This window comes from Leiobunum rupestre, chromosome 7, assembly GCF_980474605.1.
Source record: "Leiobunum rupestre chromosome 7, qqLeiRupe1.1.hap1, whole genome shotgun sequence".
In the NCBI taxonomy this organism is placed as follows: Eukaryota; Metazoa; Arthropoda; class Arachnida; order Opiliones; family Sclerosomatidae; genus Leiobunum; species Leiobunum rupestre.
The window spans coordinates 35,919,937-36,064,115 of NC_143390.1; the positions used below are offsets into that span (position 1 = coordinate 35,919,937).

Here is a 144,179-nt window from a genome sequence, read left to right on the forward strand (position 1 = left end):
CCTAATTTTTCTGTGCCTAAAGGCGCCGAAAGGGTTAATCCGCCCCTGGACGGAAACCTCCTATTGAGGAATACCTGTACAAATTTTCATAAAATGTAAATGCCACACACGCAGTTCTAATAGTTTGCACGTTCAAAAACAGTACTCCAAGGGTTTTAATAAATACCATACATTTTTTTCAAACACTCTAAATGTTTACAAAGTGGGTTCAATTATACCCCCATCGGCTGTAAGGCAAGCTGGGCTCGGACAATCATATCATCAAATGCACGCTCTATCATTTCTGTTGTTACTTCTTGACAAGCAATTTCAATTGTCCGGTGAAGTTTGGCTCTCGTTTCAATAGGAGTTCCGTAAACCTTTTCTTAGATAAATCCCCATAAAAAATCTAGTGGTGTCAGATCGGTATTCATTTCTTCCGATCCATCTGTTAGGAAACTCGTTGATCAGGAGTTCAGTCACTTCTCTGTGATAATGTGGTGGGGCGCCATCTCGCTGGAACTAAATTCAGCATCTTTCAGTCAAAGGAAGGTCATAGATTTCATCTGCTAGCTCATTCTGTAAAAAACGTAAATAGTTCTGGCCGTTGAGATTTTGAGGCAGGACCCCTGGACAAATCAAACGATTTCCTAAAAGTTCAACCCAAATATAAATGCGCTAAAACTGAACTATCGGATCCCCAGTGAGGATTTTCGTCCTGCCATAAGTGATTATTTTTATGGTGAAAGGTCTATCTCAAGAAAAAGAACATTCGTCTGTGTAGAAAACAGGGCGCGCAAATTGGGGATCATCGACTTTCATCGTTTAGGAGGTCGTAACGTCGTTGAAAATCACCATCAAACAGTCCTTGGTGAAGCGTAGCCCTGTTTGGATGCTACCTATATTTGCGTAAAATTTTCCAAGCACGGTTTTACTGTCCCTAAATCGGCAGTCACGGTCGCGAAACTTCTACGAGGTTCTGCAGTGCTTTCAAAGTACTAATTAGGCTGAGCTTATCCACGAAACCAAGGTTCTACAACTGTGGAAATTTTAGATGAGTAAGCTAAGCTTTCGTAAATTTTGGTTTGATCAACTTGTCAATTTTTCAAGTCGCGTTTTTCAGTGAAAAATACGTCTTTTCCACCGAAACAAAGGTATTCGTAGGTTTCAGATGATGCTCTACAAATTCTCAACTGAGCAAAAATTGATCTAGCTCCTAGTGATGAAAAAATAATTTTCCTAAAAGTGTGAAAATATTTTCAGAAAACGATGAAATTCCACCAATCAATGCCTCTCAGTTTATTTACTTAACCATAAAAATTTCTAAATTCTATCTTAAGTATTTTCCGTAAAAAATCACTTGTCCAAACAAAACAAAAACACCCTGTACCTAGGACTACGAAAACTTATTTTATTTAAAAGTAGGTTAACAAAACTTTCAACGAGGCAAACCGTCATCAGATATCTTGAATACACCCAATATTTACATCTACCACAACAGTCCACTCCATATTTCCACTCGTCTCGATTTCAATAATTTTAAATAGTAAATAATTGAAATCGGCGACATTATCGAATCACCTCGTTTAAAAGCGTTTTTTTTAAAAGCCCGGAAAACATAAAAAAAACCAACATGCAAAATTTTCGGTACAAAAATAAAGAAATATTATCGTTCGAGAACAGCTGGTGGCGTACGATGGTTAAAACCTCTCTTTAAATGACATTTTAATTACAAACGTGCCCGAATGGCGTGGGTGGGACAAACTTTTAAATGCAGACTCTTGATTTTTCTCGTCCACGCGAGTCAGGCTAAGCCGACCGCCACGGCTTGTGGTTTCGCTAGCGAGCTTAAGCGAGATTTAGACGACGAAAAACGTCTGGACAACATTTTGGGAGCCTGGAAGTTCACATTGTAACGGTGGTCACTTAACTTCACTAATAACAGTCGTATAAAAATTTCGGTCTTTCCTGGCCGCAATCATCTATGCGGACCGCTGTATCAATACATAATACCAGAATATCATAAGTAACATAACGATAAGTATAATCATTCCTATGGTAATGCTAATTTTCTGACCGAACTCGCAACCAAACTGAGTAGTTTATTATCATCCTTGGTAGTAGTATATTCCACCTTAGGCTGAACTAAAGCTTGTTTGTCCAACAACTCTGAAAATCAGTTCGGGGATAATTTTTGCTAGTGGCCATACCTATTGATATTATGTTACTTATGACAATATATCTTGCGCAAAAAGTATTCGTCTATTTAATTACTTATACTGCTAATTCAATTCGCTTGAAACCTGTAAGTTCTAAATTGTTTAAAACTCTTACAGACTAGATTATGGTTTGTTAATACGTAAATATTATACGGTATAATATTTAAAAGTTTAATGGTATTACGCTGAGTATTACACGCCTTAAATGTTCAACTATGATGCGGTGATTAGGCGGGAAATTAGATAAGTGCCTCAAGAATGCGATGGATAATTAACTTTTGGTAATAGTGGTTTATGCGTAAGTGTAATACGCGATTTCGGATATATTTAAAAAAAAATGATTGGGTTAAAATTTGAACCGGGCGCGGGCGAAATAAAAAATCGGGCCCAAAATGTCGAGCGCCGATCAGACACGGGGTGTTCCGGGTCCACCTCGTGCTCTTCCCTTTCTGGAGGATCGGGTGGCCCCTGAGCGGTCGGCGCTGTTCGGGCTTTCCGCGCACGTTGTAGGGGCAATGGTGCGCCGCCTTCCCATCACGCAGCTGAACCCTGGTCGATATCCCAGAGAGCTGTAGAGGAGAGGGAACCTTCGGCGTCTGCTCGGCAATCCCTCCTGTGGTCCTTTGCGCCGCTTTAAAATCCGGCCTTTTCCCGCTCGAAGGGGAGCGAGAGGAATTCTGGCGCGATCGTGCAGCCAGCCAGTCAAAGAGAGAGAGCAAAAACTAGCCAGGCTTCGTCGTAGCTCTTTCGGGTCGTACGAACGAAACCGCTCTCTGAGATTCTAAATGAAGATTAACATCTCCGTTCGACTAAGGCCCTGTTCATTCCCCCAACTGCCGCTCGACAAGTTCCGGTGGCTGGTCCGTCATCTTTACATCGACGACGATGACGTTCGAGTTTCCGACTCTCTTCTAGCGCCGAGACTGCTCTAGAAATTCCTTCACGAAGTTCGTTTTCCCGCGATAAGCCGACTTCTGCCATCGCGTCTCTTTCTTCTCGCCGAACGTTTCCTCCCAGACGTCATGAACCAACGGCGCGTCTTCTACGTAACCAGGTAAGAGCTCTCATCCTCCCTTCACTCTTCGATCGCTTCTTTTAGAGCGCGTCCCTAATTTACGAATAATCCTTAATCCTTTTCAATCTCTTCCAAATACTGCCAGTCGAGATTTAAATTAAATTCGCCTCCTAATGATGTCCGAGTGACTCACTCTTCTTGCGGTAGAAGTAATAACGCTCTTTTAGCTATCCGTGTGGAAGTTATGAAACAATATCTCGTTGTAGACGTCCGTAATTCTTTCAAACGTCATTATCGCTTTTCCTTCTTCCTTTACGCGAACCCTGAAGTCGTTGCTCAATTTTAACCGCTATACCGAAGCTTTGTTATTCGAAGATTTATTTACGCCGAAAAGCTCGGTGGTAAATTGTAAGCAGCGCCGTTTATCGCGTCGAATCCTTTCGTAAACACTCCCCGTTCTTCATTACTTTCCCATGCCTCTCGTATTTACTCTTTCGAACTGTTATTTTTGGAAATGAATTTAGCGGATATATTTTATAGCGTTCGTTAAACTTTAATACGTTTTTAATATTCATTATTTTTCGAATAATTTTCGTATGATTTAGCGGGAAAGAAGTGTTTTCTTAAATATTGTTTTCTCACTTAAAATAGTCCGTCGACAGAGAGTTGGATACCCTGTTGTTTTGTAATTTCATCTACACGGTTTGTCAGTAATAGTAAAGGATCTCATCGTAACATTTAAACAAACCGAGTTTCAACGTCAAAAGCGTGTACCGAGCACGTCATGATGTAAAGGTTGTTTATATTAAAAAGCGCTATATAGCGATGATATCTCCGTCCGAGCAAAGTTTTATCTCGAGAGACAAAAATCAATTTATGGTCGAAACAATTATAAGGACTATCTCCGGGTGGTCGTAAAATGGAGAGTTCTTAGTTCCTTTAACGTATATTGTTCCGTTTCCAAAGTGGCGTAGTTGTAGATTTTTGGGGGGCCTTTTGTAGGAATCGCACGTTCTCTTTCTGAGAGTAGGAATTGGGTTATTTTCGTTGCCAGTCACGTCTCAATTCCTCATCGTAAATTGGGAAAAACGAATGGTCAGTAGAGGACCCTCCTCGACGCGCGCTCCGGGATGCTGTCATAACCGGCTTTAAGAGGCCTGCCGACGACGACGTTCGACAGACGGAAGAGTCAAAACTTCGTTAACCCCTGATCTCGGGGAACATTTTGCGCCAGAGGGCTGTTAAAATATTTTGGGGCAAGGTGATGATAACGTGGGACGAATACGAATGTCTAGCTTAAAGGGTTTTCGCGGACTTTTTCGAACGGGTTCAACGGTGTCACTGTACTTGGTACGGATCCTTTCCCTTATTGTTATGGTCCTGGCGCCTCTAACCACTAACGGTAGTCGGCCGATGTTTCCGAAATTAGAAGTAGTAATTGGATTTCCCGAGACTTTCCGTCCATTCTAGAGTTCTCGAGACAGTTCTATTTGGAGATTTTTTTTGAAACTTCCCTTTTTATTCATGTTTTTCTTTGACACTTACGAAGCTCAAACTTTACAAAATGTCAAAATTCCGTTGGTTTGCAAATATTTGTTTATCCGAGATTTCGTGTTGATAGAGCGAAATATTCTCAATTGTTATGGTTGTAATTCCTCTATTTCTCAACCCGTTTTTCCCTCAACTTAAATGGCGCAAACGCGTGAGAGGTGGCATTTTATTTACAATTCGTGGCGTTTTCTCGTTTAGCAATGTTTATTAAGCACCCGCAGGAAACTAACAGGTATAATTGCCAAGAAAGACACCGCCGTCTTAAGTAACCTTCTCATTTTTCCTAGAATCGAGTGCATCGTTGTTTTAAGTTAAACTCGAAAACGTTGAGAAAAAGTATGGTAGTAAATGATGGATCAAATATCATTAAAAAATTAAATTAAAACATTTAAAAGATCCAAGTTCGACTTTTAATAGAAATTTCGATACAAAAATTTGTTATAATTGATGCAAAATTCATTTTTATGTTGATTTGATCCAAACCATTTTATCCAAACAGAATTCGATGTATATCGATTCCAGTTTGATTGACTTTATTTGATCCAAACAATTGGATGTGTCTTGATTCCAGTGTAACCTAATAATTTGATCCATTGGATGTGTTTTGATTTCAGTTTGATCAAAATTATTTGATCAAAACAGTATTGGATGTGTTTTGATTCCAGTTTAAATAAATTATTTGATCCATTGGATGTGTTTTGATTCCAGTTTGATCAAAATTATTTGATCCAAACAGTATTGGATGTCTTAATTCCAGTTTAAACAAATTATTTGATCCATTGGATGTGTATTGATATGATTTCAGTTTGATCAAATTATTTGGGATGTGTTTTGATTTGATTTCAGTTTGATCATAATTATTTGATCCAAACAGTATTTTATGTGTCTTAATTACAGTTTGATTTAAATTTTTACATTGGATCAAGTCATTGCCTTACGGCACTATATTGGAAATAAACTTTAATCGCTACTGCCACGAAGCATGTAGGCCATTTAACTATAGAAAGACCGTATTGTTTGAAATTGGTTTTGTAGCTACGTGAGAAATTGCGGACCTTCACATTGATTTTTGTCGTGGGTAATACGTCTTGTGGCACGTTTGTTTCAATTCGCCTCTCTCTTTTTGTCCTATTTTGCGTCCGCAACAAACCTGCCTGTCCTTTGAAACACCTTTGACGGTTCTACCATTCAATCCATAAGTTTTCCTATTGTTTGTCACAACATTGTCGATTTCCATTGAATAGAACGCCCATTCAATGTCGTAAACACCGTATTGGAGAACTCGTTGTTGTACCATTGTTCCAGAAAATAACATCACCTTGAAAACAAATTTGTACATAAATAAAGTTCGTATAATCAAATAACATTAAATACAGGGTGTTTCAAAAGGTGATGCAAAAAATTTAAGGAGTTGTAGGGGGTGAGTTGAGAAGTATGCCTGTTTTTATCCCATTTTCCTACGATGAGTTAAAAGAGCGCCAGAGAGCTTCAAAGTGTGGCCTACTAGCCCGTGGAAGTAGGCTGTATCTTATTGTCAATTTGCTATAGCACCGTGCTAGTTTCGAGCCCGAGCCCTCCTGTATCACAGGCGGACCTTCTACCATTACACTTCACTGAAAAATAGCAATTTGGCTTAATCGGAATAGAATTTTACATTTTAGTTCTTGTTTCGTTTTAAATTATTGCGTAGAAGAAATTCAAAAATTGTGGCTTGTCTATTGAATTAAAACAAATCTGGTGACCGAGATTTGAATCCGGGCTCTCTGGCTTGGCAGGCGAGTGTTCTATCACAGAACCACCGACACATATTAGGCTGCGATGATATTTAGAAAAATCGCTTGTTGCAGCCTACTTCCAAGGGCTAGTAGGCCACACTTTGAAGCTCTCTGGCGCTCTTTTATCTCATCGTAGGAAAATGGGGGAAAAACAGGCATACTTATCCACTCACCCCCTACAGCTCCTTAAAAAAATTTCATAACCTTTTGAAAACACCCTGTATATTAGAAGTAAAAGCCACTACGGATATATGTTAGTAGACATATTTTAGTAGAACAAAATCACGATGCTTTTTCGGAATATAGTTGTGCAGTATGTTCGTATTCTTGGGGAATGATGGATTAGACGAAAGCGATCCATTTCTTGGCACCCGCTTCTCATTCCTGCTGAGTCTAAATCTCCGCTCGCTAAACTCAAATAAACGGTCAGCTCCACGTAGTTGGTAATGGACTTAAGCTAGCCTCTCGTTGATTCTCCGCAACTCGAATCTTTCTCGCTACTTCGAAGGTTGCTTCTCTAGTAGTTCTTAGAATCGCGACTAACGGCTATCTTTCTAATAATCTTTTCAATAATATCGAAAGCGTACTTTTCTCCCCTTCGAAACTTCTTACACTTGGGCTACACTTTTTATTGGCTTCGTCGTGCAATAAATGGGCGGGTATTGCAACCCCACCGCTACAATCCCAATAATTAACTTGTCGGAAAGGGATCAACTCCGCGCTGTGGTTCGATTCTTTTTAACGAATGATTATAATGATGGACGCGAAACGAAGTTCAGTTGATAAGCTTAATAGCGTAATCGTGTGTTTTTTATTTTGGAAAGAAGCTTTCTGGTCTGTTTGAAAATGCGCTTCTGATGAATATGTTATGAGAGGGTTGGAATGAAAGGCAGGGGGCGTAGAAAGGGTGCCGCTGCTTCGGAGAGCGCTCTGTACAATTCTGTTTTTGTTAGGCGTTCTTCCAGGAGAGCTGGCCAAATATTTTCTCAGCTGAACTAATGAGTTTTTCTTTCGGGCCGACTGCGCCTAATTCGAGACATCGGTTGCTGCTTTTTGATGGGTGCTTCTGTACTCTGTACTCGTTCGTAACCATTTCTGACTAAATCAAATACTAGAGCGGGTTCGGGCCCCGATAAAACCTTAATTCCAGGCCCCCAAGAGAGCCATTATTATTGGAGATAACGATGTTTCTTCGAGAAAAAATGCGATGGTTTACATCCGGTCCAATATTCTGTACGGACCTTAATAATTTGTACCGGCTTCCGTTCTCTTGTCAGGCCTGAGTATTAACGGTTTGACACACTAGAGGTACTCGAACTAAAAATATTTTGTAACCCGAAAAACACATCCAAGCGCTGTTGCTGGGTGATGATTAGTAAAAAATATATAATTAAATATGTAGAAAATATAATATATACAGTTTGTTTCAAAAGGTTATGCAAAATTTTTAAGGAGTTGTAAGGGGTGAGTTGAGATGTATGCCTGTTTTTTTCCCATTTTCCTCCGATGAGTTAAAAGAGCGTCAGAGAGCTTCAAAGTGTGGCATACTAGCCCATAGAAAGTAGGCTGCAACAAGCAGCTCGGACTATATTTTACGCTGGCTACCTCGATTTGTTTGCAAGGTGCTTTTTCACCTATCACTCGAACCCAAACGTAAAGTTCGCATTTCCCTGCTTCTTGGTTTTGCGCTTGTTGAAACCTACTTCCAGGGGCTACTAAGCCACACTTTGAAACTCTCTGGCGCTCTTTTAACTCATCGTACTACTAGCCCTTGGAAGTAGGCTGCAACAAGCGCAAAACCAAGCAGCAGGGAAACGAGAACATTAAGGTTTGGGTTCGTGTGATAGGTGAAAAAGGACTTGGTAAACAAATCGAGGTAACCAGCGTAAAATAGTAAACTTAAACAGTATTTAAAGTCCCTGTTGCTTGGTTTTGCGCTTGTTGCAGCCTACTTCCAGGGGCTAGTAGGCCACACTTTGAAGCTCTATGGCGCTCTTTCAACTCATCGTAGGAAAATGAAAAAAAAAAACAGGCATACTTCTCAACTCACCCCCTACAACTCCTTAAAATTTTTGCATAACCTTTTGAAACACCCTGTATATACATTAACGCTCAGATATTGTCAGATCAGTTGATATGGGGCCAAATACAAAACAGATATAGTTTAAATCCGAAACTAATCTTAATTCTATGTACCCCGACTAGATTTGTAAGACGGGAAAATTTTCCGGAAAATTCCTAGGCCTTTTTTCAGGAAAATTTTCCGTATTTTTCGGAAAAAAAGAAAAACAGGTTTAATTCCATGATTAACCTAAGATGGTTCGCAAATTTAAATTTCGTGGCATTTTCGATTCATTTTGTCGAATCCAAAAGTAAAACTAAACCTCTAGACTAGTCTAGAATATAAATCCTTAGAAAGTAATACATTATTAAATTTTTTTATTTTTCCTATTTGCGGAAATTTAACCAAGTTCTTTAACCCCGACAGACAAATTGTGAGCAGATTTCGGATGTTTCACAGTGATCAATTTTATATATCCCTCGATTAAATTCATTTAGAAAAATTAATGATTGTTTATTTGGATTTACTTTCCACAAGATTATATATATCTACTGACCTTCTAAGTCAGATAACTGTTCAGCTAACCGAATCTGGTGAGATGAATTATAGCAGATATCACTTCATATCTGGTACTTGGTATATTGAATCAGATACTATTCTAATTAATACGCGCACCGTTATGAAATAGAAGCTAGAAAACCCATAGTGTTGTGTAGCGCCATCTTTCGCATAATTGGAGTAGAAATCTTTCGCATTGCGCTTTTTAAAAATTTGGAAATATTCGATCATTTTTTCAATTTATCTAACTGAAGCTGTTTTGGTTTTTCGGAGGTACATTCTTAGAACTATATGCGGTTTCAATTTTGCGCACAAAGCTGGTCTCGGTAATTTTAAAGCCGTTATTTGATATTTAATTAATCTTTGGTTGAACACAATCCGACGTGCCATACGGCGAAAATATGTTTCTTAATTACGGGACGAGGACCAAGTTTGCAATTACACGCCGCTAACTTTCGTTTCAGCAAGTTATTAAACGACAATTTTAAAGCGAAATGAACGTTAAAGGGCCTCAAGTTTCTCGTAAACTGAAATTTTCTAATAGGAAAAGACTCTCCTATATTTCTAGAAGACACCGGTCGAATTAAGGCAGATTCAACTAGAAAATAAAATTTTCGACTTTGAAGTCGGGTAAACAAAGAGGCTACCCTGACTTCGGCCGATAGGGTAGGATAACATCCACGTACACCGCCGGAGCCACCTTCCAGGGGGATAATTGTCTTCCTTCGAATTTCGCCTCCATCCTCCCAGAGACACCTTAATCTTAGGCGAACTCAAATTATCAGATAAGCAAAGGCCCGTGAAAATGGCTGCTTTCTTAAAGACTTTCGAGGGTGGCAGGATTCTTCTAAGGACTACCCACGGTATCGGGCACCTCTGAAACGTGTTTTCCTCCGATCGATAGAAGTGCCTAGAGACTGATGTTTAGCGCCAGAGACCGCGTTGAGGGGAAGCTCCCCGTTTTAGGAGCTCCTTTTGACAGTTAGGCTTAGCCTCTTCCAATTTCTAATGGGACCGCTATGTCCGCTCTCTTCATTGCGGAAAGAAAAGCATAAGCCTAATTAAGAAATTTTTGAATATTTCTCTAACGTGTTTATCATCGTAGCCAGAAATATTCGCTATTGCTCGGCCCTTTAAGTACGTCCTAAAACGACGGAAAACTTGAAAATTTAATGAAATCGGGAGAAAGCATTTTCAAAGACTAATAACTTCGATATATACCTACCGTTTAAATATAAGGACAAACGTTACCTTTAACCTTTATATAGAAGGGTCCCGGTATTTACAGACTTATCGATTCGTCTAGGGTTGGCGTAGAAATAAGGCTTTAAGGAAACTACTACGAACTTCGACGATATTTACGATCATATTTGCCGTACGATTTGATTTATTAAACGCACTGTTTACCTCGTAAGTCAAATTTAATATTTGAGAACTATAAAATACGCGGGTTAATAAGTTAGCGCTTCAATTTCTAAATTATCATAAATCAAATTTGACGTTAAACCAACAAGGTATGATAATGGTCGTCATCTTTTTCACTTTTGGGACGTCTGGAATGGAAATTTCGGGATGGACTATCTGGGTCGCGATATCATTTTTGCTCGCTTTGTTTTAGTCCGACTGTAAAAATAAGAATGCCGCAGCGCACGCCTCGTCTGATTCTCTCTGGTGTCTCACTTTCCGCAAGTACGAACTCGCTTTTTTGTCTCGGTGCATTTCGCCAGAGATCTCTTTATTTATATAAATGACGTCGTTGGTTCTTCGGAGCGTAAGGGATCCGTCCTGTCTCTCTCCCCCGGTCCTCTGGATCAAAGAAGGCTAAAAGACACTCCTGTGAAATATATATACCCAGTTTTTTCCCCATCAGTCTTTCATATCTGGCGCGATAATTTTGTTGTTACCTACATCGTGCCCTAAGGCCCTGGATCCTAAGTTCATTAGTGTGTTCTATAAGATAGCCCAGATAATATTTTTTATACAAGATTTCGTTAATAATCCTTTACGGTCGCCTCGCGTGGTAGAACGCCACCAAAATTTCCCAGGGAATAACCTCATTTTCTTAAGGAATACTAGTTTTTTCTTCGAACATAAGCCATGAAATGACGCGATAAGCTCCAAAAATGATATTTTAGATTGAATCTGACGTATAACATTTTAGTTACGTGGCCTCAACTCTTGACTCTACTTAAACCGGATTAGGCAATATCGTCTCAATTTTCAAAATCTATCGTTGTACTAGAAAGTAGGAACGTTCAGTAAGAGTAGTTCCGCGTATAAAAACTATCGCGGGTCACAATGACCCTCCCGTTTTTTTTGCTTCCTCACAAATCAACGTTTAACTACGCATGTCAGAAAATAAAATAAAAAGCGCGTCGAAAGGTGGTCTTAATGCGTCTTTTTCGTGACCAAATAGTACTTGGCGAAACCGATTTGCCATCATTGATTCGCGGCCCTCCGTCTTCGGGAAGGTATAGAAACACGTACCTTTCGTTTTTCTCACTCCGTCGTTCGTCGTTCTTGGATGCGTTCTGGCTTTGGCTTCTTTCTCTTAGACAAGAGGGACGATACATCAGGCGGACGATTGTCTCGCCAACTGCTACCTCTCGAACGTAACCGTCCTGACCTCCATTAGACCAACGTTACGGAGTATCGACAAGCTTCTAAACTACAATGAGTCTTACTTGATCAAACCTTGCTTCTCTTAGATGTTTTTTTTCTTCAAAATCGTTAAAAATGGAAAGCTGCTTCAAACGGATCGTTACCCTCCGTGTTGGCCCTCGATACACGTATGGTTAGTCAGAAAAGGTTTGATACTTCGAAAGTTATGAACTCGAGATGGGTTTAGTTTCTTAGCACCGAACGTACCTTGCCTATTTCGCCTTTTTCCTGAAATGGGATTTTGTTTTATCTTTCTGGTGGCCAAAGAGAATAAATGTGTTATACTTGGAGTGAAATATTTACGTGTTGGTAGCTGCTTTGGAAACAACGTAGAGGATTACATCGTGTTTTGTATACACACTAATCTAACAATGAAAGTATAAGTAGGTGGCCGCACTGAACGCTTTATTTTGACCTTATTTGACTCGGTAGCACCGCTATAGGATAGGCTGTATCCTTTGTGGATATCTTGGGGACCTCAAAATTCTTCGTACAGGGGTCACGAATTACTCCGTACAGGGACCTCAAAATTCTTCGTACAGGGGTCACGAATTACTCCGTACAGGGACCTCAAAATTCTTCGTACAGGGGTCACGAATTACTCCGTACAGGGACCTCAAAATTCTTCGTACAGGGGTCACGAATTACTCCGGACAGGGGTCTCGAAATTCTTCGTACAGGGGTCACGAATTACTCCGTACAGGGGTCTCGAAGTACTCCGTACAGAGGTCACGAATTACTCCGTACAGGGGTCTCGAAGTACTCCGTACAGAGGTCACGAATTACTCCGTACAGGGGTCTCGAAGTACTCCGTACAGAGGTCACGAATTACTCCGTACAGGGGTCACGAATTACTCCGTACAGAGGTCACGAATTACTCCGTACAGGGGTCACGAATTACTCCGTACAGAGGTCACGAATTACTCCGTACAGGGGTCACGAATTACTCCGTACAGAGGTCACGAATTACTCCGTACAGGGGTCACGAATTACTCCGTACAGAGGTCTCGAAGTAATCCGCACAGAGGTCTCGAAGTACTCCGTACAGAGGTCTCGAAGTACTCCGCACAGAGGTCTCGAAGTACTCCGCACAGAGGTCTCGAAGTACTCCGCACAGAGGTCTCGAAGTACTCCGCACAGAGGTCTCGAAGTACTCCGCACAGAGGTCTCGAAGTACTCCGCACAGAGGTCTCGAAGTACTCCGCACAGAGGTCTCGAAGTACTCCGCACAGAGGTCTCGAAGTACTCCGCACAGAGGTCTCGAAGTACTCCGCACAGAGGTCTCGAAGTACTCCGCACAGAGGTCTCGAAGTACTCCGTACAGAGGTCTCGAAGTACTCCGTACAGAGGTCTCGAAGTACTCCGCACAGAGGTCTCGAAGTACTCCGTACAGAGGTCTCGAAGTACTCCGCACAGAGGTCTCGAAGTACTCCGTACAGAGGTCTCGAAGTACTCCGTACAGAGGTCTCGAAGTACTCCGCACAGAGGTCTCGAAGTACTCCGCACAGAGGTCTCGAAGTACTCCGTACAGAGGTCTCGAAGTACTCCGCACAGAGGTCTCGAAATACTCCGTATAGAAGTCTCGAAGTACTCCGCACAGAGGTCTCGAAATACTCCGTATAGAAGTCTCGAAATACTCCGTACAGAGGTCTCGAAATACTCCGTACAGAGGTCTCGAAATACTCCGTACAGAAGTCTCGAAATACTCCGTACAGAGGTCGCCAAGTACTCCGTACAGAGGTCTCCAAGTACTCCGTACAGGGGTCTCGGAGTACTCCGTACAAAAACATACTATTACCACGTTCCTAACTTGAATATATACTTGAACAAAAATGGTCACAGTACATAGTTTTTAACTCAATCGAACTAATTTCTAAAGCTCAGCTTAATATTCAGCCTCAATGAATAAATTTTTGAATCTTAATCGGAAAACCAACAAATAAACCAACTTTCAAAGAGTCCTTTGAAGAATCACGAAAAGATATAATCGAGTTGAGGTTGTCTTAGGGCTCGCTCTCTCTCTCCTTTTAATCAATTTCAGCTCCCGACCGGAGATTTTCCAGAAATAGTTTCCTCCATTATGGGGAAAAAATGGACGCGTAAAGCAACTGCTCCACGACTTAATTCTCAAGCCTTTGAAGATGTCTAGCCATGTACGTTAAAGAATTTCGTAGAACAATTTTAAAGTCGGGTCCTTTCGGAGAGTCTCCGGTGGTGGCGATGGGGGCGATGGGGGAGATGGTGGCTAACACGCGAAAATCCACCCTTTCATACAGTTTCCCCTTTTGTTGATTCTATTAAGTTTAGAAGTTCGAATCCAGATCGAGCATTGGCCTTCGTCGGGGGAAATCGCTTCCTAATCCCATTTCGAAGCGCAATTCCCTTTCAATTTCTCTTAACAAAGCCTAAATATATTATATCTAGTATTCCAATTCCAACCAAGTTGCCCGCGCTTGTTATAATTGATATTAAGCCAGGCGCAGTTTGATTGCATTTACCATTTAAATTATATATTTCCCCCACCTCACTTTCCTCTTCGTAATTTCAATAAACGCTCATCGGGTGGGGGTTAATTAACCTTAGTTTTGGCTTTATTTAGCGGAACATAGCGGACGAAGAAAAATAATTAGAGTTAGTTGATAAATGTGGCCAGAAAATAAATGTATCTAAATATTAATATCTTAATACCAAGTATTCTGGAGAAACGCTCCCGAAAGAGGTCCATGTTAAATATAAATTCAGCGTTTTCAGGTTCTAATAAAACAGTGGAAATTATTAAAGTTGTTAATTTTCCGGAAAAATGAAATTCGGAAAAATTTCCAGAAATCTTCCGCAAATCGAAAAAATAAAAAATTGAAACATAAATTACTTTTTAAGGGTTTTTAATGTTTTTATAATAAAACTAGTCTAGAAGTTTAGTTTTACTTTTAGATTCGAAAAAATGGGGCGTAAATGTCGCTTTATTTAAATTTGCAAACAATATATTAGACTAATCATGGAATGAAAACTTTTTTTTATTATTTTTATCGGAAAAATACGGAAAATTTTCCGACTTAAAACTCTAGAAATTATCGATTTCAGAAAACCATAGAAATCTCATAGGTAACTAGAATGCTGCCGTGTAACTGGCACATGGCCCAAACGCCGTGGCAGACGAAGCCAGATCTCAGCCAATCAGAGCTCAAAGAGCGGTTCTGCCAAGAATTTAATGTCACCGGAGAGAATGACGTCACCTATCTCCCGCTATAGTAACGGAACCAAGGAGGATTATTATCCTCCTTGGCGGAACCACTCTACGGCCTCTCATTGGCTGAAGGTTCAAGGCGAACTGGCGTCAAGCTCGGCCGTAGGCGGCAGCATTCTAGTTACCTATGAGATTTCTATGCAGAAAACAGTTATCGTACGCGTGAAAGTTATCCGTTTTGTCGGAAAGTTGCCTTTAAATTTCGTCGATGTACGATAATTATCGTACGCCTGGCAACGCTGCGAGAGTCCATTCTGAAGGCTAGCGAATTAAAACCTACCATTCCCATACAATACCTATCCTATTTACTGTTCACTGGGCAATAAAATTGAAACAGGTTCCTCTGCAGGCTCAAGGTACTTTTCAGAGTATCAGGGTTTAACATTGACTTGCTATGGATATTTTCTTATTAACAAACAATATTTTAGTCTGAAATAGTTTTAGAAAGTTAGTATATGACGAATTTCGCACTCACAATGGTTTTCTTGTAAAACGAATTTTGTAACGAATAAAATTAGTCTATATGAAATAATAATACATTGTATTAATTTATAATTAAAATATTATGAAATTTCTTCTTCCAGACTTAACAGCGTGTAATTGAAAATTTTTTCTTTGGTATTATTAAATTTTCAAAAGTGATCTCGCTAATGAGGCGTTTCTTAAGTTAATTAGTCCTAATTTGTAATCTTCGTAAATTTAAAATTAACTTTCAATACCAGCCCAGTATAAAGAAACCCCCCCCCCCCTATGTAAAAGTTTAATTTTTGAACAATAAGAACGAGTTCTTATCGGAAGTTACAAAACTCGGATAAAAAAATGAAGGGTTCCATCTTTTGGTCGCGGGGTGGCGCGACCGCTGCCTATTAAGACTCATCAGATTAATCTCTATCTCGAGGGAACTACCTTCTCCTATTTTCTCGGAACGCGCACGCCCTGGTCAGCCCAGAATGATCCCTTCAAGAATACCCGTTCTTTCTTCTCGACCGCGTGGTACGAGAGAGAGAGAGGGAGAGAGAGAGCCATAGCATGCTTATGCTAATTTAATTCCTTTAAATCCGTGGCTTAAACCCAATCCTCGCCTGGCTTAAGACGCGTAGACGGAATAATAAATATTCAATTCCACCTGATGGCAGAATAGGCCTACCGGGATATTCCACGAAAAATATAAAGCCAGATATAATGAAATTTAAAGACATTTACCGGATTCAAATTCGGTAGTCATCAGCTTTAGTCATGGCTGCCATGTTGGTATAAATGTTTTTATCTATAGGAAAAAGCGTGTTCTATGACGTCATAATGTCCTGTTCATATTTCAGCTAAAAAGTGTGGAAGCTAGTGCGTGTTGATAGTTAATTTAAAATACCTTACAGAAGTGCCAATTGCACCTTGTTCTCAAGGGTGAGCTGGTTAAATTTTAGTGTTGGCTACGTTTGGATCATGACGAAACGAAATTCGTGTTAAGTGTAATCCCAATTTTTAAATCCATGCTACACCGTATGTAAAATTGAACACCTGTTTGATCTAACGCGGGAAAAGAACCCTCGTTTTTCCGTGGACTCCCATATTACTATCCATTAATAGGACGACCATCCTCTTCGAGCAACATTTGATCTTTGCCCCGTGAGATTTTGCCCACCTGTCCACCTGTCCAGTCCGCTCCTGCTTATAAATAACAATATTAAACTGACCCATGGAGATAAATCCAAGTTGCTCCCATTAAAAGTTTAATTAATTTATCTGTTAAAGAAACGTATAGTAGAATCTTGAATTCAATATTGAAAACAAGTATTTCGTTTATAAATTCCTCCTCATAGTAAAATCTAGAATCTTTGGAAGTGCATCCACAAACGCATTCTTTGATTTCCTCATTTTGACACAAGTGTCAGGTTACGGTACGGTTGAACCACGGAAGCAATTCTCCTCGGTATAAAAGTCGGTTTCCCTGGTAATTGCTTCCATTGGAAAGAGAAAGGAAGCTAATGGGAGGGGGAGGGCGAAATGGAATGTCGGCTCTTTAATGTGGTATCGGCGATTTAGGAGAATCATGGCCCCACCCCCGGAATGACTTTCTCTTTGTTAAGAAGAGCGCGAGATATTTCATAGGTATTTTTTTCTTCTAAAAGCCTCTTTAGCGCTGTCTCAGTAGGGCTTCCTTCGTTCCATTTCCTTTTCCCGGACTGATCGAGCCTTCTTTTTTCAATAAGAGCGCGCCATGTCAGAAGAAAACGGCTAATTTAAATTAATTCTTTCCCTTCTCCGTTCTTGTTACTGAGCGCTACACTGGGCGTTTCTCGAATCCCTATCGATGTTTTGTAAAATAATCTTGATTGATTGTGTCGTATAGCTAACGAAAATTACCCTTATATTTGAAGGGTAGAGTGAATGTACGTGTTGAGTTGTTGTCGAGTCTATGACTGGGGGGAGGGGATCCATTTAAAAAAGGGTTATTTCACTTTCATCGAAAGGAAATTACTTTTCCGAACCATTCATTACTTATAAGAAATTTTTGATGGATGTTTCTATTCATATTCGTATAATTATATCCTTAAAATGATCACCCATTTTGGCTCAAATCTATTATAAAACTGGTTCTAGAATAATTGAACCCTAGATATGAAAGCTGGATAGTAAGACAAAAATACGATCTTACGATAAAATACAATCCAAATTACGATCCGTGTAGAATCTGTTTTATTTAGAGCAGAAGCCTTTATATATCTTTAAATATTGCGGTGACCACTGATATTTAGCTAAGATTATCTCTCAGATTCCCAACTCCCACTTCCAAACACGCTCTTGTGGTTTGGGGGGGGGGGGAGTGGTAACTGTCGCCACGAATCGGAAATATTTACAAAGTTTTACTCACGTGTTATTTCGTACATAAAGGTTTAACAAACTGTTAAATATCTTTTGGGCGTAAGTGACTTGTTTTCCACCGAACGATTCAAATCGTTACTCTATACGATAATCCAGCGCTTGAAATCTGGCAACCCTGAACGGTTTGGCCTAGCATGGCGTTCTATTACGTAGACCCAACCGTGGTAATTATCTTCTCCTGGAACACCTGTGTTGGGGTGATGAAATAAAGATATAAATACTACACAATATCAGAAGTATATAATACATTTCTTAGAGATAAGTATTCGTATTCCTATATTGCAAATGTTATTAGCTCGGTATTAGCTCGGAACATGTTCTATTTAGTAGACCAAACCCAGGTAGTTCACTTCTCCTTTAACACCGGTGGAGCTGGAAAAACGCAAACAGACTGGAAGTCTGAAGTGGCGAAGCACCAGAGTCTGGAAATGTATTCCCCAGCGGTCGAAAAGTGCTATTCGAATGGCGTCGGCAGCTGGTTATTTTTCCAAGTGCTCCGCGGAGCCCTACCAACCGGAGAACGACTCCGGGAGATATTAATAATAATCCCAACGAAGATCTAAGCCATAACGTTTGATAATGCCCATCACTCGAAGAAGAAAGAATGGCCGAGCACTCTCTTCAGGCGATGGAAACTCTACTCGCCCTCGACCAAGAGCGAGACGCGAACATCAAATCAAAAATAATAAAATAATAATCAGCTAGGCTAATATCCAAGGCACCACCTTAGTCCTAAGTCATCAAGCGACTTTTAAAGCCATTAATTCAGGTGGCCGGATTACAATGCGTAGGAGGGTGGTGGCAAGCCCTTCATTCAACGCGAGCCAACAGCTCCCTACACTAACTATTACCGTTAACCTCAACAAGTAACCCGGCTACCTGAATTAATGGCTTTAAAAGTCGCTTGATGACTTAGGCCTAAGGTGGTGCCTTGGGTATTAGCCTAGCTGATTATTATTATTATTATTATTAAATATTAAACATTTCCTGAAGCAGTAGTGGCGCTAAGTCTTATGTTTAGATGTGTAAATTATGTGTATTTATTTGCCATTTTTTCTTTCTTTCGTTTTAATAACTGAAATGTATATCAAAATATATATATTATATAAATATTATTAAATTAAAAAAGTAATTATAGCCTGTGAGCTTTGCTCCTTCCTGTTAGAAAAGGAACTTTGCCAATATATATTCATTCCTTGCTCATGTTGGAGTGGGAAAATAAAGACAATCCATATTATCAGAAGTATATAATATTTATCTTATAGATAAGTAACCACCTCCTAATATTGCTAATGTTATTGACTTGGAAGATGTGTTTTTAGTGACTTACTGAAACAATGTTATTTGATAAATATTTTTAAAAACAAGTAAATCCAGCTACGTGGCTTAAGTTCTATATTTTACATCCTCAGGTGGAGTAAAATATTCGGTAAATGTTTAGCCATGATGCTGTGTACAAATCCGTGGAAAATAGATTCCTTTGTAAACTACCTTGATCCTTCGAAGGTACGTGTTACATTTATATAACCTGCAGGAAACTATATAGGTATACACTTGGAATGTCTAAGGAAGATTTTTACTGCCGTGATGAAGCTCGTAGAAATGGGTGTGTCTTAAAGCGGGAAAACTCACGAGAAAAACTCTCGCGCCTCGCTACCCTAATTTGACGAAAACTCGTTATTAAGCCTAGTCATGGTTATTATATTATTAGCTTACCTGATTATCTCTTTTATAACCATACAAATACCTGAAATTAGGTATCACTACACTTCTTTCACGAAGAACATTATAATTACTTCAAAATATTGAGTACGATAACAAATTGAGGTTTTTAAATCCATTGTTTTATAAGCCTTTTTTGCGCGGGAAGATCGCCTATTTGTTACCATGACGACGCATTCTTTTCGCGTCAAACCTCGAGCTAATGAATTTGAAATGTCGCATTACGTCCATTGAGTTTGGAATATTAATCTAGAGGTCCAATCAAAACGTCGGATTTCAGTATTTCGCGAAACAAGTTTTTAAAAATAAGAATACTGTCGTCTGCTCCCATCGGCGTCCCAAATGACGAGAAAACGTTATCATTCTACCCGTGGCGCCGTCTATCTCTCAATGGTTCGTTCAAATAAGACGCGTTTTCAAGCAAAAAGATTTTTTTTCTTCAAAATAATGGATGGCGCCACGGGTCATATGATAACGTTTGCTCGTCATTTTAGAGCAGACGGCACATTCGTATTTTTCAAAAACTTGTTTCACGGGGAGCAGATTTGATTGGATCTCTAGATTAATATTCCCAACTCAATGGTTACGTCTTACACTTGACGTAGTTAAGCCTTTTTCTCGACGCACTTTCGTATCACCGTCCCAATGGAACCTTAGACATTCCAAGTGTATACCTCTATAGTTTCCTTATATAACCTAGATGGATAGGTTTATCGTAAAAAATATGTTATATTCTTCTGATAATATCAAAAAATGTGCAAACTCCGTTAGTAATATTCTTATTAAAATCTGTATAGTTTACTAATATATGGATGGTATATTAGCAAGTCCATTAATTCCAATATAGGGGTAAATATATATTCCCAAATTTGCATTTTGGTGAGATGTCTCCGAATCCCTTTATAGTCGATTACATTTGGGAAAAGCGCTCCTTTTTTCTATCCAAATCACGTTTCGCTAAGTCGCGTCTCTTCCTTCGATTTGTGTATGGCCCTGGATGTCGCCACCCCGCGACCTAGATGTCGCTTTCCTCGTATATTAATAAACCGCTATCCTCCAGCGAGTAGTATAGCCGCATTAAAATGATTGATGAAAAGTAGAAAATTCGCCCTATCTCGCTCTCTCTCTCACCCGCAAATGAAATTCCATAACGCGAATGCATTCGCGTTTTTTTCACGGTTCTGTGAACCAGGATGGATCGGAACTTCTCGATCGATTCATAAACTTTCTACTGACAAGGCGTGGACAGAAGTCTTTTTTTTCACGCGTATAATTTTATTTAACAATGAAGTATTGTTTTTTATTTTAAAGAAAGGCTCGATACGTAAGTATTTTTATTTTTATTTTCGTACTTCTCGTGTGGATTTATAAGAATATTTATTTCCGAGCGTAAAATGTGATAAACGAAATCGTCTTCTAGACTCATTTTTGAGAAGAAAACAAGATTACCAAATGGCAAAATACAGTCCGGCGCTTAAAATGGGGCCTAGTTGGCGTCCGACTGTACTGGAAAAAACCCTTTTTTATCTTTTTGTTTTTCTCTCTATCTCCATTCTCCTTTCTTTATACTTCGCGTATTCTTTTTACCTCTTTCTTCCCGTGTGTCTGAAAACAAGGAACCGCTTTCGGTGTAAGGGGCTAAAATGTCTTGGGCGTTTGCCACCAGGAGGCGCGCGCTAGACTAAATTGTTTTCGCATAATGAGTAATATTTCTTTCGCTGTTCCTTCAAACGCGACGGTGCGTTTTATATATCTTTTATACATAATGTTTCTAGAGATAAGCCACGGACGGGTTATTACGTTCCTCCCGAGACTGCCGGGAGCTATCAGGCCCTCTATTGAGTATAGAGCCTGTATAATCTTACACCAGGGACCACTAGTGTTGAAATGAGGAAATATTATCTCCCCTTGAAGGTCAGCCAGGATACTTAGACGAAACCGCCAACCTCCTCTTATCTTTAAGCCCTGACACAAGCGTTGGCCATGTACCGAAGAACGAGTATTGACTCGAGACGATCGAATTTTTCCCTTTAAAGGATCAGCTAAATAACGTCGTAGACGATTTTCTAAGACGGTTAGTTCTCTAGGCCACTTTGAGTTTGTAAGTATTTTTACAATTACCTGAGTTTGACACGGCAAAATTTTGGGTTATAGGTTGACATAATTTTTATTTATTCGTACGAAATAATAGTAAGCCGGTGGCCACTTTTGTCATCCGGAAAGTCTAGCGTGTTACCCCGTATTTTCTACTTTTCTTTGCTGTATTATTATATCCATAAACAGCCAGACAGACCTCAATTTTATCTTTTGTTTCTCCGACTTCCGATCTAAAGGGCCCGGTGGTTTTGAGTTCACGAATTCTCTTTCCATGTATAGTAATATTTTTCTCGTAAAGGTCTTTTGTTTACATTTTGTTTTTTGTTTTTCGTTTTATATTCGTAGGAAATACGAAAATATCTTTACTAGCTTTGAAAATATTATTTATTTATATTTCCTTTAGCATTTTCATATTTGCATTTTAAATTTGTAAGTTACTTTTCTCTTACGTGATACTATTCCTTGTATGGTTTTAAACAAAAACCCAAATTGAACAATAATCGTAAAATATTTCCATTATTTGGAAAGTAGCGACATTTTTAAATATATCGAAAGGAGTATAATAAAAAACCATTTTATATATTCAAATATGTATACAATGTACATTTTTTAATTTAATAATTAATTTTACACTCAAGGCCAACATCAAATAATAATATTGCATTTTTATTAAAGAAGCTATACAAAATGACTATATTATCTGCGAAACGAAAACCACTTAAGAAATGTAATCTCTGGGGAAATCCTCTTCGCTAAAAAATCGGGCTAACTTTAGCTATTTCTATTAGAAAAAAGAAAGTAGAAACTTCGTATCTCTAATTTTTACCTTATCCCTGATTCTTTCCCTTAGATTATAAAAATCGGTAGAATCTTAAATGACTATCCCATTTTTTTCACCATTCTCTCAGGGGCTTCTAAGTATCAACCAGGAAAGATAGAGGGAGAGAGAGAGAGCAGAAGGCAATGAAAAAAGATTCCATTAATATATGCTTTTTTCCTTTTTCAGCCCGGAGCTAGAGAAAATGGGCCAAAGGGTCGAATTCCCACTGTCCAACGTCAGCCTTAGTAACGCGAATCTCATTCGTACCTTATAATAATGTCCGTTTCGCTTCGGGCTTGGCTTAGTCTGATTACTTGATCCTAGATATTCTGGCGTTCGATCGATACCCCTCTTAGCCGTCTTATAAAACTATAGGATGTTATGATTGGGTAAAAGCTACTTAGGCGAGACGCCTACGATCGTTGGCGTTATCATTGTTGTCACGACCACGCCTTAAGGACTTTTAGATTATTAGTCCCAGCAATTATCCGACTTAAGTAGATTCATTTTGAAAAGTGTCGTTCCGAGTTAGGTTCCGTCTCGCGCGTCCGAACAAAGCCCAGCCAGGTTATGAAGGGAAAATGTCTTTTTTAGCGTTGATATTAAAGGTCTGTCTCCCAGGACTTTAATGGGCTATGGTCGAGAAAAAAAGGGTTTCGTTTCCTGGCTTCGGGCCTCATCTATCACGTGGTGTATTTTCCCTCGCACCTTCGTTTCTCTTCCGCGCCTAGCATCATCCTCCCGCTCTTCCGGATAATCCCCGAGGACACGGTGGCCATTAAGAAACCTTGTACAAACATTACCTAACTCCGCCGTCGTTGTGACGCTGTATGCGGTATATACCTTACGTTTTTAGTTACCTTTTTTTAGCCTGACTGCGAAATACTTCTTAAGCCCCGTGATACATCTCCCCCCGTTTCCACCAACGTCTCTGTACCAGATCTTTTCTTTTTATCAGTATCTGTGAACTCTACAGGGACTTTATCGTTTTGATTTTTATTGGGCCGAAAGGACCAGCATCCCAAAGCGAACCTGCTTCATAATCTTTTTAGATTCAATGGTACTGGTATTTTCTCTGCGCCTAGATGAAACGTAATGCACTTAGTCCTTAGGAATACATTTATTCTGTGCCTAATGAGAGAATGTGGAAGTGTGAAAATAAAACGGCATTATTTGTTCCTTGTTATCATTCAGTTCAGTCGAAGAAAATGTAAAAGTGGAATAGCATTGCTATAGCTTTGACACGGCTTTAAGGTTCTAGAGCTATAGGAGTTTCCGCGAGGTACTTCCGGTTTATTTCAATGGACAGGACTTAAATCATATCCTTACCGTAAAATAATAGGCCTTAAGTATAAATCGAGGTGTTATTCCTCTTATATATGTTCCACGTGACGATATTTTGTAGCTCAAACCTACGAAAGTAATATTATTTTAATCCATTTTGCTCAAAATATGTTTCTTTTGATCCACGGCTTTCACTCGCCTTTGAAAACTTTCGATCTTATCACTGGTCAGTTTCAAACTTTCTCTCTTGAGAAGATTACGTCTTCCAAGTAGCTCCTAATAGAAACATCAAAACGTCTAGCTGCTGGGCCTTTAGATTCGCAACATATTTCGGAAGGCAGAGAAAAACTGCAACTCTTGGAGCTTGAGTTGGGCCTTTCGTTTTAGTTTTCCAATTCTTTTCCTTTGGGCATTTTTAGTGTTTTTGGCTTTCTCTCTCTCTCTCTCTCTCTTTCTCGCTCTCTCTCTCTTGGTCTGGTCGAGGACCAAACAACTCTCGATGAAAAATAGACGAAGGGAAGAGATGAGTCTTTGGGAGCTGAGACTGTCTGCCGCTTTGATTCAGTCCAGTAAGTTTACGGTTTTTTTTGGTAGAGCAGCATTCTTTTTCCACCTAGAGTTTCCGAGAAAGTCTTCGAATCCCAGCGACTGAGAAGATTTTTACTATTATTATTATTATTATCGAGTCTTTAAGCTCTGTTTGCTTAAGCCTTGTCGTTGTCCCTCTGGCGGAAGTCGTCAGTCGAGAGGTACGCCTTTGAGTATTTTCTATTTCACTTTATGTACTTCGGTACTGATTTTCCAAATGAAATGTAAAGACCTTTTGTTACGAAGAATGACAGTCCACATTACCAGAAGTTAATAGTCTTAGTCGATAGCTACGCAGCAAAATTTTGAAAACGAAAACATTTGAGAGAGTTGGCCGTTTTCGGTCTATCGGAATCTGGCAGCCTTGCCTGCCTTCCGGCCTGTATCTCCATACCAAAAATGGCTGACGATTACGCCACCGAAAATATTTTACTAAACTGATCGGCGGCGTTTTTGACCGTTATTTTGAATTATCGACTAAGACTATAATACAACTCTTACGAGATAAGTATAGGCCAATTTACATTATTCATGCTTGGATTAAATAACTCATAGGAATATTCTAGTCTCGTAGAAATTCCCCTTGCTGGCACCATTAGCACAGGTTTCTAGGTTTTTTTTCTAAACCGGAATACGTTAATTAATCCAAGATTCATGTACCAAGAGACAGTTTTCAATAGCCCGTTCTATAAAATCCGAGAAAAACTGACCAAACCTTTCACAAAGACTATTCGACCAAGCTGGTCGGACTAGCAACTTTCTCTATACTTTGGTTTCAAAACTTTATCTTATTTTCGAACTTTGTATGGGTCAGACATAAAATGTTTGGAGGTATTTCTAGACATTTTTTCGAAATCGACCATAGTTTTGAAAATCTGGCCCATTTTTCACAGCCCTCATAAACCAAAGGAGGAAAGTACTCGTAGCTGATTTATCAGATCGGTCATAATTTACTCTGGCCAAATATAAAAAATACACTGCACCGAATGATGAATTTCGCCCGCATTACTTTATTTCTTCCGAAACGTAAATGATCAGTCACTTCCAATACGTTCATTCTGATTTATTTAAAGGCTCACACTTGCGTTTGAAAAATATGGTTGATAATCGATTATCTCGACCTCTTAAATACTTTGTCATAAATATTTCTGCCAATCATGAGCATATTATTGACCCAGGAATAGTGCTCGGCATTCGATTAATTTTTATCCATGAATAAAATAAGCTCGGCGATATTTAAATAATATTTATTTAAATAACCAATAGTTGAATAAAAATTGTAAAATGTTTAAATAATCGAAAGTGAATAAGCCTATTATTTAAATAAAACAAACAATTATTTAAATAAATACCACTTTTATTCAAATAAATGCTTGGTTGCGTAAAAAACATAATTAAATAAGTTAAAATGATATTCTTTTTACCAACTTTTTTTAAATAAATCGGAAAATTTGTGGATAATTAATAAACAATTCCGAGCACTACCCAGGAAGCTGGTGCGGTACTTTAAACGTTTTAGGAACTTATACAAACTTATGATAGAGCCTTCAGAACTAACATTTCAAGCGAAACTATGATTTCTTGACCTTAATTTCCCAAGTTTCAACCGCCTTTTAGAAAGATAGCTCCTGTAATTTTTCTAACACTGTCTCAAAACAATGGGATGGACACAAAGTTCGAAAGGTCGCGACGAATCCTTCTTAATCCAGCAGCCCACTATGATTCCGCCAGGAATTGGAGTAGACGTAGTTTCGGCATTCGCTGGTTTCTAAAGGCGTAGTGTCTTTATCGTTTCTCACAATGTCTATTTTTTTCTGCTAGCCATAAAGAGTCGTGACCCATTTGTTACGACTCGAAGCGAACCCATTTTATTCTAATAGTTAGTCTTCTACGCGATGAAGAAGAATAAATATTTTTCCTTTCATTACTTAAATTAGAATCCCTTCTTTGGATATAAATATATCACATTGGTATTCTAATAGTGATTTTTATAATTCGCATAAATTTAAATCAATTCGGTCAAGAATTTATAATAATCAGCTAGGCTAATACCCAAGGCACCACCTTAGGCCTAAGTCATCATGCGACTTTTGAAGCCTTTAATTCAGGTGGCCGGGTTACAATGCGTAGGAGGGTGGTGGCAAGCCCTGCATGCCACGCGATCGAGCCAACAGCTCCCTACACTAACTATTACCGTTAACCTAGACAAGTTTTTATGGAAGGGGAAACCGAAGAACTCGGGGGAAAACCCCTTAAATTAGTGGGGAGAGAACTTGCAGGTTGACAGAGAATAGCTTTTGTTTTCATGAGAGGACCTGCAAAGTACCGGAGGGGGAAGGCAAGGGCGTACCTACGATTTCTTTTCGGTTTGGTTTTGAACTGACAATATGTGGTTTCATTTCGCCTGTTCTCGAACTAAAAGTGTACTCCTTTTACCCCATAACGTTTTATTCGCCTGTTCCGGGAATGAAAATTACTATGCCCCATAAACTATTCGCTTGTTCCGGAGTATTAGGGCTACTCTGAAAAAGGAGTAAATCGGATTTTCTCGTCTGCTAGCCATAATTTATCTGCTAAAAAGTCACAAGTAGCCATTTTGAAATAAAGTTTTTACTCCGATTCAAACTATTCGCCACCACAGAATCGGAGTAAAATGACGTCATAGCGTTACTCTTCTTACCCTACTCCGAAATCCCGGAACAAGCGAAAAGAAACCACCTCTAAAATCCACTTTCCTTTTGCACCCATTTGATCCATTGCAGCCCCCAAGCCACCTAAATACGTCCAAAGGGGTAGGGGCTTGACTTTTCTTCAAGGAATCAAGAGGCTGCCCCTATTTTCTCTGTAAATCCTCAATTCATTATTGGTTCGATTTATTTCTAAATTCAATACTCTAATTCGTGCGCCGTCAATATAACTCTGGCTTATTGGCTTTACTTAATCTACGATCCTCTTTACGTTTGACCTGCTCTAGAAACTATAAACATAGCGGTTATTTACTCTCTCCCATAAATAGCGAGTTCGTATCGGAGGAAGGAGGTGATATAGATTCTTCGGCATTTGTGTTTAGTGTAAAAGGGAGGGATGAGTACAAAAAGGAAACCCTTTCAAAGAAAGGACTTAGCGTCAGTAGTCTCTCGAGATGGTAATAATTATGGGCTCCGGAGCTGCCCTAAGCTCCCACGAGCTTCCATCCATTGTCTCAGTCTATCGATGTAATGTTTAGGGATCGCTTCGTCGAACTTCGACCTTTTCCTTCGTCGTGAGACTAGTCTGCTTAGCGATTTAGCCAGTTTTGACCTTGGGCGACATGGCCGCTTTCAAAGCCGTCGACAGCTTCTCTTCCAGTATTTTACCCGACTGTCACGCGCGGAAAGCTAACGTGGCTCTAGCTTACCTTTGAAACGTTGTATGGCGTCGTAAAATGTCGGAACTTTAACCCGCGGGGCCCATGGGTGTCACTTTTATCTGGCATTTTATCCCCCGGAGAGACACGGGCCTTTTCGCGTATTTTTATTCTCGGATGATCTTCTCAAACTGGCGCTCTCTTAATGGCTTTTCCTTTTTCACTTATTTTTCGGGCACCGAAGACGAACTTGCATTATGGATTAATAATTCAAAGATAGCGAGATACGATTTCACCGTTCATCGTTTCTCCAACTACAGGATCGTATGCCTTTTAGTGTCATCATTTAAATATTTAAGAGTCTGGATCCAAAGTGCAGACGCAGTTCGTTTTCACTAAAGTAAGATCGCCAATCATCTCGTATCGGTAATTACTGACTTCGTGTTCTTCGGACCGCAGTTGCGTCATGCCTTAAACTCGTAATACGTACATTCGCGAATTGAGTACAGGGAAACGAATATTTAGAGCGAATCCCTTGGAGGATCGAATTAAATGATTTTAGTTATGCTAGATGGCGCTAGTTTAAACTTTTTGAAGGGAAGGGATTAAATACTTTCTGATTTATTACGAGAACCAATACCTAATACTTAATCCATGTTTTAAAAACTAACAACGAAAGACCAATCAAGAAACATGAAACATTTAATATTTTGCGCGGTAAAATGAATCCGTATCAGACCGTTGGCGCCATCTAGAAAGACTTTGGGAGTTTAAAAATCGTCCTCTAATGGCGTTATCCCTGGGAAAGGATCTTCTCTCTTGACTAATGCGAATCATTCATCTTTTTCGTTTCTCATTTATTCTAATTAATATTAATATTAATTTGAATTTGAATCAAGGACTAAACCACTTGGCATCGATCGAATAACGTATTCACCATTGATTGAAACGTTAAATCTTTCGCGTCCATTCCACCTCTTGTCTTATTACCTTGAAAGGTCTCGAACTTCGATTGGGATATACGTGTTTCCGCGAAGCTCTTGTATAATGCAAATGGTGGAAATAGTAGCTTGTAACAATAGACCTTTAATAAGCCCCGAAAACTTTCCGCAAAGTTAAACTTAGACGAGTTATTCCAGCAACCCGTATAGCGTGCGAATGACTCATTTAGTCGCGGGTTCATTACTCTTTATCCTAGCGCCGTGTTCCTGGCCAGGATAAATGGCGAGAAAAAAGGCGGTAAAGTTTCCCTTTCGCCTTAACTTTGTTTCCTTCGGCGTCAATTAAAGACGACGAGCATTAGTCTTAACCGCTCAGGCAGCAGCCCGACTGAGACTTTGTTGCTCATCCTTTCCTCCGGAGACGGCCCGCCGGACTTACGTCACCTACTCTCTTCATTCCCAATTGGAATTATACATCAAAGGCCACTCTACGAATCACCATACACGCGCCTCTTATTCCTTTGGACTATTAACTACGCGTTATTCCATTCGGCAATTGGACTCGCGATAAGCTTCGTGCTAGTATATGCAAATGTTTGTTTACTATTAAAGCGACGGAGAAAATATTCTGGCAGGTTATTTTATACCGACCGCATCCGAGTGGAATTCAAATTCTCTGGCAACGACAAAACCACGACGCCTGCTACGTCTATCACATTTTCTCCCCTGACCCTCACCCCTCCTGCTTGATTTTTTTTGGGTAGAAGGGAAGTGTAAATGGAATTTATGCCTATATAGATTTACTCAATTTAATTTGATTTAATTGATACGCGTTGGAGAGGAGCCCAATTCGTTCATGCGGATCGATTTAAACGGACTTTTTAAAACACTATTAATTCAACTATGATTACGTGATTGGACGAATTTATATTTCTGGCATTAGGCCCGCTGAAAAGCGAGATCTATTTTTATCTATAGCTCCTGTAAAGCATCTTTTTTAGAACATTCAATATTTCTATAACACATTAAATTATTTTTGGATGAAACGCTTTTGAAAATTAGGTTTATTATTTTACAGAAATTCCAACGAATTCTTTTTAAAATAAATTGTTTCTTTATTATCTTAAGTTTTGAAGGCAAAATTTATTTCGTAAATCTCATTTTATAATTTGAGATGATAAAAAATTAGCCGCTTTAAAATTGTTTCAACCAAAAATCCATCGAGATTTTAACAACGTTTTTTTTTAGCTTCATGCCGCTTCCTATAGCGCCGATGGCAATTACTCTTTAGTTTCGGAGGTTCGGGAGCTCAGATGTACAAGAAGAAGAAGGCGGCAAGTGGTATGCCGAAGGCTGGGCGGTGGCCTCGGCGGCTAATTTTCTATTTTCCCCAAAAATCTCGACATCACGGAACTGTACGTGTGTCGAAATCGAATTTCCGTCCCGAAACAGAGCGTGTATATACCGCGGGCTGGGCACGGTTGGGGGGGGGGGGACTCCGACCCTCCGGCTTTATTTACACGATTTCCCTACAATGCAATTACACACGGGGACAGGCACCCGCTGACGGGGCTCTCGGAATTGGTTTTACGTAGCCTTCCCTCTGTATATTCCTATCCACTTCATTTCCGTTCGCCATTTTCCGGAAGTTAGCTTCGTTTACGAGGGAGAGCGACCGGTGCTGGGGGAGGGGGAGCCTCACTCCAGTCAAGGTTAGAGCTAGAAGGATAGTTACTTCGACGCGGTAGGGGTCGGGTTAGGTCGACGTCATCACCATCCTCCTTGTGTTTTTGAAGAAAAGTGTCGGATGGACGTCAAGTAGCGACTATTCAGGGTTGCGCGCCAAATGTCGAATGGTAAACGTACACTCTCGATCCATTTCACGTCCCCCAATTACCCCCCCCTTGTAATTTTTTTCTGGCAGCGGCTTTTTTTTTCCTTCTTATCAACTCTCTTCTCGTCCGAATGCATTTAATTAACCCTCGATATAGCGGTTGTATATTGAGATATTCGACCTCACATTAGACGCCACTGATAAGGATTCAGTTATTTCTATAGTATCGTAATTTCCGAATCAAAGCGACAAAAAGAAAGCCGTCAATTTCTCTTTATATAAAAAACTCCACAAGGCTGGCTGGCGTTCCTATACGGCTTAATACTTTCTGCCGCACTCCGGAAATTTAATAATAGGATCCAATTATCGAGTGTGTGTTTGGTTTCCCTTCGTAACTCCCGGTAACAATCGCCCTAAATGGTAAACGTTTTCCCATATTATTGCGCATTTTCGCGGCTCTGTTATGGTTGCTACCTTTTGTTGTTAAATTCTTAATACGGACTATCCGTTGATGAGGCTAAGTCCCTCACGTTGAGTATCTTCAACGATTGACTCGTTTTCTAGCTTCTACAATGTATTAGCTCTTTGTTCGTTTAGTTTAGATGGTTAGGTTATAGTGGCTTTCCTCTCGCGTGGTCGTTTGCTGGACGTACTGGTGAGACATCACCTAATTGATTGAGTGATCTGTGGCGAGTCGTTTCTTGATCGATTGGGTTTATCCCGTTCTATCGAGTTTGTGGAAAGCGCTTCCCGATGAATTTGTTCCCTATCGCGGATATTAGGTCTCGATTTTCATACCTCCCTCGTTGATTCCGCTCGCAAAATTATACCTCCGGAACTGCTAGCTCTTAAAATGTTAATAGAAGCTCGTAAATAGTAAACTTAAATAAAGTCTCGCTTTAACTCGTAACCCAGCTCGCGTTTGGGTCCTAGACATTTGGTATAATTAAGTCGGGGCTCTCGGAGCTCGGACACTCGACCTTACGGGGTCCGATGAAAGTCAAACAGTCGTTTTAAAGTAATAATATTCTCAAGACTGCCGCATTCGGCCGTAATAAACTCGGGGACGGTATATTCGCGGGAACCTCTTGGGTTTGCGCTCTGGCATTGGTTTCGTGAAGAGACCGAAACTGTTTACTTTTCCACCAAAAATAAATCAACGATAGTTGAATGTACCAGTTAAGTTTAAAAAAAAACCCAGAAGTTTCTAGTTTTGAATTCGAACTGGAAAAATTCTTAAAAAAAAACAGGTAGCCCTCTATATTTCGCGGCTGAAAGATGCTCTTTATTGGCTAATGGAGGGGGATAGAGCGGAGGGATGGCAAATATTTATCTTAGCCCTCGTTTGGTATGTGTATACTCTTTGGAAAGGGGCCGTACTGAGGCCGAGGCTCTTCTCTCTCTTTTTTCTGGAAATGTGACAAGGAGTATAACATTATTTCGGCATGTTCCCTCCGACTAGTTGGGGCCGACGGTCATTGAAGCCCCGGGATAAATTCAAAGTAGAAAGAGAAATACTCGGAGGAAAGCGACGCTGCTATTCGACGACGGCGGGATCGGAGCAGGCTCGGCCGCCAGCGATGGAAATCGATACAACCTTGGCCGCTTTTAAGGAAGGCACCCGAAATCGATGGTGATATATTCTCGGGCCGGAACAACCGTCAGTTAAGGAAGTGGCTGCGAGGTATTGAGAGAGAGCGCGTGGCGTAGTGGGATTGCGCTGTCGAGCCCTTCTTTATACGTAAGAGGCGGAAAGGCTTTGTCCGCCTCAGACTCCTCGAACTCCTCGGATCCCTCGAACCTCGCTACTATTCCAACTCGCACGGAAAATTGCAAATACGGTTTGTCCTTTTCAGATCTGCGCCGCCGATGGTTGAAAATAGAGAGCCCCTTTTAATTAGGCCACGGACCGTTGCGAGACCGAGAAAGATCGCGTCGTCGTGATCCCGAGTTATCCAATTTAGGCCTTTTTTCCCATTTTCGTTCTTCTTATTCAGATTATGTTTAGTGAAATTCCATTTCAAGTATAACAGTTTCAACGAGGAAATTTAAATGATATTAACAGGCTGCTCGGGTTGATAAGTATGGACGGGGAAGGATCTTTTATACAGGGTGCTCTTTCAACCAGCTCGCGCCAGGAACGGACTAAGACCTTGTGGGGTCCCTAGCTCAAAGCTAGATTTGGTGCCGCCTTTCAGTTGCGAGCGAGCGAGACGCTCCAGCAATCTGTAATTGACAAATATAAAACACAATTTCAATGTAGACTTTGTGGATATTTTAGTGACGTTAATAAATAATTGCTTTACATGATATCGAAAAATGTGGACGTATTTACTAAAATTACTTCTGAAAAAAAAATATTTTGTGAAAAGTAAATGATAAAGTTTTTGTACTTTTAATTTTTTCGAAAACTCTTTATGCCCCTTATAGGCTTGGTGCCCTAGGCCCAGGCCTAGTCAGCCTATTGGGTAATCTGGCTCTGGCCCACGCTTTCCTGTAACACTCGTGTTTGTTAAAGAGGAAATCGCACCAGAGGCTCCGTGAGGAGGTTTGAATGTATGAAGCGCAGAGCCAGTGGCTAATTTCCTCCGTTCGAACGGGAAATAATAATAATAAGTCCTTCATGCCACGCGAGCTAACAGCTACGACTAACTATTACCGTTAACCTCAACAAGTGTTTATGGAGGTCTCGGGGAAATTTAACAAACACCCGTATATTACTAGGAAGCACGATCTGATCCAAGGGGCAGCTCTTGGTACAGAATATAAATAAAATTATTCATTTTTACCTTACATATTTCACCGCAATAAATTATAACGCATTAATTACTCGTAAAACAAGTTGGCAAGCCAAAATATACCTCTCCTCGGAAGAATTGTCCCTAGTGGTATTAATTTCTCGAGATAACGCTTAAAGATATATCTCCGCAATTTAGAGTTATTTGTTAAAAATATTAACCCATTTCTATCCCGCCCGGTATAAAATTTTAATTATAATTAAAATAATTGCGACGAAACGACCAATTTTAATTTATTCAGAATATCATAAGTTAAGTAGTTACAACAGTAAGTTAGACGTACTATAAAAATGCACAATTGAATTAAACCCTTTTACAGAACAAGTTTATCTGTTAAATATAATACGAAGCAAATTTTAATGAAAGAAATATCTACAGAGGCTTTTTGGAATTACTCGCTTACGAAATACTTGCCGCATCTTTAACGCTCATTTTATTTCAACACTCGCCCTTGATGAAGATACCGTAGATATCTGGTAGTGGACGACTCGTTCACTTCCTGTTGACGTTGTGACGCATACCACATGAAAAAGACCAATGCCGTCCAATTTCCAATATCATATAATGACTCGCACACCCAAGAAATCATTGACTGCGTTAGAAATCGTAGATATCCAAATATCCACACCAAATGTATTTACAAGAAGCAAAAACCTTACCATCAACAAAGCACAGAGAGCCACTTGACTAACCGCCAGCTCTTAAAGCAATTAACGTTAAATTATCTCCTTTGAATTAACAGAACTATATATAGGTCGTTAAGAAAGTGGACCACCCACAGGGTCTACCCTTTAACCCTCTAATCTCGGCTGACTGCGCTAAAACAAGATTTAACCTTTAAAAAATACCAGATTAGGCCTTCATAAATTCATTAATAAAAAAAGACTTTATTACCTATTATGCTTACGATGCCTGTCTTAATTTCAGTGAATCTAAGCAGCTATCGGTGGTTCTGTGGTAGAGCGCTCGACTGCCAAGCCGAATGGTCTGGGTTCGAAACCTGGGTGGCGCATTTGTTTTTAATCAATAGAGAAACGCTAAATTAGAATTTCTTCGATGCAATAATTTCAATTTCAATTCTATTTCAATTAAACCAAAATTTCGTACTCTATTAAATACTCTTCCGATAAAGCTGAAGGTCTAATTTTCAATAAGGCGTAACAAGTGTCGGTGGTTCTGTGGTAGAACGTCCGCCTGTCAATCAGGAGGTCTCGGGTTCAAATCCCGCCCGATGCGATCGTAAATTGATACTAAGACGAATACCGTGTACAACTGGTGGAAACCCTGCCATTGGACGTTGAGAGGTAGCATTACACTCAGCACTCGGTCCGTCCCAAAGTCATTAAGAAGAAGTTGGAGAGAAAACGCCCATATAAACACAACAGACTCAACATGCACAACCATCAGAACACAAAAACAACAAATTCAACACTCACAACCTACGCATAAACATTACAAAAACGTAATACACCAAACCGTCACGACGGGGAGCGAAAAAACACCATCCAAACCAAACCGCAAATGCATCCGTTAACGCTCACCGTCACACGGTGGTTTGAGAAACTGCGTACGCAGTGATTACACATTGCACCGAAAATGCGAACGCGTTCGCAGGCCTGACAGACCCACAGACCCACCCACAGACCCACCCACAGACAGACACGGTCGTTGTATAACCCCTCCTAGGGGACTTTGTCCCCTCGGAGAGGTAAAAATTAATATTTTAAATTAAAATTAGTCTCTGAAATTGATGTCCCTTCCGAATTGATCGCATCAGCAGAATTTAAAACTTGGCCATCCCCCAATTTTCCCATTAATGTATCTCTGTAATTTTCCCAAGCGTATCCAATACGAAAAGGCAATTTTATCTTATAGGCTAATATTAAATTTGAATAATATAGTAAAAAGGTTTCAATGACGTATGGACAGTGTTTAAAGTTTATCCATTAAGTAATTCCCAAAACTCCCTAAACTGTTTCGATAAAATTAGTTTTTGGGAAACAGGCGCAATTCTCACGCAAAACTGACCTTTGATTAATTTAAATCGTATTTTACTCGAGCTTATTCGCCATAGCTGACCAGTCGCTGATTAGCGCCCGGGAACCATAAATTTAATTAGTTTTTTGAGAACACGGTCAACTGACCAATCGAGAGAGTTTTCTGGCGTCGAAAGAGTGGCCTTGTTGACCTTTGACATTAAGCGAACGCGCTTTTCCGAACCTACCTGAGGCCGATATCGATTAGTCTTATGGGCGAAGTTGGGATAACCGCATGATCGAAAGATCAATAAATTTGATATACCAGTTCCACTCTTTCGTTATATAGCAACGTCCGCTTCACCGCTGCTCATAGTCTGGCCCCGTTTAGTTTTCTTACCCGCCACGCTTTATTTAAGAGAATAGTTTTAATCTCTATTTATATAGCGGGAAGGGTCGGACGAAAAGCTTATCCCATTGTATTTATCCTCTCTCAGACGAGCTTTCATTCGAACCTTTGGATTCGTCGAAGCCTTATGAGGTATTATAACACCCGTTCATTATGCTATTCACAAAATATGGTGCTTAACACGCGAAAAAGTTTGCCGGCACAAAATAGCAACACACTATACTATGGCAAGCTTCATCAATGTTTTTGCTTCGCTAAGTAAGAGCAGCATGGAAACGGTTTCTTACCATTTACCATATAAAGGGTGTTTCAAAAGGTTATGCAAAAATTTTAAGGAGTTGTAGAGGGTGAGTTGAAAGTATGCCTGTTTTTTTTTTCATTTTCCTACTATGAGTGAAAAGAGCGCCAGAGAGCTTCAAAGTGTGGCCTAGTAGCCCCTGGAAGTAGGCTGCAACAAGCACAAAACATAGCAGCAGGGACTTTTAATGCGGCTTAAAGTTTACTTTTTTACGCTGGTTACCTCGATTGGTTAACAAAGTCCTTTTCACCTATCACACGAACCCAAACCTTAATGTTCGCATTTCCCTGCTGCTTGGTCTTGCGCTTGTTGCAGCCTACTTCCAGGGGCTAGTAGGCCACACTTTGAAACTCTCCGGCGCTCTTTTAACTCATCGTAGGAAAATGGGGGAAAAACAGGCATACTTCTCAACTCACCCCCTACAACTCCTTAAACTTTTTGCATAACCCTTTGAAACACCCTGTATATAGTAACAGCCGGAAAGGGCGGGAATTAGATATTCATATCTAATGATTGAAGACAAATATTTCAACGGAAATTGAAATGTTTTCAACGAGAATGGGCGATAATGATAAATATTTTGCTTCAAATGCAGCTCTCTATGCCACTAGACCGAAAATGTCTTACCAAATTGATCATAATAATAAAAACCAGCACCTTGGCACCACCTTAGTCCCTAATCAGCTAGCGACTTTAATGCCTTTTAAATCTGGTGTTCGGGTTATACTGCGTAGGAGGGTGGAGGTTATCCTTTGCTGCCTCGCGAGCCAACAGCTCCCTACACTCACTATTACCGTTAACCTCAACAAGTCTTTTTGGGAAGGGGGAAAAAGTATAACTAGTAGGAAAACTCCTTCAAACGGTGGTGAGGTAACTTGCAAACTCAACGCAGAAGGAGTGGTTCCCAGTTTCCATTTAAAATTAAGCCTAAACTCACTTACTTACGGAACAATATGAAAATACACACACTCTTAAAAAAAGGGTTTCATTTCAAACCTTTAAGGGTGTTTTCTTGTCCCATATTTAACACCTTAACAGGTTTATAAAGGATGTTATTCTACACCTTAAAAAGCAGTTTTCCTGCTAGGGTGTTTATTTACACTGTTTGGGGTGCTTATGTCCTCCGTTTTCGTTCCTTTGTTAACAGTTTGTGGTATAAAACTATTCCCTCTAGGGTCCAAGACTACTCCTTTAAGGGTACCAAACGACTCCCTTCAGGGTGTTACACTACCCCCTTCAGGGTTCTACAATACTCCCTTAAGGGTTCTATAATAATCCCTTTAAAGTTTTATAACTACTCCCTTTAAGGTTTTAAACTACTGCCTTAAGGGTGCTACAATACTCCCTTAAGGGAGCTACACCCTTACCAGGTGTTAAATCACTCAATTTACGGGGTAATATAACACCCTTTATACACCTTTTCAAGTTTTTAATTTGGGACAATAAAAATCCCTTTAGGGCGTTTAAATTAACATTAAAGAGTGTTTTTTTACAGATATTACACCCTTGATATACCATTAAAAACGCTTTTTTTAAGAGTGTAGGGTCTATGAAATAAGTTAATGATTATGGAGATTCAAGTATTCAAATAATAACACTACGGTAGATGTATTTATAAATATTCCCCATTGTAATTACTTAGTAACACAAAACGTACTCTGCTTATCATATCTTCATTGCTAATAGTTCTATCGTCATCTATAGATTTGCATTTTTTTATCGAACAACAATGCCCGTATCAATCGCCAACAACAACAACTCAAGATAAGTTCTCTGTTTTTGCTGATAACGAAGTAGCCAACCCTCCAGCCTTGTATCTTTCATAATATTTCAAGCTCTGCAGATATTATTATCCCTACTTGTCTGTCTTTGACATTTGAACAAGAGCCGGCGAACGCTTTTCTTAAAAACAGGCGAGAGTGAACTTTAAGCAATTAATTCTCTCTCTTTTGGGGGTCACTCTTCTTCGTTGTTCGAGTATACGTTTACAATTAAGAGAATTGTTTACAGAAATAATACGTTAACCAGAGGAAGCCGTCTATGGCACGCGAGTCTCTTCGAATTTTTCTGCTTTTGACATGACCGCACGCCTTCTTGAAACCGCCCAAATACAGACGATTCTCTACTAAATTGTCGGGTTAGATCAGTATTGTAGGCTCTAATAGGTTTTCGTAAGCTATTCTGTGATTGTGAGTTTATCACATAACTAACTAGTCTCTGATTGTGACTGATACTACGCTTCTTCTAATAGGTCTCAGAAGTCCGGCTTTCCTCGCTGTACGCTTTAGCAAATTGGTGATTAACCCTTTGTCCATTTGGTTTAGTCCTGGTCATTACTACCAAAGATAATATAGAGATTGTACCCTGGATTCCCAATCACTGCTTCGCGCGTAGTTAATAGCGTTTACCCACTTCCTTCCGGAACTCCGAAAAAATTAGCTTCATAGTTACAAATGGTAACCAACTACAGAATGCACGCTACAGAATCCGATTGCGATCAATTTTTCCTAGGTCAAGTGCCGGAAGTGGGTATTCGCTTCATTGCAAAACCGTCAATCGAAAAGCTCTCTGAATTTGAATCTAGGGTAGGGAATTGTATATTATCTATGATACGCGCGCAAAATATTAATATTCCGCCATTTTCGGTGCATTTAAGACAAAATAATGGGAGTCTGGCAAAACTGACAGGCTGCTAAACTTTTGCTTGGCAGCGCTGCTTCTTTACAACGAAAATTGCACAATATTCTTAATTTTAAAGTTAAGTTTATTTAATTTTCTGGTCGGGGATGAGTCGGGCCTAAAAAAGTCGACCTGACTTCTATTTACTCCCTATTGGCCTAATTAATCGTTCGTATTGCAACCTTTTTTGGACATATAACAGATGATAATTACGTTTCTTTTAGAGGGAAAAACCCTTTTTTGCTATTGAAGCTTTTGTTATACGAAAGACAATGAGAATGATTACAATAGCATTTTCTATATCGCCTCCTCTTGAATAATGAATTTTAATTTGCATTTAAGTAGATTTCAAAGAGACCTCGCAGTTATGGTCTGATTTTTTATTACAAATTTTACCATAAGTAAAATAATAACAAAGTATGACACTGAACGATTTCGGTTAGTGATAGTCTGTCGTAGAGTGATTTCGTAATCGGAAGTTGCGTTATCGGAAAAAGAAGTGGTATACTTATGTTTATTATGTTACTTTTGATTATACATATACGCTAACTTAAGTTACCGTAATACTTGCATATATGGTTTCAATTTACATGGTACATTAGTGATTCGATAAATTTCGACCTAATTTTAATATTAAACCGCGTAAAATAATTAATCTAGTAAATTTTCCATGTCAGTCTTGGGTCCTGGATGCTGTATAAAGGTTAACGATACGTGAGGGTTCTAGTTAGGAGATAAACGTTGTAAAAGGAACAGCTGTCTCCCAAAAATGGCGCAAAAAAGAATCTTTTCAGTTTGTTGGGATGGAGAGTTTGGGCGACGTCCATCACTTTCTATCACTGAGAAGGAAAGTTGGAACATAGATCTTTCGAGGTTATAAATGTCTCAAAGACTGTTGAAACTGTATCGACTAACTTGAAAATTGTCTCTGAGACTTATCATTTTTGTCCAAACAACAATAAAATACTATCAAGAATGTATTAATTTATATGGCTGTTTTAGTACGAATTTCTGTTTTAACGTTTAAAAAATTTTGAATTATCAAGCAACACATTCCGCGAAAGAAGCTTATTGGATTTTTTTCTTTATTTCAATTGTGGAAGAATGGTTCTATTTTTATTGGCTTCAAGGTTAAACGCTCTCTCACACAATGAAGGCCTAAATCTGCAGCGTAATAATTTGCGGTTTGACAAGACGCGTGTTTTAGCAATATCTCACGTTAGGTATCGACGACGGAAGCCCTTCATTTGACAGAGCGAATAAATTGTCAGGTAATAAACTGTTAGTAGTGTCATCACAATAGCTCGCCGTTAAGTTCACAAACGTGCGACGATGGCTTTTCAATGGATGCCTCGTCATCACATACGTCGCGATGACGTAACATAGACCTCAAAGAAGGCTATTTGGGTAAGCCCTAATAAATGATACAAGCAAAAAACGCTTTTCAAACAAGTCTAAGAGAGAGAGAGAGAGAGAGAGAGAGAGAGAGAGAGAGAGAGAGACTCAGCCGAGTTGCCCTAAATTTGATTCGAAGTCACGGAGATTCTAGTATCAATGAATATTCTCAGATCTACAGCTTTCTTTTTCGTTCGCTTCTGAAGCTCCCAGTCTTTTAAATATATATAATTTCTTCTTTTACGAGAGCTATAATTAGAAGTGAAAAGAGGCATCCTTCGAGTCTAGCTCGGATGTGTTTCTCGGCGCGGTCGGGACTCGATTCGAGCCGGGAGAAGAAGAGGTTCAAGGTAAATGATAAATGCCCAAATAGTGTTGTATATTTTGCCAGCGCGTACGGGTAGTAGCGCCCTCGTCTTACTGTGTAATTTTCAATCATATTTTTTGATTGTCGCGAGAGAGAGAGAGAGAGAGTCGGTGCAATTTGCGACGAAAACGGCCCGATTACTTTTATACCGCGTTCTTCATAATGTAGCTGCGGCACTTCATTATTTGAAGCGCACTTGACATTAGGTTTCTTTCTCGTAAACGCTGAAACGTCAACCTTAGAACGAATTACAAATTATTTGTTTACCCGATTTAGCGGCTGTTTGAAACCTATAACGATGTTTTTCGGTTCGTACTTAAAGTTGTGAACTTTTAACAATTTGGATATAATTATCAACGTTGGTAAGCAACTTTCTCAAAGTTTTCATTTGTTGTTTTATGAATTTTTATAATTCTTGTGGGTGATTACAATACCTGGATGCAAAATTGTTTTAAAAATTGAGAATTAAGAGCTTTTAATGGATAAATTCCAGTACAGAGGTAAACTCGGGTAATAATATATTTTAATGACGTAGTCAGAAATTCATTAAAAGAGGTGTTATCAATATGTCAAACTGATTGTGAAAATTTAGTTCAATCAAAGTGACAAGATTCAAACATTTCTGTTGTATTTTTCTTTACGCGCCTAAGAACGTTTGTAAGTAGAATTTCACCCCGTTTTGCGCGCTATTTGAAGCAAAGACATGTCGTGATTCTAGTCACACTTCAGTCCTTAGAACAAAAATCGTAGATTTATCTTCATAATCCAACATATGCTTTCCTTTATATAAAAAAACATTGTAGCATATGACCAATTTTCTGGCAATTCCGGTGAAAGCATTTAGGTGACCAAAAACGTTTCTTCGTAGTTTTGCCTACAAATCAAATCAGCACCCTCGGGTGCTATAGGATCGTGTTTATTTTCCCAACGAATAAAACGTACGAAAAGCCATTTTTAGTCGCATCTCAGCAAACTAGTCTCCTTGTCAGGGAATTATATTCGGCTACTAGGCAAAACTCGTGACAGCAACGAAGCCTTGTCTGCCAAAATTTTGTCAAAATGATGTATCGTTGCGGGTTTCCGGGAATATAAAAAGAGAACCTTTCGCGACTTTCTTCTTTATTTCTCGTATAAGGTTTTTTTTGTATTCTCCGCGGTATTTTTATTACGTTATGTAGGCATTCCGAAGGTTTCCAAGTCTTTATTGGAAGGTCTTTTTCGAGGCTAAAATGGGTCAAAATGGAAATTCCGCGAAATGTTTTTAGTGCGGTATATGGTTTATCAGGTGCGGATTGAAGTAAGAAGGGATACCGCACTCGCTGAGTCAAGATAGAGAGAAATGAAAAGCCGCGGTGGCAGCCAAAATGCTATTTTTATACTCCGTCTATATCAGTCGCTGGGGTCTTCTATTCATAAACGGAAGTCGGCTAATATTCTGTGGATACGCGTTATTAAGGATTTTTATCGAATGTTCGCCTCCTATTCGCGTATCAGCAAACATCACTGGCTCTGTAAAGAGACGTGGCAGGCGACGAGAGGACGTCATCCAACGGGGAATTGGATGCTTCCCTTCGGTTCGATAACTCTGTTGCCCTCGCCAGGATATCTTTTCAATGTTTGATAACGTTTTAAGGTAATCCCAGTTACGTTACGTCTTGGAGAGGACCCAAGATTATGCTGGTGACGTGATATTTACCTCGCCCTCGATAGAAAATATTTTTCATCTCTGGGTGTAGTTTTTCGCGTTGGCTAGTTGCTTCTGGTATTATTGGTATGTGTTGTGATAATCAAAAGAATCTCAATGGGCTTATAATCAATAGCACTACGCCGCAATTACATTGAAAAAAACAGTTCTCAAACGCATGATCAACTCTCCAGCAACTTATGATCAGTTTCCCGAATACGCGGTCTGCGCTCCAGAAACAGATGATCAGTTCTTCAAACACGTAGTTCAGCTCTCCAGCAACACGTGATCTGGTCTCCAGCAACACATGATCAGTTTTTCAAACACGTAGATCAGCTCCCCAGCAACACTTGATCAGTTTTTCAAACACGTAGTTCAGCTGCAACACTTGATCTGCCCTCCAGCAACACATGATCAGTTTTTCAAACACGTAGTTCAGCTCCCCAGCAACACTTGATCTGCCCTCCAGCAACACATGATCAGTTTTTCAAACACGTAGTTCAGCTCCCCAGCAACACATGATCTGGTCTCCAGCAACACATGATCAGTTTTTCAAACACGTAGTTCAGCTCCCCAGCAACACTTAATCTGCCCTCCAGCAACACATGATCAGTTTTTCAAACACGTAGTTCAGCTCCCCAGCAACACGTGATCTGGTCTCCAGCAACACATGATCAGTTTTTCAAACACGTAGTTCAGCTCCCCAGCAACACGTGATCTGCTCTCCAGCATCATGTTATCAGTTCGTTAAACACGTGAAGCAACATGTGACCGATTTAACAGAAACTCATGACCGAGGCGCGGGTCACTATCATGATTATTTGAACACTCTTAACAGATTAAATCAGAATAAATGATGAATAAAAATTTAAATTTGAATCATTAAATCAACTGATTGATTGAAATTTGAATAATTAAAATTATTAAATGAATACATTTTTAATCATTTATTCGTTATTATTAAGACGCCCTAAGATATAATGACACGCGACCGATTTCCGAGCAAAACATGACCGATCCAATAAACGGTGGTTCCGAGATCTGGACTTTGCCTCTGTTAGGCCAACAAGATCACTTGATGAAGTCTCACAACAGGTTCGCTAAGTTGATCGACAGCACTGAAACGTTATCGTCTGAAATGATATGGACAAAACCACAGAATATTTCAAAAACCCCACAACAATGTATAATAGTGTGCAACTCCGGAACTTGGGGTCTGCTAAATCCGCACTAGGCCCAAAAGTAAATTAAATTTGACTCCCTGCGATAGTGATCATTCGGCTCAAGTAATTACAACTAAATCGAAAAAATGGACCTAAGATAGTATTCTCCAAGGATATTCCCTCTAGTACTTTTTCTTGTCAATATAATGTCTGTCTTAGCTTTCTCTAGCTTCGCAATCTTTAACTCATTAGATTAAACAAATAAATTCCACCATGCATCACAATTTGGCTAAAACTGTACTTCTTTGGAAATAGTTGTTATAATTATACACTGAATCACGACTTAAATACTGGAAAGTGCTTGAGTATTATTACATTACGTAAGGGTTTGTGCAAACGTTCCCAAATGTTACATTACAAATCAAAATTCAATTATTAATAATTTTAAGGTTCCATAGCAATTAAATATTTGTTTTACTCATTTATCAAAATATTATTAGTTTCCTTGAAGTAAAACAAAAACTTAATTCGCTTAATATTGAAATTAATAATTTTGAGATTCATGGTGCCATTGTAATTCAGTTGGGTGGGTTGAGTAATCATTAAGTAATTAAATGGACGGAGTCTAATCAAATGTTAATCTTCATTAGGAGGAGGATGGTGGTGTAATAATAAGTCAATTTCTTTCATTATGTAATTTGTGAACATTTACACAGACATAAGAGAACTTTAAATCATAATTTAAACCTTCGAGTAGACCTATAATTTCGTTGAGATGGAAAATTTCCTAAGGCCAGGCGCCCACTGCTCTTCGTGACGTCTCCGTCCTAGCTTTCACAAGCCTTTGCTTCATAACGGAGACAATGGCTTGTGGAAGGCAGGACGGATACGAAACGGAGAGCCAGTGGGCGCCTAGCCTAAGGCGTTTTACATCACAAATTTTCGTTATTCCATATTTGACTATATTAATTTCATACAAATTCCCACGACAAGCTTAATCATAAATATGAACCTTGGAACAAAATTTAAAAAAATCTTTTATCCTTTTTCATCATAGGTTGCATCGAAATCGTAATGTTTTCTGACCAGACGTGACGCGCGGTATTTCCAGCAGTTTCGAAGAATGGCGGAAACGGAGAAGCTGGCATTGTCGGCCAGCAGCGGTGTGCCCACGGTGGCGTCCTTGGCCGAAATGGGTGGCCACGCGCCGTGCGGGAAACGACACTCTTTCTTGAGACGCGGCGAAACGAGTCTAAGTATTGACAATAGCGGTCTGCAGCGATGGCTTCCACCCTTCATGCAGTTCGTCTTCGCCGACCAGGAAGCCGAAAAACTCTACCGGAAGTATTACAAAAAAGAAAAAAGGACCGATTTCCGGGCGGCCTTGATGGTTAACGTGATGGTGGCCGTGTCCATCTTGACTTTGTACGGGTACGCCTTGGACTACGAGAGACTGATCCACCACGTTCCCCTGGTGACGGGTCTGGTGGTGGTGCTCGTCATCTCCGCGGTGCTCCTGATTCTGGTGTGGCGTTTCATGATCCCGGTGGCCGTGTGGACCGCGATACCTTTGGTCGCTTGGGTTCTTCAAGTGGTCGAGGTGATGTGTCACATGTGGCTCTACCCCATCGCCAGACTGCCGACGGACGGGGTCAGTTGGGTGCTGCTTTTTACTTACGCCGTTTACGTGTGGTTTCCCGTTCGCCTGGGGGTCTCCGTGACCTTGGGCGTTTTCATGTCCGTTATTCACTTGTTCATCACCGGCATCATGCCCGAGTCAAAGTACTACGTTCATAATCAGGTACGTCACACCGGATTAATTTTGCAAATAATTATAATCCTGTGTACGCAATAATTAAACAATCCCTTTTCGTATTTTCGTTCAGTTATCCGAAGTCATTACCTTTCTCTGATATACTGATTCATTACTCATCTACTCTAAATAAAAACATGAACACTCTAAAGCTAAACATCCACCTCACTTTACGAATAATAACAAAACCATCATAAAAAGAAATTTATAGTATTTTCCAAAACTTAAAGGAGAACTGTCACCACCCTGAAATTGGTTAAAAACCATTTAAATAGATAGAGGACGTCCGAAAATGGTTATACAAGAAATTTCATGTTAATATTTCCAGTATTTGATTTATTATAAGCAACCAAATTTCGTGTTTTATCCTCCCCGACTCGAGAATCTCAGAACCGCTTTGTTGAACCATGGACTAATTAACACAGGGACACCCCGTTCCCATGTTATTCCTATAGGGAGCTCCGAAAGACCCTTGTTAAATGCTATTCCTCTTTTTATCCCCCCCGACAGAATTTTATACGGGTCAAAACGTCACAAAAAGGAAACGGCTACCGCCATCTAGTATATAGTTTTCAATATCATCTAAGGATTTTGAAATAGCAGACGGTTCTATTTCAGTTTTTACAACGGTCTTTTTTTGCCTCGACAATACGTCTTATGATAGTTTTTTAGCATTAGATTATATTTTTATTGCGAAAAATGAAAAACTCTGTGTATGTAAATCATGTAAAAGTGATTCAAGATACAGCATATGAGTGGAGTATGTTTTATACCATTCTCTAAACCCTAAATCATGCTTGGTTTTGCGCTTGTTGCGGCCTACTTTCAGGGGCTTCTAGGCCACACTTTGAAGCTCTCTGGCGCTCTTTTCACTCATCGTGGGAAAATGGGGAAAAACAGGCATACTTCTCAACTCACCCCCTACAATTCCTTAAAAATTTTACATAACATTTTGAAACACCCTGTATACATCACGACTTGGATATTTTAAGTAATTAAAATAGTAATTTACCCGTGATTTTTTCGTAATTTATTGGTTTTTATCTTTTTTTAGCATGACAAAAATCAGTATTTCCATTAGAATCTTTCACTTTTAAAAATTCTCTTTCCTATTTGTTTTACTGTTGGTTTTAGTTTTGCGGTGGATACCGAGTGATTTCTTAGAAATTGGTCGCGAAATATAGTGTCAACCAAACACACGCGCTTTATCTCCTATTTTTTTTGGGCTATAGACATTGTATTGGCTCTTTGAACTTATTGGGCCCGAAAGAACCCCTTTTCGGTGATTTAAGCTTCACAGTTTGTTTTAGAAATGTGTTGAAAGACGAGAGCTGGGAGGTTCTATCTTTGCTTTTAACATTTTCTCCAAATCCCGGAGTATGGTTTTTTCTTAGTCTCGCTATGAAAAAGACGTTTTTGTCGAAGCTAATAAAAATGTTCCTAACGACGCCGCTTACTTTTTCGGTAGTTGATGCAATCATTTATGCCGTCTGTTGCTATAGTGGCGTTCCCATTACGGCTATTTCTTCAATGAATGCCAAAATTTACTTTTTAAGACGTAATCATTTTATTGTGCTAAGAGGCACGCTACTAGACAACTTCTTTTTAAGATGTGTGCGGTTCTTACGCTAAGGGTTGAACTATCTTGTTTTTCTCTGATCCAAATTGAAGCTCCCCTGATTTAAAGTTCCAGAAACTGAGAGAGAGAGGGAGAGAGAGAGAGAGAAAGGGAGAGAGAGAGAGGAGGGGAATTCTTTCGATCCGTCAGCGGAGTTTGGGCGTGGGAGAGACAGATATATGAGAATTTGGGTGGCTGGGTGGAAACGCTGTAGAAATACCGTACTGTCCCGAGATGCATTAGTTTTGGTTAAAGAACGATTTCTAACAGTCGGGAACTTCTCTTCCCCCGGGAGAAGCGGACAATTTTCAAGCCATTTTGTCGACCGTGCTTTAGATGAAAATACGAAAGATACGACGGATTCTTTCCGCTTTTCGTACATTCCCTAAGGTCAATTATTTTGACCTTAGACCTCTCTCTCTCTCTCTCTTTCCATTGTCCTGGGTCTATTCAACAATAATAAGTTACCCTATACACGGTAGGCTAATGACGCTACGTCAAATTCAAATCGAGAGGCCTATATACCGACAGTTTAGTCTCGTAAATTTAAATATTTCGTTTAATTTCGGCTTTTAGCTGGGAGCCAATTTACTGTTGTTCCTTTGCTCCAACTTGTTGGGGATGATGTCGTTCTTCTTCGTCGAGAAACAGCAGCGCAAGTCTTTCTTGGAGACTAGACAGAGTTTAGAAGCCAAACTTGTCTTGGAAGAGGCTACTCAAGAACAGGTAGCTATCGCTAAATTTATCTTTACACGATGGATCTGACGTTTACGAGTGATAAACAAACAAAAAGGGTTTTTTGAAATTTCAGTAGATCGTTTTGCCGTTGCTAAGTTATTTGGCGCTCTGGGTAAAAACAATTACTCCCCTCTGTCACTTTTTAAGTACTTAGGAATATTGATAATAATAAATTACTGAAGAAAACTATATACATTTTTTAAGCACGACGTTTGATGCTGAAAAAATGTACAGTTATTTCTATTTTTTTGGCGGTTGGTATAGCGGTTCCCAATTTGTTTTTGTTGTGGAACCCTAAATTATCCACCTAATTCTGGCGGAACCCCAACTGATTTTTTTTACTTATCTTAAAAGACGCTTGACACAAACAAAGATGGCCACGCTGCGAATTCTCGTAACCGCTGTTGTAGTTTACAGTAATATTTCGTTTTCACGGGTTCTACTTTACCCAAGTGTTTTTTTTTAAGATTGTCAAAAAAAAGTTTTACGATAGTATGAGATTATATGATTAGTTATAAACGTACTATGTTCAGGTTTTGAATTTGGGCCGCCATTTTAACTAATTAGTCATTAACTGGTGAATGTTTAACCTCGCCAATCTTGTAAAATTTAAAATCTATAATTGTCTTACCTTTATATATCCAAATTAACCACTATTTTGAATGAGACTTACCTCACGTCTATAGCGAATTTTTGTTTAAGTAGCTAGGCTTAAAGTGATTTCCTGATGTGATTTCCTTTTCCTTGAAAATAAGGCTTACTTTTATGATAGGTGTTGATATACGAGTATCGCGTTTAGGCAGAAGACAATTTGACGGGCTTGCGCCTAAAAGCTCTCTTCTCTACCCCGTTGCTAATATAAATTTATGGCTTCTCGTTCAAACTCCCCGTGTCGTAAACGCGAGGAAATTTTATCCCAGGCTTACACAGTTCTCCTTTTAAAAGAACCCCCCCCCCCCTCCTTCCCCCATAAATCTGACACAAACCATATTGCCGGCGCGTAAGCCCCCAAATAGGCCAAAACCTTTCGGACTTGCCTTACCATTCACGCACACGCGTCTAAGAGGGTTTCGATTTTATTATCCAGAAGACTAAAAAAGTGTCGTAGAATAATATTTCCACAATTAATTTTTAGTTTTAACCCGTTTTTCAAGAAGTTTTTTTAAACCCATCATGAAAACTTCATTTTTCTCTAAAGCATTCTTTATAAGATTAAAAAAGGCGTTTTAAAATCAAAATTATTTTTATTGAATTATTTTTAATTACTATTGCAGTAATAATTATTTACAATTATTATTAAATTATTATTTTTAAATTACTATTACGTTATTAATAATTTACAATTATTATTAAATTATTAATTATTTTTAAATTACTAAATTACATTATTAATAATTTACAATTATTTTTAAATTATTAATAATTTACAATTATTATTAAATTATTAATCATTTACAATTATTTTTAAATTATTAATAATTTACAATTATTATTAAATTATTAATCATTTACAATTATTTTTAAATTACTATTACATTATCAATTATTTTCAATTATTATTGCGTTATTAGTTGTTTGCCATTGTTATTCCGTATTAATTATTTACCATTATTATTGCGTTATTAATTATTTACCATTATTATTGCGTTATTAATTATTTACCATTATTATTGCGTTATTAATTATGTACAATTTTATTGCGTTATTAATTATTGATAATTATTATTGCGTTATTAATTATTTACTCCTGTTATTGCGTTATTAATTATTTACCATTATTATTGCGTTATTCATTATTTACCACTGTTATGGCGTTATTAATTATAATTTTTATTAAATTATTATTTGTTTTATTCCTTAGTTATTTGTTTTAACGTAAGGATTATTTTCATGATCGCGTGAAGTGTGAAGAAAAAGCAAATTGAGAACCGGAGTAATCCATTTTTATGAAAGTGTCAAGCGGATTTTTACTTTGCGTTTTCTATGCGATGAGTCAGAGATTTTGCTAAATTATACCGTCAAATAAACGTCAAACATCTAAATGTCTACATAGTAAATAAATATATTTATAATATATTTGTTATTTAGTTTCATGGTTAAATAATTTCAATCGTAATTTTATACCCAAAAAATTAATAAAAATGTCTTAATTAATTTGAAAAAATTGTGAATACGATATAATAATTTCAACTATCATTTTATTTATGATTTAATAATTTATTATTAACTGTTCGATTTAATTACGATCTAATCATTTTTATGCCTTGTTGTTCGTTTTATACGATATAATAATAATAATAACCAATAGTTCTTTCAAATCAAATCAAATACAAAAAAGTTTTATTTTTTACCTAATGTACAGTCCCGGACAAACATTTTTGGACACTTTGTTTTTCAAATGTTTCAAAAACCGTTCACAGTAGAAAGTCGATTAATACATTTTTGGAAAGTTTATAAAACGGAAAAACTTTCTGCTATTATAAATTTTTAAATATTGAATAAGTATTCGACGAGGCCTAATAAACCGAAACATCGCCTTTCAACCAATAGAAATTCGTGACACTCTTGCACGTGAGAAACACTGATCGACGCACGGAATTGTTTCCTTTCCAAAACCGGATCCGGTTTCAAAATCGGACAAGTGGTTCCGATAATATTGAGGAAAACCCAAAACCAAAAATCGAGCTTATTAAGCAATTGAAATTCTTTCAAATTTAAGTCACTTTTAGTTGGCAGCGAGGAATTGGCCGACGCCCCAGTATACGACTATTTTGAGTTGTTGACAGTGTTTCATGATATTTCTTCGTGGTTTTTCGGTAATTTAGGTTCTTAAAACACTGACAAAGCTATAAGATATGGTATTAAGATCCTAAATTACCGAAAAAACTACGAAGAAATATCATGAAACACCGTCAACAACTCAAAATAATCGGCCAATTCCTCCCTGCCAACTAAAACTAACTTAAATTTGAAGGAATTTCAATTAGGCTTATTAACCTCAATTTTTGGTTTTGGGTTTTCCTCAATATTATCGGAACTACTTGTCCGATTTTGAAACCGGATCCGGTTTTGGAAAGGAAACAATTCCGTGCGTCGATCAGTGTTTCTCGCGTGCAAGAGTGTCACGAATTTCTATTGGTTGAAAGGCGATGTTTCGGTTTATTAGGCCTCGGTCGAATACTTATTCAATATTTAAAAATTTAAAATAACAGAAAGTTTCTCCGTTTTATAAACTTTCCAAAAATGTATTAATCGACTTTCTACTGTGAACGGTTTTTGAAACATTTGAAAAACTGTGTACAGAAACTTTTGTCCGGGACTGTATATACATATTTGATTAGACGGCCAAGTCTTTTTATAAATAACGTGGCCTTCTTGTTTTAAAGTGACTCTAACGTCACAGTCTCTTACTTTTACGAGTCTACGAGCGCGCGCTATAGTAGTCAGAGGAATATAGGTTTTTCACACGCGCTTGCAAATCGCGCGTGTGAAGAATATTCAATTAAATCTTGGTCTCGTGACGTCAGAGAAACATATTATATTTTTTACTTTTTATTAATTTTATTTATATAAACAACTATTGTTTATTTTAATTATTAGGTATATGAACTTTTTAAAATACCATTTTTTAATTTCAAACACCATCTAACCATTTTATTTATGAGCATTCTGTTAGAGAACTATCTAATCATTTGAATCATCGGCCGCTCTTTTTCATGGTTTTTAATTTAATTATTATTATTTTTCAATTGTTAAAATCATTTGCTAATTTTATTTGGCAACCAATCATTTTTATTGCCAATTGTTCATTTTAATAATAAATTTGATTATATACGAACCAATCATTTTAATTACGACCTAATTTCAAATACGAACTAATTTTAAATACGAACTAATTTTAAATAGAACTAATTTTAAATACAAACTAATTTTAAATACGAACTAATTTTAAATACGAACTAATTTTAAATACGAACTAATTTTAAATACGAACTAGTTTTAAATACGAACTAATTTTAAATACGAATTAATTTTAAATACGAACTAATTTTAAATACGGACAAATTTTAAATACGAACTAATTTTAAATACGAACTAATTTTAAATACGAACTAGTTTTAAATACGAACTAATTTTAAATACGAACTAGTTTTAAATACAAACTAATTTTAAATACGAACTAATTTTAAATACGAACTAATTTTAAATACGAACTAATTTTAAATACGAACTAATTTTAAATACGAACTAATTTTAAATACGAACTAATTTTAAATACGAACTAATTTTAAATACGAACTAACCAATCTAGTAATATTCCAATAGATTTATTTAATTTATTCTTGTTAATTTATATCTAATCTTTTACAAGAGTATCTCAATTTAAAAATAAATGGCTTTTTAAACTATTAAAAAGGTTTAAAAGGCAAAATTGAATCTTTATGGAAGACCCCTTTAATTTTTAAAATTTCCCTGTATAGGGCCGACACATACTTTCTTAAGCCAAAGGCAAGAGCGGCCAGAGCTGCAAACGTTGGTGTTCTACACCAAATACCTCAGGTTATATTCCCTTTAATAATTTATTAATAAATAAACCAATTCAACTTTTGATAAGCCTTTGCGAGTGTTTTACTAATTATATTTGCCCTCTCAGGATGGGTCTTTCTTTATCACGTGACCTAATTAACTCGCTTTAAAGCGTGGCGTAATCGTAAAATATCTTATTTATTTTGATCAAACTTCAAAACACGCTTCTCGCTCTAGCGACTATGAAAATTATGAAACGGGAAGCTTGAGCGGAATTTTTGTTACTTTGTCCACTTTGCGCTGATATTTTACCGATTCCCGCATGAATGAAAATGGGCACTTATCAATACTATCAGGTTAATCTAGTACCAAATGTATATTATGTATCTAAGATATCTAACACGAAAGAAGTTAAATCACTTAATTATGTTATTATTATTATATCAATATGATCACTGCCGCCGATTAAATCAATACCATTTAGACGGCTATTCAGTTATTCAGCCATAAATTTCTGTTATAGAATCGTCTATAGTATAATTTCTATAAATTTAACGTATGTTGGGTTTTTTAAACGTGCAAGTGTGGCCGGCCTAGATCGTGGGGTTCATTTAACCCTTTGATGATTGCATTCTATATATAACCTCGATCGAGATTTATGGAGTGGCTCGCTCCATTTAAGCCTATCGCCCTAATGCCAACTTTATAGCAAGCTCTCCCTGTAGCCAAGAATGTATACGGCTGAACGGAGAATATGTGGCCAATCTCGTGATTCCCCGAAGAAAAAACACGCCCCTTCCTCCTTTCCTTGGGTAATCTATCCCACTTTCTCCCCATATTGGAAGTCGAGGGGTAACCACTTAGAAAAAATTGTACACCAGATTTCCGATTTCCAAATATTTCCGATATTTCTTAAATATTTCCGATATTTTTTAAATATTTCCAATGATTCTTGATTATTTCCGATATTTCTTGACTATTTGCGATATTTCTTAAATATTTCCGATATTTCGTGAATATTTCCGATATTTCTTGACTATTTCCGATATTTCTTGACTATTTGTGATATTTTTTAAAGATTTCCGATATTTCTTGAATATTTCCGATATTTCTGGAATATTTCCGATATTTCTTAATTAATTCCGATATTTCTTAAACATTTCCGATATTTCTAAAACATTTCCGATATTTCTTAAATAATTCCGATATTTCTTAAATAATTCCGATATTGCTTAAATAATTCCGATATTTCTTAAATAATTCCGATATTTCTTGAATATTTCCGATATTTCTTGAATATTTCCAAATATTTCCAGATTACCAGAAATATCAAAAATATTCCCGTTTATTTCTCTAGATTTCCAATATTTCTTTCAATTTCTCGAGATTTCTATATGTTTCTTTGCATTTCTCGATTGCTTGAAATATTGAAAATATTTCCGTTTATTTCTAGATTTCCAGAAATATCGAAAAAAAATCGGTTATCTCTCTAGATTTCCAATATTTCTTTGGATTTCCGGATTTCCAGAAATATCGAAAATATTTACTTTTATTTCTCTAGATTTCCAGAAATATTGAAAATATTTACTTTTATTTCTCTAGATTTCGAAAATATCGAAAATATTTAGTTTTACTTCTCTAGATTTCTAGAAATATCGAAAATATTTACTTTTATTTCTCTAGATTTCCAAAATTTCTTAGAATTTCTCGAGATTTCTAATATTTCTTTTTGTTGTTCTAACCCTATGCATTAAAATTAGTTTAAAAAATTTAAATACCACTGTTGCATAGTGAAAAGTTAAAAATATTTTATTTTAAAAATATTCCCACGACTAGTTTTGTTAACCGTACGATGGACCAAGTTCTTTTTTAGCCAATTTCTGGAACACGTGACCAAGGAGAGTAGTTCGACGAACTCTCGCATTACCCAGTACACACCTGATGATGTTACCGTACGGTTAACGAAACTAGTCGTGGGAATATTTTTTAATAAAATATTTTCAACTTTTCACTATGTAACAGTGGTATTTTAATTTTTAAACTAATTCTAATATTTCTTCGGATTTCTCGAGATTTCTAATATTTCTTTGGATTTCTCTAGATTTCCAATAATTCTGTATTTCTAGATTTCCGGAAATAATTATTTCGATTTCTCACTATTTGTACACCAGATTTCTTAAGTGACTACCCCCTCGATGGAAGTAGACAATCAGTTACTATCTCCGACTCTCTTTCAAAATCGACCGGGAATCATGTTTATAGTGGCGGCTAGGCCTTCTCCGAAAGAGCGCTCTTTTTAAATCTTTTAGTTCCGGAGTAATAATTTCCCTCTTTCTCGGCCGTTTTTAGTGCATCTTATTTCCCTCGTTGTCTTTTACGCGCCGCACGGATAAAAGTCGTGAAGTTTCCCTATGTCTCCTTCGAAATATCCCTTATAGGCTGAGGCCCTCAAAAAAGAAGTTCTAAAAGCTTGGATTATATATCTTGCGGTCTCCGGGATATTATACTTTGGGCTTACGCTTATGACTTAAGACCTTTCAGGCTAGAGCGGGTTTCAAACTGCTTCCAACTTCCCTGGTTCTTTCTTTTTTTAATCTTTTATAAAACGGGGACTTTTTAATCAAGAGAAAGTCTTTGTACTTGAAGAAATCAAAAAGAGCCGCCTATTTTTGCGTAACGAGTTTATTTATTTGCCGCCTGCCTATTTTACATACACGTTCGAGTTGAAAATGAAAAAATATTCACTGCTCTAGGCTAATGTTACTTTGATAGGTAAGGTGTCTGAAAATAGGTTTTATACGGTATTGCTATAGATTTGCATTTCCATAAGGCTCATTTTATCTAAACTTAAAATAGCTCTATCTAAACTCGTGATTTATTCATTTCAATATAGATTTAATCATTCAAATCTCGTATCGTTATTTAATCATTCAAATCTCGATTTAATCACTTAATCGTTATTTAATCATTGAAATCTCGATTTAATCACTTAATCGTTATTTAATCATTGAAATCTCGATTTAATCTCTTAATCGTTATTTAATCACTTAATCGTTATTTAATCATTCATATCTCGATTTAATCACTTAATCGTTATTTAATCATTCATATCTCGATTTAATCACTTAATCGTTATTTAATCATTCATATCTCGATTTAATCACTTAATCGTTATTTAATCATTCATATCTCGATTTAATCACTTAATCGTTATTTAATCATTCATATCTCGATTTAATCTCTTAATCGTTATTTAATCATTCAAATCTCGATTTAATCACTTAATCGTTATTTAATCATTCAAATCTCGATTTAATCTCTTAATCGTTATTTAATCATTCAAATCTCGATTTAATCACTTAATCGTTATTTAATCATTCAAATCTCGATTTAATCTCTTAATCGTTATTTAATCATTCAAATCTCGATTTAATCACTTAATCGTTATTTAATCATTCAAATCTCGATTTAATCTCTTAATCGTTATTTAATCATTCAAATCTCGTTTTAATCTCTTAATCGTTATTTAATCATTCAAATCTCGTTTTAATCTCTTAATCGTTATTTAATCATTCAAGTCTCGTTTTAATCTCTTAATCATTATTTAATCATTCAAGTCTCGTTTTAATCTTTTAATCTTTATTTAATCATTCAAATCTCGATTTAATCTCTTAATCGTTATTTAATCACTTAATCGTTATTTAATCATTCATATCTCGATTTAATCACTTAATCGTTATTTAATCATTGAAATCTCGATTTAATCTCTTAATCGTTATTTAATCACTCAATCGTTATTTAATCACTTAATCGTTATTTAATCACTTAATCGTTATTTAATCATTCAAATCTCGATTTAATCACTTAATCGATATTCAATCATTCAAATCTCGTTTTAATCACTTAATCGTTATTTAATCATTCAAATCTCGTTTTAATCACTTAATCGTTATTTAATCATTCAAATCTCGATTTAATCTCTTAATCGTTATTTAATCATTCAAATCTCGATTTAATCTCTTAATTGTTATTTAATCATTCAAATCTCGATTTAATCTCTTAATTGTTATTTAATCATTCAAATCTCGATTTAATCTCTTAATCGTTATTTAATCATTCAAATCTCGATTTAATCTCTTAATCGTTATTTAATCATTCAAATCTCGATTTAATCTCTTAACCTTTAATAATTTAATATGGAGCCAATCCAATTAATAATGGTTTAATCGATTTAGTCATTTATTAACTTTATAATCTTTATTTTTCTAAATGGAATTGCTTTTATATGAATTCAAATATAAATAAATTAATCCGTTCAGTATTTTCTTTAATAACGTGATTTGTGAACCCTTGTTCAACGCCGTGGCCGTCTTGTTGGTTTTTGTGGTCTTTTCAGAGGATAAAAGTTTATTTGCGTTCCGAGCGTAACTGCTGATCTAGCCTTTTCGCTTCTCAGTTAACGCAGAAAGCATTGGGGATTATTTAAGATAGGCTAAATGAAAAAAATGCTGATTTAGTTTTTATGTAGGAGACCAACCCATTCGACTCGTGACCAAATTCCTTTTGAATTTGAACGTAAAAGATTCTTTCCAATCATTTGTTTACTTACCTTCTTTGAAGAACAAATATACACATGTAGTTTATTTTTTGTAGGAGCGGTTGTTATTATCCGTGTTACCCAAGCATTTGGCAGCTGAAATTAGACAGGATTTAGGAGCTGTGTTCGCTGGAAATTTCAAAAAGATTTACATGAGCCGACATGAAAATGTCAGGTAAGAAAACTCAATTTTTGGCTTTGTTAGACAACGCACTCTGGTGGAGTTTTGGGAATAATAATTACTAAGTTTATTTAAAGTACCCTGAGATTTTCTAGGGTTGCCATAGGTCAGGGAAATCAGGAAAAGTCGGGGAATTTGATTTACAGGGCTGCCACAAGTCAGGGAATTCACTGAAAAGTCGGGGAATTTGACTTACAGGGCACCCGCAGGTCAGGGAAATCAGAGAAAAGTCGGGAAATTTATATACAGGGTTGCCATAGATTAGGGAAATGAGATAAAAGTTGGGGAATATGATTTACCGGGTTGCCATAGATTAGGGAAATGAGGGAAAAGTTGGGGAATATGATTTACAGGTTCACTGCAGGTCAGGGGAATCAAATAAAAGTCGAAGAATTGGATTTACAGGGTTGTCACATGTCAGGGAAATTACGAAAAAGTAGGAAAATCTGATTTACAGGGTTGGAACCGGTCAGGGAAAAGTCAGGAAATTTGAAAATTACCCTAAAATGTCAGGGAAAGGTTAAGAAATTTAAAAAAATTTTAGTCTGGAAATTAAATTTATCTTGAAACTTTTATTATTCTGTGGTAACTATTTAGTTATTTATACATTTTTAAACATTGTAATTCTAACTTTTTTTGTAAATTGACAGAACTAAAATATAAAGTTAAAACTTTTGTAATTTTGCTCTTAAAATAGTGAGGAAAAACCTCTAAAAGAGTCACGGAAAAGACACTTAATTTTAATCTGAAAATATTCCGGCAACAATATTTAATAACAAATGTTATATTTTATAAAGTCGAAAATAATGCCATAACTGTCGCACCATAACTCGATATAGACGGAAGTATTATTTGAGTTTTATATTTGCTAAAATTGTTCTGAAAACGCAAAAACTCTCACTTCAGGTCATCGACAAAACTAGCAAAAAAAAAAGAAACTTCAAGACTTCATTTATTCGTGGGCAAAACAGACCTGAATTTGCAATGAGGATTAGATGTAAAATGTTCCTGACGTTTCCACCGCAATTCACTAAAGTTTCTTTCTCTTATATAAATGATAATTAGGAGAGGTCTCGGAGAAGAATCGCTATAGAAAGTTCAATTTACATAACCATTTTATTTTTCAAAATTTTTATCCTTTATCATCTCCCATTTTATTTTGAAGTAAAACTTTTCCCAAAACCAACATTTCAAAATTGGTTTAGAATGTAATGTATAATGTTTATATAGTATGGTCAAGAATATATTTATTGGTAATTCCCGGATGACAAACCACACCTCCTCGCGTAAAAAACTCTCAGGTACGAACTTCAACTCTCTCTTCATGTGGGTGGAGAATATCTCCAGGGAATTTATGATATAATTTGGTTTATATCTAGAGTGTATTTTGTTAAAGTTGTTATTATTTTAGAATTTGTTTCAGGCAGTAATCGGTTAAAACGTTAATGAAGTATAAATATTTAAACGTCTTTGTTTATACGAGTCTTCTTCGCCAGTATAGCCCGTATTCAAATTTTTAGGGAAAAGGGGGGGGGGGTTAATTCAAAACACTTAAAAGAAAAGAGAGGGAGGTACATTTTAGTGATGGCTCCGTTCCATCTAAGTTGGCAGGGCAACCCTTTCACCGTATTATGCTAATGTAGCTATCATTTGACTTGCAAATTAAGGATTATGTTAAAAATAAGCGCGAGGCCGCGTTCGATCGATCCGAAATTGAGGGGAAATCTCTTTTTTTCTCGTTGTGCCGTATAAAAAGTAGGAACAGATGGTAAAGGGTTTTGGACCTCAGGTGCAGTTGGGAGAGACTCTTCTTAAAGCGACTGGCCAATTACCCGAGATGGAATCGAATTAACGAATTAAGAAAGGAAAACCGCAATAATTCGTGTTATTTCTTACCTTGAGGTTGATGATAATAATTATCAACTTAAAACTGGTTTACATCCAACGACAGTTGTAATTATGTCTTCGGGAGCCCATTCTCGTGATGCTGTAATACGCTTCCATAGATACAGTGCCCCTCGAAACGTTAATTTATTTTGATTTTTTTCAATCGCGAATAATTTTGTTAAAACGATTGATATGTGTTTTTAGTTTTACTAAAACCTTGTAAGGTGCTTCTTAAATTAATATTTAGTCCCAAAGTTTATTATTTTAAGAATTATTATGAATAAATTTAATTAGAAGGCATCTTAAAATTTTAAATAAACGGCCAGCAAAAGTTATCTACTTTTAATATTTTTAATTAATAAACTCCACCCTCACATACTTTGTAGTGAAACTTCATTTGCTTTCGATTTTTCATGACACTCTTCATCGCCACCTATGTTTACGTTTTGGTAATTAAAAAGCAGACGAACTTTCGCTACGAAATATGCCATGGTAGAACCAGAGGTTAAAGCTATTGTCACATTTTCTTAGGTACTTAATGTATTCTTCGTTTTATTGTAAATGTACCGCGAAACTTGCAAAATGTATTTTATTGGTTAAAAGAAATTGTCTTCCCATATAGCATCCTATTCGCCGATATCGTTGGTTTCACCGCAATCTCGTCAACTTGTCCAGCTCCGGAACTAGTGCGAACACTAAACGAACTCTTCGCTCGTTTCGACAAACTATCCGACGTAAGTATAAAAAAGGGCTAAAATCTTTTACATTATCTTACTTGTACCGTGAAAAAAAAGATGAACCAATTTGCATAGATCACATAACGCTTTCCTTTTGACACAAATATTTGGGGTGGGGGGGGGGGGGGTTGACGCTCTTGAGCAAACGGAAAGATTTAGTTTAAAAAAGCCCGCTGTTAAAATAACGAGTTTTTTTTATCATAGACCGACGACAATTTTTCGTCTCATAACAAGCCATCTTCTCTTTTTTTCTTCAATTAAATAGAAATACCATCAACTTAGGATTAAAATCCTGGGGGATTGTTACTATTGCATTAGCGGAGCTCCCGAAGAAAGAGCGGATCACGCCGTTCTGTGCGTCCATATGGGACTTAGCATGGTGGATGCCATCAAGTGAGTTCTTAGATCAAATCGTTGAAGTAAAATAATCGAGTTTAATAACGAAATCTGTCTGTTTTAATCAGAATCGTTCGAGAACAGACCAAGTCAACCGTGGATATGAGGGTGGGCGTACACACGGGGGCCGTCTTGGCCGGCGTCTTGGGCCAGAGACAGTGGCAGTTCGACGTTTATAGCCGAGACGTCGAGCTCGCCAACAAGATGGAAAGCGGGGGAATGCCAGGGTGAGTGTCTATCTCGTAATGAAGTCCTCATCGCAAAAACGCTGAATGCAACCTTTTTAAACGACCGTCGCGCGCAGTCGAGTGCACATTTCGGAGAAAACTTTGTCGTATTTGGACGGCGAGTTCGAAGTCATTCCGGCTGACGGCGCTTCCAGGGACGAGTCCATTCGACTGGCCAACATCAAGACATATTTCATTACGAAAGTGCTCAAGCCGGTAAGTATCGCTCTTTAAAGAGTATTTTCTCGGAAACCGACGAAACGCTTTGTCGTTTAGTACCCGATGGGAACGCTGGACGAGGAAAAGCTGAATCAAAACGGAGGGGCTTCCACCGAAGTACGTTTTCAATTTCGTACGTTGGTCTCGTATTCCCAGAAGCCTTTTAAAAGTTTAAATTTAACCTGGTCGCGAAACCCAACGTTTCCTTTTCCACCTTTTCTCTCTCCCGATCCGTTCTTTGGGACTGTCTCTCCCTTTTCTCGAAGATGGAACAAGAAACAAAAGCCACGGACGCTTGTTTGAAAATGGAGGACGAGTACAAGAAAAGGCTCTACCAGGAACTCCTATTTCGCGACAACGAAAAGTAAGATCGCGACGAAATCTCGCTTTGATGGTTTATTTCCCATTCGCTCACGAGTGTCTCTCGCGATAAACCGTTACGCTCGAAAGGAAACTTCTACGTTTGTTTCGTCAGACGTAAATTGTTTTTTCTCGTTACTGTTTATCCAACGCGAAACTCGATTGTTTTTAAGATTGTCTTTAACTCCCTATACTACCCCTATTTGTTTAGGTAAACACAATCGGTCGCTGTTCTTACAACGAGAGTACCCGAGGTGTTTATTGTCGATTTTGTTCAAAGTTGGTATGAACTTTCCCAAAAGGAGACGTTGCACTACCTATTCGATTTGCCATGGCAACCGAAAATGTTTTTGACCACTTAAAACAAAAAAATCTCCATTTAAAGGGAATATAACCTCAGGTATTTGTTGTGGAACACCAACGTTTTCCGCTCTGGCCACTCTTGCCTTTGGCGCCACTCTACAGGGAAGTTTGAAAAATTTAAGGGGTCTTCCATAAAGATTGCTTTGCAGGTTATATTCCCTTTAAAAAAAGTCTGGGATTATAAAAATTTGAAAATCACGAAATGGGTAATTTGGACCACATTTAGGTAAATTTCATAAAGTTTGGGTTAATTGAAACATTTTTGGGTAAAATAAGGAAAAAATCTTATTTTTGTTTTAAATGGTCAGAAACCTTTTCGGTTGTCATGGCAAATCGAATGGGTAGTGCAACGTCTACTTTTGGGAAATTTAATATCTCATATAGGTCTACATTACGCCTGACTTTGAACAAAATCGGCAATAAACACCTAAGCCCTATTGTAACCGTGAATCCGTTTACGCGTTGCGCTTTAACCTTTCGAACAAATACTATTAGGTCTCGGGAATACCGTTGATAAAGAGGGTTTGGCGATTGATTTCGAAAACTCTCTTTTCTCTTTTGACAGATCGCTGTCGAAACACGCGACGCCGTTCACCCTTTGCTTCAAGAGCAAAGACGTCGAGGACCAATACCGGAGGAGTAGCGACAGCACTAGCTGCATCTGCTTGGCGGCCTTCCCACTGGTCTTCTTCTTCGTCACGCTGGCCCATCTTCTCGTCTTAACCGGGTAAAATAACACTCTCTTTTTCTCCGATATTGACCGTCTCGAAAAACGCCTCTGATCACGCGATGACGATTGATTTCTACAGAAAAGACGGCTTTTTCACTTTTCGCCATCGCGTCTCTAGTTTTTCTTCTTTCTTCTTTTAGGTCAGTGGTCCCGTATGTCGTTAACCTTATAGGCTTGGCTCTTGTCGGTACTATGACCTTTGTCTGTGTTCTTCCCTTCATTTCTAAGGTAATTGGAGCGAACTTTTCCCTTTCCTCTCTACCCTTCTTTGCCTCTATCCAAATTCCAGACGTCTCCCTTTCGAAATGATCAATTGATTCGACTGTTCTTTTCTCTCTTTTCACCCGCCACCCCGTTTGGCCCCCCTCCATCCACATCGTCCCACAGAGTATCCCAAAATCAATGAGCTCCTTTTCGAGAGCCGTTCAAGAAAAGCCGTGTTGGCGGCTGGTCGTAATGATACTCTTCGTTTCAATATGGTTCTCGGTGCACATTATGACGACGGTAAGGGCCGCCCACCCACGACGAATTTCCCTACATTATTTTTAACACTCCATTTTGGTTTCCCCTCCGTACGTTCGATCGATTTTTCAGATACTCTACGAGCAGACGATTCCGCCTCAACCTCAACTTCACCTTCAACCTTTGAACCTTACCATGTTGAAATATCTCAAAAACCTGTCCGCTACCTCTACCCCCAGTCCCGATGGCCCAGGAGGCAAACCTCAGGAGTTTTACCCCCTCCCTCAGTATCTGAGCTACTTCTGTATCTTGGGCATGCTGGCCGTGACGGTACTGACCGACGTGAGCTACCTCATCAAGGCCTTCCTGATGATCGCCATCTTCTGCACCCAGTGCGCGTTCAATTACGTGCTGCTCAGGACCGCCTTCCAAGTTTACGATGACAAGACTTACGGGCGCCGAATACTCTACTTGGAGCACGAAGCGCTCTTGACTGTGATTCTAATCGCCATCGGACTCTTACTGATCATCATTAATAAGCAGGTAGATTTTCTAGCATTTTTCAAAACCAACCACCTTCCATGCTCCCAAGTTAACACTTGTCACTTTTATCGGAACGGAATGCGATCGGCGACTACGGACCGGCCCCTTATCCAATTTATTTTTCCCCTCAATTTCAAGTTATAAACCTGAAAAAATTCACACGCCAGCAAAGGAATTTTTAATATCACGTCGGTGGAAATATTTTTTTATAAATCGACGTTACCGCTATTTCGGGAATTTCAACCCCTTTTATTCGTGTCAATATAGTCCTAAAAATCGTATTTGCGGAGTACGAAAAAAGGTTCTCATTGTTTGTAAGATACGCTGCGACCGCGTTAAAACTGATGGCTTTAATATAAAAGCAAATGCGACTGTGTGAAGTCTGAGAGTGGATGGTGAGAGTGGATGGCTTACCTAATTAAAATTTAATGTCATTGCCGAGTAGTTTTCCACGTTCTATCAAACTTACTTCTTTATTCATATTTTGTTGGCAGTGGTTAATTAAAATGAATGTTGAGAGGCGAGTTGATTCGAAAACTGCTCTTACAGGGAAAGACACCTTTATTAATTGCGGCCTAATTATTCGCGTATCGTAGAAGGAATCTTTGTTCTTTTGTTGAATGAACGCGGAACTTTAGGCGTCATTCGATAAATAAACTGTCGTCGGAACCAGAGCTCATCGTGGCCTGTATTTTCGGGATTTAGTGTCGCTATTTGGGGCAGGGACGCTGGGTACGTCGTCCGTCTCCGGTAATTAGTGTCTAATGCGTCAATGGATTTCCCGCAGCCCGGATGGCGGAGCCGCGACTCTGAGAAATATACATCTCCCCGTTCCGGGTGTATACCCCATTTAGGCCACTGCTACCATCTCCACTCCTATCTCTTACCGAATTTGTCAGCGCTAATGCAATTTCGTAATGGACTCGAGAGCCTAATCCGGATTCTCCGGGTTAATTTTCTCGTTATTGGTGGCAAATTATAATGGAACTCTCGTCTCTCGGAGACCCGGGAACCGGTGAAATACGATTGGGTCGGACCTCATTCCGAAGCGCCCTTGCGGGACGGAAGAGAAACGGTGTTTTCCTAGTGGCTCGATGAAACAACGTGTCGGATTGCCCCGCGTTTAGACTGATATCCGAGCTTTGCAAACGAAGTCGGAAGTATTTATAACTCATTCTCGTCACAGTTCGAGATGACGTCCAGGCGTCTTTTCCTTTGGCAAATGGAGGTGGAGGAGCAGAAGGAGAAAGTAGCGGACATGAGACGGAAAAACGAAGCTCTGGTCTACAACATTCTGCCTCCTCATGTGGCTAAACACTTTTTGGGAAGCCGTAAAACGGACGAAGTAAGTTGATTCATTTGAACGGAAGAGGAGTTTGTGTCTATGCGCGGGTAGCTATTAAAAGATTAACGCTAATTGAAGAGAACCCCACTTATTTGTATCCTCTCGCCTAATTTCTTAATCCTCTTACGTCAAGGCTTGATTGGCTTTTAAAAGTTAATCTCCCCAAATTGTTCGAACTGAGAAAGATTCTAGTTCAGTTTATAAATATTGTTAAATCCTATTAAAATTAATCGAGGAAATATTCTGTAGATGGAAAACATAATTTGTGGCTACCTTTCTCGGTTGATTTCACGGCCTATTCATTTGCCATAATTTGTGGCTACCTTTCTCGGTTGATTTCACGGCTTATTCATTTGCCATAATTTGTGGCTACCTTTCTCGGTTGATTTCATGGCCTATTCATTTGCCATAATTTGTGGCTACCTTTCTCGGTTGATTTCACGGCCTATTCATTTGCCATAATTTGTGGCTACCTTTCTCGGTTGATTTCACGGCCTATTCATTTGCCATAATTTGGGGTTACCTTTCTCGGTTGATTTCATGGCCTATTAATTTGCCATAATTTGTGGCTACCTTTCTCGGTTGATTTCACGGCCTATTCATTTGCCATAATTTGTGGCTACCTTTCTCGGTTGATTTCACGGCCTATTCATTTGCCATAATTTGTGGCTACCTTTCTCGGTTGATTTCACGGCTTATTCATTTGCCATAATTTGTGGCTACCTTTCTCGGTTGATTTCATGGCCTATTAATTTGCCATAATTTGTGGCTACCTTTCTCGGTTGATTTCACGGCTTATTCATTTGCCATAATTTGTGGCTACCTTTCTCGGTTGATTTCATGGCCTATTAATTTGCCATAATTTGTGGCTACCTTTCTCGGTGGATTTCACGGCCTATTCATTTGCCATAATTTGTGGCTACCTTTCTCGGTTGATTTCATGGCCTATTAATTTGCCATAATTTGTGGCTACCTTTCTCGGTTGATTTCACGGCCTATTCATTTGCCATAATTTGGGGTTACCTTTCTCGGTTGATTTCATGGCCTATTCATTTGCCATAATTAGTGGCTACCTTTCTCGGTTGTTTTCACGGCCTATTCATTTGCCATAATTTGTGGCTACCTTTCTCGGTTGATTTCACGGCCTATTCATTTGCCATAATTTGGGGTTACCTTTCTCGGTTGATTTCATGGCCTATTCATTTGCCATAATTAGTGGCTACCTTTCTCGGTTGTTTTCACGGCCTATTCATTTGCCATAATTTGTGGCTACCTTTCTCGGTTGATTTCACGGCCTATTCATTTGCCATAATTTGTAGCTACCTTTCCCGCTTGATGGCCTATTTATTTGCCATAATTTTTACACAAACTATTAATCTGAGAAACTTGCCCGGATAATGGGTTATATCAGAAGAATATAATGTACCTCTAAAGTGAGAAGTATTCATCTTTTGTTATTCCCTTGAAACATGTACCCGAGCAGGGTCTAGCTGATTTTTCAAATTGCGTTATGGAAGAAACTTAAAATATTGATAACAATTTATTATATAAATTAAATATTTATATATTATATATTATAATAATATTTATACAAACTTTATTTATGAAAATATGATCCCTATTTAGTGTAATATTTACTTATTAAATCATTAGGTGGAGCCATAATCGCGTTCATAGAAAACTGCCTCACACTTGCGAACGTACATATTTCCAGGATGACCAGTGGTCCCCTCCCATATTTCATAATTTTTCCTCTATATTCAATGAATTCCCCCTATCCTATATTTTAATAATTTTACTATTTTTCCCCTTGCAATTACGAGCTTTTAAATTGAAAAACTACAAAGTTGAAAGCATTTCTAATGAGAACCGCGTATGGACTGTACAATGTAGAACCTGCTAAATGTAAATTTGCCTTAGTTTAGTTATTAAACCAAATTCACTTTAAAAACCATAAATTTTCACTTAATATATAATTTAAATCTATATTTTTGATTAATTTCAACAGAAATTTTTCAATACTTTCCAAAAATCTCCTACTTAAAAAATTTCCTAAATTGACTACCAATTTCCTATTTTTAGCGCTTTCCTGGGATAACCTTGTGTTTAATTACGTCCTAATTAATTCCTCTCTCATAAGAGATACATTACATACTTCTGGTTATACAGAGTGTTTTAAAAGGAGATGCAAAAATTTTAAGGAGTTGTAGGGGGTGAGTTGTTTTTTTCCCACATTCCTACGATGAGTTAAAAGAGTGCCAGAGATCTTCAAAGTGTGGCCTAGTAGCCCCAGGAAGTAGGCTGCAACAAGCGCAAAACCAAGCAGCAGGGAATACGAACATAAAGGTTTGGGTTGGTGTGATAGGTAAAAAGGGACTTTGTAAACAAATCGAGGTAACCAGCGTAAAAAGTAAACTTAAACAGTATTTAAAGTCCCTGCTGCTTGGTCTTGCGCTTGTCGCAGCCCACTTCCAGGGGCTGGTAGGTCACACTTTGAAGCTCTCTGGTGCTCTTTTAACTCATCGTAGGGAAATGGGGAAAAAACAGGCATACTTCTCAACTCACCCCCTTCAAATTTTTGCATAACCTTTTAAAAACACCCTGTATAATACTTTTATCGTGCTTGTAACAAAATGATTCGGTTTACTTTAAAAGTTTCCATTTGAACCAAGATTTAAACGCGATAAAAACACCACTAGTTAATATAAACTGTATAAAATCCTTGATCGTTCTTTTTTGGATAAGTTAAGTTAGAAACCCTAGTTAATGATATACTTTAACGGTCGTATTTGAAACTTTGGAGAAAAGAACGTTTAGTAGCTAAGGATATAATAAAATGTTTAACCACTTCTCGAGTATCGTCCTCGGAGTTAGAGAGATAATTGAATGCTGAAAATTCAAGAAAAAAGAGAAACCGGTATATACGATCTATATCTACGACAATTTTGTAGTTAATATCTTTAATGGCCGCTGGGGGGCGTAACTTCCCGGTCCAGATGAGGAGGGAGACAGCGACAGCCTTTCATTCAATTAAACTTTTCTTCGCCTGGGCAGGATTTGTACAGCAAAAGCTACGAAGCTGTGGGCGTTATTTTCGCCGCCATGCCCAACTTCTCGGATTTCTATACCGAGGAAACCGTGAATAACCAGGGCCTGGAATGCCTCCGATTTCTCAATGAAGTTATCTCCGATTACGACGCTGTAAGTACCGTTCCAGAATCTCCCTTTATGTACGAGTTCCTTCTATTCACTTGTTTACGAGCCTGAAGCTAAGGTTTGTAGAGAGATGGTTAAAAGACTGGGAATTTTTCCCCATATTATAGCTTTGATAATGCCAGTGAGAAATTCAAATGGCGCTGTCGTCGGCGTGAAAACCCCTACGAATATATTGATCACTTCTCTGTATAACACTGAAGTATAGCTGAGTAGCACATTATATTTATATTCAGAAATTTTGCAGGTAGCGGTTTTGGCATTGTTTTGACGTAATGTATAACAAGTGGTAAATAATAGTAATCGAAAATATGGTACAAAAGTGGTAAAGATTTTTTTGGTTGATTATTTTAAAGACAGAAGGAACAGAATCCTGCGTCAAGGAATACTTATTTCTTGGAAAGTGCACTTTTTTCCGTTCAATAATGTGCGCGAAACTTTTCAAATCAAATTTATCCTCAAAATGAAGCTGACAAATACGCTTCTTCTCTTTTAAAATAAGTATCGTATCTCTAGGAATATTCTTTGGCCATTCTTCCTTTCTCTTTATATCTTTGGTACTTGAAAAAAGATAAAAGTTTCCGCCAAGGCTTCGCGAAACTGCTTTGTCATCTTTTCACATCTTTATATATTATTTGTCGATCACGTGCGCAGCTAGTGATAACGATAGAGAAAGCCGTGTCAGCTGGTGGAAAATAATAGTATTAAAGAGTATAAAAATCCCAGTCTTTTAACCATACACGATTTACGAACCTTGCCATCTCTCTACAAACCTTGCCTGAAGCACGGCCCACTTTGATCACGCGTTGTTTGCGCTACAGCGGCCAACACATTCGTCGAAATTCCGCGAGCAAGGATTTTCCCCCTATAAACTGTACTATAATGTGTAGGAGGTCAGCGCCACGCTCGGTTGTTATATTGACTTCAATGTAAAAACTATACTAAAAATAATAATCCGCTAGGAGCGCTGACGTCATACACATCTTTTGCTCATAGGTTAACACAGAAACGTCAACGAATGAGATGGCCGCTGTAGCGCGAGAGATGCGCGAGACATCAAAGTTGGCCGTGCCTGAAGTATTTATCTGGCGCGTACATTGACGTATTTTCTCGGTACTTATACTCTTTATCGCGTCGTAGCTCTTGGAACAACCCAGGTTTAAAGACATCATTAAAATTAAAACCATAAGTGCCACTTACATGGCTGCCAGTGGGTTGAATAACGACAACGAAGAAAATATCAAAGTAATTATCGTTCAGTTTCAAAGATTTATTAATTAGACGGAAGACTTTGAAAAGAAATGCTCCATTATTTTTAGGCCGATACCCCCATCAAAGAGAAATGGGCGCACCTGGCTCAGTTGACCGAATTCGCCCTGACGCTGAGGGAGACACTCAACAACATTAACAAAGAAAGTTTTAACAATTTCGTTCTTAGAATGGGTCAGTATACCAGACTTTTGCCTGCAAGTTCGTTTCTGACTAACGCTTTTTTTAAATCTCAGGAATAAATCAAGGACCAATTACCGCCGGTGTCATCGGAGCCCGAAAGCCCCACTACGATATGTGGGGAAATACGGTCAATGTGGCTAGCAGGATGGAAAGTACGGGCAAAGCGGGTGGTATTCAAGTAAGGAAGACTTTCTTTCACTTTATCAATCGCGCCATTCTCACTATTATACTCCCGTATATCTACTAGACCAGCTGAAAGTAATCAGATTCTATCTCGAACTATCCAAGTCCGTCGCTCATCCGTATCTTCGAAAGAAACGCGCCAAATTTCATTAGACCTATAGACGCCTTCGCTAGTAGGGAGGGCTCATTTATTTAATAGTCTTCGGGACGAAAATATTTCAGAGCTGTCACGAATTCTTTTAAATGTGGATCTAGAGGCGTTATTGATTTCGCGATTTTTCCGCCCACGCCTTCGTCGGCCGGCGCTCTTAGTCGTATGTAGAATCTTCGTAACCAATGTGTAGTACTTTTCACCAGTCGTGTCGGATTGGCGTTTGGGAGTCGCGGAAGGCGACCTAACTTTAGTTTTTCCTTCAAGGAAGGGGGGATAAAACTTGTTTTTAATACCCCAAACTAAATCAATTTCGGAAGAAAATGGCCAAGAGCGTGGCGGGGTGGACGGACAAAAAGGACTTTTGACTGCGCCATTTATATCTTTCTCTTTTCTCTCGCCTGCAGGTTGTCGAAGAGACGGCCAGGATTCTGGAGGAGTTCGGTTACGTCTTCGAGCAGCGGGGTTGGGTGAGCGTCAAAGGGAAGGGGAAGCTGATGACGTATTATCTCATCGGCAAAGACACGGACCCTAAAACAAACGGGGGACCTTTAAGTCACAATTCATCACCCAAAGTCACCGTGGAATCCGCGTCGCCGGCGAAATCGGAGCCATCTCCCCGCAAAGACAAAGACTCGAACGTCGGCGGCGTGTCCTCGACGAAGTCAGATTCACCTTCCAAGACGACGCCGGAGAAGCGGTGAAATGACAAAATGGCCGCGTCTTAATTTATTTTTTTAATCGTGGAAACCTCGACCTCTTTCGTTTTTCCCTTCGCGCGTTTTTTCACCGAAACGAGAATACTAGTCAGGGATATATTCATTCGCGGTACGAGACTTTTTAACATTTTTTTTTAAAAAGAGGGACTCGAATTTCAGAACCTACTAATATATGCGTTAATTAATGAAAGCGTCGTCTGAGTAACGTTTTCACGTTTTTAAATTATTGGTGCCACGTTCCATCGATAATTAATTAATTAATTAATTAATGGATACGAACATTCGACTAAATTAACAAATTAAGTTTAGCTCGCTGTTACAAAAAAAACTAAAACAAAAATAGTCTGTGATGCAACTGTTGGACGTCTATTATAGTTTATCTTAAAGGACAAAACCGATCGCGAATACTACCGAACACTACGATACTTCGTACTATAGAAAAAAGAAGTACTATCAAAATATACCGAAATAAAGCACGAGAAAATTGAAATTGTGATGCACTGGTAATTTTCCTACGGAATCAAATTCACCTTTTTACAGTTATCGTGAAATAAAATTAAGAAATAATAAAAACAATTAAATCGACTAAATCTTCTGATTCTCTTATAAAAACTGTACCAGGCTTACAACGCGTACTCTCGGCTTTCTAGAATAACTGTAATTAAAAACCGTTTAAAAATACTCCGAAACAAACAAAACTGAATCTAAAAAAATACTACAATCAATAACCACGATCAAAATCATTAAGAAATGGTACTTAATGGTACGATAGATTTATATTTAAAGAGTCAAACAGTACAGTTTTTATAAGACTACCTATAAAATATAGCGAGAAAGTTTAAAGAAATGGTTTCGGAAAAAGAAACACTTCCCTGCTCAATATTCTTAGATCGCACACACTAAAAATAATTCCGATAGAATCCTCACAAACAAAAAAGGTAAATGAGAAAAATTGACTTAAGACCCAATCGTTTGGTTTTATTTTCTAATATAAAGAAAGTACGGATTGACCAATACTATATTTCTAACACAGAGTTGCTCAAAATAGTCAAAAGATGATGGTATAACGAGGACAGTCGCGCGTCTTGTTATCCTTAGAGTCTGTTGGTTTTTGAGTCCACCGCCACTCCCAGTTGTAGCCGGTCTTGATAGGAAATAATCGTCTATTTTCACACCCTCCACCCCCAAAACACTCTTTTTGTGTAAAGAAATATATACCAAAAGTGTTTGTATAAAAAAGAAACAAAATATATGTAAATAGAGAACCGCCTTGTTCCAGATATCGCTTGTATAAAATGTAAAAGTCAATAGGACATTTTTTGTAATATATTTACTGAACACGAGAAATGTGAAAAGAAGAAAACTTATTTCTTTCGCACTTAAATTTTCGGGATTTCGAGGGTGTGCGTGAGGTTTGTTAAAAAAATAAACACGAAATAGAGACATATTTTTTACTGGAAAGTGCGTGTAATAATGAAAAGCGAGAGTGAATATTGATCGTAACAAAACGACAAAAAAACTACTAAGTGGAAAAAAGGATCTTGGAACGAAATATGGGGGAAATGGTGGCCAACCTCTGATTTTGGGTTAATCAAGTTTTTTGACGGCAGCGAAAGTTATTAAAAGATACGATAATTTTATTTCATAAAAAAAGCACGAGTTATAAATGAATTTAAAAAAATACCCCAAAAAATATTCCACGTTAGAAAATTTACGTTAATACGTTAACAAATATATAGAGTACCTGACTTTAAAAAAGAATAAAAAAGAATACTCCGTTCTTCCACAATTTCATTTATGTTCTGAATTCATTTTCATTTTTCAATATATCAATAGGTTGGTCAAAATATAGACGATATTCGTTTTACCCAACTTTTTTTGTTAAGAAAAGGGAGAAAATTAAGTTACCGGGACCACCTACTGTTACGAAGAAATAACTTCTTTGGTGATAATAATAATTTGGCGTGAACCGCGCGTCCCGGTATACGGCGTTTCAACAGAACTCAGTTCCTTTTAAAATATTCCTTGGGGTTAACTAACCCGTACGTTACAAATAATATTAAAAATAAAAGTAATGGATTTAACTTGAATAACCCAAAGAAATCGGTGCTTAAAAATTACTAAAGAAACTTTTTGTTTTAAATAATTCTTCCGACGATCGGTTTATTTCGAAAAAGTGTGGTGTTTAGATTTCGTATATTTGTCACATATCGTTCAGATGTCCGTGGCTAATTACCCTTATACATAAGATGTTATTTCAAAAGAAAATTCAAAACTCGAACCAAACGCTTAAACACAGATAATATATATATGCCCTCTCTAGTAATATTTATATTTTGAAAAATAAGAGAAGAAATTAATTAGTTGTCATCAGAAACGGTGCCTATATTAAATGATAAAAAAAACAAAGTTAAATCGGTGTTTAATACCCTTTGGCTATTATTACGACTATGCACTAGTGGATAAACAAATTTATGTAGAAATGACAAAAAAAGAAGCAAAAGAAATTTTGTTGTACTAACTGTAAGTTTTACCCGTGTGTAGCGAGAAAATTAAAAAAAAAACAAAATCCTTCTAAAATTTAATTTTTTTCTCAGTCAGACTCTTTCGTCTCCCACGCGGGCCACAAAAGACGGCCCATTTGCTAAAATAATTCTGTTTAGTTTAAATTTGTCTTACTCGCGATGACATTTAGCCATTTGAGTGGAAATTTACTTCATAAAGATCTTAATTTCAAAACAGAATTGAACTCCGACCTAATTAAAACTTTGTATGAAGGCATTTTGCCCTGAATTGTTTTAATCGATTAATCACTTTTTAGTTGACGTTGTGGTTCGGTTAGTAGACAAGTTGAGAAGTGTCGGATTAGCAAATAGAGGCGCGTGCCAGGTGCCTAGGGCCTCGTCAATCGTCATATCGGGGGTTGACTTAAAAGCGCCTTATGATAAAATTGCGCCAAGGGCCTCAAAGAAACATAATCCGCCACTGAGGTTTAGCCACCTCCTTTTAAACGTGTAAGGGGAACTCGTAGGAGATTAGATTGCACGCGGTAAGGCTACGTCTACACTTCACAAATCCAATATCCAAGAATTTCCTTCCCATAGACTTTATATAGAAAATCTTACAATAATAATCCATAATCCGTTAGCCCAAAATGCAAAAGTCCGACCCCTTGATCCATCTAAGGCATAAAAAATGAAACATGTGCCTTCGCATGGCGGTTCACAGATTTTAAAGTGCGCGAATTTTCCACCAAACCGCGGATTTGTACACCCCATCACGCAGTGGCGTAGAAACGTTTCAGAAGTTGGGAAGGGGAAACAGTTTACACTCACATTGTCAGTGGTTCCGGGGGTCAGGGGGCAGTCCCCTGGCGACAAGAAAAAAACTCAAAAACGGACCAGATTTAGTATTTTTTGCATTTTAAAATTTTATAGATGGATTTAAATTGATACTAAAATTATATTTATGTTTATTGAGTTTCAAGTTTATTTGTATGATACAAAACCAATATTTCTTAAGAAAATTAAGTTTGATATTAGTTCTATTAAGCCGGTCCTACCTTTATTTCATAAATTTTAATTTTTAATTGGAGGGGGGCAAATTTTTTGCCGGTGCCATCACATCTCAAAATGTACTGAGTATATTATTTCCTGAACTTATTACTTAATCTAACAATATCAAATTTAAGAATAACACTCTATAGATTTAGTTACTTACAAACCATATTTTCAGATGTAATAGCATTTTTGCGTAAAATCTGCGAAAGTCTGCGAAGGACATGTTTTGAGTTACTCAAGAGAAAACGCTGTTAATTTCGAGGAACATTTATGGCATTAACCTTCAAGAAGCCCCCGGCTTGTATTGAAATTTTATCGATTTAAATCGAATTTCTCAATTTTGCGTCTGTAATTTCTTTTTCTATCAGTCTCCTTGTTTAAATCAACACTAACCACACTCTGTGTTGAAAGATCTCTCAACGTGTGGTCCTACCTAGACCAGCCATGATTAGAATGAACTCAATTATCAGTCTTTCTCTTCGTTGAAGATTTAAACGTACCATAACTCGGTTATTATTATACAACCTTTCAATTTTTCGGGCAACCTTTTTTTTAAGTGACGGCCTTGGAATTTTTAACTCTGAAAAATACTTTTCCCCAAAAGTTACCGAATACGTGATGCTTGGAATTTACGCGTGATTGGCCACAGTCGAGAGAAGCGCCGCCAAGCGAGTGTGACACTTTATTCAACTTCTTCGAGCACCGTGGCCGCGTACCTCAAATCGTCTCTCAGCGAGCGAGTTCAGATTTACGTAAAAGTCCGGGAACTACTGGATTTCTCTGTCGGTATTAGAAAATAAAGAAAGTAAATAGAATTTGGAAAAGCTGACACATTCTTTTCTTGCTAGACAGGAAAAATTTTGTCTTAAAAATGGCGCTCTCAACCATAGCGTTGGTGTTACTCGCAGGTTCATTTTCCCAAATTCTTAGTCAAGTAAGTTATTTATGTACTATTTGATTTAAGTCATTTTGTCTCCGGGTATCGGTAAATTCTAAAATTCGATATAAATTTTGAATTTAAATCATTTTACAAATTTTAACTGCCCCATTTTTGTTCGAATATTCCGCGTATAAATTGAAAATGTTACGGGGTGGTCTCGCGTTTACTTATATTTCGAAATGGCTAGAAGGGAAAGCTATATCTATACACTTAAATTAACAAATAACTTCCTGAAGTGATTACGTACACTTCGCTAGGTGCTCCCTTAATTCGGAATATCGAGAGTACGCCGTAAAGTTTATTCACCTTTTTCTCTGTAAGTTTAAAAATAATAACTTTCCGGTATAATAAGTAGTCTTAAACAATTCGACTCTCAGTGGGAACTTCAAATGGGAATACCTCAATTTTACCCCCGCGACTGCCTAAATATTCAATAAGTGCTGGCGAAATAATAGAAGGTTATTCTTAGAAATCGGTTGAGGGGTAAATGACACATTTAAAAGGTAGATTGGTTTAATGCAAACTATCTTAGTGTAATATAGGTCGATGGGACGCTTAGAACACGAAACGAAATATTATTCAGCAAGATTTATAAATTAAGAAAATGCAATTGATGCGTGAAGTTATTATTTATTCGTGCATAAACTAAAATATATCTTCAATCAAGGTTAAGCATACGCGATGATTATGATACTTCTTTACTTTAAAAACAAACGAAGTAACTGATTAAATGTATAATATGGTCTAATACCTGATTAAGAAAGCTGATTAAATATTTAAAACGATCAGATACCTGATTAAGAAAGCTGATTAAATATTTAAAACGGTCAGATACCCGATAAAGAAAACTGATGAAATATCTAAAGCGGTCAGATACCTGATTAAGAAAACTTATCAAATATATAAAACAATCAGATACCCGATTAGGAAAACTGATGAAATATCTAAAACGGTCAGATACCCGATTAAGAAAGCTGATTACATATTTAGAATGGTCAGATACCCGATAAAGAAAACAGATGAAATATCTAAAGCGGTCAGATACCTGATTAAAAAAACTGATTAAATTTTAAATACCTAATTAGAATACGGCTAATCGGCAGCCATTTCGATATCATTTGAAATCTTACACCGATGTTTAATAGCGAAATTGCGCAAGTATCGATATATACCTTTAGTGATGATTTGACGTAGTTCTAGTTTTTAATATTTTCCTCGAAATCTGGTAGCCCAGTAACCTCGCCAACCAAAAATACAGGTTTCGTCCTTTCAAAGACCCAATATTTTTGTGGATAAGAGTGAAAACTTTTCCTGAAGCAGGCCTAGTTTTTTTTATGACGAGAAAGGCACTTTTCTCATTCATTAAGTACTTTTACCGAATGCCAATTTTTAGTTGGCCATGAGAAATTATGCTTTCAACAATTCAAAACGAAGTCGCTCAAGGCGAAATAAATGTTGGACGTTGTCAATACCATTATTATTTGGGCGCGATTGAAAACACGTCCAAAAACTCCTACGGTAATAACGCAAACACCAAAACATTACGATCATTTATTGCATAATTTGATAATTTACGGCTACTGTTAATTTTATTGCTTGGAGTAGATACCATGGTACAATCTCTCTGATTTTTCAACATGTTTCATTGCATAAACTTTCTACCGGGAGTAAATATGATTTATAAATAAGTAAATACCTCTACGGTTGAAATTTTTTTAAATTTTACATCCTCAGGGGATAAATTTTGAGCCACTTCTGTGGTTTGACGGGGAAATTGGCACCCATTATGAAAACTGCCTCGAGCTTGGGAAGGTAGACGTTTCATTTTAATGGCCTAAAAGGATATTTATCTCATAAGATGTATTGTAATTAACGCAATCGAAAAATTTGGCGTAAAGTGGTCGAGGTGGAATGACAATATTAGAATATCAAATGACTGGTACAATTTCAGAAAAGATAAACGAAACCCATATCAATTAAAACGTTGAAAATTGACGGTTAGAAAGGATATACTTTAACATTCATTTGGTCAAAGTCCTGATGAATCTGACACTTAAACTCACTACGTCCATAGTAACTGCCACTGCTATATCATTGAGACAATTTAAACCATGAGGATTTTATTATAGTTATAGCTTTATCTGAAGAAAATTAACCAATGATACTTTCTGTAAATATTTTTAAATTTAGCCTAAGTTATGTAAGCTCATTTAATTCATTGGCCATCGGGAGGGGGTCGAATATACGAAAAATAGCCTTGGTATGTCAGTATATATTAAAAGGTGGGCAATGATAATAATATGCCCTTGGATTTTATTTAATTGCAAGGAAAACTTGGAGGGAAAATGCACGTATTTCTTAACATTCACCTGAGCATACCTACCTCCTGTGGAAAAATATACCTGGCGAGGGTTTAATAAGAGGGTTTTAGCTACGGTACCGTCATCGTCACGGTAAATCTAAGTATTCTTAAGAATTCTATATTAACAAATAATTGACGAAAGAAATCTGGTTATTTTCCATGGTCCACCGATTACTTTATAATTAACCCTTAACACTATATTAACATCGACGTCGCTTATAATTTTCTCGATCTCTATTAGGCGTACTTTTTCGACCATCTAACGCCCTATTCAGAAATGTTAATTAGGCGGCAAAAACTCATTACATAATAATTCAAGTTTTGAAAAATGAATCAATTTCTTTCGTTCATGAGACAATGTCTAGGAATTTTACAACTTGGTGACGAAGTCGTAAATGATTTTTTTTTATCCTTTTCAAACATTTTATGTAATTTCAAGGAAGTTTTTGAAAAGTTTCTTCAACGTAGTTAAGGTATTAAAGGCTTATTCACAGGTGCAATTTTTGCTAAAAACTGTGGGTCAAAACCAGTCAACGTGTTAAAATAGAAAAACCATCCAAAACGCTGTTGTTGGTCAACGTTTTCATAACGTCTGGTTTTTATGATCGAGGCTTAGCTTTGAATTGAATAATTCTTAAACACATACTTTTGATTTAACCAAACTACATTAAAATATTAATTTTTTTCCCAATATATTGTGTTGTCGTAGAAGATTTTAAAATTACATGTAATCGCGCCAAATCTCAACTTTACGCGAGAGTATGAACGAATGCAACGTCTTTTGGAAACTGGCGTTGTAATGTCTTAAAGAGAACACAACCTTAAACGCATACTTACGGAAGAACCCAATAATTTTAAGTATTACCCTTAGAACAAACCACTACGCAGCTGTATCTTAGCCAAGATTTTGGTTTGGATGGATGGGGGCCCGGCACACAATTGAAAAAATAAACCAAAACAAACAAAAAAACTTTTCAGGAGCTAACGTGCCCCCTGTTTACCCCAAGGTTACGCCTCGCCGAAAATGTGAAAAGCAAAGGAGAGAGCGGCCAATATTGGAACCCTGATTTTGAGGGAGCGTGACAGAAATACTAGAGATTATATTTCCTTTTAGGGTTTCGAAATAACAATGTTTCCATATTTTTTTATCTTTAACTTTAATTTCACTTTAATGAATCTAACGGTGTTCTATTCTCGCAGGATGCACCCGAGGGTCAATGTGTGATGTACGGACAGTGTGGGGAAGGCGACTATGGATCTTTGAATTGCGTCTACAACGGAAAAGCCAAACCCGTCGAAGACCAAGATGCCATTTCCATGCTGAAACAAATCTGCCCTGAATACGTTGATGGTAATGTGACGCTGAAGAATACATCGACCTCGAAAATAACCTTGTTAATTTGATTGTTATCACAGGTGATAAAGCCGTTACGTGTTGCGATCCTCAACAAATCGAAGCCATGGAAGGAAATTTTAAACTGCCCGAACGTTTGTTGGGCAAATGTCCATCCTGCTTCTACAATTTCCGTAAAACCTTTTGCAAGCTGACCTGTTCCCCCAATCAAAGTCAGTACATGAAGGTCACTGGTACCCAGAAGAGTGATGAAGGAAAAGATATGGTCACCGAACTAATCTATTACGTCGCTGACTCGTAATGCAATAGCTAGATCGAGATTACTATTCTCCTTTAACCAAATAATGTTTTTTTTTGCAGATTTTCAAATGGTCTGTTCAATTCTTGCAAATCAGTCGAAGGTATCATTCCAGGTACCAGAGTGATTGACCTTATGTGCGGTGGATGGGGTTCTAAGTGCAACGGAGAAAGGTGGCTTCGTTTTATGGGATCCACACCAGAGAATCAGGGCTTTTCACCAGTACAGATTAATTACACCTTCACTTCGGAGCCAAAAGTTGAAGAACATGGTCAAATTTTCTATCCCATGGCAGAAAATACACACAAGTAGGCTCAAGGTCTTTAGTTGTGGCGTCAATAAGGGCGGTGTCACTAGTTAACTAATATAGTACTAATAAATAAAAGTAACAATTTTAGTATTGTTTTAACAGTAATACTTGAAGTGACAGAATGAAAATTTGTTTGCCAGAAATTAAATAACAGAACTAAATTGTTCATTTACAAAAATTAAATAAACACGAATGAACATGGAGAAGAAAATTAATAATTTCAAAACGGGAAGGAATAAATTTATTAGTATTATAATGAAAGTGTCACTCTCCTCTAAGGGTACAACCCGGAGCGGTCCGCACACCCCTAGTGAAGCTACTGGCTTGACAACCAAAACCTTTTCTTTTCATTATAACTTTCTTCGACGTAAACTATTCTATCTACCTCTATCAATAGGTGCAACGTATCCCCAGCACAGGACGTGAAGGCCTGCGATTGCTCAAACTGTCCAGACTCTTGCCCGAAGACCACCACTTCTACGACAACAACTACAAGCACAACTACAGCCCCGTTGAGTTCCACCACAGCCGAAACCTCTTCCGTCCTCAGTTACAGCGAAGCACCAAAGGATACGGAAACGATAGCACCTGATGGAGATTCCGAAGGTATATCTATTGCCAGTGACAGTAGATCAAACCCCACAAGCGGCGCCGCAGAGTCTAGACCGAAATTGTTGAACAATAAGTTGTTCAGAAGGATCTTATCTCCTCTAATTGTTATAGCCCCGGCATTCGCCGATGACTAAAGTCCCGCGTTAAGCGTCTAAAAGATATTTAATCACGCGTTGTATCAGTATCTAAGGATACAGACAATATTGATGTGAAAGCGTCTTAGTATACCATCAATCTCAAATCTCCCACGTTTTAAATTGGCAGTTTAAATAGGTAGATATCGAAGGGCTCCCACCAGGGCCACCAACCCCGTTTTTAGGGTTTATTTTTTGGCTTTTTAAACTTTAAATCACTGTCATGCTTTTCCTGACGCCATACATTGCAACATGTCGTCAAATTATCAATTTTTTACTGTGATTTTCTAGAAATTATAAAATGTGCTCTTCCTCCTGTTTTTAGTTACCGAAAATTTGTACTAATATATTTTTCTCTTAGGGGTGTAAATCTATTAACCAAAGTGGATTAGAGGATCCCAATTAAAAACGGTTAAAATAAGTGTATTAGATTTGTTAGAGGTAAAATTGTAAGTTTTGATTTTAAATGTATAAAATTAGTTTTCTACTACTGTTGGTGTTTAAGGCTTAGAGCCAACACCATTTTTGTTCTTTCAAAAAAAAGTTGGAAACCACTTAAATACATATTTTGAAATTTACTTTTTATTTTAAATACAAGTTTGGACTTTAAAAGTGCGGAATATATAGCGCGATGATTAAGAGCTATTTTTTACAGTTTCAATTTAACTTTTCTGTATAAAAAGCATGAGAATAATATCCATTTACCCATGAACAGAATAGCACATTAAACACCTCTTAATTTCCATTTTTTATAAACAGGCTTTATGGCCCATATAATTCATCAATAATTTTGTACAATTGAATTATGTCAAAATACCTTACATTTCCAATAATACTTTCAATTTACTTTGCTCTGCAAAATGAATTCATTACTGGGAAAAATGAATGTGACAAAAAATGGTATGTACATGAAAATGAATTCAAGCCATTGTTTTAACAAATAAAAATATACGACACAAAGATTTAGTACCATATAAAAAAATGCCAAATATATAGATTTAAACTTAACACATCAAAAGTATAAAGAGGCTCAGTCATTACGAACCTTGAGGCACAGTGGAATTTAATATTATTATGGTTTAGTAAGAAATATAACTCCTAAAAAGTCTTCGTATCCTAATTGAATTACTCCTGTTTTATTTACATCTCTCCCTCTAAATGCATTTGTATATAACTGCAATTGGACTGAAAATGTAATGAAGTCATCCAATGAAATTCTTGACTTAGTTTTTGGATCATATTTAGCAATAATTGCGGAAAAGAATTGAGGTGAAAGCCTATAACCCATTTCAGAAACAGCTGAAAATATTTCATATTTCAGAAAATGAGTAAATTAGAAAACTACATAACCTAAGATACTACCTTGTGTAAGCTCATTATGCTCTATAGTTCCCGATCTATCTGTATCATATCTTTCAAAAACTCCTCTCCATTGTTGAAGGTAGCTCCATAAACCTTGAAATTCGACAGCATCTATAGAGCCAACCTTAGCTCGATCAAATAAAGCTGAAAAGAAACAGTAAATTATAAAATTTCTATAAAATTCAACTATATAATTCAGCTTACATAACATCATTCGACAAGCTTCTTCGGTAAATGTTGACCAATTTCCATTCAATAATGCTAATTTTAATTCTCTTGCTGAAATCCTGCCCGATCTGTCTTGGTCAACGGCTACAAACCAGTTGTAAATATTTGGATCAACTCCCGGTGGAACACCAGTTGGCGCACCAGGTTGCCATGCATCTTTAAACAGTGAGATAGAATATTAAATGGCTTAGTAGGTACAGTAATTTATAGGACCATAAGACAAATTTAAATTACTTTGTGCTTGTTGACCAGGCCCTCCAGGGTAGTAGCCATGAGGTGGAGCTTGTTGGCCAGGGGGGGCATAACCTCCAGATGAATTTGGATAATTATACGCCATTTATACCAAAAATGAGTTAAGAAATGAAGAAACAATTAAAATTTCTTTCATACAATAAATGTCCTCCACAGGCCAGCCTGGCCAAGTCCTCTGGGTTTTGTGCTTTTTTTTATTGCGTGATTACGTTATTATTATAGGTTGTCCAATGAGAACTATAGATGGGGTAAGTCGGGAAGAATTCTTTCCAGAACTTTATTTTAAAAGCAGACACTAAAGCTGGGTTCTTATCAATCTTCCAAGAAACTAAAATTTCTTACTAATTTGACGCGCCCACAATACTCTACCGGTTTCCTTTACGTCATAGCCTCATAGGACTGCAGCTATTTCCATATTTTATGAGTAAAATATTTTTTCATTCTTGCAATTGAAATGGATTTCAACTAAAATAATTGTTTGTTTGTTATTAATTTAATATCTAGAAAGAAGTAACATGGGCATGACAAGCTGTTCTTTTTTAGTCGAAGTAAAATACGAAATGTAGTATATTTTCATTCTTTTTAAAAGAAGTATGCCTCTTTGTACGTTTAGTTTATGTTTTGAATGCATGAGATGGCAAAGAGTGATGTTGTCAGCAAGAGAATGATCAAACTACGTAGTAGAGCACTTTCCATCCTCCAATTCGACCTTCAGTCTGCTTTAGGGGGTCATAAATTGTTGGGGGGAGAAAAATAATGTGAATTTGGCAACTGGCATCCCTGTTAGACGGCGACGAGTCGATTATGGTCACCAGGCTTGATTTCCTTCGTAGAATTTTAAGGTAATTAATTTTCTTTACACATTGTCGTTAGTTTTAATTCTTACGAACAAACGTGTGAATATGTAAATTAAGTTATAACGTCTTGAAATACGTAGAAATTGTTTAGTTTTGTGCTGTTTGTTTAATATTTTGGAGTGCCTGTTGCCCTCCCCAAGCCTAGTTCGGAAATGTAGGCCCTGTGAGCTTGTCTGTATTTTAGCCTAGGCCTACTTTCGCCGCTCCAGACAAGGCCGTCATCATTAAGAATTTAGGTGAAAGTGGGCTTGCTGAAGAAAGCAGGGGGAAACCCATACAGATAAAGTTGCGTAGTACACGCCAGTGCACTTTGGCCATGTTGTTTTGGCCTGTTTCTGCTGTCCCTGGTTTCTTTCTTGCCTCTTAACTTTAAGGTGTTGGTCTAAGATTAGTAGTTAAAATTAATATAGTATTGGTGTAATATATTTTACAATATTAATTTCTTTACAAATTGAATAATTTTGAGAATGAAGTGTATTCCAGAACCCAATACATTTTACTTAACTTGAAATTTGCTTTCATTTTTATTCTTATTCTTCATAATGACATTACATTATTTAATTCTCTGTGAACTTCAATAATTTAAGAATTTTATATTTAACAGTTGTCTAGAATTAAAGCCATAACATATTGCATGACTATATAAACTATTTCCTTCTTACATAAAAAATGTTTTTATACAGAAAATATGTTTTTTGTACTGGTATAATTTCTTTCTTTAAAAGCAATTTGTACCTAATAATGCGGGGTAAATGATGTTCTGTGAATTTAGTGTCGTATTTTATTTTTAGCTTGATTGGTTCAAATTAACATCATGGATGTAGGCTAGTGTTTTAAATGTCTTTCACTTGGTGGTGTAACCCTGGCTAATGCAAAACATATGACCAGTGATAGACAAAAGTTTATACCCAAGCACATGGATATCTCAATTAGCCGGTTATTGAATGCTTTTGGTATTGGGGATGAGAGATTCTGATGATGAGTCCCTGCCTGGTGGCCATACATTAAACAAGAGAGAGACTAATTCTAAAAGTGGTAACGGAATCAGAAATAACCACTTCAATAACCCCGCTGCTAACAGTGGACTAAGGAGAAACGGCAGACCACTGCTGCGTCCTACAGATTCTCATTCGCAGAAGCAACATGGGCACGACAAGCTGTTCTTCTGCTCCGAAACAGGTTGCGGAAGGGCTTTTTCTTCTAAATTTAAAATGATGCGACATATGTTGATTCATTCTGGCGAACGTCAGTTCCAGTGCTCAGAGTGCCTTCGTTGTTTCCATCGGAAAGATCATTTAAAAAACCACGCCCAAGTTCATAATCCCCGTAAAGTTTATTATAATTGCACCCATTGTGGAAAGCGCTATAGTTCGGTGCTTTCTTTTCGTAAACATCAAGCTCTGCATGCTGCTGAATCGGGCGACTTATCTTGCAAGTTGTGCGGGAAAATCTTTGACGGGAAGGAGCAAATTATGTACCACCTCAAGGTGCATTCGGGCTCCAGAGCGTTAAAAGGACCTAGTGAGCGGAAATACAAGTGTGACCAGTGTGATCGTTGCTTTTTCACACGAAAGGACGTCAAGAGGCATATGGTTGTTCATACTGGTGTTCGAAATTTTTTCTGTCAGTTTTGTCCACAAAGGTTTGGGCGCAAAGATCATTTGGTACGGCATATCAAAAAAAGCCACGCTTCTCAGGCTGCTGCCAGCAATGCCAATAATATTCCAAAGGACAATTTGTGTTCCACAAGTAAAACAACTACGACCATGCAACATCCCAACCAAAACCATCACCACGCTGTATCATCCAGCAATGATAAGCAACAAGCACTAGGTCGCACAGTTTCCCATCCTTCCGTATCTATGCCACCTCCTCAAGCGCCCCATAGTTTGGAACAAGCTCAGAGTTCTTTTAGCCCTTTCCATACCATGCATTCTATGCATTCGGCTTTGCAAGATAGTTGTCCAACTTATATCACTATGAAACAAGAACCTTGCTTCCAAACACTTCAAAATTCGCACTCCTTAGAGCACCCCACATCAAGCTCGGCTATCAGTTCAAGTACCACCTCTTGTCAGCCTTTGGAAGATGGAGATCATTTGTTGAAATTGAGTGACGTCAGTCAAATGATACCAGTCACTCAGTTTTACCCAATACCTTCTAATTGTACCTTTCCCTCGGGTGTCCCACATTTGCTTCCGAGCAATTGTTATTTTACCAGCGTAGCTGGTTCTTCTCATTTATTACCAACACTACCTCCTGATACTGTGCTTCAACCTATTTCTAGTACCGGATTACCATTTTCCGCACCAATGTCCTTAGATGTAGGGCCACCCTCACTACCTCATTTTAATCAAGCTTTTCAATAAGAGATAATTGTGCCTTAGAATATTATAAATCACTGTTAATGATATTAACTTAACGGATTGGCTTTTATATATTTCTCACGTGAATTGGAATGCCAGAAAATTTATCCAAATGTAGGTTTAATCGTAATTCTTGACCAACATAATAATATTGAATATATACACTGCTATAATGAACTATGAACGTGTTGCGTACCAATAGTTATTGCTCAAATTAACAATTTAATAAGAAGCTTTCCGCATTATCCAGAAAATATCCACTTTTATATAAATGTTTAAATCTTAAATTTGTGGTATTGGTTTATGAAAAGGTATATCAAATATTTAGATAGGGTCTATAATACGCAGTACCCAGTACGTAATTTAGGACTAATGTGACCCAATGATTCATATTTGAAAATATGAACGCAATATTCTAGTGTTTAGCTTAGATATATCAAAATGTTTCTGTGTGTTTCGTTTTCTTTGTTTTACGTAGAATATTTCTACAATACAAATCTCGATAACATTTTCATGTTGTTGAAAATAATAGCTGTAAAATATTTATGGCAAAAATACCCACCTACCTCAATTGATTTTAAAATCATTTACTATCTACCTCATTGTTTTTTTATAGATATTTTACATCAATCCATCTTTTGATGGCACTTTTCATAGAGAATTTCCTAATAATTATTATTTTTTACAATTGAAAAGTTTTACATAAATGTATTTAATGCACTTAAGCTAACCAGAAATCAGATTATGATGATGAAGTTAAATCTCTGATTTTCTTTAACACTGATCAATCGAGAAGTTGTTTGAAATAATATGGAAATATATTTACATACAAGAAAAATTCAAGGCTGTAGACTAAAATTTTGATGTCATGCATTTTACCAGTAATAATAATTACAAGAAAAATCTAACGTTTATTAGAAAATTATTTAAGCTACATTTTTTAAATATTCGCGAGCAATCCAAAATAATTTTATAAAAATCATAACTTCAACAGAAAAATTTTAATTGCAGCCTTGACAATTAGATTCTTCTATACCATTACTGATAAGAGAGTCAAGCTCTCAAGACAAGTATTTTTAACTATACATCTCAATTTTTATTATACTTTGTTTTTACTCCAAAGAGACTCTCAGGGATATTGTACTACAAAATAATTGTCTCAAAAGAGTTAAAAATAATGTTATATTTTATATGGTAACTTAAAGTTTTAAGCAGTTCCTTTAAAAATATTTCTGCACCAATGTAGAAATATCGAGTCAAACTGAACTATCCCCAAAACTCGTACAACGAGTATGAAAAAAAGCTCATTACGTAGAACTTGTATCTATTGATAAAGTGTAACTTTTACTGGCAGTTTAAAGCCATTTTCATTTTCCCTTAAAGTCAGAGCCAGAGATAACAGAAATCTTTTTCTACTAAGGAAGCTAACGCCCCTAAAAATGTTACATTTAGCGTTTGTCCTTTTAAATGTTACTTGTACACTCAATATTTTTCAACCCCCATTATTTTTCCAAGCTAAAGAATTAAAATGCACTAGTCAAATTAATTCGGGTTTTTACGTCACTGATTGATCAATCAACTTTTTACAAGTTGAGATCATGAAATACCAAATATGTATTTTAAACATTCAAAATTATAAAAAAAAAATTACGGGTAAATAAGGATAAGTATAGTGCATATTTAAATTAGAATGGAAATTTTTGTGTTCAAAACTGGTATTTTTTTTTGAAAAATTTTGAGTTTCAATTAGATTTTATCTTAACCAAAATCTAGTTTTCCCATCTGTGTTTTTAGTAGTATTGTTTTGTAAATAACTAGTAGGCCTTATTAACGAGATATTATAAAATGCCTGGTAGCTTTGAAATGTTTTTAATTCTCTAAGAAGTTGAGAAAAAAGCTGCCAAGCAGTTTTTCGTTTAAATTGTTCCTAATAAGTGCCAATATTTTAATTTTTTTTCTTCCTAATTTTTGGGGTTTTTCCCCCTTGTGTCTCAGTGGATTCAAGGGTTAATTAAAAAAATAGTTAAAGACAATTGGAAGCAGACTCCCTTTGTCTTGGCCTGGATTTTTAATTATCCTCGCCTTACAGATAGGTACTCTAAATGTCCCCCCTTTCTCAACTGTATTTTCATTAGATAAGCCCTATATTTTGGTACTTTAAACACTAAATTTTAACTTCCCGAGTCATATTTTTTAACCGTATGAAAGTTTTTTTAATAATCGCAATCTACAAGATTGCCAAGTACAAGTAAAATTGTAATTGACTTAAAATATCCCACACAGTGGTACAAGCTTGGACATCAGTCTTAAGCAACCTATACCGTTTTTATTACAGGTATATTAAAATAATGCAATTATATGATAAGTTTTGCCTAAAACAGGAGTGAAATAGGCATTAAACCAGAATCAGATTTGTAACCAGTAATGCAACATTCCATAATGTATTGTTGGTTAACTTTTAATCGTAGTTGGATACACTAGAAAGCTGTAAAACAATGCGTATACATTGATATATTTAAATCAGTTAAATCAAGTTGGCTGGTTATGAGTTGAAATAATTAAACTGTTGATGGTATTACAGCCTAGATTTAAATTATCATTGAAATAATACGCATTGAGAAAGTTTGTAAAACAATGGAAACCTGTGAGGTCATTGTTTACGCTCGACTTTATTGATGATTCGTATTTGGGGTGGATTTTTTTTTTATTATTTACGTAGTAAAAGGTGGTTGGTATGATTTAAGTATAGTAAACACATAGGTTTATTTTCCAGGTTTTTTTTTGCTTTTGGCCTTGCAATTTTTCCCTCTGAATGTTGAAACTAACGCTGTTTATTATTATTGTCATATATGCATTTGTTCTTTTTTTTTTCTAATATGTTATGTACCGGTGAAGTTTGTGTTTTGTATATTTTAGAGAAAATATTTCGTGCTTGTAAATTTTATAGGAAATTTATGATGATCACGGAAAAATGGATTGCATCCCGGTTATAAATATGAATATTTACTAATAAATTCGAATATAATGCGCTGTTTTAGCTTATAAATTGCTTATTTGCTTTTGGACGGCTTGCAGATTTCTTATGTTTGATAGAAAACCATGTAGACTTACATTCACTACATCCACAGGGTTTTAATATGTAGAACTTTAATAACATAATTGAACTACAAGCATTTCAACCAGCTTTGTGTATCCCCGTGATTTTTGTGGTAACTTTTTGTTGCTAAAGCTAGCTGTAGATTAACCCGGTGTTTTATTTTTTTCCCATGTTTTCGTAAACTAGCGCTTCAAGCTTAAATGCTGTAGGTTAGCTTGCCCGGTGTTTTATTGTTTTGCTGTGTTTTTGTAGCTTGCTGCACCCGGTGGATATTTGTTTTAAAATTAAGCTTTTTTTTTTCAATTTACAAATATTAGACAAATGTGTTTATTGGATTTTTTTCAGTATAAATATATATATTAGCAATTGTTTTTATTATTACACCTATGTGTTTTCACTGGTCTTTATTAAGTAAACCAACATTGTAACTTGTTTTGGAGGGAATTCCATAATATTTCATTATTTGTTATAAAGGAACAATAATAAGTGATTTGGAAATCGGCATTGCTTTGTTACCGAAGTTCAGGTGATGGAATTTAACACTGACTAAGACACTCTCATAGACTGTCATGGTTTTTTTTGAAGCGTGAGAATAAGAAATTTGTCAAAAGTTTCGGGAATGTTAAGAAATGTATAATGTTAAACCAACAAGAAAAGTCTTAAACATGCGCAGGCCTTAGAGCGAGTGCCTTAAAATCATGATCATTTGAAGTACAAAAATGTGGTATTTTTTATACATATTTTATTAATTGAAGATATTGTAAAAAAAAACCAAATGACGTTGCCATACAGTCTTTTATAATAACCCATTTTATTAAATAAATTTTTTTCATCTTTAAATAGGAGTTATTCATTTCTTCAGGCATAAATAATTTTGTTGTGTGTATTTTAAAATTAATACTATTTTTCGCGGTTCTATTTTTGTACAAATTTTGTATATATATACATTAGGATTATATATTCCTTTCCAATAATATTAAATAATTCGAATTATTTACAAATGAGAAGGCGAACTGCTTTTATAGGTCTTTTAGGGGAGGACTTTTTATGGCTATTTTCCAGCCCGCTCGTGGTTTGACCTAGATAGCCCCCAGACCGATAATTCTTAGTCTGAAATCTACATCGCACTATACAGCCCTGAAAGGAAAAGTTTTGGCCTATAAAAGAAAAACTAGTAAATTGCTTTTCTTTTTTCGCGAAAATACTTTGGCGATAACAACAAAACGGGAAACGAAGAATCGCGATAAATTGGGCAACTTTTTTTTCATTAGGAATTTATTTTTATTATATCGATAGCCGCCGGGGGTTTGATACCAGCCCAAATATGAGAAGGGAAAAAGATATTCTTGACATTTTAGTACTTTTATAACGCTTTTGCATAGTTTGTATTTCTTAATTTCGGCTCTACAAAATGTTCGCCTTAATAATATGGTAAAATATTAACGAAACTAATTAAATATGAAACAAATGTTAAACAAAATGAATTCTTTATTTGAACTAAATGAACTCAAATTTTTTTTATTATTTTATCCTTAAACAGAAGTTGAAATATTTTTTTTAAGCCGATCCACGGTTTTCTTTAAAATAAGGTTCTTTTACGGACCGAATCTCGATTTTTGGTATATATTAGGGACCTTAAAATAGAGACTTTTTAGGTATTAGATGGACCTGGTGGAAGCCCAGCTATTGTGACTATCTTTCTGACGTTCTCAATACAACAGATATAATTTTTTGTCGTCCGATTACGATACCAGTTTAACTGGATGGCATATCCTTTCTTGAAATGGTTTGGATTTAGTTGCTTTTATTTCTCGCGGTTGTCTGTTTTCTTATTCTGTTTTTTTATATTATCTCCCATCCCTCGGACTACGCATATACCACGGATCACCGGGAAGTACCCTCAAGAACCGTGGTAGAGAACGACCGCGTACTCGGCAACTGCCTGGTAATGGTACCGAAGACCAGTGGACGTTGGGAATGTAAAATGGCTAAATGGTTTCTTTCCCAGGGGGGAATCAAGTGCATTGGGTCTCTGTGTCAGTAGAAGAAAAAGTTGAGAGATCCGTCCTGTTTTCCTCTTCCCCGCTTCTATTTTTTCACCAGTATGCCTATGTGACCCCTCCGCCGCCACTAGATGCCGGACGCGACTCATCTGGCAGTTCGCTCGTAGCGCGGATAGCTAATATTCTCCGACTCGGAGCTCCCGCCCTTCTACGCGGTGTTTGCTCTTGGTCGTAACTGTCCGGTGATCTTCGACGCAATCTAGCGCCACTAAGGCCCACCATCTGGATTATGAAATGGCGAGGAGAGGAACTGGCTTGCTTACTTTAATCTCCCTGCAAGCAACCCCATGGGAGAAACGCTCGAAACTCGGAAACGACCTTGAACCGAAGCACCCTATGCGCTTATCATCTCCAGCTGCCGATATAATCAACTAACTTTTTACAAGAACTTATTTAGGTTCCTAAGAACCTTGAACCAAAGACATACTCTTCATATGAGTTTCAGAATACTGACGCAATATAATCTGCATGTAGCGCCATCTGGAGGTGGAAAAACTTTGATTGAATGGATCCATGTTGAAATCCCGGACTAACACTTTTTAAAATGTATTATATTAACTACATAAGTGTATAATTTAATTTCAATAAGTAAAATATTTTAGAAGTATCCAAGGTAAGTATTCGTTTAACTTAATTAACTCGAGTTTAACGCTTTTAAATCCTTTTTACATAAAAACAGTAACTAGGATTTAGTTAATTTTCGTCTTAGCCAACGAGGAAGAAAATTGTCAGAGTGAGCGAGTTTTACAATGCGGGTCGAAAACATTTGGGCTTCATATCTGCATACTGAGATAACTGTTTTAGTGTAACACAGCTAGGGTTTGAAATTCTCAACATAATTTATGAACTAGACTTAAACGAGACGCTTGAAATTTGTCATCAATCCGGTGAAGTTTGGGTATAAACACTGATTAAAGGTTCGCAGAATCGTTTGAAAAATTCTAGCCGAATTTTAGATAACTCCTCCCCTTCCGTTACGTGAATGAGGTGTATGATTACTTTTCAGAAAAAAGTTTGCTTATTTAGCCCGACCTTGAAAATTCAAACGATTATGTACGCCTTTAACGAAAAACCTGGAAAAGTCAGGGAATTTTCAAATGGTTCCAAAAAATCAGGGAATTTGAAAATAGTTCCAAGAAGTCAGGGAGTTTGAAAATGGTTCCAAAAAATCCGGGAATTTGAAAATGGTCCCAAAAAGTCAGGTAATTTGAAAATGGTCCCAAAAAGTCAGGGAATTTGGAAATGGCCCCAAAAAGTCAGGGAATTTGGAAATGGCCCCAAAAAGTCAGGGAATTTGGAAATGGTACCAAAAATTCAGGCAAAAAAAAATACAAATATTTAGCAAGACTTCATTTCAAACCATTCATTTATTTTACAAAAATGATCAGGGAACTTGATTCCGGAAATTTTGTATGAACAGTGTAGCAATAACTGCCGACATTTTTATCAATTCCCCCCTAAAAGTCGTTTATTGTTATGCAAAACAAAAATAATATCGAGTTTCCTCTGTTACAGAATTATCCCAGTAATAATAATCAGCTAGGCTAATACCCAAGGCACCACCTTAGGCCTAAGTCACCAAGCGACTTGTAAAGCCATAAATTAACGTGGCCGGGTACCAATGCGTAGGAGGGTGGTGGCAAGCCCTTCATAAAGAAATAAGACCCCAAATTGATAGTATAACGACGCCACTGATTTAATATAGCCTAATTTTGGCATGTATTGCAAACAAAAATACTCAAATTCGAAGCTTTTAATTAAAAATTTTTCATTGTCCATTTTTAATGAACAAAAAATTCAAATTCGAAGCTTTGAGCAATTGTTTTTTTATTGCATATTTTTAATAAACAAAATATGCAAATCCCAAGCTGTAAAATATATTGTTTTTCTAATTTTATTTTAATTTGATTTCTCACTAAATGAAACGTGTCTATAACAATTGTAAGTGGCGTAACGGCGGCGATAGCTACTCCGAGGTTGCGCCTATGATCTAGCGTCTGCTACAGACCAATTAAAAAGTCATAACGTTTTTCCTTAAATGAACTTATAAAAATATAATAAAAAGATGCAAAAATTATATTAAAATGCCAGTCATAAAGTCAAATTTACGAATAACGATGAGGAAAAACTAATAGCGTCTGCTTTAGCCGCTACCTATCTAGGTTTCAATGGCGAAACAAAGGGGGCGTAGTGATAGTTTTCGGTCGCGAATAACTGTAACAAAGCTTCCATCAAGTTAAGCCTATTAAAAAGAGTTTGACTACCACAAAAAAATATATTAAAAGAAAGTTTTAATCAGTTTCCCTAAATTCAAAAATTAGCGTACATTATCAGGCTGATTTATCGTAAATAACGTATTGTACACCGTTGCAATTATCGTACCGCGAAAGTATTGCCACGAAATTATAGACGTTAACTATAATTATCGTACGTCTGGCAACTCTGCTCGTAGGTGGTGATAAATTCACTGAAGCAAACGACGGCGAAGATAATATCGCCGATTACCTTAAAAGTCGTCTTTTTCATTCCAAATTCATTTTTCTTTGGTTACTCTACCGGCATTCCAAAATGATTCCTCGGCCTTCGCAATATCGGGGATGGGCACCCATGGCTCCCGACGTGTGGTCATGCTGTCCAACCCACCGATGGGCGAGTTCATCTAGGCCATCACCATCAATTTCTCTCTACTGCGGGCAGCGTTTCCACATGTAAAAAAGCAAATTATACACACTGGTGGCGGATAAATAAACATTTTCTAAACCGAAATTTCCTTGAGAGTCTCCGTTGCTCAACGTGATCTTGTTGAACGCTTTTTGGCTAATGCCAATTTTGCGAAATGGTGACACGGTGTCTACCTCGTGTGTGCAAAGGCTTAACTAAAATTCCTTCTTATAAAAATAGTTTCGATAAATTATTTCAAATAATACTTTAAATAATTTCGATTTCAATTTGGGTGTCGTAATTGCTCTGTACGTGTTACCACGGAAAAAACACAAAACAGTGTAAAATTGTAATAAAGTTCAAATATTAACCTTTTATATCTTGCATTTCATTCGCGGCAATCACGCGTAATAGGCGTTTAAAATAAAACTTCGTCCAGGAAATCGCCAAAAAGTAATATTCCCGAGAGTGTGTTGCAATAACGGAAACTTTTCACCTGTACGGTATGCAACAAGTGTTTCTTTTTTTTGATATATTAATTAGGCTTAGCAAAAAAACACGACGTTCTGTTTACAGGTGCTCACTCGGCCTTGGCAGAGGCGGGCAGAGTTAACCGTAAATTTCGCACTTTCCTGACTCTACACACATTTTGCCACCGAACTTAGGAGCCCTTTAAGCACTTATTGCGTACCATAAAAGGTCTTTCCGCTACTGGCGGTCAAAAGCTAAAGGCGTTTTTTAAATACGCTACCTACCTAGTTTTTGACAATAACCTCACGAAGGCTTAGCAATAACCCCACGAAGGCTTAGCAATAACTTTCGGTCGCGAATATCTAATTACTTATCGTTAGTTCTGGAACAAAAGAAGTACACCTTTTACACTACATTAAACTATTCGTTTATTCTGGTGGAGATAATTATTCTACACCGTGAACTATTCGTCAAGGAAAAGAAAATATAGACATCGTACCCTAGATTCACAATTACTGCTTCGCGCTTAATTAATAGCGTTTACCCATTTCCTGAAGGGGTCTCGAAAAAACCAGTTCCATAGTTACCATGGTAACCAACTACAGAGAAGGAGAACGCAGCTAGCCTTTAAACACGCTAACACAGTGCTGTGTACAAATTTCATTGGACGAACCTTTACGCTGAACGTTTTACGGAAAAGGTAAAACAAAATTCCGAATTTTCCCCTTCCGACGGCAGTAGGCGCTAAAGCGTCTAGCCAATGAAAAATGTACACAAGAAAATAAACGACTTTTAACGGGTTGCGTTCTCCTCGTGTGGGGTGCTTTATTTGTTGCTCGTAGGTTACAAACCCCTCAATCGGAAAGCTTTCTGAATTCGAATCTAGGTTACGGAATTCTATTTTATCTTTGGTCAAGGTCAGAGTATTGGGGCTACAATTTTTACACATGAATGTATATGTGAATTAAGGGGAACATATAACTTAAAGGGAATATAACCTCAGGTATTTGGAACACCAACGTTTGCAGGTCTCGCCACTCTTGCCTTTGGCCTTAAAAATGTTTGGCGCCACTGTACAGGGAAGTTTGAAAAATTTAAGGGGTCTTCCATAAAAATTGTTTTGCAGGTTATATTCCCTTTAAAGGGAATAGAACCTCCAACGCGTTCTTTATGGAAGACCCCATCAATTTCCGGTATTCCCTTCACAATCAGCGATTATCAGCGCCGCAAGTGTGAAAAGCCATGGGAGGCAGCGGACAATATTGGAACCCTCGGAGGGCGACAGAAATACCAGAGGTTATATTCCCTTTAAGGCTTGTGCGAGAGGAATAGGTCGTTGCAATTAAATACAAGATTTTACGAGATACCCATAATGTTAATTTTAGAAATGTATACTAGTGTTCTGTAGCTAAGACCCGAGTGGCTGACCACTCGGCAAAAATGTGTACACTTGATTTCAGATTTAGAAAGATTCTGAAAATATTCAAAAAAATTCCAGAAATTTCTAAATGTTCAAGAGATTTCCAAAAATTAGGAAAGATTTCAAAATATTTTATGAGATTCAGCAAAAAATTTTATGAGATCGATAATTTTTTTGTGATATTCAGAATAATTTCAAGAGATTCAGAAAAATTAGAAAAAATTCAGAAAGATAACAAGAGATTTATAATAATATTCGGGGATTTCATGTTTTCAACCGATATCTTGTTAATTTTATTGATGTCAACTTAGCTTTCGACGAGTTTCGGGAAATTTCAAGATCTAAACTCAGATTTCGAGAAACTTCCAAGATTTCAACCGTAAATTCGTATGTTTTAAAAAAAAAGCAACTAACACGCTAAGACCCCAAACCATATTTTCAGTGGTAACTCTAGGTCGAGACCAAACCGGCTTCCACTAAAGACTAGAGATCTGGATACCTGAGGCGAACCCTTCCAATGGAGTCTGAAGGATTTAAGTGGAGACTGGGTGACTGGAGACCCAAGCTAGAATTTACAGTAGAGACTGGAGAGCGTAGACCAATTTAAGTCTTGACAACCTATCGCTCAACACCAAGCCTTTTTCGTGCACGATGAGGTCAAAGCTGTAGTGCTAATGAATGTCAATACTGTCAATGATATCAAAACAGGAAGGTTTAAAATTTAAAATAGCTGAGCCTAGATAATATGCATCGTGGTTACGGCTACGTGACTCCGGTTAAATGTAGCAACGGTACCCAAGTTCATTGGCTGCAGCCTGCAGGGTCTATGGAAATTGTGAATTGATAGCTAGGCCTATATTTAAGTGCTGTTTTTAATTCAGTTGTATTAATAATGGTATTTTGATTGAAAAATTACTTTGAAAAATGAAAATTGGGAACCGTTGCTACGTTTAGTCACATGTGGTTAATTCGCTCCTAAAATCAATTTATTTATTTAGTTTTTTCTATAAAATACGGGAGGTTACTTCAAGGATAATTGTTATCCTCCTTGGTTACTTGCTATAGTTATTGAAGATAGAGAGCACGTGCTGGTGTCGATAAAGATTTTGAAAGTCCACTAAAAAGTTTAAGCTCGTGACGCAGATAAAAACATTTCCTACTTGTAATTTTTTATTGTTTTATTTTATGGAACACCTTTATTCCATGTTTAGAATAAATGATAAATAGAGTAAGAAATAAGGGGCTTGTGGAACGCTCGGATTAAAAAGAAATGTAATTACATAGGTTCTGAAGCCTTTACACAACCTGGGTCATTCAACAACATAAAATTTTCTTGTTGAATCAATGGAAATCTTTTCACCAGTAAACAGAACGTCATGTTTTTGCTATGGATTAACAAGTCAAAAAAAGCTGCCTGATGTTTTGGCTATGGATTAACAAGTCAAAAAAATCTACCTGCAGTTCGGTGGCAAAATGTGTGTAAAGTCAGTAAAGTGCTAAATTTACGGTTGACTCTGCCCGCCTCTGCCAAGGCTGAGTGTGGGATGAAAAGCATGCTCAATTTTCTTTTTTTTTTTGCCACCGAACTTTGGAGCCCATTTAAGTTACTGGTTAAAAGGAAACACTTGTTGCATACCAAAAGTTTCCATTATTTCAACAAACACTTTATAAACGGTAACTTGTAGGTCCTGGCTCTCGGAAATATTACTTATTGGCAATTTCCTTGAAGATGTTTTATTGAAGCGTCTATTGACGTCACGATTCTCAACAAATTCAACGTTGCAGTGAAACGTTGATTTTACGTTTACTAGTTACTAAACGTACCAATAAGCTCGACATAAATATGGCATCGTCTTCAAGTTGTATAAGGTTCCGACTCTGAAGTTAATTTGCAAACTTCTAGCATGCTTCTAGAACGCTTTCCTTAACCTCTCTATTCCAAAATGAAGTCGCAGGAAAACTCAATTTAAATTCGCGCCTTTTCCGAGACAACTCTGCGCTATCTCTTCAGTATCGATGACGTCGCCGTGACGTTGCAACAACGTGTCGACAACCTCGGTGTTTCCCAAAGTCGCGTGTAATTTTTCAAGTGCGAAGAGTTTCAAGGTCTGAAGTCGTATTGTACTGTTCTCCTCTGATATTGGCGGTATTAAATAAATATAGTTTTACATAATTACCAGTTTTTGTATTGTGTATATTAGCTCCTTACAATAAATAGGCTTAGAAACTGGTATGGAATCTATCTTAACCCTCGTTGTTATATGTGTGGCAATTGAATTTGTACATCTGCAACACCAGCATGGTGTACCACAACAGCAGTACATGGTACAACAACCAGTTGGAGGTGTACCACAACAAGTACCTCAAGGATATGCATCAAACCAACACCAATATGCACCAGCATATCAACAAGCTCCGCATCAGCAAGGCGCTGCAGTTCCAAATCAAAATCTTATCCGCGACAAATCTCACATTCAAGATAGAGAGTATGTATATTTAATTTACAATTTGTATAATTTTTGATAAGGTTTTTCATAACATTTTCTTCTCCAGACATATCAAAGAACATTTGCAAGGCGTAGGTAAGGCTGATCACCAAGCCGAAATGTGGAAGTAGTTAACTTGTATGTATTAAAATTCTAGTTGATCATCCTGATGTTGCCAAAATGTCCGAAGAGGAACTTCAATTTCATTATTTCAAAATGCATGATAATGATGATAACAACAAGCTCGATGGCTGCGAACTCATCAAATCATTGATCCATTGGCATGGTAAGTTTTAATCGATAGTTTCAGAACTCGTAAGACCTCAGAATCTTAATTTCCAATGAAGATTATGGTTTAATGAATGTTGATGCTATTCATCACATAAAGGAATTAAGTGTAGATTTTATAGGAGAGTGAGATAATATTAGTGTTAGGAATCATGGAAAAATTCGAAACAAAATTTTAGGTTGATTTGTTTTTAGAGGGGTTAAAAGGAACCACCTATGGACTGCATTGTAAAGGATGATAAAATTAGCGAATAAGTAGATTAGTCCATTATGAAAAGGGATAATAAAGCTAAACCCTAAACAAATTTGCTCGAAGACCTATCGGTACGAGCTATTAGTAAGTTTTTTAAAATTTGTTTAGGGTTTAGCTTTATTATCCCTTTTCATAATGGACTAATCAACTTAGTCGCTAATTTTATCATTGTTTTTAGAGGGTCAACCTTTGTAAAAAAGATGTTCTTTCAAAAACATAAGATAAAAATAAAAGAAAATGGAGACGCTAAAGAAAAGTCCTTGGATATCGTTCCATATTGCATCAAAAAGACCACATAAAAGAACACCCCTAATGTAGCTGTGGTTTGAAATATTTAATTTTGTCATCCAATGAGAAGTTTGCGTTATTTCTTAGTATTACTGATAAAGAAAATTACTGGTAACACTTTTAAAAAAAATACCTAATCCACTAAAGTTCCTGTTGATAAACTCAATGTAGGTGTATTAACCGGAAATAAGGAAGATTCTGCATTCCCAGTTATGAATACACAACACATATTTAGTCCCTCTACGTAATATTCGGGAATATTGGATGCTCTGCTGATAACGACATCCAGGTACCACAATTGACCTGTCACTTGGTAGAAGTAACGATCTTCCAAGGTATAATTAAAATATAGGTTAGGGAACAAAGGATAAAGTTTTGCTTTCAATTTCTTCCCAGTAAATATGTTTAATTAAATGTTACATTTGCCAGCTTATGACTGAGACTTAGTGTAAATTTTATTTATCAAATTATAATATTCGATATTGCATCTGTTTGTGTTGTCCCTCCACAATATTGTCAGGGTTCATACACAACCTGAAAAGGTCAGGGAATTTGAAATAGGTTCCAAAAGGTTGGGGAATTTTAAAATCAGGCGATAAATTTTTTGAAAGAAAATATTTTTCAAGATTTTTATTTACCTCAAACCATTCATTTATTCAACAAAAATGGTCAGGGAAAACCTGGAAATGTCAGGGAATTTAATTCTGGAAATTTTGTATGAACCCTGTGTTGTAGTTACGTCTTCTGAAGTCTATTTCAAAGCTAATAAGTTTATTTTACTTTCAGTGGAAGAAAGTAAACATTTAAGCAATGGCCAAGTGCAACAAGGTCACAATCATGATCACGGAGCCCAAGCTCAGCCAGGTGGAATTCCTCAACAACAGGCAGGAAATGCTACACCAGGAATAGGCACAACAAAGATATTCACTGAACAAGAATTGTCTATGATGATAGATCCAATTTTGGACATGGATGATAGAAATAAGGATGGTTTTATTGACTATCCCGAATTCGTCGCTGCCCAACAGTCTCGCGGATTCTAATTACTCATGAACCCTTAATGAATCTCAATTATATTACAAAAACCTCTACTTATCATGATACAGTTTCAACTTAGTATTACCTATACTGTCTTCTTTACTTTATTTGGAAGCGCAGAGTGATATTTATAAGGTTTTTAAATTAAGGTTTATAGTTTAACATTTCCAGAACTTAAAGTTTATTATTTTGAAAGTTCTTAACGAACAAACTCAAAGATAAATAAAATTTTATTTTTAATTACACAGTTTAACTCTCTGGATTTACAAGTTTCTTAATGTTAATTTTGTCTTTCCTGCCGTTAATAATTGCCCACAATCTTTCAGCTTTCTCTTCATTGGTCCCTCCAGTTTTTAAACCCAAAGATTTCAACTTGCTCATTACTCCCTCATTTCCCAGTTTTATTTTTAAGTCCTCTATACTTTGATATTCAGTTAAATTCATCTGTGGTATATTTTTGCTGTTATCATCATCATCATCATCAGTTTTGTCACTGCCAGTTCTTTCTACCTCATCTTCTGAACTAGAATCTTCCAGATCTTCATCCATACCTAACCTATATGCAAAATAAAATAAGTAAATTTAATATAATTTAAACCATAGAAAGGAAATAACCATAAGCGAGGCTTCTTTGCTGGAATTTCAGTTGCAGGTGCTTTCCTTTTCACCTGTTCTTCTGATTTTATAGTTTTCTTAAGTCCTATAATATACATTTGATTTTAGATTATTAAATTGTTACCTAAAATGTGAGATATTTTACCTTCTTCAACTGCATTTGAGATTCTTTCACTGAGTTCTGATCTTTCTTTTTCATACTCGCGATCATTAAATTGATGTTTAGGTTCTTGTCTAATTTTCTGTAACTTTTCTTGTTTCTTTTGTGCAGCTTCACTTTCTCGTTCTTTCTGCTTAATTAACCACTGCTTCAGTCTTTTTTCTTCATTTATGTCTCGGAGTCTACGGCCACTAAGATCTCTACAAGCTTCTCTGTTTGTAGTTTTTTCAATTTGTGCCCCAATTGCTCTGAGCATTGAGCCAAACCCTGTTAAGGAAAGTCAGTGACTATTGATTCACAAATACAGAAAATTAAATGACATTAACCTCCTTTTCCTCCATAAAGTTGTAAATGGGCAAATACAGTGGAACCATCGTTAACTTTTGTTTCATCCTTTAACGTTTTACAGTAATCTGATAGACATACCGCTTCTTTGGGTATTCCCTAAATCATTAAATATTAATTAAAAAAGAATACATAATCAGGGATGCATCCATCTATAGATTATGGATTGCATCAATACTAATTGTAGGCCAAGGCTTACTGTTGTTTTATGAAAAAAATACTTTATATCAGAGGTGGAAATTCCTGGTTTGTCTATAACTATTACTTTACTATTTAACCATGATTTTAGGAAAACCGGCATTTTAAGGAGCGTTTTTCTTGTTAATTAAAAACTCTTTATAGTAGTGATAATAGTACACTTTTGTTCAGGTTTATAATTTTTTTTTAATCTAAGAATCCTAGATTAATTTTTTATAATAAATATTGGCAACACTGATCAGTGTTGCCAATATTTAATAAAAAAATCCGCATAGTGAAATAGTAATTTTCTCACGAAGGTTTCGACCATTGAATTGGGAATAATACTGCTAGAATTACAATGACGATTTCGGTTGCCATGGTTACGCGGGACCTGTTCTGATAAGACTGTACGAAATTCATCTTTATAATTAGGCGGTAGCGCCATCTATATTCTGTAAAGTTATATGGCTAAAAATAAATAATTATTAGCTAACTCACTGTAACTTGAGTTAAAAAGGATCGTGTTGACAGAATAAAATTTTTTTAAACAACTTCAAAGGTTTGTTTGTTAAGGGTAACCATACATTTCAATTTCGCATCAGATTTGCGAAAAAATTTAATTGCAATATAGTTTCCACCACTAGAGACAGATGCCGCCACGGTAGAGCGATAAAGTAGATAAAGTCTCTGTGATTGTCATAGATAAATGAAAGTATTAAAGCACCTTTGGACAAAAAAATAAATCAAAATAAACAATACTACCTAATCAGCTTTCCATAAAGTGTTTCATGGACAACAAGTAAATCTTTTACCATGGAACACTCTACCATAATCATAAAACTTTCATATGTTTATGGTGAACATAATCTGTCCAAGACTACAATGTTATATCTTTTTTAGCGGATCCAGGTGAAGTTGTCCATTTTGTCCTTGATGCTTACCACATGTTAAAGCAATTGGAATGGGAATTTTACGGTGTTTTGATTGACCAACGGACTGGTGAAGTAAGAGAAATTCACCTTAAAAAGTTATCAAGGAAATTGAACAACATTTAGAAATTCGAATGGGCATATATTGCCATCCTTCAGAGCTATCAAGAATATGAAGGATTAACGTTGGCTAACAAATTATCAAAATTTCATATAAAGTTTAAAACTCAAAAAATGAAAGTCATCTTGGCCGCACAAACAGTTAGCAGTTCTGTGGCAAAAAGCATAGAATTTTTGAAAGAGGCTGGTGATCCAGTGTTTCAAGGAAGCGGGCCAACATCTAAATTTATATCAAAAATTGATCGGTATCTACAAAAAAACAATTTTTAAGCAACTTTTCTCCACAATTTTGACACCATATCTGACCTCACTGTTCCTTGCAGTTTGTTTGATGAATTGAACTCTCGAAATCCATGGGCTAATGGTTACAAGGCACCAATTCGGCTTTCCAACCTTGAAATAACCAAATGTTACATAATGAAGACTAAAGAACTTCTATTCAATTTAACAGACCTGGAAGGCAACTTGATTTTTTTAAAGCCAAAGAAAGACAGCCATTATTGGTTTTACATCCTTTACTTTCGGTCCGGAGATACGGTTCTTCTTTTCTTCTTGTCTCCCAGTTTTGTTGTATAAATTACGTGACTTTTTGGGTCCATCCTGGTTTTTTCGTTACCCAATCGAATTACTATGAAGGGCTGTCACGTGGAGGGACACTATGATTTGACCAATCACCAAATTTCAACGTAGGGCTTTATTTCAAGCGCCCATGTGTTTCACTTTCTTGAGATCACAAGACGCGCACACATTCGATGACAATTACACCAAACAATTATATCTAGGCGCACTACTATAATTGTAAGCATTGGTCGAGAAAATCTGGCAAAGGTTCGAGTTCAATAATAAATACACGTGGCATGCACACTATACGCTATTCACCGTCGATTCTAAAGACGATCGTTAAACTATAAATCAGTGCCTGGGTTGACAGGAGGGCAATTTCGGGCATCTATAGAGATTCCTTTTAGCAGAGTAGTAACAATGGAAACACGTTCGATCCCTCTTTTGGCCTTTCGCTAACTACTTCCCATTCCTACAAACTATCCAACGCGACCATATGGGGATGCCGAGGGACGTAAAATAATTGTTTCCCTTACAAAATCTAAAAGAGGGGTAACGTATCGAAAAATATTCGTTACATGCCCCACTCCCTAGAGCCGAACGACCCCGAGAGGCAGAAGAATCACCCCCCAAAAAATTAAATGGAAATAAAACTGTCAAAATTTAATGAATAAAATATATACAGGGACTAATTGCGTGGCTTAGGGTAATTAGTGCTACGACGACATTTACAGTAACCAGGAGTGTACTACCTTTCCCAGGACGAAATGAGATTTATTTTTACACAGAGTCCCTTTATGCCGTAACTTATTTGCGGGAACGCAAATTCGTATGGAAACTATTGTCGGCAGGAGGACGAACAATATTTGGTTTCACTTTCAGGAGTGATAATTGGGGCTCTGCAGTAACTTGGTGACGCTCGGTGTAGAGCTTAAGTTCTCTTAAGTTAAATGTCCCCTTTAATTCATTGCTACTATTTATCTCACGTAGTTTGTACGTATAGGGAGATAGTTTAGGTCCTATAACAAAGGGACCTTCCCAAGCGGGAGATAATTTTGCTGAAAATCTATCACCGGCCGACGATTGGTAGTGGGTTTTCTTTAAGACTAAATCTCCCTCCGTGAACTCAAACTGGCGCTTCTTTTTGTCATAAAGAACCGCTTTTTTCGCTGGGCTTCTACTAAATTTGCCTGGGCCTTCTTTATGGCTCTACTAAGTAATTCGGCTTTTGCTAGTGCGTCTATTTGCTGGCAGCCTTTCGATAACTGATTATGGTCTACATTAATTATGGGTGGTTCCCGTATTTCCCAGCCAAAATTTAGGAATGCGGGAGAAAATCCCGTAGACTCATATTTTTATTTAGGCTACCATTTCATTTAAAATCAATTTCAAATGCCCATTCAATCGTTTTTTGATTAGTAACTACAGACTGGGCAGCCTGGTCTAATTTTTCTGCACTAGTAGTAGGTTCGGAGAGCACAGGGCGTTTTTATGACTTCGTTTATCACCTTTAACAAGTATACAAAATTATGTTAATCTATTTTCCAGGGAATGTAGGAAAAGAGCAATGTTAAAAATACCGCTTTCTTCTACCATTGACCTTCTCTGGTCTGGGACTAGGTTTTCAGCCGTTGCGTCTTTTTAAAATATGTAACTGAGATATATCTTCTAGCTAGTAATGTATCTAAACTAAGCGTTTCTAAATATACCCATTTAATTGAAAATATTTTGCATCGTCATTCTCTTTTTTTTTGGCAATTGTGTTTTCATCAATATGGGAAGCTAAATGAAAATATTTATTTGAAGAAATATCTTTCTTGTCTCTTTGATACCAAATTAAGTTAAGAGGACCACTACCACCTACGCTTTGTGGGGTATTCATAGGAGTTACTTGGTAAAGGCCCACACCAATAAAAACCCCACTTGTACTGGCTGGTGGTGTGTGCAGCCTCCACTGGAAGATTTGGTCTCCGGTCTCCAGTCCTCCAGCCTCCACTGGAAGATTTGGTCTCCGGTCTCCAGTCCTCCAGCCTCCACTGGAAGTTTTGGTCTCCGGTCTCCAGACCTCCACTAGAAAGTTTGGTCTCCGGTCTCCAGTCCTCCATTCCTAACGACCAAATCTGGTTTCTAATCACTAAGGGTCCATTGGAGTATGTGGTTTGCGATCTTAACTAAAGGATGATGGTCTAAATTTTTAAAATTAACATGTTCAACTATCGTCTCAAAAAACTGTATTTTACTGTCTTAATTTTTCAAAGTACAATCACAACAATTTAAAAGTCAAAACATATATACTGTTTATGCATATCTAAATAAAAGAGAATATGTTCCAGTTTTTCTATGGTAACTCTGGATCTCCTTGATCGACCGATAGCCCCAGCAATTGAAAAGACGTTTGAATATGTACCAATTTTTAAATCATATTTTCCCTATCTATTTATTTAAAAAGTAACTATGACGACTTATTGAACCCCGTATTATTGTTCCGCTCCAGTGAGTCCAGTCCAAACGTGACTTAGAAAAATAGCGGGAGCCTGCGCAGGTATATATATGTTAAGCTAATAGAGTTGGACACTTGTGATTTTTCTCGTAGACGTATCTTAAAAATTTCTGAAATTATTTACATCGAAGTATGTTGAAGTTGAGTTAGGTGCAGCGACTCCAGTAATTTCAGGAATAAGGCGCCAGACGACGCCGCGGCTAAGGGTCACCGTTCTAAAATCTCCGAAGCGACTAAAGGGTCTCCGGTCTCCTGGCCTCCGAAGCGACTAAGGGGTCTCCGGTCTCCTGGCCTCTGGCCTCCATAGGAATATTGAGTCTCCGGCCTCAGAGGTCGGAGGACTGGAGACTGGAGGTCGGAGCCGCCGATGTATGGGTGTGTGTCAACTGCTGGCGCTTGTATAGAAGGTATGTGTTTTTGTTTCTATAGTTTCAAAATGTAATACATTTCTAATAATTAAAATTTTATATTTTAATAAATAAAGTAAAGTTTAATGTACTTGTGGTATCAATGCGATTATCACCACCAGGTACACCATACATCACAGTATCACAAATTAGATTCACCACCCAATTCTGTGGCTGGACCATCCCCAGTCCTTATAATATCTTGAGCCCTCTTCTTAACTTTGCTTTTTAAATCAGACCATTTGGTTCTAATTTGTGGGCTAGTTCTTATTGACCTCATACCAACGGCTGACACACTGCAAATATTTATGACACCTAAATAACGTTCAAAGAACATCTGAAGAACGCAATAAAATGTCCAGAAATTAGAGCACCTGACACCTGTGGAACGCATTTACAGATATGCTTCAGATGTACTTATGTGTTCTCACGGTGCACTCTAATAAACAGTTTAAACACGGGTTCAGGTTTGGACAGTGTGATTTTGAAGACTTTCACATTTTAGAATCTTTTGGTGTTACTGGCTTTTAGAAATTGTTCAGCGGCTTTTGCCGATTGGGGGGTTGTGAGTTCAAATGGGGTTTCACTTTTTTTAATTTCAGGGCCGGTTTTATAGTTTGACTTTTAAATTCATGTTCACAAATATTCTGTAGAAGATTGCTCTTCAAAACCCTTTGCTACAAGCGAATCTTACATTAAAAAGATTTGAAGGGCTCAATCCCTTGGGAACCTCAATTATGTCACTGACAGTTCTCCTGCTATGATACCTGCATGGGTTTGTGGAGGGCTCGGGCTAAACATGTTATTTTACTTTAGGACGGTCTCATTTCAGTCTTACATTTGTATTACATCTATGGAAAGAACTCGTAAGACCATGCAGCTCTGTTCACCTGTCTGGGAGGATGGTGAAGCTAATACATCTTTGTCTAACGACGGTCCCCCATTGCACAGCATTTGGTTGGTTTCATATTAGGGATGAATTTCTGCATAGTGAGCATGTTTTTCACTGGAGGCAGAGAAGCAGTATCGTGATTTTAATTTTTCCACTTAATTCAATTAGGGCAAACATTGCCAACCTTAACCAACTTCCTTGAGTTTCACTAAACCTTTAGATTAATTTATTTATTTTTCTAGATATTTTATGATTTCTAGGTTTGTATGAACCCTGCTAGTTTCTTACTAAGGAAGATATCTGCATCTTGATATTTGGATTTTTTCTTATCTCGAAATATCGTGCCATTGATAACTTTGGTTGTCATTTACATTTTTCTAAGAGGACGTAAATTTATTAAGTAGGTTATTCTTCATTTTATAAAATATAGCTGCTAACAAATTTTATTTCCAAATATAAAACTAACCCAACAGATAAACTTCCCACAAGGTAACCAAAATATCCATTCAATATTTTTTAAAAATGTGCAAATTCGCTAATTATTCGTGAAGTGCGAGTAATAGTTTTAGCTTAACGTAGAAAAGTCGAATTGCGCAATAATTTGGTTAAGTCGGATATCCAGTATACGATCCAAGAAGAAAATTCTCTTATTCGAGTAATTGAGTTGGTGAGAAAAACCTTTAGGTACCCGATCCGAGACATTTTTTACTCAGGTTATTGAGTATTTACAAATCAATCGATTAACGTTTTAACAAATGTGTTATTCAGGTTATCACACGGTGGCCTGTTGACTTCCTTTCAGTTGAATTATGCCTGTATTACAGTGGATGGACAACAAGACAGTAGTCGACTACCAAAAGTCCACGGGCAGCTTAATAGAGTAGTTGGGTAACTAAGAAGACAATTTTTGGTACTCGATAATCAACGAGTTTTTGAAAATTTCTACGTCCAGTTCTAGTTTGTTTACTTGATCTAATCAAGAATGTATTTATTTATACTCAGGGAGAATGAATATGTCGAGACTATCGACGGACACGTTGAGCCCCTAACCCCGTCACGCTAAGGGGGGGGGGGGGAGGAAAAAGGAGGTGGTCTTATTTTTTGCGTCCTCGCAGCAGCGTTAATTCTGTTAAAATCGGTTTCATACCATAAAACTTTACATCGGAAGACTTTGCAATGCGTAGAAGTTAATTAACGTGTGCTCGTGATCTAAACTGGGGTGGTATGTTCGCCAATTCATATGAGAAAACAGTTAATATATGAATCTTCCTATGCACACCTATATAGGATTCACCATCTCTATGTCATCAACATGGAGAACAATTTGAAGGTATAGGGGCGATGCAATTTGATATTCCTTGTAATAAGCCCCATCACACCAATCTCTGAGAACTAAATCCTTACTAGAGTGATAATTTGACATCCAAAAATTAACATTTGGTGTTTTGATTAGGGCTTTTGAATTATCAAAAAAAGGGAACTGTGTAACCATAATATGACTTTTGGGATACATTACATTTCACTTTCTTCAGCGTTTTATCCATGTATATCGGATTGGAGTCCAAAAGATTTAAGTTGTTCTTAAAAAACTTGACTCTCTTTTTGTCACTAATTAGGAAGTCAGTAGATATAAGATCATAAGACTCATTGTAAATATCAATTTGGCAAGAGCTATTTGCTTGGATCGCAATGCTTATTTCTTTTCTCATTAGCTGCCCAACCCCATTCAATAAATATTGATTTTCTAATGCAAAATTAATAATGGCATTTGTGCTCATGCCATATTTTGCTTGCAGCTTTAGAAAAAAAATTTCCCGAGGACAGCTTCAGAGAACCTTGATTCTCTTCACCTATTTGACATTCATTATTTTCAATGTGTTAAAAATCAAATTCACTTTCCTCACTAAAATTTCCCGGAGGTTCAATTTAGTTTGTGACTGAGCTACAGATTTGTGCTGCCTACTACAGTGCTTTCTAAAAGCATCGTAGCTATTGCTTATATATGGGCAGATGTTGCATGATACCCTCATTTTTATGCAGGGATAACATGTGCTTATTATATACTTCAATATCTGGTGATATTAAACTGCACATTTCAAATTGGAACACACCTGGGTCTTGCATTTTAAATTTTAGTGTGATATTTCTTACAAATAAAAATATGAAGAACATGGTTATATTATTCTAATAATTAACTATATTACTTATAAAGAACCATTTACCCCATTGGTTAAAAGCTTAAGATACATGTTTCAGAGGGTTAGAAAACAATGCTAACAAAATAAGAGTAAAACTACTTTAGTGGTATTGGTCCCTTAAGAGTAATTATTCAAAATAAAATGGTAAATGATACTAATTTAACTGTGAATTTTTTTAATAACAATGCTTCAAAACCAATTTACACACATTAAGACACCCAAAATATTATAATACAATATTGCTATATCTCATTGTTAGCATGTACCACTGAATAACATAATAATAACTTACATTGACCATGGGACTTGACTATTCCGTAAACTTGTTTACTGTCACTGTGTCTAGAAAACTTAAATAATACGAAATTGACAACAATAATAATGGAAAATAAATAAAATTCAAATAATTACCAGTTTACTATGCAACAGATAATTTTAACTAATTAAAAGCGTTAATAAATGTAGAAACTGGGTAATTTCGGGAAATTCAGTTGTAATTTGCCAGCCGCGCCAATAAGGTAGACAACTTTGAGGTTGCATCATGATATGCAGCCAGATGCTCGTTACGTAACAAAGCTGAGTCTAAAATTTATTAAAGACGCGGAATATGAAACGAAATGTTTTTCTAAAATTTTTGCATCATCTTTTTATAACATGACTGTTTGTAGAAAAATAGAGAGATTAATTAATTTTATTGTGACCATTAGATTCCACTACTCACTTTTTGCCCGAAATAATGATTTTACCAGGGCCTGGACCCGCTTTCGGTGGCACTGCTTGGAGCTGTATACTCTTTTTTCCCAATGTAACCCGTTTTTTTGGAGCGATCCGAGAGCTCGTATAACGATATCCTTATAGGGTTGCTTAAAAAACATGTATCGTGAAGACTTCAATTTCAATGAAATAAACGATTCTAAGCAACTCACTGCCTAAATTTTGGAATACCTCCTATGGGAGTATAACAAAATGCTGATTTAGTTGGTGGTTTAAAGGCCCATCTCTCCCAAAGGAACACTCGTTGGTCACCAGCATCTGATTGATTTAATTTTGGTTCTCATCACACAAGGTTATTAGCCAGTTGTAGAAATCAAATATACGTTCCATATCTCATTCGTGCAGAAGTTGGTGGAGGGTCGCTCGTTACGGATGTAAGTTGTGATTGTGAACAGTGGTCCCAGAGTTGGGCATTATTCGAATAAAATTTTATTTAAATAAATTATTAAATAACAAAATATTCGATCATATTTATTCGTCGATTGACAGAGCCAAATATCTTTGGTATATTTATTTGCTAAATAATCAAATATTTTGTGGTGATCTTATTTAGTATATACTTGTTTCAAAAACATTTCGGCCTATTATCTGGTAAAAAATGTTTTACGAATATTTAATATACATTCATTTGATAAATAGTTTTTAACAAAATATTTTCAGACGTTTATTTTGCCGAATAAAAAAATTCAAATAATTCAAATATTTTCTTTAATGCAAGTAAGGAATAAACAGTTTTCTTATTTTTGTTTGGTTAGTCCATAAGCAACGTAACAACAATAAGTATCACACTTCCTATTATTTAATGCAAATTTCACAACGGAACCTTTTTTCGACATGGGTTCTCTCGTTCAACTTCTACTTGAGCTTGAACTGAACTCGGTAAAATATTTTCATCCTTGGTTGATAATGTATTTTTTCGGAGCTCAATAGTCACCATTTTACTTAATTTCCATACTTTTGTTATTAAGTTACTTATGATTAGTTCAGTAAACGTTTGCGGGATTTTTTTCTTTATGTGTAAATAAAATTGTTGTCGTCAACCTTTAATCGTCTTTATTGTGTCCAAGTAATTGTAAACAAGAAAATTGTATAATGTGCACGGAAAAACTGTAACCATTGTTCTAACTTTTTCAATTCAAGCTCAGTTCACACTATACAATTAATTGGGCCACTTAATTGTAACAATGGTTCCAACTATTTCTGTTCACACTATGCAATTTTCTTGATTACAATTAGTTGGATACATTTAAGTGGCCCAATTAATTGTATAGTGTGAACTGGGCTTAACACTATAAAATTGAATTGCTTACAAACAGTTGGATACAATTAAGTGGCCCATTAATATCAACTGGGCTTTACTTTCAGTATTTGAACAATTGACAATCTTGCCTAAGATAGAGAGCTCAAATGGCAAACTAGGAAAATTATAGAAAAGAGGATTTTCTTAGTTACGGTAATGGTTTTCCGTAACGATAAAGGAGTAGAAACTAAATCGAAAACTCTTCCATGCTAACACGCGCTACGACGACTTTTTAGTTCCACATCGAGACATATATATATCAAAGTGGGACTATTGCTATGGATGGATTGTCGTTAAGTGTAGTATGTTTGTTTGTTTGTTTGATGTCGGCGTCGTGGAAAAGCGACGACACGGTAGATGGAGCTGCGATAAATAAATTAAATAAGTTATTTTATTGGCGGCGCCGGGACTCGAACTCAGATAGCCGTTGCCTGCTTTAGTTTTAATACTGACGAATTTACCAACCGAGCCACGCCACTCTGTACAGATGTTACTCGGAACTTCTAGTGGTTTTTAGCGACGTGGGGGGATTTGTCTAGTTAAGTTGTCGCCATTCTCGTTCCTTTTTCCGTTTTTTTACGTATATTTACGGCCCCCCTTATCGAAACCGTGTATGGTCAGAAGTAATAAATAAGTGTGGCACTTTCTTATCGAAACCGTGTATGGTCAGAAGTAACAAATAATTGTGGCACTTTCTTATCGAAACCGTGTATGGTCAGAAGTAATAAGTAAGTGTGGCACTTTCTTATCGAAACCGTGTGTGGTTAAAAGTAACAAATAAGTGTGGCACTTTCTAATCGAAATGGTCTATGGTCAGAAGTAACAAAAAGTGTGGCACTTTCTTATCGAAACCGTGTGTGGTCAGAAGTAATAAATAAGTATGGCACTTTCTTATCGAAACCGTGTGTGGTCAGAAGTAATAAATAAGTGTGGCACTTTCTTTTCGAAACCATGTATGGACAGAAGTAATAAATAAGTATGGCCCTTTCTTATCGAAGTCGTTTATGTGTAGCACAAAATAATATTATCGCCTTCTTGGCGAACTTGTATAGTTTGTATGGTTGGTCCAGAGATTTGGTCTCATTCGATAGCACTCTTTGACGCGCACGCAGTGCCATTAATTTCCGACCCCTCCGACCAACCCCCTTAAAGGGAGAGTGATCGAAAAAAACAATTTGGTCTCATAGAACAATAAAAGTAAAAGATTGGAATCGTCTACGCTCGCGTCTACTTGAAAGAGTGAGACCAAAAAATCCAAAGCAGTCGAACCTAGGGCGTGTTGCAAAAGTCTGCTTTGCTAGAATCAAAAATGTTAAGTTCAATGGGCTAGCACTTTGGCTAGAGGCCCTTAAGCTGAAAAGTATGCGACCATGGGGACAGAATCTCCGTCTTGCCATATTCTTAGTACATAAATACATTCTTGCAATAATATGATTTATGCAGTTGTTAATAATCAATATTAAAAATCTGCTCTAATAAAATACTAATTTAATCACCGAGATAATATAAAATCACATGGCCTGAACAGCTTTTGTATTAGTTTGCCCACCCGAGTATCCTGAGGGTGGGCGGTGGCCACTCTTAAACATAGGATGGTAAATTATATTTCAAACGCTAGGAAATTATATGGCCTCAACAGCTTTTGTATTGGTTTGCCTACCCGGGTATCCTGAGGGTGGGCGGTGGCCACTCTTTAACATAGGATGGTAAATTATATATCAAATGATAGGAAATCACATGGCCTCAACAGCTTTTGTATTGGTTTGCCCACCCGTGTATCCTGAGGGTGGGCGATGGCCACTCTTTAACATAGGATGGTAAATTACATATCAAACGATAGGAAATCACATGGCCTCAACAGCTTTTGTATTGGTTTGCCCACCTGCGTATCCCGAGGGTGGTCGGTATCCACTCTTTAACATAGGATGGTAAATTATATATCAAAAGATAGGAAATCACATGGCCTCAACAGCTTTTGTATTGGTTTGCCCACCCGTGTATCCTGAGGGTGGGCGATGGCCACTCTTTAACATAGGATGGTAAATTACATATCAAACGATAGGAAATCACATGGCCTCAACAGCTTTTGTATTGGTTTGCCCACCTGCGTATCCCGAGGGTGGTCGGTATCCACTCTTTAACATAGGATGGTAAATTATATATCAAAAGATAGGAAATCACATGGCCTCAACAGCTTTTGTATTGGTTTGCCCACCCGTGTATCCTGAGGGTGGGCGATGGCCACTCTTTAACATAGGATGGTAAATTACATATCAAACGATAGGAAATCACATGGCCTCAACAGCTTTTGTATTGGTTTGCCCACCTGCGTATCCCGAGGGTGGTCGGTATCCACTCTTTAACATAGGATGGTAAATTATATATCAAAAGATAGGAAATCACATGGCCTCAACAGCTTTTGTATTGGTTTGCCCACCCGTGTATCCTGAGGGTGGGCGATGGCCACTCTTTAACATAGGATGGTAAATTACATATCAAACGATAGGAAATCACATGGCCTCAACAGCTTTTGTATTGGTTTGCCCACCTGCGTATCCCGAGGGTGGTCGGTATCCACTCTTTAACATAGGATGGTAAATTATATATCAAAAGATAGGAAATCACATGGCCTCAACAGCTTTTGTATTGGTTTGCCCACCCGTGTATCCTGAGGGTGGGCGATGGCCACTCTTTAACATAGGATGGTAAATTACATATCAAACGATAGGAAATCACATGGCCTCAACAGCTTTTGTATTGGTTTGCCCACCTGCGTATCCCGAGGGTGGTCGGTATCCACTCTTTAACATAGGATGGTAAATTATATATCAAAAGATAGGAAATCACATGGCCTCAACAGCTTTTGTATTGGTTTGCCCACCCGTGTATCCTGAGGGTGGGCGATGGCCACTCTTTAACATAGGATGGTAAATTACATATCAAACGATAGGAAATCAGATGGCCTCAACAGCTTTTTTATTGGTTTGCCCACCCGCGTAACCTGAGGGTGGGTGGTGGCCACTCTTTAACATAGGATGGTAAATTATATATCAAACGATAGGAAATCACATGGCTTCAACCTTTTTTATATTGTTTTACCCACCCGGGTATCCTGAGGGTGGGCGACACCCCCTCTTTAACTTAGGATGGCAATTTATATATCAAACGATAAGAAATCACGAAGCCTCAACAGTTTTTGTATTAGTTTGCCTACCTGTGTCTACTAAGGGTGTATGGGTTTGCCCACTCGAATACACTGATGTGGAACTAATATTACGGCCTGGGCCGACTTGTTAACGCTACTAGCGACAATAATTCCTAGATTCGGTTAAACTTGGTGGTAAAAATTTGAAATTCGTTGATGCACCGAATGTGCGGTATTTTATACTCCTTTTAAGGCTTTTTTATCTTAATTTAGAAATGAATTTAAGCAGAAGTAAATAATGGAAGTGGCCCCCTTAGTTGGGCTTGGAGAGGTGTCACCCTTTGGAAATTTTGCGCTTTTTCTAAAACAAGAAAATTTAGTCCCACGAAAAACTAAAAGCTAATCGGCTTACAAAATTTACCTTTAATCGTGTAAGATATTCACTAAATAGTTTAAAATCAAGATAAGAGGTTTTTTTAAACAATGTATTCATCCGCGATTTCCTGCCACAATTGAGTTGGAAGTTTAGAGACGATTTACACCAGTGAAAGGTAAAAAGGCACACGTACCCTATTTAAGGTTCAGGTTTCAGGTAAGGAAATATAGTTAATCAATTAAATTTAATAGCCATACTCTTTCTAAAAGATTTGGAAAATAAGATATTATCATTTGGGGAGACATAAGCTATTAATTTTCACTCATAATCTCTAAATAATTTACTAAGTTTGCGTCGTTTCATAGAAAGTCGACCGAGGAAAGACACAATAAACGGCTGAGGCTTATAAAACTTAATATATTTTCCGTGGTTTTGCTGAAAAATAATATTTTCTTTTCCGAACATTTTCGAAAAATTAGGGTAATTATTTGAACTTAATAATTATTTCCAACCGAAAGTATGCATAATGCCTCTTTTAGCATGAACTGAAACCACAAAGAGGTCGCGCGTAAGCAGACGTTAATGACAATCAAAGTCTTAAATAAAAATATATTTTATCCCTTTGGAATTATTTGTTTAACTATTATAATACAACAGTACAAATAGAATCGACTCCCAGATTTACGCAATTTTGATTATAGCAGACGATAAAAACACAAGAAATGGCGAGGGAACGGCGGCGCTGCACCGCCACCTAGAACAGTTCCTGTCGCGAATATTCAATTAGCTTAAATTAATTTTTAAATTTACACTAAAAACCGTAACGTTATGAGAAACCATTATCGTCACTGAGAAACTCCTCTTCCGGCGAATTTTCGAAATCGAGTATACGCAACAAAATAGGCTAGAACGGTCTCTTGCATTTTGATGTTTTGAACACCTGGTTTACGAAATCTGGAATTGACGTTTCCGCAAGTCTGAAAGTCACGAACAGCTCCAAGAACGGTGTTGTGGATCTGGATATCGAACGGTGAACAATTCACTAACCCTATGCGCGTTACGATTGGCTTCACCATAAAATAACTCGACCATAAAAGCACCCTGATCATGCGACACTTTTTTTAAACATAATAATAACTATTTAAATTTGTAATGTTGAATTTAATTAAAATGATTAGGGGAAGATAAAGTTAAAAATCATATCGTTGTCTAGGGGATGAATTTGGAATATAATTAAATAATAAGTGTCAGCATTAAAAGAGAAACAAATAGACGGAACTGGCAATGGTAAATCATTTATTGGGCACTACTATAACCTTAACAGCAATACAATATTATTAAATCTAACAATACGTAAGCTAACTTACAACTAAAAATTAAACAAAACAATTAAAGCTACGCGGAGAGTATATAATATTTAAAACGTTTGGCTGGTTCCCCATTTTAAAAATAAATTGTCTTACGGTACCACATTCACACAGATCCAACGCTGGCTTCGGCTTTACGATGTTTGGGCCGGACGGTGAGGACAACGGCAGCTACGGCACAGCGGCTGGTCAGTTGACCTAGTAGCGCGTATTGTTTTGTGACCCGCGACTGGACATTTCTCAGCTCGCGAAAAACTTCACCACGAAGGTGCACCACTATGAGCTTGATATTATAAAGCGTTAGCATCTCTGGTTTCAGGCACTGTTCTTTTTTTGAACAAAGGGGAGCTACCCCTTTTTATAGGCTCGACAGAGGCGTCCCGTAAGTTCTTGGAAAACCCAAAAGACGTCAGGGCCAAACCCGGAATGTTTCGGAAGATGCGCGTCGCAAATTTCCGAAAGTGATTTCCGGTGTTTTTGGGGAACCATCGCTTAGGGGAAAACCAGCCATTGAATTTTCTTTTTCCCGACACGTTCGTTTTTATACAAAGGAATATTTGTAGAAAATTAAGCCTAACACTGATGTATAACGATTTACCAAAATTTAAAATATTTAAAGGGGATTATTAAATTTATGAATTAATTAATTATTTGTTACAATCACGATAATAATTTCGTGGCAGGTTGATTAGACTCAAAAAACGTTAGAGAACGGTTGAAAAGACAAAGTATTCACAATAAATACTAATTGAAAACTTGACCTTTGTGCGTAGCCATCCTTTTGATGGCCTAAATTGGCGTTTTGGTAAATGACATGTACTTTTTTTTAAGGAATTTAATCTTTTAACGTGATTTCTTACATTTACGTACAACAATGCGAAGGCTTTTAGTCCCTATGGACAGCTTGTTTTTTTCATCAGCTCATATCTTCATGAAAAAGTTTTTTTTTCTCAATGAAAAAAATTTCTGGGAACATTTTCGACAGCCTTCTACAACTTTCTCATTGAGACGCTTTTTCTAGTACCTAACGGTAAAAAAATATTTTTTTTACAAAAACCCGAAATTATTTCCGATTTTTCTGAAATTTAGGATTAAAAGCGACCCCACGTTATAAATAATACCCTATCATTTGCAGTTTCTCCAAAAAATTCCCAGTCAGAGCAATTCAAAACACCCTCTATATGATAGAATGGTATGTATAATACAATCAAATTTACATATCCTGGAGCTGATGTATCAGTTAGGAGTTTGAAACTGTGAACTAGTTGTTGGGAAACGAATATGTGGTTTCCTAGATAGCTAAAAAAAATATTTTAAGTTATTTTGGTGATATTCAAAAACCAATTATATCCCGAAGTAAATGAAACGAAGTTAAGGCATACAAAAATATGAGGCCCGCTTTCGGCATTCACGCCCCCTTCCCCCTTGTGAGCTCTCCGAAATTTATTCGGGGACGAGAGGGGATCGGCTACTTTCGCAACAGTGGAGAAGATCTCCCCGTTGAGACAGGGAATCTCACTCTCAAACACCGGACGCATGCAAGTAGGAGTCGTTGCGCGCGTGAGAAAAGGGGATCGATGCTAAAAGCGTGGCTTTAAAACTGGACCCTACCCATCCGTAATAAAGAAAATCCGATAACTTAATCTTATTTACTTCCGCTTTTTAATTTCATTAACTATGAATATTTATCCAGTAGGTCATGAAAAAGAATTGAAACGTTTTCGTCCTTAACTCTTATTTTATCTTCGAAACAGTAATTCTTGTATTTATCGATATCAGTTATGTAGTCCGGAATTTTAGGTAGTTCATAATTCATTTTCAGAGTGTATCTTGGCAATTTCGGCTTCATAGTCTGCTTTCTGTTTTCTACGACACTGTAGTAGCAACCAAGGTTTTCTTTCAATTGTAACCCAAATTTGATAAATAATTAACAAAAAAGGAATTACAGCATGAATGATTCTCTCGAGGAATTGCTCGTAGAAATTTCGTAAGAAATGTCCTGCTAAAGAAACTAATGCATATTATAATATTGCTTCGTTATGGTTTTCAATTATTTCAGTGTTGGTGGACTCGGACTCAAGTCTTTTGGTTGATGTTTTTAGCAATTCGTTTTCCATCTTATAAAACAAAATAATTAAGAAATTTGGTAATTAAGTATCGGCAATTTAGATGAATATTAATCAGCTTACCCAAGACACCAACATAGGAGTTGGACACTGTTATCCAAGTTGTCAGCCAAATTGAAATCAAAAATTCATAATTATTTTGCCTAAATAAGCGTTAATTTTCGTTTTAAATTTTGCTAAACCTCGGCCTTACGGAATCCTTAGCGAGGGGCAGATGACTTCGCGTAATCGGTGTGCAAGCCTGTAGCTTGGACTGTGCTAATAAGATTACGCGTATACTCTGTACTACCAAAAGCTGTACTCTCTGTACTCGGTGTACATAATTTTCGGAAGCCCTATTTCGATATTCACGAACCAAAGGTGCGTAAGGATTAAGTGAGAGCAGAGCAGCTTTGCCAATCTAACCAGATGGTTTATCGTCTCTAGAGGTAAAATTTATAAAATTTTGGATATAACGCGGTTTGTGTGGAGTTTACCAAAAACCTACTTTTTTCGAGTATTTAAGATTGTCTTAATTTGGCGGACCAAAGTAAAAGGAAATCACAAAAGCCACGGTCCACGACAGTTGAAACCCAGCATTTAAACAATTATTTTGGTGAGCTCATTCATCGTGTGAACAAATGAACTGCGAAGATACTAGATAAAACCCAGTTTAAAACAAGTTTTAAACGCAGTATTAAATCGATGTATTCAGTAATGTGACCATGGTTAAAGTGTACTGAATTCCCAGATTACGCCTATTTTGAAAATAAAAGCACGCGCCATAAGTACCGCAATTTTCTGTGCTTGCGGTACTCACACAATAATATTTTTGATTGAAAGATGGCGGTGCGACTATTCGAAACTCGTTAAACTTGCTATTTTGTTTTGTAAAGAAAGAAATACTTGAATAAGACTACAAGTTTCATACTTATCGGTATAGCGTTACTTTTGTTGCAACTAAAAACAGCAAACAAATAGCCCTACTTACTTTTCGATGCCCATGTATAAAGTCTTTATCTTTTAATTCTGTATCGTGGTCAATGTTAACCAATATATCAAGGTAATCATCGCGTACCTTAAAACAAAACCCATTATTTATTTTTTCATTTAACTGTTAAATGCTTAAATGAATTGAAGATATCACCGTGTAACCCCCACTCACTCCCTTTTCCCAGACTTTCACGAGAAAAAGGGGGCAAAGGGAACATCCAACCGGGAAAGGGGGGGGGGGGTATAAAACGGCACGCGTTAAAATGCCGTATAAAATTAAAAGGTATCCGATAACTTGGATTCATTAACTATCAGATATTATAGTATAGTATGTTATATTAAAACATTTCATACATTTAACAATTTATTTGTTATAGGGTTTCCTTTTATAAGCAAACGTTTACTTACATGATTCATAAATTTTTCGCCAACAAATTCATGTAGCGACTTATCACTTCTTCAACAGTAGCGGCGCCAGGATTTTTGGGGAGGTAGGCCAACCATTTGGAGGCCCCACCAAAATTATGGAGGCCCCCCACCACAATTTTTTCAAATCCGTCCACGTGGATTATTTAATTTTTTGGAACAAGTGGTGAAATTTTTGGGTAAAATGGATACGCGACGAAAAAACTTTAGTGTGTGTTGATCCTCTTTTGTATACCGATAACACTTAACAAATGAGTGGTTATTTACTTATTTCTACGACTGAATTCCAATCTATCAATTTAAATTCATTCCTTCGGTACTTCGCATGTACATCCCTTACATCAGAACTTACAACTTTAAGAAAATGAATTAATTTGTAAAGATAAAATTAAAGATACAATTTCGATATAGTAGCGCTCGCGAAAAATTAAAACTAAAAAATAAACTACTGTCAAAGAAAAGTTACTCGTACCTTTGAAAGGAATAAAAACAGCAGTGTCGTTAAGCGAATCACTCGCGTTGAATAATGGAAAATAAATAAATAAATAAATTATTTCGCAAACAAATTACAGAATTTTTTGTATTAAATAATTTGGATACCCATATATTACATTTTGGAGGCCCCTTAAGATGACTTTTGGAGGCCCCTACCAAAATTTTAAGTAGGCCCAGGCGTACCCCGGCCTATTGCTGGTGCCGCTACTGTTCTTCGATAGTCCATTAATACTTTTAACGAGGATCCGTTTGGTTTTAGTTTCCTTGTATTTCCATTGTTCGTAATCGCGCAAATTGTAAAAACCGACATTATTCAGCACTGCAACTAACCCAAACTCAAGAGCGTTAGGTGTAAAGAGGGTATCCCACTATTCGATCAAAATATTCGTCACGTGGACATGAGATAACAAAAGCAATATTTGGTACGACTTGGACCAGAATGTGGCGTGAAAGGTCTGCTAGAGATTCGAAATAAAATTCCCTTCTTCGCTATTATGTTCACAGTATTGTACACCTTGGCCCCTTCGGCCATATTAACTCGTCCTTGGCGAGAAAGGACAGCTAGCGTTCCAAAAAAAATGTGACGCCTAAAGAGGTAATTAAAAAAAAACCTTAGAAAAATAACCATCCTTTTTGAAGAAAGAAATGCAGGCTAGGTTGTGAAATATTAACGTGTTGAAATCGGAATGATATGAAAATCATTTGTGCAATATTAGGGTTGGGCGTGTGGATAATATTTTTGTACATCCATAACCTACAACTATCTGGAAAAAAATATTTTTTTAATATTATATCGGTTTATATCCTTGAACAACCTACATTAAAACCGTATATGATGAAATTCTACCCGGCTCGCTTGTACTTATAAATTAAAATCAAAAATTATGATTAATAAAATACAAGAAATTAAATTATCTGTTCGCCAAGCTCTACCACTGCCCTCAATACGTTTACTTTTCTAGTCGGTTTATGCTTTCGCTTTCGCATGTGAAATATGCCCATGAAAATGAACCTAATTTCAATGTCGTTTGTGGTCCTGAAGGGTGTTTTAGAAATTTCAAAAAGTGGACACGTATAAGAAGCACGTAAAAACGAACATTTTGTAAGGAAAATAATAATATATACAATGAAAAATATTTGGATATAACAGTTGAAGAGGGTTGGTGAAGAAGACCCATTTAACGTGACCGATGGACCAGAAAATAAAATATTTGAAAATAAATGTAATCCTCTTGAAATTAGAGATAGTCTTCTAAAAATTATTCTTAAATACAGAGAAAATCATTACCTCTGTTCTGTGGTGGAAGGTCTTACGAATGATTTTTAACGTTTTTGCTTAAATCTCGCATCTATGCAAAATGACTATATTGGTAGGCAATTAAAAGAACAACTAATACCGACTGACACCATCGAGTTTTCCAAAATTACAGACGACGTTCGTCTTGTATTTGACAGCCTAAATTCGAAATACAAAGTGCAGCAAATATGTAACACGCAATTGGGACTTATCGAGCCCCTTGAAATCTCATCTGAACAAAATAAAAATAACGGAAGAAAAGACAAATTTCACTATGTGCCAATTTTAAAGGTTATTCAAAAATTGTATTCATTGGATACAAAATCAGGTCGATTTGGAAACACTTTCTAAGACTGTATCACGCATTTTCTTCAAGGCGAGACGGCTAAGAAACTACTTGAAAGAATCGAAAATATGGCTCCGGAAACGATACAATGACAAATATATTTGGACGAGTTTGAAATGGTAAATTCCATCGAAAAGAGGGAAGAAGAAAGTATTAGGATTCTATTTTTCAATTTTGAAAAGAGACGCGAAGCATTGATCAAAACCAAGTGGCATTCACTTACGACGTTAGTGTTTTTAGCAATATCACATGATGTTCACAATTACGGATTGAGTGAGGTGTTTCAGCCTTTGTTGTACGATTTAAATGTACTAGCTTCTGACGGAATTTACATTGATACCCTTGGAAAGAATGTTTTCGGTTTTGCCGCGATTATTTCAGGTGATAACCATGGCTTAATTCATCTCGGGGGGTTTAATTGCAACTTCGGAAGCGACCGAATATGTAGATTTTGAATGACTGCTCGTGAAGAAGTAAGCGTTAAAACTAAAGAGTGTGACGTTTGTCTTGGATCTTTACCCCACCATTTATACCACCTTAATTTAATATCGCAGGACCATAATGAGGGTTCCATTTATGAAGTGAGATTTGAAAGTCCGTTAATGCAATTAAGTTACTTTGACGATACAAAACAATTTCCCCCAGACATAATGCACGATGTCTCGAAGGAATTATTCCATCTCTATTGAAAAATTATCAATTTAATGATTTCTAGTCGTTCAATGTCATTACATAAACTGAATGAGGAATTGGAAAAATTCCAGTAGGGTAAAACGGAATCGAATCGTCCAGAGGGACAGATTAGAAACGCAATTTGTGGCTCTGGAAAGTTAAAGGGATCAGCTAGTGAAATGTTTTGTTTTTTCCGTCTCTTACCATTTATTTTATTTTCGTGCGTAGACTTTGAAAGCGATTATTGGAAGGTTTATAAAAAATGAGGGCGGTTTGTGATTACAAATGTGCGTCAAGTTTCACACTGGCGTCTCTTACGCCATAAGAAGATCTTATTGAAATTTTTTTAGTATCAGTTAAAGACGTTTTTGGTCCTGAAATTATGACCCCTAAATATCACTACTTATTACATTACCCTTCTGCCATTAAATATTTGGGCCATTGTTTTCAATATATGAGATTTGAGAACAAACATAGTTATTTCAAATCAAAAGCTTTAGCCTCCCGGAAAAATCAGTGTAACCATTTATTGTCAGAAGCCACACCGGGAATTCAAGATGGTTCTTCGGGAATGTTTATTCAAAAGGGAAAGTTACTTGCTGGTATGCAGCTACTTTTACCAAAACAATTCCAGGATCGCCTTTATACCGTAATACGTGTCACGTACAACAAAGTAAAAGACTGCTATTTTCTGCAAAAATTAGATGGAAACAACGTTAAAAAATATATTTTTATTCGACGGAGAAGCGTACTAGGGTGGAACACGGTATATGATCGTAGAATTTAATGAAAACCTACATTCTTATGAAATTTAGCTAGCTAAGGAGCTGGATTGGTGTTTTTTAGAAGCCGGTGCGGATTAAATGTATACACTATATGATTCATATACCGTTCTGGGAAAAGAATATGTAGCTTTGTGGGCAAAAATTTGGAATGCCGTAAATGTATAAATATAGCAATAGATTTAGATAACTATCATTTTAGGCAATATAAGTTTTCTACTTCGTTTAACGAATAACTATTTGTACGTAGTTTTAAGCACTTACACCAAATATTGCGAATGTTTCTAAATAATAAAATATTTTAAACCAAATTACGAATTAATGGTCTACATTATTTTTATACTTTAAATAATAATCAAAAGCAAGTAAACACGAACGTAATAATAAATAGGAGCTATATTCTATGATATAATACCCATAAGTATGACCATAGGATTATAATGTTCAAAGCTGTGTCAGTAAGTACATACATGGACATTTCGGTACACACAATCCCGCTGATGTGTTTAGAATACAGCACCAAACATATAAACCTGATATAAAACACTCATCCTGTCCCAAAATTTACTGTTGAATACAGTCCGCCATTAAACATTCACCCTGTATTAAAATTCACACCAGAGTCCTCAACAGAGTTTATAATCACAGCCCGATATTAAATATACACCATGTGCAAAAAATTCGTATCAAATCAGACTGTTCAATTGCAAGAAAAAATTCATTACAACGCCTTTCTTAATCACCCTGGACATTTAGGTAAAGTAACAATAAATAAAATAAGTAGTTCTTTAACAACCAACGTGTAAAAAAACAAAAATTGTATCAAACGTGAAATTTGTAACATTTAAAAGAATTAGCAGAAACACGTGAAATTGATTAGGGTCTAATAATACCTAGTTACCAGCTCTTTAAAAGCTATCCGGTTTCCCTTCTGTGTTGCGGAAAATTTTAAAATTGAAAAAATCTGGATTGTGTGCCATTGAAATGTACAATGACCAACTTTTTTTATACCAAAATTTTCAACGATGGTAGCTAGGATTGATTGACGTATCGTTTGATTTTGTACAGTGGCGGATCTTGATTTTGTGGGGCCCCAGGCGAGCCCTGATCTCGAGGATGAACTTCATCAAAAGCGGGGGCCTCGAAATCGTGGGTTGTTTCATCCGATGAAGCACCCAATGGTTTTGAGGCCCCCGCTTTGGCTGAGGCCCCAGGCACGCGCCTTATGCGCCTGTGCGGTAATCCGCCACTGATTTTGTGTCAAAAACAGTTCGAGAGTAATCGAACGAACGGCGGCGGCGGAATAATCCTGTACGTGAACTTAATACACTACAATATCTATATACAGAGGGATTGTGTGTAAAAAACTAAGAATTTTCAGCAGAGCTAGAAACATTCAAAATAGCTGCCCCAAACGCTATCTAGCGGCTGAAATCGTTAAACGGATGTAATTTTATTTTTTATGCGTCTCACTAAAGCAGAGGAGCAGACAAATGTTTAACAACGCTTACCACGTAGATGATTAAAATTAATTCATTATTTTATAATTAGTTAATAAGTGAACCAAAATTACAACAAATTACCTAATGAGTCGAATGTCGAATGTATAATAGTCAAAAATCAAACCAAACTAAACTAAAACCGTTATATTTCAAAGGTTTACCCCCATTTCGACCAAAAGAGTTCTCCCAATTCCTCCCAATCCCATTTCTCCCAATCCTATGTGTCCCAAAATTGTTATCCCAAATCCCATTTGTCCCAAAATAGTTATCCCAAATCCCATAAACATGAATCTAAGTTTTATTTTAATATGCAAGTACATAAAATTTTGCCCAAATTATACTCTCAAGTGATAAAATGTTCACCACAATACTATGAATATGGCACGGCCAACTTTGATTTCGCGCTGCCGCGCTATAGCGGCCATAACAAAATTTTCAAATCCCATGTAAATAAGCGAAAGAAAATTGTCCCGCTAGGGCACTACGTCTCCTCACAAAATATGTAAATTTTATTACAGGCAAAGGCGGGGGACTCGAATTAAACCCGGAAAAAACGTTTTATCTCGTAATAACATAATTTTTTCGGAAAAAACACGTTGGCATAAATGAAATGAAAATAACATGTTTTAGAATTATGTTCGGGTAAAATTGCCAGATAAACTAAACTAATTAAAGGAAAGTTAGAAGAAACCACCTATGGACTGTGAGAAGGATGATAAAATACGCGAAAAAGTAGATACGTCCACATTAATTAAAGGAAATGTTTTTTAGTCAAAGAGGGGAGAATTTCATATAAAGAGACGCGTAATTGATACAAGGCGCCATTTTTGAAAATCGGGCTTAGAAACGTCTCGGTAATTTTTGATTTATTGTTATTAATAATAAAACGTATATAAATATGAAACCATACCGTCTTGTACCTCAAATACAAAAAATATGACAGATTTGTCTTTTCACGAGTTCCCAAGCAATGAAAATCTTCGGTTATTATGGTTAAAAATTATTAAATGAAAAGATTTTCAAATGAGTGAAAATGGTAAAGATGTAGTCTACATTTCAAGGACGACGATTATATTTCAGGTTTGTATCTTTATTTAAAAAAATATTTATCAGTCATGTTGAAAGTGCTAGTGCAAGTTCTTCAGGAAAAAATATTTCTGAGGTGGCTGAAGATGAAATCGAAAAAGAAATTGTAGAAATATAAAAACTCAATAAAAGTCACCATAAATAACTTGCAATCAAAATTTTGGCGTCAAAACCTAAAATTACAGGTTAATTAAAGGTTACCAATTTTCAAGGAAAAATGGTTCCCTCAAGCTCCCATCAAAGATGACACTGAAGAGATACGTTGGAAAAATTAATGGTGACACGGGAGTTACAAAAGCCATCTCCTTGGTGTGATACAAGACCTTCTAAATTGTCCGACAATCAAATTCCTGAAGACTATAAAAATATTTTAGATGCCCTTTTGATCACTCCTGAAACTCAATGTTCTACCTTAAAATTAGCCAGTGAAGCATACTTAGCTGGGTATGTTTTGAGGGAATTACAAAAGAAGGAATTTTGTGGCTGCTGCGTTGTAAACATTTCCCAGCCATGTCACAGCTCTCCACTATTGGATTTGATTAAAAACCAAGATAGAGGAAATCTTAAATATCGTCCATTCATATTAATTGTATCAAGAATAGTCACCTTTGTGCAACATTTGCGGGTCTCAAGGTGTTTACGATGAACTTGAGAAATGCATTTTGCCAAAGCACGAACTCTGTCCACTATTTTATAGTTGTGATCCAGAACCTGCAAAATTAATTGCAGGAATAGTCTGTCAGAAAATAGTCCCTAGAAAAGAATACAAACTTCAGTAACATTTACTTTGTTATTCAAAGATTCACTTTACAACTATACTAAAAATATATCTATTTAATATCAAGAATAATTATCAACAACATTATTTTAAAGATGTAGGTAAATAATTACCTAATTTAAAATATTTGAATTATTGGTTTTATAAAAAATACTATTCATAATTACGCATTACCGTGATAAGTTGTTGACCACATCTGCCGGAGCAGAGCCGGAGATACACATTTTTTATTTTTATGGTCGTAGAATATAAATAGAGTATTAAAAATATTTCAAAGCTAAATTATAATTTAAATATAACTAAAATATTAATTTACTCTTTCGTTAATAAAATAAAAATATAAAACCTGGGAAAAAACGACTTTTTCTTTGAAGAATAACAGTTGATTGCACTGGAAGGCGGCAATAAAAAGAGAAAATATGTGAGAAGTTCTAGCGCTACTTCTCCCTGGCGGGAAAAAATCTTATTTTGCAAAAACACGGCGATTGTTATGGCCGCTATAGCGCGGCAGCGTGAAATCAAAGTTGGCCGTGAATATGGTAAACCTAACCTAACCTAACCTAACCTAAAACCGCGCAATTACCATATATTTGGAAAATAATGATTGGGAGAAAGGGGAATCCATATTTTTGGGAATATTGATCGTTGGGAGAAATGGGAATCAATTTTTTTGGGAAACTTGATCGTTGGGAAAAATGGGAATACATATTTTTGGGTTAAATGAACTCCGGTTCGGAGAAATGGAATTGGGACAAATGGGACACCATGTTTTTGGGAGAACTGATAACTATGGGAGAAGGTAAAATTGGGATAAATGGGAACATACCATTTCAAACACGCTACGATAGCACGACGTGACTGAGTATAAACGATAGGTGGTGCCATATTTAGATTAATGTTTCCGATTGCCGCAGTAAAAGAAGAGGGGGTAGAGAAGATGACATATACAGGTTTGGGACACCTAGCTACACTTCATTAAGTAGAGATATCATCTGAGTGTGTGGTGACCACCTTTAATCTGGTTCGTCTGGAAGGTAGCGAATGTGGATGGCCGCTTAAGGACGACCACCAATCCCCCAACGGGTGGTTGTCATACTTTCGCCACGGGTGTCCCATCCGTATCACCAATTATCCCGCCGTTGGCGTGGCCATGACACATATCTCAACCCTGATTAGTCAAATAATCTGATTTGTAAAATGGGGATGAGAGGACTGAATTGTCCCGCCCACCCCGTAGGAATGTGTGTGTGAATGAGATATGTGAGAGTGAATAGCGTGTGAATGAATTGAAGATTAAAGAAAAAGTAGAGATATCTAGCTCTGCTTAACGTCCTTAGTTTTTTGATCCATGGTTAATATATATATATATATATATATGTGTGTGTGTGTGTGTGTGGAGTGAGGTTTATTTAAGGTCATAACTAAAATGATAAGCGCCTCTAGCGAGAAAAATACGCTGCTTTAACATAAATAATCAATTGTCAGTTCTACGTCTCACAGCGGCTCCCTGCGCGCAATCATGACAAGGAGGCAAGGAGCTCGTATAATTCCTAATAACTGAAGTTTATCAAAAATGTGTGGTCATTATATAAATGGTAATGATCACGTGCTTCTGACAATCAGAATGTTGCGGTTTCGCGCCCGGCTCACAACCGAACGCTTTACAATAGAGATGTTTTTTTTATAAAATTTTTGAACACTAATTTAATATTGTTAAACATATTTTATTTCTGTTTTATAAAATTTAATTTAAAAAACTCTACAGTAAAAACCGTTCGGTCCGGAGCTGTGCGGGAACTCGCGACCTTCTGATTGCCAGAAGCGCGCACCCCCGTAAAAAATGTCCGTATGAACGGCGGCTGTGATTCTCGTCGTTGATTGGTTGTGAATATTCCACGGTGTTCGTAGATCCTCATGATCTAGCCGCGGATAACGTTAACGTCTGCTTTGCCAAGTTTCGAATGATGTTTTATTAATTAAAATTTGGTTTCAATCGAAAAAAAATTGTAAATATAATTTCTAGTGGTTATTTTACAATTTCATTGTCCCTTTAGGCTTTTAATAGACAAGCATATCTGAGCACGTATCGTATTAACATTTAACTCGCAATAGATTTTATCGAATTTTTTCCCACATCCACGCAGTGGCGTAGCGAGGGTTTGTGGCGCCCTGGGCAAATCTTTTAAATGGCGCCCTTTTTACTTTAAAAATACTTAAAGTCCAACATGGTTCGTTTACAAAAAGGTCGTCAAACAGCTTTTGGCGCTCCCTGATGAGTGGCGTGCGGGGCGGATGCTCCCCTGTTTCCCAGCGCTAGGCCACTGCATCCACGGGAAACTTGTAAAATATGGACCGAAAAACTTTGCAGTGGAAATCCATATATGATAAAGCCTCCATAGTGAGGACATTGCCGCATAAACAAAGTTTAATTACGATAACACGTTTTTAGAAAAGAGTATAATTGGTATGAAATAGGTCTAAATTTAATGTCACAGCAAAAGGTATTTGTAAAGTGTGAAAAGGGTTTAATATTTTAAAGGATTAGAACGAATATAAAACAGACAAAACAAATTTGCTATTCCTTTGATATTAAAGTTTAGAAATTGAATTTTTTTTCGTTAACTCTTTTATTACCATTAAAGGTATTTATCTGAAAAAATACGGAGTAAAAAAGTCCATGAAAACATTCAACAATTTTCTAAACCATATAAGTGGATATTTAGCACCTAAAAGGACTAAAATGTTTTGGTATTCCGTTTTTAGTATTTTTAAAAACCTTTATTTCTAACAGTGCACCTAAGTTACATAAAGGCAACATCAGTACGACATCTGTTGACAATTCAAGTGTTCAACATATGTACTTATGTGTTCTTTACGTGTGTTAAAGATTGCCAGTGTTGCACTTCTTTTCCAATCTCTTCCCACGCTATTGTTACGTCTTCGTTACCTCGTAAGCTTTCACTATTCCCATATTTATGTTGACCACACTAATTCTAGCTTCCAGCCAAGTCCCTTTCAATAAAATTATTGGCCATTTGCTCTCCTTCTTCGCGGTCTCTTTTATTCTCCTTCCCCATTTTTAAAACAATTTTGAATTTATGAATAGTAAATGTAAACTTATACAAAAACTGTAAATAACAAAAAAATGTAAATATTTAAATAAAATAACTGATAACAAGCCGAGATTATGAAGTCGCAAGTGGAAGATTCCCTCTGTTTTCCGAAAGAAATAACAGACAACTCAAAGGCATAACTGAGCGATTGAAGTAACCATCTTCTCGCCGATATTCTCAGGATTTTCTATTGGCTCCGATGAGAACGGAGCTTATTTAAAATAAGGTCAAAAATACGAATTCTTGAAACATTGTCTCTTGAACGCGTTTATCAAACGAGACTTATGCTGTGGGTCTAGTTGATTTGGTGTCGTAACTTTTTCAACTAACGAGACTTTTTAAAATGTCTCTACAACGGGCCTTAGGCGGTTTGCAGAAAAAAATTGGGGATGACTCTATCTCCAACCAGACCCACCCACACGTTTAACCGAAGTCGTTGTTGGTGGTGGGGAGGAAATCCCCATCGTGGATTCGCATCACTCTTTAGATTGTTTTGGTGGATAAATTATCCATCTCTCCCAAACAAACTCTTATCGGTCACCGAGAGCAGATTAAAAGAATCGGGAGTTTCGTTCACTATGTTGCTTAACCAGTTACAAAAGTCAAATCTACGAACCATAAATCCGTCATGAAGAGCTTGAGGAAGTGTTTCTCGATAAGGATGGAAGTTGTGCTCATGATGGATTCTACAAATGCGGATTCTATGTTTTCTATTCGATGCTTTTTTGAGGAAATGTTGCGAAGTACGCTAAAACTAGCTCTTCGTCGTCGATGTTTTGACGACAAGCTCCTCGGAATCTGGGATTGACATCTCCATGGTTTTGGACAACTCGAACAGCTTCGAGAACGGTGTTGTGATTGTGAACTCTGTCAGGACATCCCAAACTCAAAAGTTAACATACCCTACGAGCATTTCAAAGGGCTTCACCAATAAATATTTGCACCATTAAAGCGCGCTATTCAGCGCAATACACAGGCATTGTTGATTGAAACTAAGCGTCATTTTGGGTTATTTTGGTTGAAATACTAAAATTAATTTAAACCATTGTACAAATCAACTAAGATAAAACATGTTTTGTAAGTACGTCTAATTAGACCAGCTTATCTTTCTCTTACTAGTTTGTTGATATGTTATTCTCAAAACAATGAATTTGACTAAGGTTTGTAAAAAACGTTTTGGCTTGCTATGACGAAACTTGTATTTTTTGCAGCCGCATTATCTAAGAGGAAAATTCTTCGTTTGTGATCGAACAAACGTTATTTGTATGTTTTCAAGTATGATTTACAATATTATCATTGAATATTGTTCCCTATCAGCTATCGGTCTAAAAAAAATTAAACAAACGTGAACACGTATTCGAGTTTTAACAATTTAAACCGTTCGCAACTTAAAACGCATACCCTAAAAATTTTTAAATTCTATCTTAAATAATATTAGAGAAAAAGCCTGGTCAGAGCAAATCGAGCCACCCTGTATATGCAAAGGTGCATACGAATAATTTAAAATCATATCACACCGATTTTCTTTAATAGATTGCTAATTGTACCCTTAAATAGGTATTTTATCCTTTCCGTGGTCTTGAATAGTTCATTATCGATAGTTTAAGTGCAACTAACGCAAAGAAAAATAAAATGCAGCACTATATCTAAAATTTTATAATAGTAAATATAAAATTTTCTGAATTTTTTTCATTGAGGTTTTGAAAAATAGAGGTTTTTGTATTAAAAGGTACGATACTTATTATCTCATCTTGGTGATTTTCGTTTTGAAATAAAAAGGAGGATAGTAAAACAAAAACACTTCCCTTTGTATGAAATAACATCAGATAAATTCGTGAAATGATTTTGTAAAATGAAATTTTACTTAGCGGTAAACAACGAGTGAACTACTGTTGATTTATGATCATCAACCTTCTCATTATAATCATATTGACATTCATTTTTATCAATAATCAACTCAATAAGTTATGTAAACGGAAAGGTTTAAAACGATATATAAACTATTTTATCATTGTTGCTGATGGTGAATTTTCTTCAATTGGATTAGTATAATTTCACAAAAACAACGTTCTGTTTGGTGGTTCTTAGCTTTACAGTATTAAAAACTTTCAATAAATAAAGTTAAATAAAACATGTTGCTGTTACTTCACAAAACTAAGCTTTATTAGAACAATGGAAAGTCAGCAACGGTCAAAATATCATAAGTAAATGGACATTACGTAAGTAAAACCGTTTTATTTGAATGGCATGGTTCTTCGGTACACATGCCTTCGAGGCGAAAAAGAAACTAACAATTATATAAAATAAAATTTGAGAAACGCGTGCGAGTACGCGTTTAATCGCGTAAGAAAGAAAATGGGAGACAAGGTGGAGGAAAACGCTTCTGAGCGACCATGTAATAAAATCGCTTGACATTTTCGTGTTTGAAGACTCTAAACACCGTCCGAAATCAGAGTTCCCCAAAAAATCGACTTATATTATCTTCAAGTTCGGAACAGAATACCCCTGCAGTCTAAACTAAAAACTTTCCTTTCGGTGGTTTAAGGTGTTTCCATCATCCCGTCATTGTTTTATAAATCAATATTAGAGCTTAATTATAATCTATTAATTCTTTAATTTTATTAATAACGTCTATTAATCAAATTCTAGTTTAGTTTCGTAGTATACCCTTCTGTACGCGTTTTCTTCCGTCTTGTCTCCCATTTTCTTTTTCACGCGGTTTAATGCGATCTCGCAAACGCTTCTGTCATTTTATTTTATTTAATTTTTAGATTTTTCTACGGCCCGAAGGTATGTGTGCCGAAGTAGGCCGTTATTTCGAATTAAAACGGTCTTACTTAACCCTTGTTCATTTACTTAGAGCTTCATTAGTACAATCATAGCACGCGGAGTATGTTAGCAGGCCACTTCGCACTAGTTTTCACGTTCTTGGGTAAAGTGTGAAATATTATAATATATTATAGCTTCACATTCTAGAGAGATGCCCGTTAAGTTTGAGGTTATGGCGTATAATTTTAGCAAATACGATATTTTTGAACAAATTTCACTCGCATAAGAAATGGTTTATACCAATTGAATTTTATTTCAAATACGTTAAGCTTTAAGAGCAATTTAAATAAGTCGTAAGTAAGAAATTAGAAAACTTATGAGTTATTATTTAGAAACGAAAGGATAAATATACTAAAAACCTCTTTGTGTAAAATAAAAAACTAAACGACTAGTTTCGCGTCTCATTCGAGAGCTTGCTCAGTTCTGATTATATATCCATAAAGCAAAGAAATTTTAGTGTGTTCGTCTTTTATTCTATCTTCATCTACATTGTAGAGCAAGATTCGATCTCGAAGATCTCTTAAAAAATAAGCGTTTTTAATTTGTTATTTACAATAACGTCGACATTTCATAAACATTTTTGCTCTATTTTAAAATGGACTAATTCCATAATAACTGTTGCAAAAAGGAACAATAAGACCGAAAGATATTGCTGTTTTTTATTGAAATGTTGTATTCAATCAGTTATTAAATAAACTTTTGAAATTTTAATGTGAAACATCAATCAGATTTTAATCTTAGTTTAATTTACACAAAAGTTTAATTTCTACTAGTGTAGAAACTGTACACACTACCAAGCTTAAAAGTCCTCGGCTCAGGACGTACATACAAGACCTAACACGACAAAAAAGACACGAATAGTTTAGCTTGCTGTAAACCGTACTTACGCTCTAGTGTCTAGTTTTCACATAAGATTTAAGCCTTCGTACGCGCCAAATATTTTATCTTTTTCGCGCATCAAACAAGTATATAACATTTTTAACCCAATTAATATCTAAAAATTCATTTCGGTAGATTTTTATTTTATTTTATTGAAATTATTTTCTATATTTAATCAAATTATCCAAAAATGCATTGGTGATGAAATCAAGCAATCCCAATTTAACGGTCTATATAGGGGTCAAAAGTATAATTTGAATCCGTGCAATGTTACTCTTAAAGCTGCTTCGACGTCCGTCTACAGTAATAAATTAAGTTCTGAGTGAGATTTCCACTTTTAAGTCTACCAGCCTGGTAGGTTTCTCATGTAATGGCAATGATAGACACGGTGCTTCAAAATTCTTTACAGTTGGAGTCGCGTTCCAGCCAGCCTATCGGGAAACAACTTATTATTTTTTGTATGCATATGTGTTTCGCAGCAGTTTTTCCATTATGGTTTTGATGTGTTGAGGCGCTATTCGTATAAATGTTGTAGTTTCTAGTACACCACATTCCTGGAGATTTTGTATTTCACATTCTTCATCTTGTTTTCATAGCATGGCTGCCGAAATTCTGCAATAAACCTCACCGTGTAGCGTAAAAACACTTTAGTCTGACCATAAGATGTTCCAAGGGCAAGTTTAATCCAATTTCATTATCCCTTAGAATGGTAGTGCAGAATTCAATCTAATAGCCAGGTCTACTGGCTGAAGTTCGTGAATGTGTGAAAGCTTTTATGGATAATTTTGGAAACATTTAAAGACATTCAGTTCAATGGAGTGGGGTATTTTAAGACACCCCACTATTTCCGTAAGCGTTCTCAATTGAGTTTTCTTCCATCACTCTAGAAATATTATTTATCACGTTTGCAATTTCACATTTTCACCCTCCTCAAAATCCAAAGCTGAACAGCTTAGTTTCCCCAAATTTGGTCTTCACTATTTTCGTACAACATAAGGAGTGATGTGACCTCTTCACACCATTCGTTGACGTCTAGATTGGTGTATCGTAGCATAAGCATTGTTATTATGCCTAAGATGGAATTGTTTCACTTACAGGGCTTTATCAATTAAAGATACTGGCCTATAAAAATACAAGATAAATTAGAGAAACTTTGACTATCGAATTTGCTTTTTTTACTTACCTATCAACGACTGCTTCTCGTTTTTAAGATGCTATTTCCAACCCCACGAATTTAAATAGGAACAGCCCGAATTATTAGTATGCTGAGCTAAAAAATTACTTTATTTTTATATTTCGCTGGCACAACAATTGACTGAATTAATTTTCAAAGTTTTAGAATTTTCGTATCTTATTTTTTTATTTACGAATCCTCAAAACAATTTGGTCCATTTGGTCCATCTTGTAAGTTTTAAACTTCATCTTTCATATCGAATAAAAAGGGATGAAAAAACTGACGGCAACACACACTGTAAAGAGTCAATCTTTAGCCTTGTTCCTAATCCTTCTTACTCTCAAAGAGTAAGCTCCTTTCCCTTTAAACAAATATAACTTATTGGTTTCCGTAAACGCAAGGCTTTAAAGGCATTCGAAGCCTAGCGGGGAAAAATTCGACTAGGATTTAAGCGTATTGTCGCACCTAATTTATTCTCTTTATTTATACATAAATACATTCTTTTTTGCATATATCATATTGTACTAAATCATAAGTAACCTTAGAAAATATTACGATGTTCAAATCTTGGAAAAGCTTAGGATAAAAAATGTGTCATTGTTATGATATTTTTCTTAGGATTTAAAAAGAGTGTTCAAAACCTCTACAATAAAACTTGAAATAATGACGTACCTTTATCAGTTTAGCAGGAAAGACATTAACTGAAATCATATTAATGAAGGAAGTGAAATTGACGTAGTCAACAACGTTGGCTCCATATCAGTCCATGGTAAGCGGAATATCCTATTCCTAATTATATAAATTTGAATTAAATATTTTGAAAATAAACCAAAATTAAACCCTTGTCCAAAAAGGATCTTATAAAGATTGTTTGCTTCTGCTATTTCATCAATTTGACGTAGCGTCGACATAGCAATTGACAATGATTATCATTAATTTTTAATATATAAAGCTTTTTTATATTCCAAAAATGAGAAACTAAATCAATGTAATTCATCAAATACATAATTTATTGAAATTTCAAAATTAATAATTGTAAGAAACGATAGGACAAGGATATTTTAGAACAAATAATTTCCCCAATGTATGAAGTTTATCTTGCATATTTTTGTTAAACTTGAACAAATTTTCAAGTTGTGTCACAAAGTTTATAAATTGTATTTACCTATTGGTAAAAGATCACATTCCTCCTTCCGCAATAGAAATTGAATTCCTTTCAGTTTTCATATTTATTTAATTTTTTGATTAACTACTTCTTTATACCCTTAACTGTATTCGAGACGAATGGAAACAGTGGGAAAAATAAATAAACAAAACGGTCTTCTCACCACCTAATTAATTAAGAATCGGGAATATTTCAATCTTCGCAATGAAATTAGATGGTTTACTAGGAATTTTAAGAAAGGGGTTCAAATATTTTAAATTACATTCTCGCGATAACTGGTATGTCCTCTTATCGGATTGACCTGTTGCTAAGACCTCTATACGAAAGCAACTTGTGGTAACAAGTTGCTTTCGTAAAGAGGAGAAATCTTATATTTCATAATTTATTGTCATCTTATGGCAAATGAAATCGAATATTCTTCCTAACTGAAAAAGTCCAACAATTTATTTCATCCAGTTTCCTTTTTCGGCTGTTCGAACAGTTCAAGAGCTTTATTGATTGGAAGATATTCGTATTTACGTTAATGTCTGATAGTAAACAATCTCCCGACGCAAAAAGGTATTAACGGAAAAGGTAACGAATTAGATTTTCTGGTTACAACGCCATGTATAGAAATCAAAGAACTACGATCGTTTATCAAAAGAACCTTTTGGTGGGATAATTTCCAAAAGCAGAATAATAATCAGCTAGGCTAATACGCAAGGCACCACCTTAGAATTAAAGGTAACAGACAATTTGTTTAGATTAGTTCAATTCCCGTCTTTCTTTAGCCTCTCAACGCGTACGTTTATTTCTATCACTGTAAGCCTTGGTGAGTTTAATGACTGTCGCGCTAATTTTTGAATCATATGCAATCAATTATTTTCGGTTTACATTTAAATTTTTAAGCTTTTTTTAAATTGAAGGCCATTCACGTATTCTTCAACTCTATCCATGGCTAGATTCGCTATTCTTCTCAGTCCTACAAGACCATTAGAAGTTCAAATCAATTTCAATCTCGTCCGCTGAGAGTTTACAAGACTTGTCACGTTATGATGCATTTGACGCCTTAAAACTGTAAGTAGTATCAAAGTAGTGGTTCTAACTGGTTTCTCCTCACTTGAACTCGAGGAGGGAGGACGTTGGCAGGAAGGCGAAAGACGGGAGGATAGAAGGAGAAAAACCAACGCGACTGTACCCTACACACGTGGAGTTTTTTGGTCTATTCTTGACGTGTAAAGTCGCCGACATATCTGGATAATGTCAATTAAAATGTAAATTCATATAGGCTTAAAAATATATGGTAAGTAAGGCTATTAAGGTTTAAAACATTGAAATAATTGAAAAACACAAGCGACCTAGACGTTTACAATATTCGGTATTCTCCTTCTCCACTCGACCTTCTTTCTTTTTCGCAATTTGCCCTTTCCCACGGGTCAGAGTTTGGTGTGCGTTTTTACAAATACATTCTGTTTTCTTTTACTTATTTTTAATTTAATTATTAATAAATAATTACAAATTAAATATTTTATTATCAATTACAAATTGAATATTATTTTTGTAAATTACATATTATTATAAATTAATTATTAATACTAATAATAATAGTTAACATCTTCTGGCCGCTTTTGTACCGTGATGCCCAGATGCTGGTATGACCTGTGCTAAAAACGAAACTCTATTTTCTACGAAGGCATTCAACTATATAACTCGCTACCGCTCCATGTCCAAAGCTTAACTAACCTAAATTCATTTAAAAAATATGCCAAGCACTTCGAATTAGATCTCTAAAATCGAGTTCTTCTTTTAACGTGTCTTGTGACCTGAATTATACATTGTACTTTTTCTTTTTTCCTTTTAAGCCACTTTTTAGTTTTAAAATTTGGATTTAAATAAGAAAAATTGTTCACTGCCAGTTGCGAGGCCCAAAAGTCTTTTGAGTCTTGACCAATTTTATTATAAAAATTTTGATTTTTTTTAAATACTACAAGATATTTCTCCCAGGCGATACCTCCGATTCCACAGTCCCTTGCTGAGGCGCAGTCAGATCGACTCTGTCTCCAGTCACAATCTTGAAGACTCCTTTATCTTCAGGATGTCAAAGACGTGTCTTCGCCAGCTTTTAGGCCCGGACAGCTTATCAATGTCGTAGCGTAGTAGACCATTCATAATATCAGGAAACGGGATACTTGTCTCAGGAACTGTGGGCGTATATCAGAACGAACACGATGGCGCAGTGGAATCGTGATGGGCGCAGTGGAATCATGATGGGCGCAGTGGAATCGTGATGGGCGCAGTGGAATCGTGATGGGCACATAATCTGTTGAAAATAAATTCAATTCGCAGCAAAGCACAAACATGAACGAGATGACCCAAGACAATTTATCAAAGTAAAACTAGTATAATTTAATAATTAGCATTTTATTAAGTTTACATGGTTAAAACAGTTGTATAAAAAACCAAATGACTAGTTTTGATTCCCATGAAGTACATAAATGGGAAGCGAAACTAGCCATCTACTTTATTTAATAAAACTGTTTATTGTGAGTTTTCGCTATTCGAATGTACAAGAGCCGTAAATTTTATTAAAATGTTAATTTAACTCTCCACTCGAAATATAACGTTTGAATGATGCGTATAATTCGTGGATGCGTTTACACGGAGTTCAGACTTTGCAATTACTAGAACGACTTAAGTGTATGGTGTTTTTCAACATAATTTTTATCCATCATAATTATGAGTGTTGTTAAGCCTTCACGGCGAGCCATCAATTCAAACCAAATTACTTTTGCACGACGCGCGTCATTCGTGGTTTCGTAACACGGAGCTTAGACTAAGATTTATGATAACGACTTAATTATAGGCTAACCAGCCCCTTCAGTCCAACTTTTTGATTAATATCGACATCCAAAGCGTGTCTTTTACCGCGGGCCCTCTAACCCTATCTTACGCTGCTGGACATCTGTACCCTTTAATGTTACGATTATCGTTCTAAGGAGCTGGTCACTACGAATAAATATCACAAAATATCTATTTTCTAAATATTTTAAATTTTGTATCGTATTTCTTTATTTTGAGATTTACCGCAGTGGAGTATATAAGGTCGTGTTTATCTTTTTACAGGGACTATATATTTCCAGAATTACTTGTGTGACCCATATTTCGCGGGACCACCCTTGCAGGCCCTGCGTTGCTGATACAAATTATACTATTAGTTTATTGTACTTTCACTAACAATATCTATCCGATGTTACGGAGAAAGTTGGAGATGTGTCTTGGTGTTGGACCAATGGGGATTAGTATCCGCGAAGTGGTCAACCGAATGTATAAAAAAGGTGCATTTGGGAATAAAGTGGGGACCTTTTCACACACGTGTAACGACTATTTCACTATTTAAAATGAATGTCGCGTTTGTTGAAGGTTTTCGTTTTAATTCATATTTTTCAACTGAAGACGCCTGTCATGCTTTATTCTGTCTAGGTTGACAGCAGGTGGATAGTAATTGGGAGTAATACATCCTCATCACGAATTCAGTTATACTTCATATGGTTTGTCGTGGCGTCAAACCCTGCAGTCTTATCGCGGTCCTTCATCGGAGCAGATATCGCTTTTGAAAACACTTTTTGCGTAAGTGAATTTATCAGTCTGGTTTTTGTACGCTAGGGCTCCCATGGTTTTCCAAGTAATGTCATTCAAGATGTTGCGACCGTTCAATTTATTTTATTAATTGTCCCAATACTTTTGTATTTTTCAAACTAATTCTTTCCAACGTTAAATGGAATTAAACATTGCGTGTTTGTGCTCGCTTTTCCAGGCTACCTTGGTTGACGATGCTGGCCGTCGTAGCAGGGGTTATTTTGGAGAATTGTTTTAGCCGTTCTTGAAACTGAACCGCTCGCTCTCCTGTTGAAGGTCACGAGCTGGTCACACAAGGGCAGTGTGTGTGTGTGAAGGTGGGGTGGCGGAGTGGTTAGCACTTTCGCCTCGCAGCAAGAGGAGCCGGGTTCGATCCCAGCTTGTGGCACTGGGTGAAAATTCGGAACCAATCCTTCCGCGTAGAGTTTGCAAGTTCTCTCCCCACTGGTTTAAGGGGTTTTCCCCCGAGATCTTCGGTTTCCCCTTCCATAAAAACTTGTTGAGGTTAACGGTAATAGTTAGTGTAGGGAGCTGTTGGCTCGAACGCGTGGCATGCAGGGCTTGTCACCACCCTCCTACGCATTATAACCCGGCCACCTGAATTAAAGGCTTCAAAAGTCGCTCGATGACTTAGGCCTAAGGTGGTGCCTTGGGTATTAGCCTAGATGATTATTACACCGGGAGGCCTTGTGGCTGGAGGTATCCTAGAAGCTCCTGTCAGTTGTCCTATTCCCCCTTTATCTCCCCACTAACTTTAATTATAGTCCGAATTGAAGGTGTTCAGTTACCAAGTTCCGGGAAACTATCAGTTTTAAATATTGTTGGATGTATGCCTGGCGTCTTGGTGGCGCCAGGTTTGACATAAATTTATTGGTGATGCTATGGCTGACCCTTTTTGTTTCGCCGACGTCGGGAATGATTAATTTAAAAAAGCATGAGGACTCTATGGTCGTAATTGGATGGTTCCATCCAGTAGTTTTTGAATCTGGGTTACCGATTGGGTGAAAGGTGACTACTATTAAAATTTATAGAAGTAAACAAATTGAAATATGTGAAGCCTGGAAATTGCTGGCTTATATTTAAACCATGCAATAGAGTCAAACTTTAAAATAATTATTTTATTTTAATAATATGTATTTATTTACCAAAGTTTTTAACAACAATAGAAACATATTTGACCAGCTAGGTCACCCTCTGGACCGAAAAAACGAAACGTCCAATATCCCGACGCGACGTCACCTTATAAAGTGGGCCCCCTCGGATAACGCTACCGATCTCCCACCTTATTGGCTGGAGAAGAAATCATTGCGTTCTCGCTGTGAAGCGTCACCCGGTGACTTCACCCCGCTATCAACCCTTAGGGTATGAAGTCGCCAGTTTCGGATAATTACAACTAACAAAGATAATTATACACTAATCAGTGTGATGTCCAAGTCGTATTAGTTAGTGTTAGTGCCAGTATCGAAAATAGGTTCGGTAAGAAAATTAGCTTAAAAGAAGGGAAATACTTATAAATAATGGTATTTTTGTAAAATATGGTTCAAAGAATATGAATCTCAAAATAAATAAAGAGGTAAAGCCTACGCTAAGGAATCGAATTCGGAAAAACGGTGCGTTTGTGCAATGAACACACTCGAAGTCATAACACCGACTTTTTAATGGCTTCAAAAGTCGCTTGATGACTTAGGCTTAAGGTGGTGCCTTGGGTATTAGCCTAGCTGATTATTATTATTATTATTTAAAATCAGAATAACACTATGTAAAACATTAATCGCTTTAAATATTGCAGCCACACCGCTGTCGAAACCAGACATCGGCAGGTAAAAGAATAAAAGAAGAAAGTACGCTCAGCAAACGGTGCACACTTCGCATTTTGACAGACTCAATATCAAAGCTGATTTCGTTGGAGAATATTAGTTTCGTCGCTCTGATACATTGAAAAGTAAAGTTTAAAGATAATAATAGAAAGTGTTATTTAAATATACGTACGGTGTCCTTATAATAATGACCAAATTATTGAAAATTAAAATAAGAGAGTTGTTAAGTTATTTAAAGGTTGAAAAATATATTAAAAGAATTGCGAAAAATTATCTGATTTAATAATAGACGAGGCAATTAACACCTATAAAGGTGTAGAAATAATTAAGCTTTCGGAGGAACATTTCTACAAGCATCCTCACACTTTTTATGCAAGTTTAAACCATTTTCAGTGTTTTTACCAATTTATCTCCCGATCGACCCGTCTGCTGCTCTCCTTTAAGTTCATTAACATCTTAAAGAAACTAAAATTAATCAAACTTAAATTTAAAAAAAAATAACTAGAAAAATGTTAACTAGATTTAATTAAAATTGAGCGAAATGAAAGATAAATATATAAACCTAAGAAATGAAATAACATTAAATAAAAGATTCATTTCTGATCTTACCTATTTAATCAAAGTTTCAATCAAATAAGACATTTATTCTCAACCAGTTTTGCACCGAAGTGTCACATTTTCCCTCAAAAATAAGTTTGGTTTTCCCAAAAAACTTTATTTTATCGCGAAGTTTTACTTTTAAACAAGATAACTAGCAGGGCCGGCGGAAGGTGTGGGTATAGTGAGTAGCACTAACCACACGGTAAATTCCAAGTGGGTAAAATACCCACTTGGAATTCGGGGATAGGGGAGCTTCCCCCCTCTAAAATTCGAAGAGATTGGCAAAGCAATGCCCACTTGGCGAAATGAAAATTTTGATATTCTACTCCAGCATTTGGAAAAATAATGCTCAAATTGAAAATGGTTTCATATTTTTCTACACTTGAAGTCTTGAACTTTTCGTCTAGTACTCTAGATGTCAAATTTTGTTTAGAAACCGACTTCTCGAGTATCGCACTAGGCATGTTTCTAAGGAAATGTTTCGTCAACCTCCTAGATTTATTATATTATTTTTACGAGTAATGTTTGTTTAAAAACATAGCAACGTCTCGCGTCGTGCTATCGTTTGTATCTCAAATTCTATTAACTGAGGGAATTACTGAGGACCGTGTTTTACAATTTAACGGTTAGTTTGTTTAACAAATTTTAAAACTTCAGAGATTCAGGTAATGATTTGTGTTATAATTTTTCGTACTTTTATCATTTTAATGTGTTTAAGAACGGTGAACGGTTTCGGAACTTTCGGTTAATGGACTGATCCGACTAAAAATAGTTGTTAAGCCGATTAAAAGCTATTCTATTTTCTGGAGAGGCTCTCCCCTCTACCGGCCAACTTCCCACACGAGCCGAACACCACCTGCCGGCCCTGATTAACTAGGTATTTATTATAACTAATAAATAAGTTAAGAATAAAGAGTCAAATTATATTACATAAAAAAATTAAAATGCCATATCTGATTATTATTTTAGATTGAAAATGAAGCTAGGACTTACTTTCGCAATTGTTGTATTGATCTCATTTCTGATCTCGGCAGCAGTCGCCAATTCCATGGCCAAAACCAACATGCCAAGTAAGTAAAATGAGATTAGACGTTTTACACGAAAACGTTTGTATAATTAAAAATATTTATAAGTGCAAGTCACGAGTTAGAACTAAAATTTGGTGTTGGACCTACATGGAAAAGCTAACACTCAAACGCGTTAATATTCATGAACTGCTCTGTAGTTTAACTCAAGAGCTCGTCGTTTTCGGTGTGTGGGAGTTGACAATCTCTTTGTTTAACCAACGCAAATGGAGACATCACCAAATATGATAATTATCCCCTTCTGAACGACCTCGGGCAAACGGTTTATGGTAAATAGTTGAATTTAAAAAACTAAATTTTGTGGTACTCTAATCTGCACAGCTCTAGAACATTAAGTTGAATCCTTAGAAACTTCGTGCTATGATCAATTACAAAACTGAAGGAAAACCAACAATGCTAGTTTTACAAAAATTTTCAATGAAATCAGAGGCTTTTGAAAAGTCAAGACAGAAGACATCCACAGATAGACCCAGTCCAGTTAGATGTAACTTGTTTGAAGTATTTGTTCTTCCAATTAGAAACCCTTGCTGGCCGGAATGGAAAAAGCCAGGTACCGGTTCAAGTTAGAGCTTTACACTTCTTTCACAGACATTGCTGACTTGACTTATTGATCAATGATTAGCCTGATTAATTAGATTTCTTCAACCTTCTTGGAATGTTTGATCTGTTGTTGTGTTATACGTTCTTTTGAGCAGGATAGAGGAGTAGCCGGTGCCAAATTGAAAGCGCGAGGCCCCTTTTCATTGTTTAAATTCAAGCAAGCGGCCTCGCTCGCTCGGCCCATTTATACTAACTTATGTACTTTGACAACTTTGTAATAAAGTTTCAAGTGAGAAAAAGTTTAGTATTTACTTCTGTATTAAATAATTCTTTCATAGTATTTATCACAAGATATTTCGATATTTTAATACCAATAATCTGACTAGTAACAGGATACTTTATTTTTTATGTCAAATCGTTCTCCGTAAAATTAAAAAACTATTACAAAGAATACTGTTGTTAATAATGAAAGACTTTGAAATGTCATTGATGACTTGATGTTATTTTTTTCCTTTCACAAATATATCGTTTTTTTAAATCTACTTTTCTAGCTTTTTTGGACGCAAAATTTTCAATTAAATCACTTTAATTTTTTGAACGACTTATATCATGTTCAATAGAAATCATAGCCAAACCCGATAATCGTTCTTGATTTATGGTTGACCGCAAGTATGTTTTAATCAGTTTTAATTTTGAAAAGGAACGTTCCGCACTTGCCACGGATACGGGCACAGTTAGCATTATTCGAAGGGCAATTGCAAGGTTTGGAAAAATGTCAACTAAACATTTTAAAATTATATATTCTAATGTTTCCAATGCAGTCATATACTTTTCTCTTTCCATAATCAAAAACGAGTTAATTTCGGAGTATAACTCCTCTCCCGAAATGTCAGAATTTCCGTTATACGATTCTCTTAGCGCCGTTTCAAAATTTTTAAAGGATCTTTTCAAATCATTTGTAATAATATTTCTCAATTTTTTGGTTGTACTTAAAAATCCAAAATTTTGATTGTAAGCGTTCAGCAACTCAAATCTTTCGTTCAAAGATGAAATCGAAATATCAATAAGAGCATTAATTTTGAATTTTTCTTTTCCGCTTAATGGCGTGTCAGCTCCCTCGTAGTCAAATAAACGTCGTTTTTTCGCGTTCTTGTTTGTGGGAAAATTGGTTGTGTGCCAAACTTTGCAGCAATTTCTGTGGCTTCGCGAATAATTTTTTCAAAATTCCAATCACTTTGAAAGTTTTCCAAAAATTGTTTAATAGCTTCTATCAATTTTGTGATAATGCCGATATCTGCTGACGGATTTTGCATTAGTGTGCTAAGTTTGTTGGTTTCAAATAAAATGTCGTGCCAAATCAATAGAGACAATATAAACTTGAAATAACCAATTTCATTAGCGATGCTTTTGGCTTCGGAAACTGCTACTGCGTCATTGCTAGTATCTGCAATCACGTGTAGTGCTTCTTGAATTTCCACGAGGTTATTTTTTAAAACATTAATACTATTGATTCGACTTTCCCAGCGAGTGTCAGATAAAGAGTGGTGCGACTTTTGCTCTGCAACACCTCTCACCGAACCGTTGATGCAGCAAAAAAAGTAAAAACCCTTTGAACAATACCTAAAAAGGTAATAGCTGCTGTAGATGATTAGTGTATTAGTATCTCCATTTAGATAAGAGTCAAAAATAATAATTTGATAGTTTAATTGTCAGGTTAGGCATTAGAAGAATTCATGGCATAATCCTTTATTATTGGTTTTAAAACAGTCGTATGTGCTTTTACTACCGGCATGGTGTTTAATGTTGTTAACGAAACTCAAGTACTAATTCGTACATATGATTGATAATTTGCCAAAGATGGGTGCTACGTAAACTTGGTACGCACCGTTCGCTATGTTAGCATTAGTTATGTTGATTTTGCCACGCAGTTTATTAACAAAAATTAACACACTTTTTAATCAAATTGTGATATAGTTTCACTTTAATTACCATTTTAAATTTGTTTTTATATAGCTACCTAAAATTTGCTTCTGATAGAAATTTATTCATGCACCCTCTGATTGTGCGATATCGCACCATTTTAGGCCGTTTCGTTACTTCAGCGTCTAATTTTAGCCTTTACCAGAGCTATTTGCAAAATAAAGCGAGATTTCGGAACCAACCCCAAAATTTTAAATATTTTTGAAGGTTCTTATCCTATGTGGATTGGTTTAATTTTTTTTTTTCGTTATTAAAATAAGTCGCAGTAGAAAAAAAAATTGACCACCTTGTTTAATATTCTGCGTTTCATATTATCAGATGGCGTTAACAAGATTTTTCCACTGGCTGCATCCAACGAAAATCACCGAAATTTTGTGAACCCAAAATATTTTCGGGCTGAGACCAGAAATGAGGCTGGCAAGGTGAACTTAAGGTCATTATTAGAGATCATCGTGAAGGGAGTGGGATTGGAAGACAAAGTGGGGAAGAAAGTGGCGATGGGAATGAGAGCGCCGAGAGGAATAG

General features: G+C 36.7%; 6 protein-coding genes and 2 long non-coding RNA genes across 13 annotated transcripts; 5 read left to right on the plus strand and 3 right to left on the minus strand.

The window, feature by feature from the left end:
• Positions 1–2,846: 2,846 nt before the first annotated feature.
• LOC149936110 (adenylate cyclase type 3-like) lies at positions 2,847–72,504 on the plus strand. 4 transcript variants are annotated; one of them, XM_090154934.1, is made up of 21 exons: positions 40,224–40,481; positions 40,775–40,860; positions 44,403–45,146; positions 47,353–47,502; positions 56,695–56,813; positions 59,329–59,440; positions 59,709–59,836; positions 59,908–60,066; positions 60,144–60,282; positions 60,343–60,402; positions 60,552–60,649; positions 61,574–61,735; positions 61,879–61,966; positions 62,126–62,242; positions 62,333–62,743; positions 63,930–64,088; positions 67,143–67,289; positions 68,442–68,546; positions 68,621–68,744; positions 68,807–68,931; positions 69,495–72,504. In XM_090154934.1, the coding sequence occupies exons 3-21, from the start codon at positions 44,469–44,471 to the stop codon at positions 69,789–69,791; spliced, it is 3,378 nt and encodes a 1,125-aa protein (XP_090011060.1). In that variant the 5' UTR covers positions 40,224–40,481; positions 40,775–40,860; positions 44,403–44,468; the 3' UTR covers positions 69,792–72,504. The 4 variants fall into 4 exon arrangements, with proteins under 4 accessions (XP_090011061.1, XP_090011064.1, XP_090011060.1 ...); XM_090154935.1 differs by lacking the exons at positions 40,224–40,481; positions 40,775–40,860 and adding an exon at positions 2,847–3,252; XM_090154938.1 differs by lacking the exons at positions 40,224–40,481; positions 40,775–40,860 and adding an exon at positions 30,925–30,996.
• A 1,583-nt stretch (positions 72,505–74,087) lies between these two features.
• On the plus strand, positions 74,088–80,495 carry LOC149936111 (NPC intracellular cholesterol transporter 1-like). 2 transcript variants are annotated; one of them, XM_090154876.1, is made up of 6 exons: positions 74,088–74,300; positions 77,869–78,019; positions 78,085–78,319; positions 78,383–78,628; positions 79,028–79,236; positions 79,738–80,495. In XM_090154876.1, exons 1-6 carry the CDS (start codon positions 74,238–74,240, stop codon positions 79,743–79,745), a joined length of 912 nt encoding a protein of 303 aa, XP_090011002.1. In that variant the 5' UTR covers positions 74,088–74,237; the 3' UTR covers positions 79,746–80,495. The 2 variants fall into 2 exon arrangements, with proteins under 2 accessions (XP_090011002.1, XP_090011001.1); XM_090154875.1 differs by having other exon boundaries at positions 79,028–80,494.
• Positions 80,195–81,575, minus strand: LOC149936112 (peflin-like). The gene is made up of 4 exons (XM_090154877.1): positions 81,201–81,575; positions 80,943–81,122; positions 80,739–80,882; positions 80,195–80,675 (listed from the first exon to the last, which is right to left on the minus strand). The coding sequence occupies exons 1-4, from the start codon at positions 81,301–81,303 to the stop codon at positions 80,449–80,451; spliced, it is 654 nt and encodes a 217-aa protein (XP_090011003.1). The 5' UTR covers positions 81,304–81,575; the 3' UTR covers positions 80,195–80,448.
• Positions 81,576–81,977: 402 nt separating this feature from the next.
• LOC149936113 (uncharacterized) lies at positions 81,978–86,098 on the plus strand. Its single transcript, XM_090154874.1, has 2 exons — positions 81,978–82,060; positions 82,867–86,098. Exon 2 carries the CDS (start codon positions 83,020–83,022, stop codon positions 84,442–84,444), a length of 1,425 nt encoding a protein of 474 aa, XP_090011000.1. The 5' UTR covers positions 81,978–82,060; positions 82,867–83,019; the 3' UTR covers positions 84,445–86,098.
• Positions 86,099–96,177: 10,079 nt separating this feature from the next.
• On the plus strand, positions 96,178–98,753 carry LOC149936114 (multiple coagulation factor deficiency protein 2 homolog). The gene is made up of 4 exons (XM_090153209.1): positions 96,178–96,639; positions 96,707–96,735; positions 96,797–96,925; positions 98,255–98,753. Exons 1-4 carry the CDS (start codon positions 96,386–96,388, stop codon positions 98,509–98,511), a joined length of 669 nt encoding a protein of 222 aa, XP_090009335.1. The 5' UTR covers positions 96,178–96,385; the 3' UTR covers positions 98,512–98,753.
• LOC149936115 (splicing regulator SDE2) lies at positions 98,719–99,986 on the minus strand. Its single transcript, XM_090153208.1, has 5 exons — positions 99,826–99,986; positions 99,608–99,725; positions 99,267–99,548; positions 99,122–99,206; positions 98,719–99,062 (listed from the first exon to the last, which is right to left on the minus strand). The coding sequence occupies exons 1-5, from the start codon at positions 99,925–99,927 to the stop codon at positions 98,756–98,758; spliced, it is 894 nt and encodes a 297-aa protein (XP_090009334.1). The 5' UTR covers positions 99,928–99,986; the 3' UTR covers positions 98,719–98,755.
• A 24,416-nt stretch (positions 99,987–124,402) lies between these two features.
• On the minus strand, positions 124,403–124,785 carry LOC149936116 (uncharacterized). 2 transcript variants are annotated; one of them, XR_016472377.1, is made up of 3 exons: positions 124,686–124,785; positions 124,491–124,605; positions 124,403–124,429 (listed from the first exon to the last, which is right to left on the minus strand). It is a non-coding gene; the product is annotated as an uncharacterized LOC149936116 (long non-coding RNA). The 2 variants fall into 2 exon arrangements; XR_016472378.1 differs by having other exon boundaries at positions 124,412–124,436; positions 124,516–124,605.
• A 12,742-nt stretch (positions 124,786–137,527) lies between these two features.
• On the plus strand, positions 137,528–141,157 carry LOC149936117 (uncharacterized). Its single transcript, XR_016482274.1, has 3 exons — positions 137,528–137,623; positions 139,422–139,574; positions 141,019–141,157. It is a non-coding gene; the product is annotated as an uncharacterized LOC149936117 (long non-coding RNA).
• The last annotated feature ends 3,022 nt before the right edge of the window (positions 141,158–144,179 follow it).

What these genes read in the sequence shown, in the direction of transcription:
- LOC149936110 (XM_090154935.1), top strand. Translation starts at nt 44,469, where the DNA reads ATGGCGGAAACGGAGAAGCTGGCATTGTCGGCCAGCAGCGGTGTGCCC. An exon ending in GAAAGCGGGGGAATGCCAGG is followed by an intron (nt 60,067 to 60,143) that starts GTGAGTGTCTAT and finishes CGTCGCGCGCAG; the next exon opens with TCGAGTGCACATTTCGGAGA. An exon ending in TTATCTCCGATTACGACGCT is followed by an intron (nt 67,290 to 68,441) that starts GTAAGTACCGTT and finishes ATCGCGTCGTAG; the next exon opens with CTCTTGGAACAACCCAGGTT.
- LOC149936111 (XM_090154875.1), top strand. Translation starts at nt 74,238, where the DNA reads ATGGCGCTCTCAACCATAGCGTTGGTGTTACTCGCAGGTTCATTTTCC. An exon ending in TTTCCCAAATTCTTAGTCAA is followed by an intron (nt 74,301 to 77,868) that starts GTAAGTTATTTA and finishes CTATTCTCGCAG; the next exon opens with GATGCACCCGAGGGTCAATG. An exon ending in ATGGCAGAAAATACACACAA is followed by an intron (nt 78,629 to 79,027) that starts GTAGGCTCAAGG and finishes CTCTATCAATAG; the next exon opens with GTGCAACGTATCCCCAGCAC.
- LOC149936112 (XM_090154877.1), bottom strand. Translation starts at nt 81,303, where the DNA reads ATGGCGTATAATTATCCAAATTCATCTGGAGGTTATGCCCCCCCTGGC. An exon ending in GCCTGGTCAACAAGCACAAA is followed by an intron (nt 81,123 to 81,200) that starts GTAATTTAAATT and finishes CACTGTTTAAAG; the next exon opens with ATGCATGGCAACCTGGTGCG. An exon ending in GCATAATGAGCTTACACAAG is followed by an intron (nt 80,676 to 80,738) that starts GTAGTATCTTAG and finishes AAATATTTTCAG; the next exon opens with CTGTTTCTGAAATGGGTTAT.
- LOC149936113 (XM_090154874.1), top strand. Translation starts at nt 83,020, where the DNA reads ATGCTTTTGGTATTGGGGATGAGAGATTCTGATGATGAGTCCCTGCCT.
- LOC149936114 (XM_090153209.1), top strand. Translation starts at nt 96,386, where the DNA reads ATGGAATCTATCTTAACCCTCGTTGTTATATGTGTGGCAATTGAATTT. An exon ending in TCTCACATTCAAGATAGAGA is followed by an intron (nt 96,640 to 96,706) that starts GTATGTATATTT and finishes TTTCTTCTCCAG; the next exon opens with ACATATCAAAGAACATTTGC. An exon ending in AGAACATTTGCAAGGCGTAG is followed by an intron (nt 96,736 to 96,796) that starts GTAAGGCTGATC and finishes TTAAAATTCTAG; the next exon opens with TTGATCATCCTGATGTTGCC.
- LOC149936115 (XM_090153208.1), bottom strand. Translation starts at nt 99,927, where the DNA reads ATGCCGGTTTTCCTAAAATCATGGTTAAATAGTAAAGTAATAGTTATA. An exon ending in ATTTTTTTCATAAAACAACA is followed by an intron (nt 99,726 to 99,825) that starts GTAAGCCTTGGC and finishes TTAATGATTTAG; the next exon opens with GGAATACCCAAAGAAGCGGT. An exon ending in GCAAAGAAGCCTCGCTTATG is followed by an intron (nt 99,063 to 99,121) that starts GTTATTTCCTTT and finishes TTTTGCATATAG; the next exon opens with GTTAGGTATGGATGAAGATC.